We start from the raw sequence: 130,633 nt of genomic DNA on the forward strand, positions 1-130,633 counted from the left end.
GTAAGAGGTGGTGTGCTCTTACTTCATGGTGCTTGACACTGAATGTGGGATAAGAGAGTGCTAACTGGACACAGAGAAGCTGAGGAGTTTCTCCCTCAGTTTTCAAGGCAGTACCCTGCTTTCGTATCTATATCCAAACTACTTGCGGAACTCCATTGAGGTCAGCAAGAAGCCAGAGGAGCTTAAGCATCCTGTGTAGGTGGAGCGTGTTGCTGGACTTGGACCTTTCAGTGGGAATGGCCTGGTTCAGAAAGGTGCTGAACACCATAACTGAGTATTGGGGATATTGTGGTTACAGAGATGTAGCTCTTTTCAGTAGCAAAATGTTTTATTTGTTTTAAAGTGTATGTTAAGGAACATGACATAATGTACATTAGCACAAACGCTGCCTAAGATAACATGAACAATCTATCTAGAAAAGCAAGAGATTTTAGGATTAAAAAAAATGAAGAAATGTGACTTTAACTTACCCTGTTTAACTATAGTTAATCACAATGCAGTAGAAGAGTTGATTGTATAGCAAGTGTAGAAGCATTTCTCAATAGGGGAGTGCCAGCCACTATCTTCAGTATCTTGGCTTTGCAGTTGTGCCCCCGATATCTTAACTATTTTCATACAGGAATATATTTAAGAAATTACATGCATTTTTGTTGAAAACCATTTATAAAGAACAGTTTTGATAACATCTTATTTTATAAAGCAAATTCTGTTTTGGAACCCTTTCTACCTGGTGTTTTAAAAGGAGTCTTTGGGAGCAGTATCAGACAAATGGCAGTACAAAATCACTGCTGTGTAGTCCCATATTTTCTTTGAAATGTGAGAACATTAAAGATATGTGTGAAGCAATTGCCTCCCACATTTCGGGTCTTCAGATGAAAACTGCGCATAGGGAACATACTGCGTACCAGACTCTCTGCAGAAGGGGTTCATTAAATATTTTTTTTAATCCTGAAATATATTCACTATTTGAATACTTCTAGACAGAAACATGACAAAAACGACAGATTGGTCACCATCTGAACCAGCATATTGTGTAGATGTTTTTGCGTTGGTGAAAGTCTACTCATTTTCTCTCTGCTCCAAAGTTTACTATGCAGTGTTGAATGGGTGCAAACACCAAATGTACCTTAGTCACTTATGTGTTGTTTGTACTGTACTCATTCAAACCAGCAGGGTGAATTTCATAAATGAGACAACTAAAGGTGGTTTATCCTGTGTCTCACATTTATGCTGACATGGCATTTTTCATTTTCTCCAAATCCTAGAAGGTGCTGAAAGGTTTTAACTTGAATTAAAACCAAAGAGTATGCTATGGGGAGGTTACTATTATGCAACTAACTGCTACAGATTCAGTGAAATGCCACTTGTTTTTGCAACTTTTTTGAAGTTTTCATTATTTCCTTCACTTTTCTTCCAAGAGTCTTGACTTCAGAAAAAACTTTGCATCTTTATCTGATGAGTTCTTATTTATAATATTCAGACACTAGCTTTGTATTCCTTATTGCACTTTCATATTCTTGTTACATGCCCGTATTATGGTTGCAAGTTTATGTGAAAATGACTTGAATAAAGTTTTTCAAGTGTTCTACTTGTCTGAGTACTTAATGCAGGAAATCATCATAGGCCATATCTAATGAGAAAGCCTCAGTCAAAGGTGTGTGTGTGCATGAACAAGAAAATGGGAAAGGTGCTGTTGCCTGGAAAAAACAAGAAAAGAAAAGATGCAATGATGATGACTACCTCTTGTACTACACAAAAGCTTGATAAGTGAAGGCACAACAGCATAAGATATGGCTTGTTTGGACACAGCCCTTGTTGATAAAGTTTCCCTTTACCAACTCAGCTGTCTCTGTAGGAACAGCAGCTCAGAAACCACTGTAAGAATTTCTGCATTAAAAACTTTACTCATATGAAAAAAATGTTTGAGCAGTCTGTAGTAGATGGTCAATGCAATGCAAAACAATTAACGCACTGAACACTCACTTACTCCAAAAACATTTAATCCCTTATTTACATTTTTGAATACAGATCAACATCCTGCTGCCTCTGCAATCTGTGTGCTAAACTGGTGAAATATGCTGAATTATGAAACATCTCTGCTCCCTTCACTGAGGGATTAATGCAGAATATGGTTAAAAACGTTGAAATGTTCTAACTTTCTTGACTTTGGGCAAATGCAGACAAAAATGATGTCATACGCTATGCAGTTCATAAAGTAAATGTAGAATTATTTGAGATAGACATGTGGTGGTGTTTCTAAAATTTAACGAAATGATTACAGTTAGAGCTAAGAGCTTCAAACTAGGAATTCCTGCAAGCACTACCCATGGAGTGTAGAACTCAGTGGATCTGACTCCATGTGAAAAGGCAGTCAGAGCAATGACACATCCAATTGCTGTGGCAGTCTTTTAGAAAAATACTGACAAATCTGAGCTTGTTTGACATGAAAACACCGTGCACCTAAAAGCACTCTGCGAGTGTTTGACACAGGGTGAGAACATCTCTGCTGTAGTACAGTAATGGAGTGGAAAGCTTGATTCTCCAGGATTCTTAATCTTACAATCACAGAGTGAATTATCTTCCCATATCACTAGAAAAATAAATCGGTCATACTTCGAGAGAGGTCGCAGCCTAAACGATGTCACAAACCAGGTTAGCATCATGTACATATGGAAAATATTGCCACCGTGAAGAAAAAATGTTTTGAACTTTTATCAACAAGTTCCAGTTGAGTTTATCAGCTCACAAAAAATCACCCACCTGTATATAATAAATATTATCAAGTCTCAGCCATCAGCACTCATTTGTACACTGCTCAGCACATTAAGGCTGTGATCCAGGTGAGTCACCAAGCACCAGCTACAAGTAGTAATGGCCTATTAAAATCTGAAGCAATGCCAACAACCTAATCTCCCTCCTCTCATTCATGTTCAACTTATCTTTTTTCATTTTTTTTTTTAAATAGGAGCTCAGAAGTTCAGTCATGTTTCTGAAGAGGAAAAAAAGATGTTTTGATAAACTAGGTTTCCTTCAGGAAGAATTCTATGGGCACAAATTACAGCTGCAAGAATGTAGTAAGAAATCTGCTCAAATGCCAAGACAAACTAATGCTCTTAGATCTCCTAGCACATGCAGAAAAGCACTTTAGAACATACGCAAAAAGACATTGTGTTTCAAACTATTTGCACTCCTTAACTTTTTAGTTTTTAGAGTGAATCAACTCTTAAAATATGATGCTCATCTACTCAAGGACAGATCAACCATCCATTAAAAAGTATTAAAAAGTATATTAGAACCGATGACAGCAAACAAAAGAAATTCTTCTGGCCCTTCACTGGAACCAGAGAAGTCACATGTCAAACTTTTGTTTGGAATAGCATTTGACTAGGATTACTTATTCATTTATTTATCTTAGGCATTAAGGATCAGCATTTCCATCTGGAAAACTGGAGGAGTTTGCATGTGGCATGACTTTTTCTACAAAAGATTATCCTTCCCTACAAAAGAACAATAAAAATGCTTTCTCATTTTCACGTTTTATTGTGATGCTTCTAGCTTTAGATTTGATGTCATTCAAGATGGAACATTAAAAATAACAGCAACAAAAAGCACTAGCAGATGGAAGGATATATGAATTTCCTGTTCTTCTCAGCATCAGTGCAATTCAGGAAGATAATACCACACTTACAGACATTTGGCCTGAGGGGCAAAGTCATACGTGGATAATAATAATCCAAGGAACCACTGTAATATTTAGCTTACAATAACTGAACACAGTAAGAGGATGGGCAGAAATACTGGGATATAAGTATTAAGATACAAAGTCTACTGGAGGGAGGGAGGAAGGGAGACAGAGTGGTGGTCACACTGTGTTAAAAAAAAACCTAACCTTGTTCCTCCCATTTGGCTGTAACATCATGGTAAATAGAATATACACAGAATTACACAGCGACTGCATTTTTACATGCTTCCAGTAACTGCTTTAACCAACAGATGGTAGTCACTAAGTCTCTGCTTGACTCATTCCTCTGAGTATTACAAAATCACAAGGAATTGATGAGGTTGGCATGCTCCTCTAGAGGTCATCAGGCTCAACCCTTCTATTCAAGCAGGGTCACCTACAGCTGCTTGCACAGGACCATGTCCAGATGGCTTCTAAGTACCTCTGAGGATGGAGACTCCACATCTTCTCTGGATAACTTGTGCCAGCACCGGACCTCTTACAGTGACAAAGTTGTTTCTTTTGAACTGAGAAAAGTCTGTCTTGATCTTCTTCCCCTCCCAGTAATTACAAACACTGGTAAGATCCTCCAAGCCTTCTACAGACTGAACTGTCCTAGCTCTCAGCCACTCCCTGTACGTCAGATACTCTCTTTCCTCTATCATCTTGGAGACTCTCTGCTGGACTTTCTCCATTGTGTCCACATCTTTTGTACTGCAAAGTCCACAACTTCCAGGGACTAGGATAGATAAAGGCTCACCTGTGCTGAACAGAGAAGAAAGATCACTTCTCTAAACTTGCTGCTCCTCTTAAAAGGAGTTGGACATCTCTACTATTAGGATGAATTGCTGGCTCGTGGTCTGCTGGTATTCACCAGAAACCCAAGTTCTTTCCTGCAAGCAGCTTTCCATCCCATTTGCATCCAGCACAGACTACTGTACAGTGTTACTGCTCTCCAGAGGCAGCGCTTTCCATTTTCCTTAACTAAGCTTCACAAAGTTTAAACTTTCCCTCTGACCACTTCTCTAGCCTGTCCATGTCCGTCTGAATGGCAGCACAACCATCTGGATTATAAGCCATTCCTGCCAGTTGTGTATATGCACTCTGTCCTGTGATCCAGTTCATTAATGGAGATGTTAAATACTACTAAGCTCAGTACTGAACCACTAGTTACCTCTCTTCAGTTATGTTGGCTATGTGCTATTCAAAACCTTTGGAGCTCAGCAGGTCAGCAAGTTTCTGGTTCACCTCATTATCAATTTATGTAGTCCATATTGATGCAGTTTGTCTATAAGGATATCATGGGAAAGAACAACAAAAGCCTTATTAAAGTTGAGATAAACAACATCCACTGCTCTCCCCAACATCTCCTTCCCTATCCAAAGTGACATTCAAAGGGTTAAAAAAATTCTTTTCTCACCATTATAAGCACTTAAACATATCAGGTTGCAGCTTAACATGTAGGAAAACAGATTGCTTTTTCACAGAGTTCAATACATAGGACAGACTTCTCCAAGAGATGAGAGGTTACACAAGTTGTAACGGATTTTACAGTAGACAAATCTGCGGAAGAGATATCTATTGAGGATTATTAAACACAGTAAACTACCACATCACAATAAGTCCCTGAGCTACAACACCAGAAGACAGGAGAATCTTAGAATGATGTACCACTGCCTGCTTCCACTAAACCTATACATACAGCATCCCTCTTTTTGACTTGTTTCAATTAAGCTGCAGAAAACATCCCTGAAGAAACATTCTAAATAACTAAAGATTTTTGTCCAACAGCATCTTTTTATATACATTATATTTGTTTAACTATCAACAACATCTAATAAGAAAGATGATTTCTAACTGTACAAGTGCAAGAAACGCAGACCACTCAGATACAATCTCCAGGGCAGGAGTATTAAAGACACTCAGTATCTCAAAGCAGCAGTATAACCCAAGAACAACAAAGACCACAATTTAACAGGCCAGTATTTTATTGCTACCCAGAACATGTGCATTACTAATTGGCTTTCATACCTAACTGACACATTCATGAATTTGTAAAGTCTGTTCAAGTTTAAGAGATTTCTTTTCCTCATCAAAGATGTTATTTGATAATACAGACCTAGGATTATCACTTCAGTAGTGGTATTCTTACCTATAACTTTAGATCCAGTCCTTAAGTACATTAAAAGTACATTTTTACAAAAATAAAACTTCAGAGAATCTGTATTACTCCTACATGGTACAGATGATGTTCTTAAAATCCATTCAGTCATGGTGGGGCGTATTCTGTAAACAGTGGCATTATGGAATTGGAATTATCAAGACACCCAAACATGGATTAATGGGCATAAATTCTTGAGAAATGTAAAATATTATTTAAGTGAAGATTTCTACATTGTTTTCTGTCTACACTACCAAGAATTGTTCAAATTCCAGTTTTCACCACTGACAAAAACACTGTAAGATGCAAATTTATAATAATCATATTTTACAATCAATTTATATACAATCTAGTCTTCAAATTTAATCTTTTTGCCCTGGAATGCTGTAATTTGTGACATTTGTTCCCGACGTCTCCTGCTTGCTTCCCATGAAGGATGAAGAGGCTGCTCCAAACGTGGATTCTTACCATCATGTTTAAGAATGGAGGTTTTTGCAAATGATTGTTTTTTGGGCTGTGGTTCCTTTTTAAGAAGAGCTGTGTAAGAAGCATAGCATGAAACTTTAAGTACATCATGAACCTTCATAAAAATATGCTAAAACAACCTCAAATTTGTAGACATTTTCAGTAACCTATTAATTAGCCATGGAGTACATATTCATTTGAATGTTCACAGTAAGATTTTCTCACCTTCCAGCCCCATCAGTTGTCACTTGGTAAGCTACAGTACAGTTTAAGATTTATTATGATAGATCATTTTGAAAATATATGCAGACATATATTCATCATAGACTTAACTTTTTTCTTCACAGTAAGTCAGTCAGGAACTATGCAACTTAATTCATTATTATTGAAAAGACCCCCATGACTTAACAAATTCCTGTGTGGAATCAGATACCATATACTACCACAGCTGATGGTGGTGACTATGTTGAAAGAATTTTTGTAGCTGAGAATTTGCTCTATTAAATAGTCTCATTATGCTTTTTCTATCTGTGGTAATTTCCATGGAAATAAATAAGAGACATGACTTCCAGAGCAACATACATACAAAAAAATACAGAGAAATTAAAAATACTACTCACAAGATATACTATGTGTTAAATACAGTAATCTGTTTACGCTTACCTGTGCACAGATAACATCAACTGCTCAAGGTAAACACAAACAGAAAAGCATTTTCCTGTATGCATCTGTCTTTATCCATTAATGTGCAAAAATAAGAAATAGCAAGCAAAATCCACAAATCAAAGTGAAAGCTAGAAAACCTGATAATTTTAACATTTGTCAAAATACATGCCAGAAAATTGAAACAAACAAACAAAAAAGAGCCTAGCAATATTATATACCAGAGGAAAGAAAATCTCAAGTTATCTTTGTTCCCACAACTGTACCAGGTTAAGTAGTACATACCTGTTTGTCTGTTTTTGACAGGTTGGTCTTTTGTGTTTCTGAAAATAAAAATACAATTCAGCATTACTCAAGAAATTTCTAAGATGATACACAAATGGAGAACTGACTTCACTAAAACACTTGTGGAATGACTTTTCAAGCATCGTAGGTAAAAATCACGTATTGTTTTTATTCTTTGTTAATCAAGGAATTAAAAAAGAAGTACTTCAATACTGATTAGATTCGTATACAGTTTTAGGAATCCTAAATGTATGCCAGTGCTGATGTGAGTATCTCTATTATAATGTGAAAAATCTCTAAACATCACAAAAGCACAAGGAGACTGCAGAGTAGTTTACATGAAAGCATTCTGAGCTGTAATTGACTGAAATTCTCCTTGTTTGGTAACTGCTACAAAAAATTATAAATACAGTCATTGCTGTATTTATAGAAAGGAGGGAGATAGTGAAGAATAAAGCAAGAGGAAAAGGTTTACCTTCTGTTTTGGGATTTCTGATTGCAGGTAGACAAAGAAGTACAGAACATTGATTCCAGCTTCCCAGCTTTATCATGTGGTTTTCCTTCCATGATCCAATTCTGCATTGTTCCAGATACTGTACTCTTTTCTTCCTTCAGTATGTTTTTCTGAAGTGTATTCTTTTCTTTTACTGAAGAAACATCATTAACTGCTGCTGTTTTCTTCTTTCTTTTTGCTTTGCCAATGAAGAAATCATCATTGCTATCACTATCAGAATTTGATGTCTGATTATAAAACCTCTCTTCAGTACTATCATCAAAGTATTCCTCTTCACTATGTTGTTCCAGGTCACTATCATCCCTAATTATTTGTTTCATTGCAGTTAATTTGTTCATGCTCACATTTTCTTTCCTTTTTTTACAGACAAGTTTCTTTCCTGTCTGAGTGATTGCTTGCATTTCTACTGTCTGAGACGAAAACTCTTTTGGAATTCTCTCCACTTCCATAATTTCCTGTTCAGGTTCACTCTCACTGAGTTTATCAGCTCCTCCTACAGTTCCCATTTTCACACTCATTTTTGTTTTATCTTCAAATCCTTGCCGATTTTGAACTAGTTTAAGAACATGTTCATTCAAATTTTGTGCTGATTTAGGCTGAGCTTCTGGCTTCTTTTCTGAAGGATTGGCTTTACCTGGGTTTTGTCTTGCATCCTTAAAAGCTTTTACAGCAGCTACAAGAGGGGTAGAAGAAAAGTAATTTGTTACTGCTACACTTGAATTAAGTACACAAGCTATTTTAATGAAATAAAACATTTTTCTAAGTTAAATTTATTGCACTGAGTGAACATATTTTGAATGCTTTTATCAAACTTTCACTGAATAGGTGGAGCAAATAATGCTTTGCAGTACAGCATCAACAAGTGAGGAAAACAATCTGAAATCATTACCACCTAGACATGCTGTTTTTGAAACTGGGTTGAACTAGGGAAGCTTAAAAAAGTGACTTGTAGACCTGGTACAACAAGGGGGAACATTTTTAAACTAGGAGAGGGGAGATTCAGGTTACATGTTAGGTATTAATTCTTTATTCAGAGGGTGGTGAGGCACTGGAACTATTCAGAGAAGCTATGGATGCCCCATCCTTGGAGGTGCCCAAGGCAGATTCAGTGGGGCCCTGGGCAACCTGATCTGGTGGGTGGCAATCTGCCCATGGCAGAGGCTGGGGACTGGGCTTTAAGGTCCTTTCCAACCCAAGCCATTCTGTGATTCTGTGATATGACTCCATGGTTCTTTTAGTTACCTTGAAGTTATAATGCTTCTTTTTCCTTAGTATCTGCTCGTTGCCAGTTCAGTCTTAGTTAGTATGCCATATGGTGTACTACCACACATAAACCCATGGTGGCAACTTGTGGTACTGTAGCTTGTCAAATTGGTTACAGGGCTGGTATACTTTTCCTTCAACAGTGGTTGTTCATAACAGGAGTTAACATGAGTAAAGTGGCACACGGACAATTTACTAAGTCAAAATAAGTTAATACATTGTTTCATACCTTTAAGTTCAGCAATTTTGGGTTTCAGAAGGGGGTGTGTTGCAAGTCTTGCAAGAGCTCGCTCATTTGCAGTGGACTTTGGCTATAAAAAATAAAATACATAAAATAAGCGGAATAATACTTACAGGATAGGTCATGCTACTATGCATATTAATGTGATTCTGGAATACTAAATGAACAAGAAGAAAAGGTTATAACAATATAATATTTGAGTATTTCTTAGCTTTCCTGTATTATCATAATTCTGAGGAAAAATCTGATTGCAAAAACCTGTCAGAAACACAACAGATGTAATTCTGCAATTTATCATGTACTGAAGAGGCATAATACAATTTTTACTTTAAAAGAACTAATCACATTCTATATTCTGTTTCTGCCATATATATTCTGGAATATTTTACATTCTGTTTCTTATAGGTGTAAAGTAAGTTGATGAATCCCTTGATTTTGATGAAAGCAGAAATTAGCACTGTATTGGTAGAAGCTGTTTGACATGACAGAATGGAGCAGCTTGTAAGAAGTACCATTAGTGTGGGAAAATCTCATAACAGGTATCGAAGTGTTATACATTAAATGTGATGTAGAGGCAAGGACAAACTCCCTCAAATATAATGTGGTAGAACAACAGAATTACACAGACTGGCTCAAAGACCAAATATGATCTCAATGCTTCAATCTGAAGAAAAAGGAGAGAAGCAGGAATTGCTTTCACTGTTGAATTCATCTAGAATTCACTGGTACTAGCTATTGTATTTTCAGGCTCTTGTCATGACTCTGCTTCAAGAACAAAACAAGAGAGATCTGAGACTTTTTAAAGGACAGCCTTGTCTTGGTTTTACCTGAGAGGGAAGAACTGTGGTGTGCAGACGAGCTCACTATAAAGATTTATTTACAGCTGCAGCAGAACTTGTGAGAAAAGAAAAAAAAAAAACACCTTCTTCCTAGTGGTACTGTATGGATGTATTTATAAACTGTTGTAACCCATGATTTGAGCTGTGCGTCACAGAATGTACTCATGGCAAAAGCCACCTCAACCAACGGATGATGAGGCTTACAAAGAACTGGGCAAGTGCCCAGTGGTCCTGCCTGAGCAGGCTGTGGCATTTCAGCACAATGCCCTTCCTGGTCTGAGCCACCACTAGAGATGGAGCCCAGACAACGGCTGAATGAATTCATGGGACAGTTGATGGAGGTGGTTCACAGCTCAAGGGAATAAATAATACCTCTGCATACAGTCAGAGGGCAGCAGGCTGGGGGTAGCTGATAAGGATGTACTGAATAATTAATGTAGCATATGAGTGTGATGTAAAAGTATGGAATAGGCAGTGGGAGATTGTAATGGGTCTGTCCTGGGATGAAGTTAGCTTTCTCTATTTCTGCCATTACGGTTCTGTACTTTGATTTGCAACTAAATCAAAGTTGATAACACACCAATGATTTTGTTACTCAAGGCCTTCTTCATTTCTCTCTCAAGAGAAAGGCAGAAGAGGTTGGAAGGGAAAGACAGTAGAGACACCTGACAACAAATCCACTGAAAGGATATTCCATGCTGTATTAAGTCATTTTCACCAACATACACTCAAGGAAAGGAGGCAGGAGGACATTCGTTGTTATTCCATCAGTTTCCCCCAAGCAACTTTAAGAGTGTAGAAGGCTTGTTTTCTGGGATGTGACTGAGGTTCTGCGTGCTGCTTGGGAGTAGTGAATAAATTCCATATTTTCCTTTGCTAATGCACAGTTTTACTTCATTTATAAGCTTCCTTTATCTCAACTCGTGAGTTTTACCCCTTTAGTTCTTCTGAGTCTCTCTCATCCTGCTAGGTAGGAGGAGTGGAAGAACAAGCAAGCTGGTGAGTGCCTGGCTGCTGGCTGGGGTCCAATCATCACACGTACAGACACTACCCAGTACACTGTTTGATATACGAATCTTCATCAGAGAATCTTACTAGCCTTGTATGCACCTTTTCTTCCAGCACTTATGCCACTTAATATGGATAGCCATGTATTCATTGAGTAGAGACAGAGGCATGACTTGCCAACCACTACAGCTGGAGAGTCATTTTCAGTGCTTTAGGTCTGAAGAAAACAGAGCAGATCCTGAAATTTGGAATCTTACATCTTCCTGCTAAGTTTCTTAATATAACCAAGGCATTACAGCTACAGCAGATCTACTACTTCCAAATATGGAAACATGCAATTGGTATGCAAAATGTAAAGCTTGTTCCTCAACCAATTCCAAGCAAATCTAACTTGCTGCAGTTCTGTAGCTTAAAAAACACATTCTTGTTTTGTCTGTTCAGATTTTAATTTGAAGTGCAGAGCATCGGCGAATCCCAATATATCTTCCTCACCAAGTCCCTGCTAATACAGTATTATTGGTTCAGATAAAGATAAAATGAAAAAATATCTTTCCTGTTGACTGTCCACAGTGTTACGACAACCGGCCAGAGAATTTGAGTAAAAAGATGAGTCCACTACCAAGGGTCAAAGACTGTGTTGCTCCCAGACTTACTCTCAGAGCTAGAAGAGCTCAGAGAACTCTGAGTCTGGGTTTTGATTCCCCTGTGACAGTGCAGCATGCTGCCACCAGATTCCTGGGACAGCAAGCTCACATTTCTGGAGATCAAAGACTATTTTCTTTGGAGATTTTTGTCTAGCTGGAAAATGTATTTCAGAACTTAATTAATACACTTTTCCCCTCAGCTAATTCCTGTGGGTTTTGAAAGAATATACCATGAAGTTCATAAAGCAGCAGCAGCTTCTGTGCAACATCTGGTGTCTTTTAATTCAAATATTTATAGAAAGGGTTTAAGCATATACATGCCAATGCATATGGAATAACCACATTTTTTCCTTATAGCAAAATACTTCACAAATGCTACTCACACTGTGAGACAGCAGCCAACAAACATATAATATGACATTCACATTCTTAAAAAATTCCCATTTTTCTATTTTTTGGCACATCCAATGCTCAATTTATTTTTCCTCAACTATTTTCCAGTATATAAAGCCTTCGCAGAGAAAAAAAACCATAAAGTACCTACTGTATCTATAGCAAGAACTATGTATATATAATGTACATAATATTCCCACTCCTCACCTCCCCACACTATGTTTGCTTTTGTAAACACTTGCTTTCACTGGTTCCTGCTATTCTTGTATTATCTTGTGCTACTTCATTTTTTTCAGATAAGAATTTCCAGAAGAATGCTCTGCCTCATTCAATTTCCAACTGAGGCACAGCAAAATAAACAAAGCAACCGAGCACTGAATAATCATATTATATATGTTATACATTATATATGTTAAAATGAAAAGCAGATTTACACTACAAGTTTTGAAATGTGCTGCACAGAGGTCAGGAAAAGTAAGGAATGACTCTGAGGGCTGGCAACACTGGGTCAAAAGAAGCAGCTGGATGAGAATGTCAGGCAGAATTTGTGTGGCTAGCACCTGCCTTGTACAATGCAGGAAATAAAGTGAGAAAGAGTCTCTTGGTAGAGATGGGATTTGCTGCTGTTAAAGGCAATGCCTTGCTAGCATGCTTTTTTCTTTTCTTCTTCTTTTCTTCTTTCTTCAAGAAGAATTAAGCAGCAGGAATGTAGGATCAACTCGGGGACACGATATGCTGACTTCTGATTATTGCTTCATTGTTATCACTCATCATGTTCAAAATTCCTTTTGGTTTTACCTTGTGCTACAATTGTAATAAAAAATAGAGAAGAGGCCATAGCTTTATCTTTTAATTGATTTCTGTATGAGAAACTACAGGTAGCTTAAAACAAGATTAATACTAGAAGACTACTAACTAGAATTTCTACTAGGTCAAAGGACAGTGCTGACAGACAGGTAGTGCCTGGTGGGCTTATATCAGTCCCTGTAAATGATTTGCTATGATACTTAGATGGAGACAGCCAGAAACCCTCTGGATGAGCGTACAGTATACAGTACATTGCTAAACCTATGACACAAAAAATAAACTTGAAGCATGTCTGACTGAGGTTTCTAAATTAACTGGAAGTGCAGTCTAAACCATAACAGCAGCCTGATCTCAGGAAAAAGAACGAAAGGAAAAGATAATGCTAACCAGGTTAAACATAAAAAAAATCCAAAGTTCTGGGCCAAAAGAAGATGTAACTGAAATACCCCTTATAGCAGCTTAAACAAGAACTTTCTCCCTCCCAAGAGCAACAGAAAACCTATTACTCCACATACTGCTCTCACAGCTCTAACAAGTCACAGCTGTCTTTCACAACAGCAGGAAGAGTGTGGTTAATGTAGAGTCACAGGGTGGCTGAAGGTGTTAGAACATGGCTGCCATCCAAGTCCATCCCATCACTGCTTTGGAATAAGATCACTAAGCAAAATTATCTTCTGACTGAAATGCTGTTAGTTCTCCCTCTTCCTTTATGTCTGTAAGAAATCTGATATGTGACTTGTGGCCATCAAAAAACCTGAAGATTTTGGCAAGAGAAGCAACGGGATACCACTTGTTGTGGCCATGTTAGCTCACAGCTCCTGACAGCATGAGTTTGTGGCTGTGTCCCCACTTCACTGATAGCAGCCTGTATCAGCTAGGGAAGGCAGGAAACACATCTTCATTAGGCAAGGCAAGAGTTCAAAAGAGAGTGACCCTCCTAAAGAAACAGCAGGGAATAATCACGTACTATGCACAGGACAGAAACGTCACCACTAAATACTGTGCTGGAAAAAGATAATCAGAAATTGTCAGATTTTATCCAATTTTTAACCAGCTTCTACTCAATCCAATCTTTCAAGTAACATCAAAATGATGGTACAGCTCTTCTGAAGTAGATACACAAGCTGAACAACAAGACAGGTGGGAAATTCTTATGGCAATTAATTCTATATGAATCTCACAAATTTCACACAAATTTCAAAGTTTTTTTTTTTTTTTTTTTAAGATTGGACTATTTATAGATTGCCTGATGAAAAATTTCCACCTGAAGATAAAGTGTAAACGCTAACAGATCTAAAGCCTTTGCAAAAACCAGAGTAAAGTAATGTCTTGTAGCGGAACAACAGGACAAAAATAGAACAACTTCTCTTAAAACATCCCTTGATGTCTTGTTATTGTTTTCACCACTTGTCACAGTTTATATTGGCTAGCATTTTTCTGTTATTGCTTTAATTTAACCATAAAAATATTAGGAGATTTATTTTTCTTGCAGGCACCAATAGACATGAATACTCATGACAACACCTGGTACCCTGGATAATATTCGCTTATCTGCAAACTATGCACAGTAAAAGTGAGAAGTCTGGAGAATTCAGCTGAACTTGCATTGATGCCAGATGAATTGACTGTTAGCTCATCACTGATATCTACAAACTTTTGAATCCAGCTTTGGGGAGAAGCATCAAGATCCCCTAACTAGTGCTGAGCTGTTGATACTGCCCTAGCTACTTCTGTATTTCCGAATCAAAGTTATTATTTTTCCCATAATCTGCTCATTTAGATTTACCGATATCCAATTCATCTTGTTTTTTCCTTCCTACTAAGAGGAGTAGCATAAACTTGTCTGTAACATCATCACACTCTGTAAAATATGAATAAGATACGGAAGAAACAAACAAAAGTAGTTCTTTGCCTGCTTTGGCAGGGGCGTTGGACTCGATCTCTGGAAGCCTACAATTCTGTGATCCTTTGATATGCGTATTAGAACTACAGTCCAAGCGTTGAACAAAGTCTGAAGGCCCTTTAAGAAGCCCAATACAGCACTTTGCATGTGTTTCAAGATCAAATTTAGCTGGAGTTCAGAAGATTCAATAGCATTCCTCTGGATTAAGCTGTCACAACTAATTTAGCTGACTGTACAACTGTGAGGTAATCACACATTTTTTCACACTGGGAAATGGTAAAAAAGAAATAGTATTTAATCTCCGCTGTAATTTACAGCAGAGCTTGGAATAAACCTCAGATGTGCCATAGTACAAATCATGTATTTCATCTACAACTAATTCTTCCCATCTTCTATGATTGCTTCAATAAAGAGAAGTTAGAACAAGAAATCCAGAATAAAACAGGCAAGGACTGTTAATTATCTTCTCCTGCTGAACAGGTGTAGACTCTAGATGTGGGATGAAACAGCAAGAATGTAGGATAACTCAAATACTGCTAGCTCTGATGCAAGACTGAGAAGAATGTGTGTATAATCCTATAAATCTGGCCTACCACACAAACAATAAACAAGTTTTTGAAGGAAAAGAAGTCAATTTCTAAAGATAATTAAAGAGGTCGCAAAGCTAGTACTGTGTCAATGCCTTTCCCCACATCCTCCATTTATGGCAGTGCAATTCACTGTTGGGCACACGGTGCAGTAATAGATGCCAAAGGAGAAGAAAAAGAATCAACAACGATGAGGAATTAAAGCGGAAAGTAAAACATGAAGTAACTTGAAGCAAAAAATGTACTTTTCATGGGGAACAGAAATGGAATGAGTTGTGGATAAGAGGAGGTAGCTGTTGAACAATACAAAGAGAAAGGTCACTGCTACAAAATTCATACAGAATCACAGAATGGCCAGGGTTGGAAGGGATCTCAAGGATCATGAATCTCCAACCGCCTGCCACAGGCAGAGCCACCAACCTCCACGTTTAATACCAGACCAGGCTGCCCAGGGCCCCATCCAACCTGGCCTTGAACATCTCCAGGAACGAGGCATCCACAGTCTCTCTGGGCAGCTGTTCCAGCACCTCACCACTCTCTCTGTAAAGAACTTCCCCCTGACATCCAACTTATATCTTTCCTCCCTCAACTTCAAACCATTTCCCCTTGTCCTGCTGTTAACTTTCAAAGAGTTGACTCCTGTCTTGTTTGTAGGCTTCCTTTAGGTACTGAAAGGCAGCAATCAGGTCACCCTGTAATCAGGTCACAGCCTTCTTTTCTCCAGGCTGAACAAACCCAGCTCCCTCAGCCTGTCTTCGTAGGGGAGGTGCTGTGTCTCTGATCATCTTTGTGGCCTGCTTTGGACCCTCTCCAACAGCTCCCTCTCTTTCTTGTACTGGGGCTCCAGACCTGGACACAGTACTGCAGATGGGGCCTCAGAAGAGCAGAGTAGAGAGGGACAATCACCTCCCTGTTCCTGCTGGCCAACCCTCTGCTGATGGAGCCCAGGATACATTTGCAGATCTGAAGCCATAAATGACATTTTCAGAAAAGTGAAGTATACTGAAAAGCTGAGAAATCATTTACTTGTAGCTGAGCTTCTAGAATGGGAGTCCAGAAGCTTAAAGCAGACAGTTAACTAATCCTCAACAAAGAGTTAAATTGGCCAATCATCTGAAAATGGAATGTTAAACAAGTAACATATATATACAGACACACACACACACATATATATATGTGCTCATATATATATGTGTATATATACAGCAAGTCCAAAGATGCACAGAGCAGATGGCAGCAAACACATTGGCAAGATACAGGTATGAGCTCTACATTACTGAAACCACTTAATGGGCCAAGAAGATCACACTATTCAGCCCTGGATGACACTTAGCTTTCAGAGTCGAGATATCCACTGGTATCCTTACAAAGTCAGTCTGGAGTTGAAATCTGCACAGAACTTACAGAGATATAATCCTAAGACACCCTTACAATATTCCATAGCAAGATAGAAGCTCAAACCTCAAAGTATCTCCTGTCCGCTGCAGGCTGAAAAAGCAGCATATATGTAAGCATTACGTAGGAGAGTTTATAACAAAGAATCTCTGGAGAAAGCAGACACTGCTGAGAACTTCCTATTTTAAAGCACACAAAACTAAAAGTTGAAACCAAGCCCTAAATTTGTTGTTTGCACTTCAGATAACTTCTGATGATGATGTAAAAGAATTATTCCTGTTGAAAATCTTCATCTTGCTCAGACTACCACATATAGAAGCATTACCACTGGGGAACTCAGAATTACCTAACTGAAAATTGTCAGTTCAGAGTCCTCAGATAAGACTTGAAGGAGACATGTATTTATGTCTATAGCCATCACTGAGGATGTGGACTACTGAGAGCTAGGGATTTGGAGGTACAGGAGACATAAAGACTTCATAAAAACTTCACATACTGACCAGGAGTAGGCCATATCAGTTACTGTATGCTATTTAAAACAAGATAGAGTCTCTTGGCGTCTCACATGAAAATTTTTGTACACAACTGAAAACAGCTATCTTTCAATCTAAATGTTTTTCAGCCACTTTCTGGAGAGGAAAAAAAAAAAAAAAAAAAAAAGTGGATGCACAAACTCAGTTCACCGAAAAACGATTAAACATCTGAGATAAACATACTGATTCTTTAGTATCAAAACGTAGATTTTCTGTCATTAAGTCTATTGAGGGAGTATATGCATTCAGAATTTACTCTACTCATAATCACATATCGGATACACAGGAAGTCCTGATACTATTTGAGAATATCAGCAGATGATGAATGCAGAACAAACACAAATCCTGAACACTCCTTTTTTCCTAGAAGGCATTTCACCATATAGCATGCAGAAAAATCAGTTTCGTGCTTGGAGGCTCGACTGCCTTCAAGGTCATTACATTATTGCCACTCTGACAAAAAAGTACTTTCTGACTGTGTAATCACTCAGCCCTTTCAATCAGCACACAATTATTTATGTTCCAAAACAAAGAAAGACTAGGCCAACATCTCTTAAAGGCAATGCTATTATACTTTCAGTAAACTACTAGTTACATCACATTTCCCACACACACTCATAATCTTGCCACTGAGGAGCAATACACTGCAAACCTATGTTTTCATTTTACCTCACTGAAACATTTAAATGTAGCTATTTACTACATACTATTAATAAATGAGTAGTTTCTTTAAAGAGAATTCTAATAGCTCAATTTTCTTTTTCCATTTCTACTGTTCAAGTTCAAAAATTTCAAGAAATAGTGCCTTCAGCACTTTTTACAGAATTTTCCAGTGCTGCAGACTCACGTTGTGCTGCAAGAATCCTCCTAATTCTGTAATTGCTCTATTTCTCAAATTTTTATAACTGTCAATTCCTTAGTTCTGAGATGCAGCACTTGAAAAATGATCTGCATAAGAAAGAGTGAAGAAGCGATAATTTTATATTTTACTTCTCTATGATATACAATTAGAAAAAGATTTTTGCATTTCTAAAAGTAAAAACAGTAAAGCAAAACAGCTGTTTTTTTTAGAAATATCAGAAATGTCATTTTATTCTAATTTTGCCATGCAATTCTGAGTTACTCTTCAAAGCATGTACACAGAAAGAGCATTTCTGTTTGTAAATATGATTAGCTATGTTAGTCTTTAACATAGGTAATTACAATTATTTACACAACACTAAACACATTTTAACACAGTAAATTCTATAAGCACCAGAAATAATGAAAGACTCCAGCTCATGTGTGCTGTATCTTACATCCTCTCACTTACCTTCTGTGCCATGGTGTTTCTTAAAACAAGACTGAAAGGCACTGAATTTTTTCCATCATTAGGAACATTTCCCTCACTGATAGCAACACTGATTTGGATTTCTGCTACTCAGATGAGAGCTGTCATACAAATAGAACTGTACACTCTTAAGGCCATCTCCATCAACATTGTCTGAAGTTGGGTCCCAGTATCTAGAGAATTAGCAGATTAATGGCAAGGTAGGGCTTCCTCATTTGGTTAAGACCATCCTCTTCTGTACCCCTTTGTGTGGGTTAACTTTGGAAATTGATTACTTCCCTATGAATCCATAAGGAATGCAATTCAGAGATTGTCTTTAGTAATCAAATTAGTTAGGGGTAACTGAAATCTCTCACGATTACCAGCTGTAGACTTGCAGCTTCTATATTCTGACATCACTTTCTGCTGTCATAATTCTAACTACAAGTTGCAGGACACTACCAGCACCAAACTTTTATTACAGAGGTGACTATCAATCATGCAACGTGTGAGAGTTTCTCTGTTCCTGTCACATTTTTATGCAGTTATACTGAAAACACAGTTGTTCACAACACAGTGCCATTCTCACGCACACAAATCTGTCTGTTACCCTTTTAAAGGTGGTACCTTTCATTAATTATTTTGAAGACTGGTTAATCTGGTTAAAAAAATACCAACTGTATCTGTGATGATGTTGGATGTCAGGTATTCCATGATCACCCATTATTTTCTCAGGCTTCAGAGACTGGTATAGAAGCATTTATAATGCATACTCTCTCTCCGTAGTTTAGTACTGAAGATGGTAACCAACTGGTACTGTAGGCAGCCTGATTTGCCTTTGTTATTCACTGCATTGAGCTGTTCCCTCTTCGGCCTTCAAGAGAGATTCTGAAAAATTGTGAATACTCCCTACTGATAACATGACTGTGAATCAGATGCTCTTCTAGGAATGCAGTCTTCCTCCAGCCAGGCTCAATTTTGATTAGTAAGTCTTTCTCATCCTGTCTTCTCTCATGTCTGAAGGCTCCTCAGTTCCTCTGACACCTAAATCTCTCCTTTCTATACCACTATCTCATGCACGCTTTGAGGTTCTGGATCTCCGCCTGCCACTTGCGCATTCCATGCATGCCTAAGAAGTATTTCTGAAAATTATATTATGGAAATTCTGACATCACTGATTTGACATTCTTTTATTCAGTATCAAGCCTACCACGCTTTGAGAATCTGTTGTTATAATACTTTCATTTTCTTCAAGGAAAACATAAAAACAAGATTTGTTTGAACACTTTACTCAATTCTTCCCATTACTCATGCCCCATAAAAAATTATGCATATAACTTAAATATTCATTTAAAATAAGAACAAAAGTTCAGAGTTGCATGTGCTTTTACATATACTGTGTCATATTCTGGCAATGAAAAAATACAGCTGTGTGTATACAAAGCTGTATGCATCGAATCATCACTGTAACAGGGAAAACTGAGCTGAAAAACACTGTGCTTCCCCACGTATGTTTCTGTCCATTTATGCTCTTGTAAGTGCATTCACTGTGACTAAACTACCTGGATGATAAAAGCCAAACACTGATTAGAACAACGTGAACTGACTTCTCTCTGATTTCTGTTGATAACAATATGCCTATCCACATTCTGCTCTGAAATGCCAAATGGTTGAAACAAACTAATTCCAATCAAAAGCAATCATTTTTGGGACTGAGTCTTTCCTAAAGATCACATCTTAATAGATCCTTGGCTTCGTAAAGTAAAATTTGACACAAGGCAGCTTTTTCATGTCAGGAGTATAACGCCTCACAATGAGAAACTGCCAAAGCTGCTATTGTTTCGTTTCAATACAGAACATTAAAAATATTGTTCTGAGAGAAGACAAAATCCAGGCTGTCACTAAACAGATCACTGCATGTGCTGCTCTGGTGTTGAACATAGTGCCAACTTTGTCCAGTCTATCTCCTTACTCTCAAATGGTGACTCTAGTGTGGCAAGCAGGTAGCAGCCCAGTTTGAATGAAAAGGGGCTAATGGAGAAGACAGAAATTAACAAAGAGTAAGAATGGTAAGGACCTAGCAGGCAAAAGAATGGCTAACCAGGGAAGGAAATGGACAGAGTGTGGCATAAACAGTAGACTGAGTTCTCCCACTGGGCTTCTGGGAAGAGATTGGCACTGGTTGGGCAAACAGACAGAAGGAAAATTAGTGGAGAAGTCAGTGGGAAAGACTGGAGAAAGATTTGTTAAGAAAACAGACAGTTTTGTACTGACAAAACTTTGACTGCAGCCGTATCAGTGGGATCTAGACTCCAAAACAGAGAAGATTACACAATGCTAAGCATTTCATTTACATCAGAAAAGACATTTATATACTATAAATACATTTATATGAATAATAATTATCTGTATAATGATATATATATACATATACACGTCTCTCTATACATACATAAGTTATGCTGAACAGCTCATAGTTCAAGAAATTGAATTTGGAAGATGAGAAGCCTCAGGAGAAAAACAAACAACAAAACATCAACAACCAATAATCACTCACACAGAGAAAGTATTTACAACCAAATGTGATATTCATCACTGAATGCAAAATTCTACATCAGTATTGTTAGAAAGACCACAGACATTTCTATTAGAGTTAATATCTGGTGTTTGACATGGAAAACTCTCAGGAAACAGTGGTTTCATACATTCAGTGCAACTTCCATTCAGATGGAATCAAAATGCTGGAGACAGAAAGAATCCAGCACTGCAACACTGATTCCCAGCATCAATCCAGTCCTATTGAGCAGTGTTAAAATAAATGGAACGCACTGCCAAAAAACAAATGATGTTGACAAATGTAACTGTTGCATAAAGAAATTGGTAACAGCTATCCAAATCACTGTCTTTCCATACCAAAATAACAAAGGACCTGCGACATAATGCCTAAGGTGGAGAAGTATTGTTTATACTACTCAGCATAAACAGTGCTGAGGAATGGAATGGAATCTTCATATACACGAGGTAATGTGTGTTCATCCCAAAGAAAAAATGGTTAACAACTATTCTGGGTTCCTAAAACTGTTTTGAAGTTGATCATATTGTTACTTAAAAGCAATGAAGAAAAGGAGAGGTATTATCAGATGATCATTAAGTCTTCCGAAACAGATTAAATAATCATTAATTTATTCCTATTATAATTACACATTGATTGTCTACACACAATTTCTAATTACAAGAGTGCTAACAACCAGAATTCAGTTGTTTTTTTTTTTGTTTTTTTTTAAGGGAAAATATTCATGGTTCCCTCAAGAACACCAGCTGTTTTCTTGCAAGATTGCCAAAATCAAACCACAAAACAGCTAAGTGCAAAATTAATGATAAGTATATTACAGAAAGCCAATGAACCATCACATCAGTATTACACAAAAGACTGATTCATACAGTAGCCCTTTCTCTATGGTTTATGGATTGCAAGCAAAATAGTTTCATAAGCAAAGAATGTTAAAAATCCACATAAGTAATTATCTAGTTATGCTGTTAAAGGCACTAGCACCAGCAACAGAAGTTTTGTATCAATACATGAATCTATCCTAATCAGACTGTTTTGTGGCTAGTAGAACATTTAGGGGGGTAGAGGGGAGAGAGGAAGGGGGATAAAGGCGAAGGGTGGAAAAGAGAGAAGGGAGGGGACTGTGGAAAAATCCCCCAGAGCCCAAAAAGACAGCAACTATTTTGTGCTCGATCCAAAGCCTTTGAAGTTAACAGAAAGTCTTCAATTAAACTGCACAGGACTATGCATCAGGCCCCTTTCATGATTTAATGCATTTCCTCAGATTAAATTCAAGAGAATAGTGACATTTTAAAATATATTTTTCATTAAAAAGTACGTGTTGTTTTTTTTTTTTTTAATAAATTAAAGCCAAGATCAAAGAAGTACATTTATTAACATCAACTCAAATAGAAACCTTTCTATTTTTCAGAGATAGAAAATACAGATGTGACTGTCCGTCCTTGGACGCAGCTATTTGGTTGAAATTCTGCTTGATTTAGAAACGCCATCTTCCCTTCTTTCTATGTCACAAAGCTAAAAAGTACTTGAATTATCTTTAAAATTTCCTGCTAAGGAAATTTATGTTTTTAAAGGTAAGAGTATTTTTTAGAATAATTATTATTGTTGTGTAACCATGTCCTACTCATGTCTCGTAATCCAAGACTACCATTTTCTGATACAATCTGAGGAACCTCGTGCTCCAAATAGCTATTTAGCAATTGTAATGCTGTACATTGATTAATACCTCTAATATCACAGCCTTTCATAAAATGCTTCCAACAGACTGCACTGTCATGGTAAATTTACGAGCACTGTGACTACCCTACCCTTACTCTTTTTTGGTTCCAGATGAGATACATGTTGAGGGGTGGGACACAAACTCATATAGGCAACGGATGTTAAATTCACTCACCTTCAAAATAACATCCCAAACTTCAACTATAGCATTATAACCTTGGAGTAACCATTAAAATATGTACACCAAGACATCACTAATGTCATTCCTGCATAATCATCTTAAGTACAGCCATTCTCATCAGGCAACCTAGACTTTCAGTCATCAAAATCATACCATGCTGCTCAGATGAATTCTGGCATATTGCCTATGGCCATGCATTAGATGTCCGTTCTATGAGGGCTGCTCTGAAAGAAATGCCTGCTGTTTTAAGATTTTGGTCCACTACAACAGAAGCAAATGTTGGTGGTACAGCAGTATAGGTTGAACCTCCTCCCCAGTATTCCATTCCATGTTGTTGCTGTGTGACAAATGGCAGCAGAGAGGCAGTCTGATAGAATAGCTTCGGTGAAACAAAGGTGCTTGGCCTTTGTCTGCTCTCAATCTTGCAATGAACAACTTTTTTACCATTAGCTTCTGGAGCACAATAATGATGATCCAAGGCTCCCAGAACAGCTCAGGGACACATGCTACAGTAACCACATTAAAATGCTACACAGATGGAAATCTGTTTAAAAAATTAGACAGCAGGTCTGCCACGTGTTCTTCAATACTAACAACTGGCAAATGTGTCTGTTGCAGACAGCACAGAACTGTGTTCAGAACCTGTAGAAAAGCTCAATGAGAATCTAGAGAATAAAGGTTCCATTTTCAACAGCTGTGACTAAGCACCAACAATAAAGTCCAGCTGCAGTCACATGGCAACATTTAATACCGTCTTTACAGCAGAGTTTACCATCTGTTAATAGCAATTGAGCCAGCTGCAACAATACTCAAAATGGATGTAAAGAATTTCAGCAGAGGTGCACGAAGGACAGCTCACCCACTGCTGCTTCTCTTATATTAATGTGTTAGCCCTGTGATGTTTTTTATAAATTTTATAAATGAAACCCAGAAAACATCTTTTTAAATAGAAAAGTATGCCTATCTTATTCTGAAAAAAATATGCGGAAAAATAGTAATAGAACATAAACTCTCAGTGGGCAGAAGGAATTAAACAAATATCTTGACTACACATCCACTATGCAAAACTAATATTCAGCATTCCACAGTGAATTAAAAGCAGATTGCCTTTTATCAGTGAAAACAAACCTATTTGGAAAATGAAAACAGCCACAGGATGTTTTGCTTCAAATATTTCAAAACTGAAGTTAATGAAAAGGTAAACAGTACGGTTGACATTTCACGGGATCTAAAGAATACTGCTAGAGATAGATTTTTTTTCCCAAATGTTATTATTAATAACTAACTGTGGGAAAAGATGAAATAATACATTGACATATTAACTTTTATTAAAGCACGCAAAAAATACTCCCTTCAGCAGTGGGAATGCTATGGCCAGCCAGTGGTTTCAGTGGCTCAGCTACCACTTGTTATGAGAACTACAACAGTGAAGTTAAACTGCTGGTTTAAAACAGCATCAGAACTCACCCAAACACTTGTTTATTTTAAAATGAGACTCATTCATTATAATAGGTGAGATTAAGTCTTTCATACTGCTGTAAAATCCTACTAGCAGCAGAAAGTGACACAAATAAGAATTTTAAAAAACAAAACAAGTCCATCAAGACACCTGCATTATATGTTTTCAAGGATTGTGGCAAAATAAAAGCCAATTTTAATTAAATTTGGAAAATATACAGTTAGCCATGACTATGAAAACAAGAATTCTATTACCTAAGAGAAATATCCTGGGCTAGGAAAATTTCATAGCCACCTCCTATCCTTTACTATAATCTGCTTATATCTGAAGAACTTCTAGGAAAAGAAATGGATAGATAAAATGAACTGGTAAGACTACCAATACTCCCTTTCGTATTCTTGACAACTGAAAAACTGTCCTCTTAGGCAATTCCAAATATATAAACTTATAAACTCCTTCAAAACAACTGAATCAAGTATTTCATTCTGGGACTTCTATTCTTGAGAAAGCAGTCAGAACAAAGCTGATGCACTGAACATATGATAGATAGCAGCAGAGGGGCAGAATTGTGTCCACCATATCTGCCCCTGCTGTCACGGGCCAACAGAATAAAATAAGATGTATTACTTTTGGAACAGTTATCATACATCAATAAGATCCATCTTGTGACCTCTCTAGTATACTCTAGTATACTCTCTAGTATACTAATTTCATTTTGCTTCAATGATATCCTGTTGCATTCTATGCTAACAACTGAGCTGCACCACATATGGCCATGCTTTGATAGAGTGTAATTACATCACTATAGGAGGAAATGATCAAACACTGCATTAAAACTTTGACTGTGCATGATGTGTTTTGCAGATCGCAGATGCTCCACAGCCCTCAGCTGCCCATCCAGAAGAATTGAGGAGGATTTGGAGGAAAACCTACTGTTTGTTTTACTGATATTTTTGATTCGAAGTCGCTTTATAAGATCGTTTCTGCAACAAATCACTTACAAGGCTACCTTTTTCTGCTCTTTACAGCGTCTTCATTTTATCCCCTCCAGTTATTACTAGTTAGTTAATAGTTGAGTCAGTGGACAGTGGAGAAACACTGTGTTGAAATGGCTGCATTAAAATTTCACCTTTATTTCAGGCTAATGTCCTTTTCACATGGATAAACTTCTCTCTTCCTCTCAAGTACATAAAGCTTATTTTCATCTGTTGTTGGAAGTGTAATTATTTACATTAACTAACTCATGTAAATGTACTAGAAAACACGACTAGCCTATTTATAAAAACTGTGCTTCCTGGTATGCAATTCCTGTTGCTTGATGTTAGCCCACCAGCCTTAATGAAAAGCCACTCGTGCTAAAATAACTATACAGTTTTTTGCAGACGTGCCCTGTTGGAGTGATGACTTTAGAAACAAAAGAAAGATTTATAGTTAAGATCCAATATAACGTACATCACACACTATGCAAATGCAGATAACCCCACTCATACACACGCGTAACTTAAATACATCATCATTAGGGGCTCAAACATTTTCTCACACTCACAGATAAGGAGCAACAAAATCAGCAAACCTTACTTTTCTGCAGATACTTTCAAAATTAACTTCTTTCCTAAGTGCAAGTCTGGTAACTTGGTCCGGCTTTATTTCCTGTGGATGAAAGACATATTTATTCCTTTTATGATCAGACTTTACTATTCTAAGGCTTATCTTCCTTACCAGTACTATTATTTCACGGTATCCTCCACTGATTTCGTAAAGGAAGAAGATCATTTGTTATGTACAGAAATTTTTGATGTTGCTTATGCAAATAATATATTTTCTTATTGACATACACAAATATATAGGGTTAAGCCACGAAATTGAATTTGAAATTAAAACAACAACCCAAGAAAACAACAAAGAGCTCTCCCTTCTCCCTCTTGTGGATATAATGAAGATGCAATTTCCATTTCCAGCCTTAAGAATTTCCATTAGAATGGAATTAGCATGCCATTAGGAATGAAAATCCTGTGCAAGTGGAGTTGGTTAGAAGTTGGATATTTCATGAAACACACACCTCTGACAAATTTTTCATTAACATACATATTATATACAACTTGCATTACAAAACAAACAATCTGTTAACTTGACCAGTAAAATACACTAAGTATTGTCCTTTTCTTCCTAGGTCACTGCATCTAATAAATCATGCAAAACACCAGTTGTTTGCCAGATGGTGACTTTAAAAGCAGTTTAACTTCTGATAATACAGAGCCCAAATAACTTCCATGTATTCATAGTTCTGAAAACTTCGTACAAAGACAGCTAGTTATTCTGATAGTTATTGTGTAGATATTGTTCATATCACTATACTGCAGGTTCCAACTTAAAGAAAATTGAATTTCTGAAACTCTACAAAAGCATATGCCCTAAGTCAAATATAGTAAACTGCAACACCTGTGCCAATTGAGATATTTGTGTCAATATTTGTTAATATCAGAAGAGCTTCCTCATGCTGAGATCTAAAGGTCTGCAAATTCATCTCCCATAGGTACTGGTGGAAGCCCAACCACTTGGCACACAGAACCCAGACTGGAAAAACACTGGTGAATGTAGGAAACTTACACTGGCAGATAGACAGACTGGATGACCTAATAGAATCTAGAGATGGAAAAGACCTATGATTCAGTTTTCCATGACTTTCAAAAGCGTTTTACAGATGGTGAAACTAGGACACAGTGGTTAAGTGACATGCTAATAGTCAGAGTTGGCGAGAAGTTATGAATGAAGAACTGGAACCCAATACTGTTCATTAAATCTAGGTGTTTCTTTATATTAAAAAGAATCTATATAATAATTTATATGATCTTCATTCTACCTCCTCCCCCCACACAGGAAAAATGTGCCTATTTTTTGTTTTTTAAGGATTTAAAAAGCATTCTCTTTTAAAGGGAAGCAAGATAAGTTTCAGCCATACCTGCAGTCCTTCACCCCAGACCCACCAGCAGCTGTGCACAGGACACGTGCTAACCCCACTCTCACTGCAGCTGACTGCTGGAACAGAAGCTGTCCCTTGCTCTAATGACTGAAGCAGTAACCTTCAGCAGCTCCCTGCTCCCCTGGCACAGGCTTGGGCTCCTACATCCTGGTCTGACTCCATTTGCTGACTCTGTATTTACTCATGGTTGTCCCAGCAGTAGCTGTTACTTCTGTGCTTCGTGTTGCACACTGAGACCCACTATCCACTTCCACAACAGTGTCTGCCAGCTATAGCACTTGTGTAATCGGTGCTGGCCACAGCCAGATAGCAGATTCTATTGTAAATGCAGGGTTTCACCTCTTTTCTACAGGAGGAAAGGCACTCAGCAGGCAGTGGAGGTGGACCTCTCAGTGGCTGTTTTTTCATCATCCCTCAAGAGGATGATGGGTAGGCAAGAGACAATAGGCTGATTCCAGACCGTGTTCCATCTCACCATCTATCATGAAGCCCTTAAGAGACAAGAACATGTGCAGGGGAGAGATCTGCGGGCTGGTGCACACAACATGAAGCACAGTGGTCCTCTCACCTCCCTGGTGCTCAAGCCAAGATAACAGGCTCCACAGGGGCAGCAACAACAGGGGTCTGTCAGTCAGCTGGGCCTCGTTACGGCTGCAGAAGATGACGAGGCCTTGAGCTGAGAGTAAGCTGAATGAAGAGGATGTGAAAAACCACTGGAAATAAGAAAACTGCCGGATGTGACAGATAATGCAAGTAGATGGCAATACAGTTACAGATCTCTGAGAGTTATGTGAAGTACAGACAAGCTTCAGAGAAAGCTGGAGGAGTTCTGGAAGTCTCATGGGGAGGAAATCTTACACTTTCAATGGTACATACGTAGACCTACCAGTAACAGCACATACAGTCACATCTATCTACAAAGTCACATCAAAATAACCAAATTTGGGTGTGGTACAACAAAACTGGCAACGATGGGAATAAGAAATTATGGGTGGGCAAACACTAGACTGGGACGGAATAAGGGACAGCCAGAGGCAAGGAAAGGCTGGACTGTGAAATGGGACAACACAGCATGCAGCCAGACAGCTGAGCACTGCTGTGGGGCAGCCCTGCTGCTGCATGTCAAGCACTGCAGGCAGCAATTTCACCCTGTTGCCTATGGAAATGTAACAAAGGCTATTCTTCTGGTTTTGGGTTGTTGTTGTTTTGTTTTTGGTTTGTTTTTTGGTTTCAACGATGTGGTTATTTAAGCTGGAACTGTCTTACACATGACACTTGCAGGCAGAAGAACTTTGGTTTTTTTGACCATGGGGCAATTTACTCAGCTCCTGGCATGACGGCTGCAGATGGAGCTCAACTGTCTGCAAGGGGTAAAAGGATCCTAGCCCACGAGCTGGCGGGCCTCACTGAAAGGTCTTTAAACTAGGTAAGAAGGGGGAAGGGGACAAAATGAGGACTGCTGAGGTTCAGGTAGTTCAAGGTTCAAAAGTGAACTTGATGGGTGACGAGGTGGAGTTCGAGGGGATGGAGTGTGGCAGGGGAATGCTGCCTCCCTGAAGTGTCCATACACTAATGTGTGCAGCATGGGAAATAAACAGCAAGTTGGAGATCTGCGTGCGGTCACATGGCTATGACCTCATTGCGATCACAGAGACGTGGTGGGACAGCTTGCATGACTGGAATGTTGTCATGGAGGGCTGTGTGCTTTTTAGGAAAGATCGGCCGGCGAGGCGGGGTGGTGGAGTTGCTCTTTATGTAAGAGAGCAGCTTGAATGTATTGAACTCCACCTGGGGGAGAGTGGTGTAGCAGTGGAGAGCTTGTGCGTAAGAATCAAGGGGCGGGCTGGTATGGCTGGTATGGTTGTGGGTGTGTGCTACAGGCCCCCTGATCAGGAGGAGGAGGTTGATGAGGCCTTCCACAAACAGTTGGAAGCAGCGTCACGATCCCAGGCGCTGGTGCTTATGGGGGACTTCAATTATCCAGATATTTGCTGGAAAAGCAATGTGGCCAGGCACGCGCGGTCCAGACGGTTCCTGCAATGTGTTGAAGACAACTTCCTGATGCAGGTGGTTGAGGAATCGACGAGGAGAGGGGTACTGCTGGACCTTATTCTCACTAATAGAGAAGGGCTTGTCAGGGAAGTAAAGGTCGGGGGTAGCTTGGGTTGTAGTGACCACGAGATGGTGGAGTTCAAGATCCTGAGTGGAAGAAGTAAAGCAAAAAGTAGGATTGCTATCCTGGACTTTAGGCGAGCCAACTTCGATCTCTTCCGGGGCCTACTTGGAGCTGTCTCATGGGCTAGGGTGTTCGAAGGCAAGGGGGCCTGTGAGAGCTGGTTGGCATTTAAGCAGCTCTTCTTCCAAGCTCAGGATCGGTGCGTCCCTGTGAGGAAGAAATCGGGAAAGGGTGGCAGGAGACCTGTGTGGATGAGCAAGGAGCTCGTGCACAAACTCAAAGGAAAGAAGAAGGCCCATGAAATGTGGAAAAAGGGTCTGACTACTTGGGAAGAATACAGGAATGCTGTCAGGGTCTGCAGGGATGCGACAAGAAAGGCTAAAGCCCGCCTGGAATTAAATCTGGCAAAGGGGATAAAAAAGGTTTTTTCAAGTACATTAACAGTAAAAGGAAGACTAGGGAGATTGTGGCTCCCCTGCTAAGTGACGGGGGTGTTCTGGTAACAGGGGATGCTGAGAAGGCGGAGATACTGAATGCCTTCTTTGCTTCCATTTTCAGTGAAAAAGCTCCCCCTCTGGAATCTGAGACCCTGGAGGTTAGTGAGAGGATCTGGGGAATGGAAGACCTCCCTTCTGTCAGGGAAGAGGTGGTCCAGGAGAGCCTAGGCAACATCAATGTTCACAAACCCATGGGACCCGATGGGATTCATCCATGGGAGCTGAGGGAGCTGGCAGAGGTGATTGCTGAACCGCTTTCTGTCATCTTTGAGAAGTCTTGGAGGACGGGGGAGGTGCCTGAAGACTGGAAGATAGCCAACGTCACCCCGGTCTTCAAAATAGGCAAGAAGGAAGACCCAGGCAATTATAGGCCAGTCAGCCTCACCTCTGTCCCTGGAAAGGTGATGGAACAGCTTGTATTGGATGTCATCTCCAGACAACTGGAAGAAGAGGAGGTTATCAGGAGTAGTCAGCACGGGTTCACAAGGGGGAGGTCGTGCTTGACCAACCTGGTAGCCTTCTATGATGTTGTCTCTGGCTGGGTGAATAGGGGGAGAGCAGTGGATGTAGTCTACCTTGATTTCAGCAAGGCGTTTGATACTGTCCCCCATGACATCCTTATAACAAAGCTGAGGAAGTGTGGGATAGATGAGTGGACAGTGAGGTGGGTTGAGAACTGGCTGCTGGCAGAGCACAGAGGGTCGTTGGTGGTGGTGCAGAGTCTGGTTGGAGGCCTGTAACCAGCGGTGTTCCTCAGGGGTCTGTGCTGGGTCCGGTCTTGTTCAACATCTTCATCAATGACCTTGATGAGGGGATAATGGCCACCCTCAGCAAGTTTGCTGATGATACGAAGTTGGGAGGATTGGCTGACACGCCTGAAGGCTGTGTTGCCATTCAGCAAGACCTGGATAGGCTGGAGAGCTGGGCAGAAAAAAACCGGATGAGGTTTAACAAAAGCAAGTGTAGAGTCTTGCATCTGGGGAGGAATAATTCCATGCACCAGTACAGGTTGGGGGATGAGCTGCTGGAGGGGAGCTCTGCAGAGAGGGACCTGGGTGTCCTGGTGGATGACAGGTTGGCCATGAGCCAGCAGTGTGCCCTTGTGGCCAAAAAGGCCAATGGCATCCTGGGGTGCATTAAAAAGAGCGTGGCCAGCAGGTCGAGGGAGGTGATCCTCCCCCTCTACTCTGCCCTGGTAAGACCTCATCTGGAGTACTGTGTCCAGTTCTGGACTCCCCAGTACAAAACAGACAGGGATCTCTTGGAAAGAGTCCAGCGGAGGGCCACGAAGATGGTGAAGGGCCTGGACCATCTCGGGTCTGTTGAGCCTTGAGAAAAGAAGACTGAGAGGGGACCTGATCCAAATCTATAAATATCTAAGGTGTGGGGGGCAGAATGGCGAGGCCGGACTGTTTTCAGTGGTGAGTGGAGAAAGGACAAGGGGAAACGGCTGGAAACTGCAGCACAGGAAGTTCCGCACAAATGTGCGCAAGAACTTCTTTACAGTGAGGTGACGGAGCACTGGCACAGGCTGCCCAGGGAGGTGGTGGAGACTCCTTCTCTGGAGATGTTCAAGACCTGCCTGGATGCCCACCTGTGTGACCTGCTGTAGGGAACCTGCTTTGGCAGGGGGATGGACTCGATGGTCTCTGGAGGTCCCTTCCAACCCCTACAATTCTGTGATTCTGTGATGAAAACAAGACCATATTGTACAGAAGTATGTCAAACACAAACGGCATCTGAAAATACAACGTCATACCAACACTGATAATGGTGGCTCAGATTACTCTTTATCTCTTACTTATAAAGTGATAGTGAAAAAGATACATGCTTTATCCTAAAGCAAATGGAAATGTGGTTTACAGAATAGCTAGGGAGGACAGAAAAAACTCCAACCTTGTCACATGAGGTTTTGACACAACTGAGAAATGCAACATTATTCACATCAAATGCACTCTCAGCTATGCTGACTAAGGCAATTTCAGATGACTCAGAAGAACAGTTTCCGAGTGGTGGCCTGTGGAAACAATTTAATAGTGTGAGGACTGGTGCTCCTAAAAATTTTACCTATCATCCACAGAAAAATACTGGCCAAAACAAAGTTGTCTTTTTCCTTTATCAGTTCTATCATTTTCCTCACAATTTTTTCAAATTTTCTTACCTAATGCAAGTGTTAAGCCTTTCCTTATGAAATGATGCGGTATCTACCTTCTCTACATGATGATTTTGTTCTTCTTACACTTAAAGAATTTCTCTAAAAATAATAACTGAGTCAGGACGTACACAAATTGCTAACACAGCAGCCATACCTAAAATAAAATATTTCTGGTGAAATTTCAACTATAGTTTGTTATTCAACACTGAACTTAGATCTTCTGAGACATTATAATCTTTCTTACCCTTGAATGAGTGTTTGAGGCTACCTTCTCATGAACAAGTTTCATATGTATTTCTTTAGCCTTCAGCCTCATTTTGTTATTTTCTGTAATTTTTCCAGGTTCTTTAGCAATGTAGAAAATACATTCATTTCAGGACAGATCTGAAGATCCTTTTTTTGTGTGTGTGTAATTTAATGACTATATGGCTTCCAGTCCTATGCAATTTTTTCCCTTTTCAAAGTGTCTAGAAGTTCACTATTTTACTTATTATTCAGAGCATAAATATTCTTTGACTCACTGTAAAATACTACTGTTGTGAAACATGTTTTTGCTTCAAAAACAGATAAAGCTCAACGGAATATTTTCCGAAGAGTGAAAGGAATCCACTATGGCTCCCTAAAAATATTATATGATTTTAAATGTACACCAAATCCATGATTAGAGTATGAGTTTGCTTGAACTGTGAAGGCCTACTGTAAAGAACTGCAATACTATCATTGGTTATAGTAGATTGACTGTGAAGAAAAAGTGACACTAGCTTTATCCTTGAGACTTTAGAAAAAAGAAATACCTGGGCAGTAACAATGACCCAAGCATATATACACACTGAAATATCTACAATATCTCTGAATAATTTTCCAGCAGACAAGAACAAAAGCACCTTTCTGACAGTAGTTACAAAACAACTACAAAGTTGTTAAACGTTTCCACTGAGGGATGAAAATTTGTTCATGTGTTGACTATGTATATATGTGTACATATATTTTTTTTATATTTGCTCTCATTTTCTACTACAGATTTAAGGGGTAAAATGGGCCAGTTTCTCTCTTGGTAATGTCATATTAAAGAAGGGGACTCTCATTCTGGACAAAGAACCCGTAGCCTTCCTGACTCCTGGAAATTCAAGCTTTCACTTGGCTTTAGTTTTTTCCTCAGTGGAATCCTGGCAATCCAGGTTACACACATCTTTACCCATCACATTCAAATTACATAAAATCCTTCCAGAGAAGTCTATGGAAATTTGCAACAAATCAGTAGCTGTAACTTGATGTTAGGTAAACTCAAAGCATGTTACCTGCTGCATGTTCATAACTAAAACTTCTGGAGTGAAGCTTTTGACAGTTCACAGAATCACAGAATCACCTGGGTTGGAAGGGACCTCAAGGATCATGTAGTTCCAACCCCCCTGCCTAGCAGGGCCACCAAACACACATTCAGATCAGGTTGCCCAGGACCCCGTCCAACCTGGCCTTGAACACGTCCAAGGACGGGGCATCCACAACCTCCCTGGGCAGCCCGTTCCAGGGCCTAACTACTCTCCTTGTGAAGAACTTCCCCCTAACATCCAACCTAAATCTTTCCTCCTTCAACTTGGATCCATTTCCCCTAGTCCTGCTGTTATCAGCCTTTCTGAAGAGTTTACTCCCCTCCTGGGTGTAGGTTCCCTTCAGGTATTGATAGGCTGCAATGAGGTCACCCCGCAGCCTTCTCTTCTCCAGGCTGAACAAGCCCAACTCCCTCAGCCTGTCCTCATAGGGGAGGTGCTCCAGCCCCCTGATCATCTTAGTCGCCCTCCTCTGGACCCTTTCCAAAATCTCAATGTCTTTCTTGTACTGAGGGCTCCACACCTGGACACAGTACTCCAGGTGGGGCCTCACAAGAGCCGAGTAGAGAGGGACAATCACCTCCCTGTCCCTGCTGACCACCCCTCTCCTGATGGAGCCCAGGATCCCATTTGCCTTTCGAGCTGCCAGAGCGCACTGCTGGCTCATGTTCAGTCTCTCGTCCATCAGGACCCCGAGGTCCTTCTCTGCCGAGCTGCTCTCAAGGACCACTCCTCCCAGCCTGTACGGGTGCCTGGGGTTCTTCCGGCCCAAATGCAAAACCTTGCACTTTGCCGTGTTGAACCTCATCAGGTTCACCCGAGCCCAGCCCTCAAGCCTGTCGAGGTCCCTCTGAATGGCATCCCTTCCTTCCACCGTATCAACCGCACCACTCAGCTTGGTGTCGTCAGCAAACTTGCTGAGGGTGCACTCAATTCCTTCATCGATGTCATTAATAAAGATGTTAAAGAGCAGTTGAAAACCCACTCTTAGTTTTACTGAGTTTTCTGCTTTGTTCACTGCAACATATAACTCAGAACACTCACTTGCCTTCTCCGGCTGAAGGACACTAGAATGCTTGAATGATGTAACCACACCACTTGCTTTACCTGATGCTGAGAAACAGACTAGACAATCATTAAAATTTTCCTGTCCAAAACTGACAAAAAAATACGTTGATTTCTACTAGGTGAATCAATATAGTAGCAATATTCTAGTACTAAAAATTCTATTACTAGCAGCCGTGAAAAATATCCAGTCCTAATATCCATGTGTTTCTATTAAAAATACAGCACAGTTTGAAATGATGGCAAATAATAAATGGAATTTTTCCATCAGGAATTCAACCTAGAATTTCGCTCTTTCCATTCTAAAAAGACCTGCCATCATCCTCTGTTGCAGCAGACTGCTAACAGACACTTTCCTCACTTCTTCATACATGTGGAAGAAAAAATATTATGCTGGAATTACCAAGAACTGTTGAGGAGGTATGAGGTTTTCAATTCACACGTGAGAATCCTATAAGGGCTTTAACAGTCTGATTGGAGGTAGGTGGATACACATGGAGTCCAGAATGGTACTGTCACTGTCACACCCATCACGGGCCCAAATCTGAATGATATTCAGAAAGTTAAGAAGATATACTGACTTGTAAATCACTTGTTCAGAGTAACTGCCCTTCAAAAATGTCTAAATATCTCTGTGAGGTAAAATACATCTATATTTTAAAGCAGTCTTTCGGGGGAAAAAAAAAAAAAAAAAGTACAAAAAACATGTCCAATGTGTCAGTTTCACAGACTGTGCAGCCCTGAAGGTGTGACTCACACCACCACACTTTGGGGCAAGGAAACTCCAGCACTTAAGCAGTTTACAGAATAACTTCCTCCTTGTTTCCACTGTTATGTCTTCCAGGTTATGCTCAGTTCATGCTTGGTTTAAGTAAAATGCAATTAAAAACATTTATCTGTAGACAAAACTATGCCAACTACAAATTTATAAAATGATTCGGTAAAGAAAAAAAAGACACGATATGCTCTACTCATGCTATGTTTCAAGATCTCTCTGCCTGCCCACTCACTTCCCTGACAAGACAACATTCAGGACTTCTAATGTTTATGCATGTTTACTCTACAGCCTGCACCGTGCACTGAGAGCAAATGAGGGAGTCTACTCACTTGCCCCTGCCATTCTGTGTTTGCTATCTCCCTGGCATCAAACCTTGCTTTTAAAATTACAGATGGAGATGAGATGTGATGCAGGCTTTCAGGGTTTATAAAAATACACAGTACTGGTTATTAGGAGAAACTATAAAGGACAATAACAAAAGATTACAAGGTGACTGTCTTTAAGAGAATGAATTCCCAATCATTTTAGTATAACATAATACACCAACAAAGTCAAGACTGAATGTTTGAGGTATGCATGCACTCAAAGTTCATATAGACAAGGTAAATAAACCAGCACAATTATAATGTGTTCTTTTTTGTAAATTAAAATTACAGGTCACATTACACTGAGAGATATAGAGTAGAAATTTACAGTGAAGTAGCAATGCCCTGCATGTTGCACAGACTCCTCATTACTGAATTGCATTAAGAATATGTACTAAAATTGTTTGAATAAATGCTGTTTCAGAAGTTTGCATGCTTCAAGAAGGATGCAGCATTTCAATAAAACATTCCACCAAATTAAACTTCTGCTCAACTTACAGGCAAGGTGGTCTGATGCAGGCTGTAAGTAAGTGGATACACAGATTCAGTTTTCCACAGAAATCAAATCTTATTGTAAATACTCAACTCTTGAAGAGCAGACAGCTACCAGAAAGCAAAACCACAACAAAAAGAGATCTCATAGAAGAATGTTCTGTTCCACCAGTACAATCAGCACAGCCTTCCCCCACAATCTGATGGGTGACTTGATGCTATATCATCACTTACTGAAACCAGAGGTTTCATCCAGTAAAAATGAATGCATTTCATCTCTAACTGCAGACAAATTAAATGAATTATAATTTAAATACGTTCTCCTGTGCCATTATGATTGAAGATTGTTATTACATCCTACAATAATTTCAGTATTTTTCACTTCTCAAACATCTACATCCTGTATTTCAATGAAAGAAAAAAAGATATAAAAAGAAAGGGTTTTACAGTTGCTAATTTTTCTAAGTACATACTGAAGGAAATACCACATCTTTCAATATGACTTTGCATTCTTCATCAGTTGCCTTACATTTCTAAAATTTTTTTAGAATCTAATGTTATTCTAACTTGTTTCTTATCTCAATATACTGCATCTCAAAATTAAAAAAGTGTCCTGTTTAAAATCATTAATTTTCAGCTTTGTTGTACTGAAAACAACTTAGGCAGGAATACTAGACTACAGATTAAGAAAAAAATACTGTAAGTTATTTTGCCTTTTAAAGTAACAAGTGAAAGAAATAATCAGAGGAAGTGATCAGAATGAAATAGAACAAAAGAGCAACAGCTACTGCAGTCTCAGTATAGGTTAATACATGGCATTCAATTTTGATGAGAATTAATTCTCACTAACCTGTTAAAAAATGCACTCCAAAACTACAGTTAATCACTGGGAATGTAAGAATGTATTTCAAGTGGAACTAGCTTAGCAATTGTTCTTTTTGTAATCTATACTAGTGTCAGGTTTTTGCTGGCACCAAGTTTGAACATTACTAAATGTCTACAGTATTGCTGTCTCAGTTTAGATCCAAGTGAAATTCAATGTCAACCTGTGTGTTTTTATCTAGGTTTCACTCTAAAATTCTCTCATGTTTTTTGTTTTTAGTGCAATCTAGAAAAACAACGCTATTAAAATTCTCATCAAACCCAACTCATTATTATTGTAAATAGAATTTTGTATAAATTAATAATTTCCTCTTTGTAAATATTCTGCTATGCTAAATTCTGCTGGTTTATACCATCTCTCTTAAAAGCAAACTGTGAACTTGAGGGAGCAATACTTAGCTATACAGATTAATAACAAAAGAAACCTTAAAATCAATTCCCCCAAACAAGAGTTAACATAGCTAGCTTGTTTAATCCGTTGTAAAATACCCAAATTTATTTGGCAAATATAAGCTGCTCTTTTCTGCCACGTTTATAAACTAATTTAATATTTCAAGAGGCATGCAAGTCAAATGCCAGCAATTACATCAGTCTACAGAGATGAACACTGTGAACTTTTTTTACTTAGTAAATTAGATTAAATGAAGTGTTTAATTTTGGAGGTTCCCATTTGATTCAGTAGCCACATTCAAGGAGCAACAGTCACTCTGTTCACTATAGCACAAAAAAAAAAATCAGAAAGTCTGTAATCTTGTGACAATTTCAAAAGTGGCAGGTATTACAAAAAAAACTACGATGAGAAGGATTAAAAAAGCTATACAAAAAGGAAAAAAACAAGCAAACATGATGATGCCAAACTGATTGTTATTTAAATATTTTCTCCTTCAACATCTTTTGATTCTGAATGTCAGTGTTCACTTGGAGTGGTACAACCTGTAGCTTCACTCTGTATTGTCAACTTGTTCCACACTGCTTTTCTATTATTAAAATAGCAACCACATGCAATTTCAGGGTTAACATATTTCCAAGCAGCCTTGTGTTGGCTGGAACTATCTTCAGTTTTGAATTACTATCCCTGGTATTCACAATTGTTGCCAACAGCATTTGTTGCCAGATGAACTGTTTTTCTTAAAACTGAAGAAAAACAGCAGCGCCTGCCAGAAGGGGACGCTACGTACAGCTAGCTGCACCTCTTTTCTATGCCTGCCTGTAAGAGCACAAAGCAGCCATGAAAAGGATACACTGCAAAGTTCCCGCCGAAGACAGTGACAGACAGATGGATGCCATTCAGGCGATAAGCTCTACCTGCTAGAATCTGCTTTCACACAGAGATGGAAATTATTAATGAAGGTAGAAGAAACCAAAGAGGTGTGAACAGAGATGGAAGAGCACAAATACAGAGAACCACATACATAGCCCTTTCTCATCCACTTCCAGAGAGCATGAAAAAACTGAGAACAGATACAGTAGAGCAAGAAAAAACTTCCTTTTTCCAATCCCTTACTCTCAGAAATACTCCTTCAAGCTTCTTAAAGTGTATAGTAAAGAAAATAAATTACCTTTGACCTTTTCTAGAGATCCTAAAACCTGTAAAGATAAACCTCCTATTTCATGTGCCCGAGATGAGAAAAAAAGAAAAACAAAGAAAAACAGCGTAACAGAAGAAGCTAGGATAAACCCAGAAATCAAGGATGCCAAGTCACACCTCTTATAATCTTTCTTATAATCCTTGCCACTTTTTTAGTTTAACTTTTTTTTTCCACCCTCAAATTACAGTATGAAGACTTACACAGTGTGTGGGTAAATAATGGATTCAAACAGGAATGGACTGTCTTTTGCCTGAAGATATGGGATAACAATACAGCAATTTCACACAGCTATGGTAACTCCAAAATCCACCTTCTTACTAATAATCACAGCCAATTCAGATCCAATGAAAACAAAGCATTAATTCACTACCATACATATTATTTTGCATGCATTATTATAGAATTTCTTTAGTCATTTCATTGCCTAGTTGTTCCATTTCTGATTCTATTCTACAGTGCTTTGGTGCTCATATTTTCACTATCTTGGTATTCTAGATCATTAAGCTCTGCAACATTCATTCTCATAGATCCCCACAGAACAGCACTGCTGTCTTTCCAACACTGTGATAGCTAGTTATACATGTCTGTCTTCCACTTACTATGTCCAACTCTTCATTAGGAAAACAAGATATATGTTTTTTTCTTTTTAACAGAGGCTTTAGTGAAAGATGGCGAAAGACTATTTAGAAAGTTAAGACTAGATACTGATTCAGTGGGCAATATTTACTGCATCTATTGATATCTTAGAACTCCCATTCATTTGCAGAACGTTACTTTCATTTCGTAAGCATACAATTATTCTGCCTTACCCTATTCACCCACACGCTTGCTGAATCTTTTCCTTAACAGAAGTGCCAATGAGACTGTCCAGCACTGAAGTCATGTTTACATTAGTATTACATTCCCAGAACAGACTTTATACATATTCCTCACAAGCAGGAGACAACCATGAGGGAAATTACACACAAAAGCAATCAATGAGAATAAAAAAAATTGTAGCAGCTACAGTCACCATTCAGAATTAATTAGTTTCTGTGTGACCATAAAGAGATTTACGGGTAGGCCTCCTGCTTCCCTCAACAGAAATAAGAAATTTCCCTCTAGAGGGAATAAGAATAAAACCTTTACCACATTATTTAAAAAGAATTTCTTTTACAGCTGTGAAAAATAAGAGATGTAATTTCTGTGTGAAAATTTCTTCAGAAGACAGAGTCCCAGAAAGGACAGCTGATTAAGGGGGCTGAGACTAGTGCAGGACTGAGTTTAGCACAGATCCACCACAGTGACTAAACAGACTTACTGTCTACTGAAGATACTCTTCTTAGCTGCTCTAGAAAAACATGAAACTACAAAGACCGTTATACAGCAAGAGATTGACTGGAACTGCTGTAGAAGTACTTACACCACAGCATGATGGCCAACCTAGAAAGTAAACTTACAAAGTGATTACAGACATACTCTTTTCTACCTCAAATTTACATGAATTATGGAAAAACTTAACAACAGAAGAAGTGTATATTTGCAATATAGATACATGTTTTCAAAATGAGCACAAGAACATGCTGACACTTCTCCGGTTATTTTGAATAATAGTAACAAGAAGTGTTTTGGTTTGCTGTCACTGCTCAATTTTCAAATAAATTAAGGCATATGGGTTTCATTAATTTGTTTTCGGTACTACTGCAAAGGTTGCATCTTTATTAAAGCAAGCAATAAAAATACTTATGTAGGACTCAGAAAGGAGATGGAGTCTCATCTGTGAGCCATATTGCTAAAGAAGTGAAAATAGCTTATTTTGCATCCTTACAAAAAAAAAAAAAATCTCAACAACAAAATAGTAAAATTCTTATGCAAGACTCAATAGGAAAAAGCCTCATCTGCAAGCCATATTTTTAAGATAGTTGACAGCCTTTATTTAAAACCTCCTTTAATATTTTCCTCAAGTTGTCTCAAATCCAACAAAATGCTGCCTTTGTAATCTGTTTTCACTTTGTAACTAAGAATCTAATGTGAACAAGAAAAGGAGCACATGGTAACTGCTTCTATTTCAGTATTTTGTCAATGATGGAGCCTTAAAATGAAGCTAGTGTTACTGTCTTTATATTTAAGAAGCTAAACCTAAAGCAGTATTTGATGTTAAAAAATCATTATTTCTGTTATCATAATAAAATACAAAAGTAGGAATGGCTGTCAGTTGCTTTTACATCCCAGCTTGAAATTGTATAGTATAAGCTTCTTCCCCACATTCTTCTGTCAATTTTCTTTTTAAAAACTCAACATATTATTTTACACTTGCAATCTAGGAAAAACAACAAAAAACCACCAGCTTTCCAATATAAAGGTTGTTAAGTTTGCTTAGTTAAAATATCTAAGAAGGAGGAAAGAACAGATATTAGTAGACTAGCAGTTCTATTAAACGTGAGATTACTCATTTTGGCATCAACATGATTAGAAGCAATGAACAAGTGAAAACATGAAGCACTATAAAGATTAAAAATGGGACAGAACTGACACCTCCTTTTTTATGACACTGGCCCCCAGCGTAAGAGGTGGATGTTGATGGTATGGCAGCAAAGGTTGAACCTTCCCACCAATATTTAATTACATGTTGTTGCCATGTAACAGATGGCAGCAGAGGAGCAATGGGATAAAATGGCATCTGGCACAGAAGAACAGATGAAGCAAAGATGTGGAAACGAACTCCTCCTTGTGGAAAAACTGCACCAACTGATATTTGTAAACACTTGCTGAATGTTTATGGAGACCAAACAGTGGGTGCTGACTCAGTGAGGTGGTGGGTGGTGCATTTCAGCAGTGCTGACAGTGATGTGAAAGACAAGCAACGTTCCACATGGTCATTCTTTTTGTCATACTACAGAATGAAGAGCGTCAGCACAAACTGGCAGATTACAACTAAGGATCTGTATATGGAGATAAAGATTGGTCACAATTCATTGGAAATTATGGTGGCAATGCTAAAATATCACAAAGTTTTCACCAAATAGTGTGCTCAGAAAGAACACTATTTGCAAGTCTGTAAGGATCTACTGAACCAATATAAGGCTGAAAGTGACACATTATTATCACATTATTACCTTGTATGAGATGTGGTGCCATCACAAGCCAGAGTCAAAACAGCAGTCTATGGAGCGATGACATGAATTTACCATTGAAGTTCAAGATGCAGACCTCAGGGAATAAAGTGGATGTGCACTGCCCTTTGTGATAGGAAAGGGGTGATTCTTATGTTTCCTGCAGCCTGGACAAACCATCAACACAGATTAATACGCCTTGATGCTGATTAAGCTGAAGGCTCAAGCTTCCAGAATCAGGCAGGGGAAGACTTAATTTCTCTTGCAAAATGAAAATACCAGGTCTCATATCAGTTTGACGACCATGGAGTACATTACCAATCTGGACTGGCTTTCCATGCCCACTATGTACTCTGTATTTGGTGCCTTCTGAATTCCATCTGTTTAGGCCAATGAAAAACGGACTGCATGGACAATATTCTTCTAGCAATGATGCTGTCATTGCTAGATGCTGTGAAATGGTGGGTCAGCTCCACTGGTACAAATTTTTATGAGCCAATGTCATGGTTTTGTGATTTTTGGCTTTCGGTATTCCACACCATAACATCACGTGGGGCACTGGGAGTTTAACTGTCAATGCTCAAGTCCTGGGTACCTGCCCTGAAGAGAAGAAGAACTACATTCCCCAGCGGACCTTGCGGTCAGGGAGAGGAGGTTTAACTCCTGCAAGATCACCTGATTTCTCTTTCTGGCCTGCCCTTTGTCATGGGCGCTGCTCTCGTCTCCCTGCTGCTCAACTGCACTGCGCATCTCACCTCAGCGTTGTGGTGAGGCCTATCCACCTTTCAGACATTCTTTCTCTCATTATATTTGATTTATTAGCTTCAATTCTGATTATATTGTATTATAGTGTGTTATCTTGCATTCTGATAATATATTAGTAAATTAGTTTGTTTCTCCTCAGATCGGTGCCGCTGTTTTAATTATTTTGGGGTCTCCTGTTTCCTTTTTTTCCGGAGGCGCGGATCTGCGGATCCCTCCGCCCCGCTCGTCACGGAACCGGACCCAACCAGCCCGTAAACCGTTGACAGTCAAGCATGCAGGCTCCTCTTCAGAACTGGTGACAGCATAGCTAATGTTGGTGACTATGCTGAAATACAGCATTTTGTAGCTGAGAACTTGCTCTATCAAATAAACTAAATGAAAATACATTATCATGCTATGTGAAGAGTTCTTTATGAAATCACTGCTCAATAACTCAATAACACTGATCACTAACTTAAGAAAAGGTTTCTGAGTGTGACATTTTACCAGTATTAACTCTGCTGTGTCAGGGAATTTGAATGATTTATGTGAAAGCTGTCTTGTTTCTCCTCCATGATGAATCAGGAATATTTCTATGCCAAGTCTGTAAAGGCCTCTTAGTCTAAAACCCAACAATGCTAAAAAAATATGTGAACAAACAGTGCCTTTCAGAACTGTGATTCATAAGAAAAAGAACAGGCACTTTTATTTAAGAAACAAATATACTGTATAGTCAGAAAGCATCTACTTGTTCATTTTAAAAGTAAAAAAAAAAAAAATAAAAACAACCAGGAAGAGCAATTTTTACTATTAAAATTTTATGAATATAATATTGGTGCACTTTTTTTTTTTTCTTTAAACAAAAAGGACTACTGATTTAATAGCTATTTGCCCAGGAAGTTGGAGTTTTTCCTCCTCCTCTGCTGCTCACTCCTCCTATTCAAACAATTCCAAAGCAAACTTTATTTACCACTCTCCAAATTACAAATCTATCCTCTCTCAACAATCAGACTTACAGTCAACACTTACAGGTCCTGCAGTTATAAAACTCAAGTAGCATCAGTGTCAGTAGTTGTCACTACTGACAACCGAGGTGTTCCTTTAATTCCACACAGCTCATTCTCTGCTTGGCCAAATGACAGCCTCATTTTTAGAGGGTTGTTTTTGTTTTTTGTTTTTTTTTTTCCAAAGAAGTATGTAACAGCATGAATACCAGAATCAGCCACTTATCTCCAGATACCTTAGTTTAGGGGCTTCGTTATTCTAGATTCCATCTTCACAGAAACAGGTAGCCCAGGAAGGCTGCTAAGGGCATTCCATGTCTGTTTCCTTCCAGAGCTATTTCTACACCCAGTGTATACACAAACTAGAAGACATAGAGGTGTTTTAACTGACACTGTAAGTTACCTAGAATTAGGCAGGGTAAACCAAGTCCAACCACTGTTGTTAACTGCAGGGAGCACAGAGAAAAAAGTAGACTGAAAGAAACCTTCTACCAACTTATAAAACTACTTGAATTAATGTGACCAATACAGACTTAAGTGCTAGCAGGCACTAGGATGTCTGTGTGAGCCAGTCATGAAAGTAAAATCACCATGTGGACAACACTTATGTTGTTTGACTGCTGTTTTACAGAGCAACAGCGACAGTGACCTATTGTGGAGAACCTACTTTAGCAGGGTGGTTGGACTCTAAGGTCTCTTGAGGTTCCTTCCAATCCCTGCAATTATCTGATGAACGTTTCCTTTTCCTCTTTACTGAACTGTAGAAGCTCAGTTGTTTTACAAATAATATGCTAAAAATCCATGAGATGCCATCTGACGAATCTGGCAAAAAGCATTTCATAAAAATGGATTAACAAAGCCTTTCTATTAAGCAGCTTCTTTTGAAGACTATGCTTAATTGGTAGATACATAAACAAACAGATAAAGGTCACTCAACCACTGTAGTTATAGAGGAAAAAAACAGTCATTTAACGTCAAAGTAGTTCTCTCATACAATAGAGAATACTTGTGCTGAAATCTGGAGTCTGCACCCATTCCAAAACACACAGTTTTAACATTGTCAACTAAAATCAAGATACAAGAAGTAGAGAACACTATGAAGTTATAAAATCTCTGAAGCATTTGCTCATACATCACAATGCAAAAAATACAAAAACTGTATCAATTGACAGCAGAAGAGAAAAAACTGAATCCCATGCTACCTGCCTCCTGAAGGTAAAGTTTCAAAAACTAAAACAGAACTTTAAAGCTGAAAGAAATATTCCAGTAGCATGTCATTTAAAGCTGAGAACTGATATTGACAATACCATAATCAGTTATACAAAGCATTTCTTACCCTCTTAATTGGCACAAAGAAACTAATTCCTGCACTTAAAATGTCAAAGTGCAAACTTCAAGTACCATTCAGACCAGATAAATTCAAGTTTAGTTTGGCGAGTTTAAGACTCAAACTGTTTAGCACCTTGACAGATGCAGCAAGCAAAGATGGAAATATGGAAACACTCTTGATTTTCCAGATGTGTTACGGTAACAGCAAAACTAACCTAGAAGATATTTCAGGGAGGATTCAGTAATGCAGTCCTAAAAACCAAAGCTTTTTATTGCTAAGCTTAACTCTATTTAATATGAAAATACACAAATATGGTAATACCTTCATAGCGTGGATTTCTTCTATTAATCTCTCAGCTCGTTTTTGGTTCTTTAGCTTCAAGTCCTCTGAACCCCTGTAAATGAAGTCCTTATTAAAAAAAACGGTGAGTTTTGTTCACTTTCTTATTAGAGAATGGTCATACTAAGTATCTATCAAGCAATCATAAGAATGAGCACAATCACATCCCCTTGATGTGATGAACACTGTGGTGAAGAGTGGTTCAGTAGTACAGTGTTTCTCCTGTTTTGAACAGAAAAAAAACAACACTGAAGATTTAGCAAAATAATCAAAAAGACAAACACTACTTGATCAGAAGGGAATGACAACAATTCCTATCACTAACATATAAGAGAAACTGCTATTTCAAATACAACTGCATCTAAGATCTGCAACATTTAAATATGAATGTTTAATAGGCCCATATAATTTGCTACGTTTATGAAAGAATAGTACATTCAATTTACACTTCAAACACTGTAACAGACTCATCAGACTCATCTTTTTTTTTTTTTTTTTTTTTATCTCCAGTGAGATAATAGAAGCCACTTTGGGCCCGTTGTCTTTGGAAGTACAATCTTGAAAAAGTTGCTTTAAGAATATTAACCCTAATTATTGAAAAAGCATAATTTGCATAAATATACACACTAAATAATATTTTTTGTTATACAAATTTGCGGAGAACTGCAGTGAGAAAATAATGGACAATTTGTGATCAAGAGCAGAAGAGCATAAAAGATCAGGTCTGATGGCTTTGGAAGTGCTGCAAAAGGTCCTTTGAGTTGGTTAACTTCCAAATATGAAATCCTTTTAAAACATGTTAGCTCTGTTCTACTTCATGAAACTACTTTACTTATTTTGGATCTATCTAAAATAAAGTAAAAATACAAATAATAGAATAAATGTATCAGTGTGCCTTAAGTTTTCAATGTAATGCATGTTTACCTCTTGCCCCTGTTATTTAGAAGACAATCCAGTTACTGTCTCATTTATTAAAACACAAACAAGAATAACAATGTTTAAAACTGACTTTTTCAACTTCAGTTTCCCGATGTGTCTGGTCAGTCTGCGAATGGTCAGGACTCTGGCTTTCTTCACATCTTTTCTCATCTTCACAACCTGTCAGAAAGAAGGAAGACAGTATGAAGCTCCTCTCTCTTGATGAACTTCCATATAAAACACATCTGTTACATTAAGTTACATTTTAGAATCAACAAAAGCCATTCTTGAAAACGAAATGCATTCTTCTGCTACCCAAATTCTAGTTGAAACAAATTCAGATTTCATTTAAAATCAAGCTGCTTTCAAAAACATCTGAGGAAGAACAATCAACAGTCCAAAACTGCCTAAACAGGAGACAAGACATTCCTAACTAGCCATATTTTAATATTATCCTTAGAGCCAGACAGCTACAGATTTGTAAAGACTCATCTTTTGCCTTCAGTTTGTTTGTTTTTGTCCCGGTAAAAGGGTACTTTTCCATTAGTGCATCTTATTTTCATTGTGAAACGTTTTAAAAGATCTAAGGAAAGATTCTCAACTAAACACTATTTATTATTATGAAAAAAAAACAACAAGATATGCAAATCTTTTTATGTATCAGATTTTTGTTAAATATAAACACATAAAGAGATATTCAAATAGATCTTCAAAATCTCTATGCAGATATTCAATGCGCTACACTCAATTTCAACTTCCTACTCTACACAGTTCCCTCTACCTCCCAGAATGTATTTTAACATTAAAGAAAACCTGACAGGGATGTTCTGGTCTTACTTCTCTCCCAAAAGTAAGAGGAAAATAATTACAATTGTTAGTAAAAAGGTGGTACTAACAGAAAAATCCTTGGAATCTTTTGGTTTAAAATTCCATCATGGGAAACCTTAAGACAAAACAGAGTCTTCACAATGAAGCACATTTCAGAGAGATAGATTCAACAACTACTTATAGTATTGCTAAATTAACTCTCAAATACTATCTATTAAAATACATTAGGATTTCATATTTAAATTTACAAAATATGAAATATTTAAACAAAAACATTGTTGTTCCCGACAAAAAGTCAAATTTATCTTAAGTTCATGCAATGTGGGTAAGAAGCTGGCACCTCTTTCTCAAGTAAGTTCTTGACCTCAAATTTCTACATTGGCTTATAATTTCTTAGAAACAACATGCAAATGACTGCATCTTGCCCAAATATCTGAGTTATCATCCAACCAGTTCTCCCAGGGAATATTAGCATTAGAAACCAAAATCAAGTCCAACCACAAAACAAAGCAACAAAAAAAAATCTTCAAAGCTCATTGAGGAACATTTCACATGACACTATGATGGAAAATCTGAGACCAAAAAGGCAGGAAGTCATTACTTGTTTGAAAAAATGACATATTTTGCACACACCTTATTACATTTGTAGCTAGGTTACTTGTATAAGTAAGCATTTAAGCTTCATATTGTGCTTAGTAGCAATTCTACTGAAGGACTAATCTGTTGAAATAATTTCTAGGAACAGGACCCTTGAATTAAAGGTCCCTCCTCTTGTCACACTGAAGGAAAAAAAGCAATGCTTCTGCTGAAAGTAGGAGGGCAACTGCCATGTGGTAGTTATTTGAAATTGCACAGAGAAAAAAGGGAAAATATGTTGTTTGGTAATAGGCAAGATAACATCAAAAAGGGCAAACTGGGCCAAACTTGCGGTCTTCTAATACAGTGACAGCATTGGAGGACAAGGCGAGATAACTGATGCCATTTACCTTCACTTGTGCAAAGCCTGTTGTATGGTCCCCCACAAGACAATGACACTGACCATAGGATTAGCGTATTGGCTGAGTTTGGTCAATGGCTCTAGGAGTCCAGGTGGAGGCTGGTGATGAGCAGCATCCCTGAGGGAACTGCCTTGGGACTGCTGCTGTTCAATATCTTTATCAGTGACACACACAGTAGGATTGAGTGCACCCTCAGTGAGTTTGTGGATGAGATCAAGCTCAGTGGTCCATTTGATACAACAGAAGGAAAGGTGGTTGAGAAGCTAGAAATGAGCAGGTAGTGAATGCTTGAAGCCTGGAAGGACAACCATATCCTCTGCTGCATTTAAAAGTGTGGCCAACCGGTCAGAGGAGGTAATTCCCTCTTGTGAGGCTCCATCTGCAGTATTCCACCCAGGGGCCCTCACTGTAACAGAAAGTCCTCCTATTAAAGGAGGCCCATAAAAACACGAACTGGAAACTCCTGCTGCTAAAAGGTACTGAAAGAGTTGGAGTCGTTTAGCCTTGAGAAGAGAAAGCTCCAGTGGAGACATGACTGTAGTGCTTCAATACCTAAAGGAAAAACTGAAGAAAGATGGGGATAAGCCTTACTGCTAGGGTGAGTAGTGAAAGGACAAGTGGTCATGGTTTTAAACCATTAAGAAGGAATATTTAGATTAGACGTTAGGATGAAACTCCTAAGTTAGTGAGTGGTGAGTCACAGGAACTCTGCCAAATCTGTGCTTGATAGCTGCACTTTGTAAGTCTCCATGCACTGACAAAGAAATGCTTAACATTTGCCATCTTAGGGTGTAACTAATTTTTTAACATTTTATATTGAGGGGAATTATCTTTTTAAATAGCTACCTGTAATAAAACTTCCTATAAATAGAGGAAAGAAAATAAAGTGCATTCTAGTTGAATACCTCTTCGATTCTACATATGTTCAAAAAGATGTAAACTGGGTACACCATTTCAGAAGGAAGGTGGTTGCTTTTTGTTTGCTTTTTGATGCATCTCCAAGCTACAAACTCATTTGAATTCGAAGAATTCATACAGTGACTTAACATGGTAGTTTCTGCATACCCAAATACTAAGTATATTTAACTTTCTCTCCAAAATGTTTTGTAATGTATTTTTATAGAAATCTTAATGCAGACACAGCATGTTTCTGGGGCATAAATGAGCCAAGACCCAGCCTCTCCAGCTGCCAGCCAATAAAATCTCTGTAGACATATGACAGCAGGAATGAGGGAAGGTATTCACTCCTTGGCAGGCTAGGCACATCAATTTATGTAATCCACAGTCACTTCTTTCACACGGGACAGTATGCATCAACTCTGTTCTTGGAAGTACTCATGAAGTTCTCAAGAAAGCAGTCAGTTATTTGGAAGAGAAATGAAAAAGGCTTTGCTTCAGATATACAGTGTGCCTGAAACAACGGGCTTTAAACTACCATTGTGGCTACCAGGACTCACTGAACTGTCAGCTTCTGGCATCAAAAAGTGAGGCAGGCAAACAACTAAACAATGAAAAAGAAAATAAAAAGTCAAAGAACCCCCTACGATCCTCAAACAGAAACAGGTAAACAAAAAAAAACCACCACAACTGTGGTAGCTTTTAAAAAATTGTAATAAACATTTACTCATAAAAAATAATGTTTTTTTTTGTAAATAAATAATAAAAGACAACAAAAAAGGATGAGTCTTGGCATTGAAACTTGCAACAGCTAAGCTACCAGACAGGATCAGACTTACCAATGCTTTAGGGCACACAGACAAGAATTTGTAATATACTTAAAGGCAACAGTAAGCTCAAAAGAATAATTACAGCCTCAGGCAAATCTCAAAGCAGACCTATCAATAGCAATACATTCCAGGATTCCTAGAAATTCAGGAAGCATGCTGTTGTAAAAGGAGGTAACCACTTCAAGGATTCTTTGCAATAAAGTACATGGGATGCCTTTTGTTTTGGAAGACAGTTGGTTTTGCAGAAAAACATTACCTAAGAAGCAACTGCACTCTAATTATTAAATAGTAAGAAGTACTGGTCATAGTTACCAAGAAATATTCCACAACTGTATTATAGATAATTTACAAATTTTTAAATCTATAAGAAATAATAGTGGAAACTAATTTACTTTCAAAAACAAGCCAATATAGTGAAGCACACTAGCCAGAAAGAATACAAGAATGTTTCAGAAGTAAAAACCTTAGCTTAGGAACCACACCAAAAATTACATCCATTCTACGCTATGCCTTTCTTAGATGCTATAAGGGGAATTTCTATTACTAAATCCTAAACAAAGATGAAATGCAAAAAAAATACCATGTGTGTAGCTGTTCCACAGAATAGACTTCCACTGCCCCAAAAGTTTGCAATATAAAGCAAGTGTTCACCAAAACAGGATGTATGTAGGTTGCTCTGGAAGTAATGCCTTCTATTTATTTCCATGGAAACTACAACAGACACAAGGAGTACAATGACACACATAATGAAGGCATTACTTCTGGTGCAGCCCTTGTACACCTGCCAGGTTCATATAAGCATTTTCCTGCCATACGATGAAACCAGTTTCTTCTCTTTAAAGAGATTAAGGGAGATAGGATGATCAGGAAATTACTAGCCTGACAAGAACTGTGTAATCTTAGAATCATAAAATATCTTGAGTTGGAATGGATGTTGAAGATATTCAGTTCCAACTCCCCCTGCCATGCAGGGTTGCCACCCACAAGGTCAGGCTTCCCAGGGCTCATCCAACCTGTTCTTCAACACCTCTAGGTATGGGGTACCCACAGCTCCAGACAGCCTGTGCCAGTGACTCACCACTCAAAATCCTCTCCTATCATTTTACCTTTGCCAAATTAGTGCAGTTTACTGTGGTGGATTATAACATGAATTGTTCTTTTCAGTATAACATATATCAAAAGGATACTTGGCCACGAGGCAGGAGCTCCCAGTACTTGTAATGACAATTACTGGGAAGAGCATGGATTCTTGTGGAGGCTGTGTTAAAGAATCTGGAAAGCAGAGCTGTCTTGAATAGACAGCCAGTATGGCTTCACCGAGGGCAGACTGTGCCTGACCGATCTGGCGGGTTTCTACAATGGAGCAACAGCATTGGTAGACAAAGGGAAAGTAACATGTACCTTGACTTATACAACTACCTGAAGGAGAAGAAACTGGCTTGATGGCCATATCCAGAGATCTGTGGTCAGTGGACCTATGGGCAGGTGGAAGCTGGTGACAATGGTGTCCATCTTGGGACCGGTGCTCTTCAGCATATTTACGATAGACAGTGGGATTGAGTGCACCCTCAGCAAGCCTGCTAACAACACTAAGCTGGCTGGTGCAAGTTATACAATGGAAGGGATGCCTTGAAGGGAGACCTGGACAAGCTCAAGAAGTGAGTCCATGAGAAACTAATGAGGTTCAACAAGGCCAAATGCAAGACGCTGCACCCGAGTCTGGGTGATCCCAAACATACAGATGTACAGGCTGGGCAATGTATGGATTGAGAGCAGCTCTGTGGAGAAGAACATGAGGGTGTTGGTGAATTAAAAGCTTGATATAAGCTGGCAGCAAACAACCGCAGCCTGAAAATCTAACTAATAAAAAACATTTACAAAAGACTATTTAATCCTATTTTTGGTATAAAAAAATCCTTCTATTATTTTATGCAAAAAAATAGATTTGTTTGCATGATGATATTTGAACCACTGTTACAAATCACTTAATTACAACTAACAGAAGTCTCAGAAGGAATGAATCTGTGCTAGATATACTGTCAGGAGCTTTTGATCACACACAGTATCCTTTTTGAATTAATGGGATACAGTTAGTGCACATAACACAATACAAACCATCATTCTTGTTATTTTAAGCAAGTTATTTAAGAGTCTTCCACACAATTAACTATAAAAAAGCCTTTTAAGAAAATTGTCATGTTTCCTGAAAAGAAAATGAGGCAATTTGTAATTATTAATAATAACAGTAATAATAAAAGTTTGTTGTAGGTTCCAAAAGCCTAAATAACTATGGAAAGGTCCTTAAGATCCATGACGGCAACAAAATCGCCATCAAGCAGCGCAGACAAAATGACAGTACAGGCACATCTCACATTCAAATTCACATGATTAGCCAAAGAGATTTGCATTCACATTTCTAAAACAATACCAGCAAAGTTCTCAAACAAACTCTACATTAGAATAAAATGTTATATTTGCTCACTTCCAAAACTTGTTTTGAGGCCTTGATAGGCAACATGCCTCCAAATGAAGCGAGTTTTCCATCAATTAGGAAAAAATAAAAGTGTGACTAAAGGTTTTTATGCCCAAACCTTCTTTAATATAAACTACTGAAAAATAATAGAATACTACCAGAGCTGCACTGAAGATCTAGAACTCAAAGTTACTTTGCAGTTGGCCCCAGCTATCCAAAATGCTTAACAGCCAATAAACTGATGGCCATGTTTTTTCCCTCGGAGCTGTCTGAAGAACACTCTATTCTGATCAGTGAATACCTGTAATGCTATACAAACACACAAACATTGAACCAAGACCTTCTTCCTCCTTCCTAAAACAGCGATGTCCCTTCTGTATCAAGATCAGACTTAATGTCCAGGCACAATTACAAGAAATTTTCATTCATAGTTTGAAGATATTATTCCAGTGCAATGTTCTGTATTTCTATACATAAACATCTGAATTCAGTTTGGAATACAAGGTCCACTATGTCTCTTCATCATAACTTTTGTTTCAGCAAAACCAGATCAGTGTGCTGGAAATAATCTCCTGGTAGAAGCCTGAAGTCCTCCGACATCATCTGATGTCTGAAAAAAAGAGGGTATTGTTGAGTTTGCTCTCGTTCTTAAGAATTTTCATGTGCTTGCAAGGCTAACAGGCTGTATTACAAAAACTGTATCTGAGAGTGGAGTGGCAACAACAAAAATTCAATGATCTACTAGTAAACTCTGTTTCAGAAAGCCTATTTTATATATGCTACGTATAGCTTTCAAGAAATTTTTATAGACCTACAAAAACTGTGTCTAGTGAATGAGCTGTTATAAATGAAATAAGTACAAGCTGCACCTCAGTCCTGGCTGAGACCTTTCATGACAAAGGAATCATAGCAGACTGAAATTGGGTTTTGCTCCATTAAGACCAGAATGACTCAAGAAAACAGGAAAAAAAAAATCTTTAAATATGCTCAAAGGAATACAATAGCTTCCCGACTGTATTGCATTATGACTGAAATCTCTGAAGTTTAAGTAGACCTGCTTATGTATACAAAAGAAAAAAATTCATTAGAAACACAAGGAAAACATTTGTGAACATTGCTTAAGTTATGCATGAGCAAAAGTCCCAAGAAGAAATCCAGCTTAAAAAAAAAAACAAAAAAAACACAAAAAAACCATGTATTTAAACTCAGTATTCAACATCTCTCCAGTACTTAGAAGAAAAACATGAAACTAAGTAATGTTTCAGTTTTCACAGGGCTTTATTTTCCTAGGAAAGGGCACACCAAAAGCATTGGTTTCATTTTTGTTACTTGGCAGTCTTTCTAACCAAGAAATTACCATGGCAATGTAGTATTCTGAATGTTAAATTTTGGTGCTCTTTGGCAACAGTGATTTCTCAAATTCAAAACACCTGCAGCTGGATCACGTATTAGCCAGAATGAACAACAGTATATAATCTTTTGAGTGAATAAGTGAAAAAATGTTTTTGGAACTTCATTACAAATATTTCCCTCTATTATCTGGAATGTCAGCTTGAAAAAGCTAACGATTTTGCAGATTCTTAGGAGAAGTTATCAATTCCCAAATTTACTTTTTTTTTTTTCTTTTAATAAAAAAGATTCACTGTATTACAGTGCAAACTTCATGCATGTCAAAATACCTGGAAATAGCCACTACTAGACTTACTGTAGCTTCACACATTTGCATTATAAAAGCATGTGTAAATAGGGAGGTAAAAGCATGAAGAGTAATCTATATGCTTCTACAGGGCCGATCTGCTTGGTTCCAAGATTGTTTTATGCAAATATATACCCACAAAATAGATTCTAACCTTATGAAAGAAAAGCAAGTTCAATCTTCAGTCAGATCAGTTTCCTGTACTGGTTCCCGTCATGGTCACATGAATGCTTGTTGGTTCCAGGGCAAAAGAACAAGGTGGGAACATACAGATAGAGACAGAGTGAGCTAGGAGACCACAAACCAGACTTTGATCAGTAAACTATCCTCTTATTTAATACCAGGATCAGATCCCAGCAGGGTAAGAGCTAAGGAACACACTGTTTCTTTTTGTTCCTATTTGCTTAATTTCTTCCCAGTGTTAGTCTTGCCTTTATCATCTTTTGACGCACATGAACACATTTGCAGCAAGTGGACTGGATAGTATTGCAGTATGTATAAGCAAAGGTAGATAAGGGAAGCTGTGACAACTTCTTCTGGATTGAAACATGGCACCCTAAAGCTGCACCTGCCTGCAGCATTTCAGGATCCAGCCACTGGGATCCCAATAAGGGCTTACAATGAGAACAAGCAGACTCTGCATACCTAGGCAGGTTTCCACCTTTCTCACTGGCTAAGCTATGCACATACTCCCTGTGAATTACCATCAAACCCTTCCTCTGCAGCCTGCCTATGCTGTTTCCCTCATACATTATCAACTGAAGCACTGAGTCTTTCAGTATACTATCTTTAAATATTAAAAAAATATTAATACACAAACACTTTTCCTTCTGCATGTAAAATAGTTGTAATTCTACCATAATTTCTCCATATGGAAACCAAAATGACTACTCAGACTGCTAGTGTTTTCATCTAAAGGTTTTGAAAAGTGATTCAAAATATCTCAGATAGTTGAGAGGGAGTAAGACTAGTCTAGAGTTACTTGCTTGCTGCCAAAGACCAAAATTTAACGGATTTACTGCTTGAAACTCACTGTCTCATTGTAAAGAATTGGACTGAATATAGCACTTCAGAAAGTATGTGAGCTCTCAGTGTGCCTAGCTGGCTAGAGGCTTTCTACACCCTAAATAAACAGCAGTAGCAAATGGCCAGATAAGAACTAAACATCCAAAGATGCTACATTAATTACTACACAGGGCAAGGGAGCAGGGGTGTGGACAATTGATAAGTCTTACAAATCTGAGGGCTATGAGAAGGTGATTTGTAACCCTGCATTTAAATGATCAGCTGGACACAAGTTTGAAAACCCACAACAGGCACTGTGCTAAAAGTATCTCCATGGAATGCTGCAAGGGGATGTGACCAAGGCAGTCAACACACTAAGCTCAAATCATAGCATTTCTATAGTCAGGATTTCTTAATCAGACCAGAGAGCTGGCTAGAAATCATATGGGACTTTCACACCTCCTTATGTTTTGATTTCACAGGAAGACAGCAATAGAAGAAGCTGCAACTACGACACAGGAATTATCAACATAAACACACAAGAACAAATAAAGAAGAACGGATCCATATCCTTTTACTCTTCAGTTATTGGAGCTTTCAAAAGCAGATGAAACACCATGAAACCCTAGGTTCTAAATAACCTGAAACATGCTAACAAAATCTATAAAACATTTTTTCACTAATTATACAATTTGTGAACATTATCCAAACCCAGAATTCAAGAAGATTGTGCAGAACTGGGTACAAGGTCTATTATACAAAAAAAGTCAGAAACACAATAAGAGCATCCCCAGTATTAATAGCTGAGGAGGGAGAGGGATGCTGCTTTGTTGTTTTGTCTTTCTCCCTGATTACAGGGGAGGAAGGGATTACAAGATTACAAGGTACATTTCAGTGTTCTTACTCTCTTTTCTTTCATTTTGGGAAATACAGGCCCCTCTCTGAACAATCTGCACAAGTTGTTAAAACAGTGAGACAGAGAGAGAGAGAGATGAACTGACACCCATACTCTGAAGTTATTCTATACTAACCTGAGAGGTGCTATTTTTTAAAAAGTTTTCAAAGTTCAAAAGGAGACTCTGACTTTAAGCTGTGTAAGTCAATAAGAGGTCTATTGGTTACCAACTCCTCTGCAGCAGAACTTGAAACTAAAGCACCTGAATAGGCAACAATCCTTCTTGCAAGCAAAGCAGCAGACTACATCACACCCTCAGTTGGCAGGACAAGCTGGTGCATGTGATCATTTCCATAACTCTCAGTTTCACTGTCTATAAGCCACTCCAAGAGTCTGTAAGACATTTGAAAAAGAGCATGGTATCAATGTTTACAAGAGGAGAATGGTAGAAGTGAGTAAATTCTGGTACACTCCCATTCTAGTCCTTTCTGGTTCTGGTCATTAACTTGCTCCTTTATTTCCACACAGCATTGATTGTTGTGAATTGCACTCAGTAAATGGGTAATTCAAGCATCATCATAGCATTCTTCATCTGGCCAACCAGTTGGTTTTTGCATGCCTTCAGTCACCTTCAGAGAAGTGCATGACCTGGGCTTTCAGACGTCATCCATCACACACTGACAGGCCTTCAGTATCCTACAGACATAACAATTGCATGTCAACTGCCATACTGTCTCACTCAGACTACAGTTTTTCCAACCAATGGTCATTTCTGCACTGAGATAATGGTACTGGCCTCCTAACTCACCAAAGGAAACCTCAGAGTTCTCACAGCCAATGCAGTACTACTTTCCTCACCCATCCTGATGAGCAGTAAGACTTTGTGTGTTCTGGAATTAAACTTTTTAACCTGTTTTCCAAGGAAATGAGATTTGTCATCACATTGTTTGCCACTTAGCATCCTCACCCAATAACTTCAATTAGTAAACAGACACCAAACCTGATAGATCAGCAAAGGCCAGAGCTCCTACACATTCTGTGAAAACTGGTAGCTGAAGAAGAGATAAGAACCACAATTCACAGGCCAACCATGGAAGAGATACATAAGTAGAATTCAGACCTTTGTGATTTTGGCTGCCAATTAATACATGCATACTCATTTACCAGCAAGCTTAGGCAACGTGTGGGAAGCTACAGCTACTGCTGCGTGCTCAGAGGGGGCCCTCCAAGGGTAAGTAAAAAGCTGTAGAGTCAAAGGAAGAATGAAGATACTGGTATGAAGTTTCAAGGACCATGAGCTGCAAAGCTGTAAGATGCTAGGCTTCAGAGGATCTGCAGTATAAGCACACAAAATATTTTATACTTACTATATTATTTTGGCTGATGTTTTTAATCTGACAAGTGAAATTTCACTGCTTGCTGAAGTGGACAGAAGCAGGAGAGGCTCTTCTGTGTTAGGGATGTCACAAATAAAAAGGAGACATTTTTATATGCAGCTCAGATTAGTCCCACATGCAGGGAAGCCAGGGAATGAGAGGGATGCCTGCGAAAGATTATCATTGAGCAACATCTGGCAAACATCCACTTCTAAATAATAACTGAAAAGGCACTAAGCATTTTTGTGAAGATGTCATTCAACACAACCACTCATCTCCTAGTAAGACTCACCCACTTAAAACTTTCTTTTCACTGTCACCATACAGTTGTTATGCAAACACAAAGAAATCATACAAGAAAAATGCTTTCAAGTTGATAACGTAAAATCAAACCACGTTATTGTTTGAATGCAAATACCAGCAGAGTAACAACTGCATTGGACAAGTACCTATTAATACATATTAGGTCACTTTTCCATTTCTCTGTACCTATGGAAGATAAGAAATGAAATTAAAACAAACAACTACCTTTCTAGTGGCTCATCCATATGTGTAAGAAGAGGAATAAAAGACTGGGAAACCAAAGATAGAAAGTTTCTTTTGATATGCAAAAAATCCCATCAGAAAAAAGAAAAGGCCTCAACTACCATCTCATACTAGTAAAATAAAACTCAAAATATTGCATCTAAGTTAGCTTTGGATAGAAGTAAGCTACAGTTCAACTCAAATCTTGTAGCAGGTAAACCAAATCTTCATCGTGAGTACGTATCGCCAGTTACAAATCTTGATTCACCTTTAAGCAATTAGTTCTTCATCAAGTAGCTGCCAGATTTAAGAGCTACTGTAACCATCCTAGTGTAAGTCACAATTTCTAACTGCACCATAAAGCTCTTGCAAAATCTTTGCTCTGACATGACAGCCATTCCCACTATCCACCTATTTTAGGCATGGTACGCGCCAAGTCTCTCCAACATCCAGTGCTGGCTCCTTTGAGGCATTTTTATTTATTGAAGCTTGCTGCTTACTTCTTCAGTCTCCAGCTTTTCCACACCAAATACACACGTTTCCCTTCATGAGCTCTCTTGCCCCTCACGCTATTTCTTCCTCTGGCACATGTTACCTAGCCACCAGTTCTGAGAGCTGGAATACCTGTAGTGCTGTCTCTGTAATGTTCACTGCAAAGGCTGTTGCATCTCTCTTCCCTTCCACCATCCTGGTTATTTCTAAATCACTTCAAGAGTGAGCAATCACCTTAACTGCCCTCTGCTTTATATCGTCTGGAATTCCTATTTTATCATGCAACTAAATTTAAGTTATGCTATCCTGCTCCTATGTTACTTATTTCCTTTGCAGCAGTCCTCTAGAGATTTTTGCCTCTGGATGAAATCCCTTATTCATTCCTTTGAACCAGCTGCTACTCAAAACAGTTTCTACCAGCTAGCTTCTCATGCAACCAGTACATCCATTAGTGCATCAGCATATCTGTGCAAGACTTCAGACTTTTTCAGAGATCTTTTCATATCACTGCAAAGAGCCATAGCGCTTTCCAGAAAACATGAACATATCACCACAGCAAAAATTTCTGGTAAGCTGAATACCTCATGCATTTTGTTGGGTAAAAATATAATGGAAACTGTTTCCGTAGATGCTTAAGGATTTGGATATACACATCCAGCATTTAATGGTAACTTTATGCCAGTTATACACTGCAGGTATTGCCTAAGTTAAATCTCATTTCTCTTGTCTGCTCATTAGCTTCAAGTAACTTTTCGAAAGGGGTGGATTTTCTTTGAACACTCTCATTCAAGACAAAATAAATGTTATTTCAATATTTTTAGTCTGAAAAGCTATAAGAGCTATAGACACTGGAAGTTTTGTTTTCTACCAGTCTGCTTTGTACTGCTGGCTAGTTTTCACTCTCCATTCAAAGTATCAAGGTCAGAAACTAGAGAAGCGAGCTATGAACTCATAAGAACAAAAAGAAGAGAAATAATAAAGACAAAGAGAAATGTATAGCATTATTTGGAAAAAATAATGGGAGGCTTTTATTGGAAACTGTATTATTCTCATTTTTGAGTCAGAAATTGAGAGAGCCAAACCAAAAAATGGCACTGTGTTTCTTAAACAGCTTTACCCTTACCTGCACTTTAATACACAGTAGCCTAAACATGAGAAATACGAAGTCTCTAACATGACATCCCTTGCCCTGAGCTTCTGGCTCCTGTTGGCATACTTCTCACTTCTGCTCCCAAACACTTTTGAGATTTTGTTCAATTTTAAAGACCTTCCAACCCAACTCCTCATTCTACCAAACTGCTATCCAGTCATAACCTGGCAGTTGCCCAATTCAACTGCTGAGATCCACTTTATATGTGATGTTTGCTAGACTATAAACAAGTCTTCCAGCCTGTGAGAAACTAGCTTTCAACACAAGTGAAAGACTCCAACCAGACTTCCAGATGTCATACTCTAATTAGTGAATTAGTGGCCCTAGTTTATTTCTGGTCAGTATCAAGCTTACTGATGATTTAAATGGAAGTTCTGGTATGAGCCATTACAGAAATGCTCTACTGGACTCAGTTCTGTTCTCCATGCTCATTACAGAATAAAGAAGAACAGAATGTCTGCACTATAAAGACATGGTAACCGATTTAAATTCTAAGTAAATTTTGAATACACATACACACATTTTATTTGGTGTTAAATGCACCATAGGTAAACATTCACCACTGTGACCTACCTTTGTAAGAGAATAAGTAATGTACTGGTAATTTTTTATCAAAGCATAAGCACATTTTAAAATCCTTTTCTAAAATACAATTTAAAGGGCACTCAAAGAGTCAACTTAGCAGCTTATTGTTTCTGTGTAAAAAACCCTAACTGAAACACTTTTCTTTTAAGTGCACTACTAACCTCCATTAGCACAAGACAAACTGAAAGGAATTGTATCACTGTTACACCAACCACCTATTCACAATGAATTTACAACTCATTACTATTCTTCTTCTAGCACACTCCCCCCTACTCTAAAAAACCCAACACCATAATATTCACCTTTCTTTTACCCCATTTCAGCCTTTCTTCTTTTTCAGTTAACAGCAAGTTTCATGCCTGGTAATACAGAGATTTTAAGAAGACATTTGCAATGACAGCACCAAGTAATTAGGCATGTATACTATAATTAAAACATTTCTAAAAAAACACAACATTTTAAGTATGCATATACACCTATACATTAAATCTGATAGCATACTGTGCACTGCAAGTATCTCAGCTCCTTTCAAATACAAGTTAAAGTTTCCCATGACTGTGTTTGCATGTTTTTTTCATTATTGTACACCGCCACACCAAGCAACCACAGATGTTTTATGAGAGCATCTTGCTAGCCTACGTGGCCTACCACACACTCTTTATATAAACCACTTGTGCTACGAAAAAGTTTTCCTTTCTCTTCTGAAGTACGATAGTTTGATAAGGGTTATACACAATATTGCCAAAAAGCACAGTTTGCCATGTTTAATCGCTTCCGTAATCTGCTGAAAGAAACTCTGTGTCAATGGTTGATCAGAATTTGCTGTTTTTATTAGTGTAACTGATGATGTGGCAACTCTAGAAACTTTAGAAACAGCTGCTGGAACTGTTCCTAGAAAAAATAAAGCCACAACTCCTCAGAATTCTATCTCACAGAGTATAAGTTTGGAAATTTCATAAGCTTTCAAAAGACCTTTTCCTTAGGACATTTACATGGTCTGTAAAAGAATGTCAGTAATTTAACACTTGAACTGTTTTAAACAGAATTCAAGCCCAATCTAGCACAGTTTTTTCTCCTTCAAGGAACCGTTGCACTTAGAATTATTTATTAGTAACAGAAGGAATGCAAGAATTTTACATGCATTTCCATAGAGCTAAAATATGACTGCTGTCAAGCACTCCGGAGTTTAAAGAGAAAGCACTGTTAGCCTTCTAACTTTGCAGACACTTAAAACTTACAGCAGAAGTAGTAATTTGCCAGCATATTGAGAAAAAAAGTGATGGAATAGATTTGCTATTTGGTTTTGAATTGGGTAATTTTTTTTGTCTTTTTTTTTTTTTTTTTTTTTTTTTTTTAAACTCCTGCAGCTTTTTTATATATCTTTCCAATAATCACATTAGATTCATTTCAGTGGCATTTCAGTGACAGTAGGATCATCTTCAATTACATATTTAAAAATATGCATAAACCTGGAATTTACCATGACAGAACTCTGCCAACAGCTTCAGTTTCAGCAACAGAACATTCCAGGCACCTGCACTTTTCCCCAGAGAATATTAAGTGTTTGCACTTAGAGCAAGATTAATTTTGAAGTGATCAAACTAAAGCTAACTCTCATTGTCCAAGAGGGATGGTCTGTCTGATATAACCTGACCATATCAGCAGGTAGCTCAAAACTCTCCCAGAACTGGTGTCCACCATCTGAAGAACAGATTGGGTTTTGTAGCTCTTACTGGCACTGAAAAACCAAAAATTACAGAATGTGTTCACTGTGAAGGAGTCCAAGACAACTGCTCCTGCTTAAAGAGAGTGGCTTGACCTGCATGCTAGACTAAGATGGTGCCGGAACAAACAAGACTCATGAGCCAGAGACAAAATATTAAAATGGAACTCATCTGTAGAGCTGCAAGAAGAATTTCTTCAGAGTAAATACTCCCGAGTTCCACTATTTCCTCTGAGGGAGCTCATGTATTCTATGTTAATTGTTGGATAAGAAGCCTCTGGAGCACAGCCAAGAACTTTTCTAAGGCAGTACTCCCACTGGCTAACCTTATGGCCAAACTCCACTTAACACATACAGTCGCCCTTCTTTCCTAGGCAGAAGCCTAGCATCTGTTAGTATTTGTGATTAGTGCACTCTGCTGGTGATTGAGATCACAGGATTCAACTCATCTCAGACTGAGGAATAGGATACCACAGAGCAGTTTTCTCAACTACCACAATGTCTTTCTGACGACTAAGCTGCTACACAAAAATGCAGCATTTTCTTCATCAGACAGATACATGCCTTGAAAAAGAGCATGGTATTTTGAATTTCCAGCAACAAGCCATCTCATAGCACAGTCCAATACCAGAGAACTAGTCAGATACCGCAGCTCATGCCTCACCTCCCCTTTAGTCAGCTACTAAGTCAGCACTCCGGAATATTAAGTTGCACTAAAGGCGCTCCTAGATTCACCACGTAGCCCAGAGGACAGCACACAAAATGGATCTTCGAGGGCAGCTATTTTATTTCAAAGAGAAGCTTGGATAACCGCATTGGGCTGGCTGCCCAGTATTTTGGACTGTTTTAAATACCATAGTGCCTAACAGCACTCAGTCATTGTTATTTTGAAAGTTTCAGTCTAGAATTCTTTTTTATCACTAGCAAGAAGGTCCAGGAATGTACTTTAAAGTATCACAACATTCCTTGGGTAACATTAGCTATTTGGACAAAATAAACTAAAAAACTGAATGCTCACATCAGTTTGTTTGACAGTGAAAACTGATTTAAAAAAAAAGAAAAAAAGAAAAAAAAGAAAGCTGCAGGAAATACAACTCCTGAAAAATCACACTTTGCTTTATTGATTAGAGGGTTGAAACTGGTTTTAAGAGTTCTTTTCCTGTGGGTAAGAGACGGAATTTTTTAGCCCCCTTAAGACACTCCTGTTCACATTTTCCAAAGATAAATACAGATTTTAAAAAAGCATAATAGTAAACTGATAAGATTCTTTCATGCTGGATTGTAACTATTCTTAATGTACTCGTTACCAAGATTAGACAGATCTAAGGGCTCCTCTGGCCTTTAGGGCTCTTGGTACCCCTTAGTGGTCATGCTCCTATAATGCTGGTCAGTAGTTACTTTCTGTAAAATAGACAGCTGTCAGACAACGCAACTGCACATCATACAATCATCCCAGTTTGGTTTGCTGGTCGAATGCTCTCCCATTTGTTTATTTCACAGAAATGCCATGCCTAAACTAAGCCACTCCACTGACAGGAGCGGCCCGCTGCGGTGGAAGGGGCACAGCCCATCTCCTCCCACCCACTGCTCCCCTCTCAGCCATCCAGCCCCAGACCCACGCTGCAGCTCTCTGCTAACTTCACCCAGCAGCAGCAAACTACCTCAGCAAGAAGTATGCTCTGCTCAGAGGCAGGAAGGCAGGGGCAGGCAGGACATGCAGCTGGAAGAGAGGAGCAAAGAGAGAGAGCAGCTTCCAGTCCTGAAGCAAAGAGTCCAGCAGCCCTGACATCCGTCTGAGAATTGCACTCTTGGGGCACAATGTTAAACATGTCACACTGAACAGCAAAGTAATTCTTCACAAGGAGCCTCAAGTTAAAGACTTCTCAGTGTTAAGAGCTGTCCCAGTTACTATTGTTGAAAATGTGGAAAAAAAACAACAGTGAAATACTGAATGTCATCTAATGTCAATGGAAACATGCAGAGGCAAATGACATCTGAGTGGTGCGGCAGTCAAACACTGAAGACTGAAAGTAAGGAAGAGCTTAAGTAACAGCTTTAATAAATACCCTGGAGTAATCTCAAACTACATTTTATCTGGAATGTCTCTGCAGAAATGGTGACTATTGAATGACAGAACTTCCTTTTCACTTGAGGCACATTTTAAATTGACATTTATGTATAACGAAGATAATCACCGGCCTGGAGCATCTCCTGTCCAAGGAAAGGCTGAGAGACGTGGGGCTGCTCAGCTTGGGGAAGCAAGATTGAGAGAAGATCTGATCAATGATTGTAAGTGCAGGTATGAAGTGCAGGTGGCAATTCAATGAGGCCAGACTCTCTTCAGAGATAAGTCAAGGAGGTGGAACGTAGGAAGATCCACACAAACATGTGGAAGAACTTTCCTGTCAGTGATGGAGCACTGGAACAGGCTGCCAGAGAGGTGTGTAGTCTCCTTCTAAGCAGATATTCAAGACCTGGCTGGACGCTGACCTGGGTGACCTTTTGTAGGAAACCTGTGTTATCAGAGGCTTGGACTTGATCATCTCTAGAGGTCCATTCCAGAACCCATGGTTCTGTGATTATGTATCAGCGTGCTAGACCTACTGCATTAATAACAAATATCTTATGTGTTAAGGACAAGCATGGATAAATATTTTACACTTTATACACCTTAAAAAAAAAGAACCCATATCTGGATTGTGCTTCCTTCCAGTTGTGCTGTGATAAATGATGCAAGTTTCACAGAACTACTGATTTAGCACAAATCTTCAGATTTCACAAAATTTCACAGATTTCACGAATACTTCACAAAGAATACTTCAGTCCTTCTTTACCTGCTACAGTTATTTCCTGTAGCTACACTGCAAGACTCTACTCTGCTGAACACCAGCCTGAAGGCCAAGCCATATGCCCAGATTACCTTCCAGCGTAGATAACCCAGAAGTTGACAGCTGTAAACCAAAGAAGGATGAGAACATGAGTGCTGCCATACAGAACATAGCACCTCTAAGTTCTGGGACCCAAAAAACTGCTGAATGGAATTCACCACTTTGAGTCTGAATGCTAGGTTTCTCCATGCAGAATCTTTTCAATCTGCACTTCAGTTAGTAGACCGAAAGATTTGTATGCATGCATATTACTGTCAAGACAGACTTCTATACTAAACCTGACTTTAAGAAAAAAAGGAACACTTCAAACGGAGGATAAGCATTTATCTAGGCATCAGCTCTCACTATTTAAAACAACATAGCTTTAAAAGTCAATTTATGTGACTCATAGGAACAACTCTGAATTCTGATAAGATTTAAAGACACTTCACAAAATACAATGACTTATTAACATACCGCTTTGGCCCTTACAGCACTCATGTATATTACAACTACACATTTTAAATGCATTCACATAGAGATTATTTACACAAGCTCATGCGATTTCTGAGGTTCACTTCTGTGAAGTAGTTGTAACCAACAGTGAATACCAAGATCAAAAAGGAGAGCAGAGCAATAACTGCATCTGCAGAATGTGATGGTGAAGAAATGACAAAAGGCACACCTGGCTTGGTTTCCATTCACAAGCTTCTCCTTCATACTCTCGCATACTTCTGATCAACAAAAATAATTCTTCACATGAAATGTGGTTATCTCCCTTTAGGCTTGCCCTGTCCATGGCTGTTGATGATGTGCTGCCACCTAGCACATGCTTCCAGAAAGTTTAGTTCATACACATCTTGTAGTACAGCAAACTATTCTGTGATACCAGAAAATCATCACACAGCAATATTTTTAAGGATTCCTTCAGTGTGTATGCCTATAAAGACGAGAATACAATTATAGTCAAATGTAGACAAGCATGGCAGAAAAACAGCCATACACATTTGACACATAAAAGTAAGTCATCTTTTTATCTTTGTTCAATTAGTGTTTGTTTTTTTTTTTTTCTCTAAACAAAGAAAAAGAAAGTGAAAAGCAGTAAAAATAACACTACTTTCCTCTTCTTTCCCAAGAACTCTAATTTTCACATTTTTAATTCCCTTTAACTTTCTGCAACCTTTAGTCTCCCTATAATTCTCTACCTCCTACTCTGCCTTGGGCACAGATGTCAAAACTCAATAGAAAAACAGAAATGGGATGTCTGAATCACACACACACAAAAACAAACAAACAAAAAAACAACAAAAAACCTTTTCTCACATGAAATCACACTGCAATTATACAGTAATCACATTTAAATTTTTTTTCATTTTCATTCGCCATTAGATTGGAAGAGCTGGGAGAATCTGCTGTTCCATGGGTGCACTATTTTCTATCTAAATGATACCTTTTAAAAGACTTCCAAGATCTCCTCTCCAAATTAACGAGCTGAGGTTTAACAAAAGCAAGTGTAGAGTCTTGCATCTAGGGAGGAATAATTGCATGCACTGGTACAGGTTGGGAGGAGCTCTGAAGAGAGGGACCTGGGTGTCCTGGTGGATGACAGATTGGCCATGAGCCAGCAGTGTGCCCTTGTGGCCAAAAAGGCCAATGGCATCCTGGGGTGCATTAAAAAGAGCGTGGCCAGCAGGTCGAAGGAGGTGATCCTCCCCCTCTACTCTGCCCTGGTGAGGCCTCATCTGGAGCACTGCGTCCAGTTCTGGGCTCCCCAGTACAAAACAGACAGGGATCTCTTGGAAAGAGTCCAGCGGAGGGCCACAAAGATGGTGAAGGGCCTGGAGCATCTCTGCTATGAGGAAAGGCTGAGTGATCTGGGTCTGTTCAGCCTTGAGAAAAGGAGACTGAGAGGGGACCTGATCCAGGTCTATAAATATCTAAGGTGTGGGGGGCAGAATGGCGAGGCCGGACTCTTTTCAGTAGCGTGTGAAGACAGGACAAGGGGAACCTGTGCGACCTGGTGTAGGGAACCTGCTTTGGCAGGGGGGTTGGACTTGAGGATCTCTGGGGGTCCCTTCCAACCCCTACGATTCTGTGAAATGACCAAATTAACTCAAAGACTGCCAAAAAAGAAAGGAGACACACTGCAGTCTTTTGTTTCATTTCCCTGCATAAGATTTTCATAACATTGCTTCCTTCAAGATTCTCTAGTGATAAGGGAAATAATCACCCCATCAAACACCTGCATTGCTGTCATACCAAGACACTTTCACATCTTACTTCTTGATAATATTGGCAACAAATGCCTGCATTGTCCATTAGGAGCACACACTTGTTTTTTTTTCTCTTTTGTGGTGTTTTCAACATGACAGTAATAGAGATCTCCTGTCACTGAATAAACTGACCCTATTCCAACAGTGATTGCTTTAAAAACCAGTAACAAACATACTTAACAAACAAACTTAAATTTCTTACTGCAATAATTGCCATTATGTCTATTTGATACAATCTAACGAATGCACTGTATGAAACTGATTTTTACACATTAATATCACCCATTACCAAACTGGAAGCGCATGCAAGAGAAATTTAGTTCTAATACAATTACTTGATTAATGCTCACTCACTATCATCCCACCTTTATCAGAGAAAGAGAAATATTTCTTAACAATAAGACAAACTCTCAAAAAAGCTTCCCAGGAAGTTAAATACACAGAGCATTATCCTGGTGAAGAAAATTTTATGACCACTTTCTGCAGTAGATAATACACTAGAGATGCTTTATGATAAGTTGCATAAACGGGAAAAAAAACGTTAGATCTATAGACAGCAGGTCTCCATCAGAAAGATGTGGCTCTTAACTCTTCACCAGCTTGATCTGTTGTCTCTCTTAATGGGTAGATAGCAAAGGTTTCAGTCGGCACTACAGAATGTCTTAAACTGATATGCTTTATACAGTGCCTAACTTTTTGTCTCTGGAACTTTCTGATGCAAGTTCACCACTTCAGGAATCTCTCAGAGAACTAACCTCTGGTTTCTTCTTGCTACAGGGTGCTAGCTGAGCTGTGAGAAATAAAACCATCACCAGTGTCTTTACTGAAACCTGTCCATCTTCTCTACACAAACTACTACAATCGTTCTCCTGAAGAATGGTTTGGTCATTCGTCATTCAAGTACTGTTTCTTGCTCCAATTCTTCCCATAAGAGCATCTCTCTTCTGTAAGGAATGAAAAGTTCTTATTTGGAATTTCTTTAGCAGGCTTCAGTGTGAAGCTGCTTACATGTGACCTAATTTGGCAGCCACAAGAACCAAAGGCTAATAATCAGCTCGACAGCTGCATGTGATATAACATTAAGCTACACATTTTCTGATGAACAGGTTACTTCCCCCTCCTGAGTTGCATGCAGATCACCCCCTCGGAGCTGTTATGTGCCTGGAACATAAGACTTGCTTTTAACAAATTAGGGAATAATTAGATAAGCACCAATTCTAGTTCTCTTGCAGATGATGAATAGCGACTGTAACGAGTTACCCAGGCACAGTGCTGGAGCTGGTACAACAGGTGCAGCAGAATTACCATGTTTAAAGGCGCACAGCGGGTAACTCTGGCTGTGCCAGGCTCTTCACATGCAATGATTGATTAACAAAACCCCCACCACAACAGAAACACACCGCACTATAGCATTCTACTCATTCTATAAAGCGTGAAAGCAATATTAAGCCCGCTGAAAGAGAGGACAGGAGAGGCTCTGAGGCGTTGATTCGCCACGCTCGGCTTCTCTACCAGAAGGGAAACGTGCCCGGCCCGGCTGAGCCGTGGCAAGGCGTGGCGGAACAGGCACTGCGGCAGCGCCTCGCAGCCGGGCCGGGCCGGGCCGGGCCAGGCCGCACCTTCCCTTCCTTTCTCTTTGCTCCACAGCCCATCTCCGCCCCGTCCGTCCCCACCCGTTCCGTTCTCCGCTCACCTCGTTGTTGAGGTTCAGCACCGGAGCCATGCTGCAGACCCCACGCCTCCTCACCGCCACAGCGAAGCAAAACTAAGCGCATGCGCCGTTCGCTCCGCGGCGGGGCCGCTCGAGGCTGAAGCTCTATGGTTGCAGCCGCTCTAGGCGGCATCTCGCAGGCCGCGGTCCTCCCACCCCGCCTAGGCGCGTGGTTTCCGTTTCCGGTTGGCAACTTCCGGTCGTGGGGGTGGGGAGGGTGGGTGGTGTGCTTCGTGGTGCGGCATTGAGCGCCCCTTGCAGCGCTGGGTCTTATTTCCAAACGGCTGGGATAGTGCATACGGCCTGTCCTTTGTTCTAACCCTCTGGATCTATTCCTGCCTTAATACGTAATCTGCAGCAGTAAAGCTGGTCCTCATCAGTGCACAGAACAGTGCTGTGTCGCAGGGCCTTCCTTCACATACAAGAATTTATGTATTTCTGCTTGTTTTCCCAGCCTCTATTTAGTTGATCCTAAAAGAAAAACTCATCAGAGATGGTTCTCTCCCCCTCAGAGGGGAGATTGTACCCCCTTGGTACGATTTCTCTACAGATGTCCCATTACATCCCATACAGTTCTTCAGTTTCCACAAACACCATGTTTATGGAACAATGAAAAAAGAGTTTATGATTGGAACTCTCAGTTGTATAAAAACTGGTCCTGTTACTTCATTTATGTTCCCGGTTTCTTGTTCAGTGCTCCTGGTGGAAACATCCAAAGAATAAATCAGCACAGCATCTCCGATAAAACAGATTTTATTCACAATTGCAATGGCACACAGAAAAAAAGATTACATCATTTATGTCCCATTACCTGATGCTTCTCTCTTCCTCCCCTGGTTCATCATTGACTGAGTATTTCAGGTTCACAGTCTTCCCGACACTCAACTGAACATACAGATATTGGCTAAACATAAATAGTTAATTTATATTTTATATTATTTATATTATAACATATAATTTATATGTTATAATATACATAGTATATAAGACATATAATATAGTATCAAGTAATATAATATTTCTATTGTATAAATACATATATAATATAAATATGTAGTGACATAGTATATAATCTATATAATATAAATATAATATATAGCATAAAATAAACATATGCATATATATATTATCTATAATATATAACAAATATAACAAATATATATTATATATATCATATTATTATATATAATATAATATGTTGCTAATTAATTGACTTCTAACACTTGCTTCCTGGACACCTGTTCATACTTGGACAAAGATAAGTTTGGAAGGAGGATGGAGGGGAGTATCTGCTGCATCCTTTCGATCCAAAAGTGAGACAGTTGGACCTCGTGTAGAGGCCCTGGCTTCTTTGATGCTTGACAAGCCTGTTATCCTTAGGCTAAGGGCCTCTTGGCAAAACAAAATAGCCTTTGAGTATGCTTTTTAGCCTATAATAGAAAAGCTGCAGCCTTTGTACTTGTTAATTACTTCATCTACCTACTAAGCGTGCATCAATATGGAAAGTTTATCTAAAGGAGAAATGATGAGGACTAATAAAGACCCCATTTTGTTGGAAAGTAAAGAGAATGATCAAAAGAATTACTGGTGTCGATAAAGGACAGCAGATGTCAGCAGAGACCATGAAAACTCATCTTGTTGGTTCTAACTGCAAAACATTCCATTCCCACATTCCCCCTGGCTGATCAGTGACGTTTCTCCAGTGAGCCAAAATACAACCCAGAATAGTCTTTTTTGGCATTTCTTTCGACATGCTTTGTCCCATACCAGCTGCTTATGCCGACCATCTTGGATACTGGGTGAAAATCCCTTGTGTATTGCTGGGTAATGGTGTCCACCTGTTTCCCCAGGGCACGGGAACACCAAATTTCCTGGGCAAGAGTCATAACCAACATCCCCCAGCAAGACAAGAATATTTTAAACAGGGAATGGAATTCCACAAGTGATGTTTTTACATCACAAACATTGAACAATTACAAAGACAGAGAGTGACAATGACTAACACAGTTATCTATACAAGGGACTAGATCCTGCAAGAAGGCTTTTTGCGGCACAAGCATTGAGAGATTGTAGCAATTACTACCATAGTTCCTATAACTGGTCAGGGAAAAAAAGAAGAAGAAAAAGAAGAAAATCAAAACTGTTCAGACATTCACTGCAAACGCCCTCCTAGACTCAGGAGAGTCTGAATTACTGATTGATCGGTTCCCGTAGGATTCCTCAAACCTGTGGGCCGACAGGGCCTTCCTACCCTAGCCAACAACCTTGCTTGTGAGCTCACGTTCCTCAGGGAGGAGCATACGTTCCTTCATACCCTGCATGGGACATCTCCTTACAACTTATGGCTTCCCTGTTCTCAACATACCTGGTTCGCAGCTGGGGTTCTCTCCCTGTTCTGTAGTGTATGTGTTGGCCCAGGGAGTCTTCTCCAAGAGTCTCTTGGGGTGCACCAGAAGCATCCCCTGGGCCGACCAGCCCCATGGCCCAGCAAAGAGCCTCCTGACTGGCTCACCAAATTGGCATGCAGAATCACATTCCATTACCATAAAGCAGGTATGTTTACTCAGCACTGCGTACATGCTGGATGCAGAGGGGTAATCCCTCCAAGCCTGCATACCAGAGGTCAGGAAGGGCACGTACTTCAAGAACAAGCTGCTTACATATGCATTACATGCCCATGAAAAGGCTGGGTTATTACAATGAGTCCCCCGAATGACTGACATTCTTCCCCCCCACCCTTGAATCTCAGTTCTTTTATGCATGCATGGTATCTCAGGGGTCATTTGGTAGTCTTTCTGATGAAGGCCATCTTGTTCACTGTGTATTCTGTGACTGGCTTTGGCCCTTCATCTTATTGGCTATGGTTCTGTCCATCAATCCGTTGGTTCTTCATTAATTTGTGGTTTACTGTTCCAGCCAGCTGTCTCTCATTGCAGACATGGGGCAGCTAACAATGTTACAGTAGGACATGGGCTTCTCTCACCCACGCCTAGATCTTCAGGGTCCTGGCAGACATGGGGAGGAGCCGGACCACCAGTGAAGACTAAGGCAACACGCTCTTTGAGCAGATTAGCTTTTTCCTTGTCTGAGGAAGCCATCTCTCTGTTCTTATTTATCAGAGCGGGAACACTGTCCTTGATCTGTCTCCTGTGTATGTACCTGTAGAACCCCTTCTTGTTATTTTTCATATCCACCACCAAGTTTAGCTCTACTTGTGCCTTGGCTTTCCTAATCTTATTTCTACACATGCGGACAATGTCCCTGTATTCTTCCCAGGCTACACAACCTTGCTTCCACTTTCTGTACATTTCCCTATTTTCCCTCAGTTTAAGCTGCAAGTATGTGCTCAGCCATGCCAGTCAGCTGCCTCCTCTGCTCGGTTTCTTCTGCTGGGGGATTGAGAGCTCTTGTGCTCTCAGAAGGGTGTCCTTAAAGAGCTGCCAGCTCTGTTCTGTGCCCATGCCCTTAAGGACGCTATCCCAGGAGATCCCACCCAGCAATTCCTTGATCAGCCAGAAGCTTGCTCTCCTGAAGCTCAGGGCCCTGACTCTAGTTTTTGCCAGGTCTGCATTCCTCCAGATCACAAACTCCACCAGGGCATGGTCATTACAGCTCAGGCTGCGTGCACTCTTAACCTCTCTAATGCTCTCCTCCACTCTGGTGAGCACCAGGTCCAGTAAGACTTCACCTTGGGTGAGTCTGTCTGGACAAGGAAGTTGTCCTCGACAGAATCTAGGAATCTCTTGCATTGTCTGCCACGTGCCATGCCGCTATCCCAGCAGATATCGGGTGGTTGAAATCCCCCACCAGAACAAGAGCCTGTGAGCATGACACCTCCTGCAGCTGGAGCAAGAAGGCCTCATCAACAGGCTCCCCCTGATCAGGTGGCCTGTAGCTGACCCTAACCACTACATGCCCTTTACTGGTTTGATCCCTGATTTTCACCCATAAGCTCTTAACCTGGTCATCGCTTCTTCATGTTGTCCTCTGTCATTTCCATAGTGATGACCCTACGGTACAAGAGCGGAAGGCACTGAGATCCAGAATTGCTCCTGGTAGCTCAAGCCTGCCCAGACAGCAGTGCTCGATGGGTGAGGTGCCTGGTTCTTTCCGCAGAGGAAAGCGGGACTCCCATCTCCAAGTGCTTCCTGGAGAAGACCAAGCTTTCCACTTACAGGACGAGAAAGAGTCCTGAGGGCCAGCTGTAGGCCAGTCACTGGGGAGGCTGACCGCAGCCTCTGCACCCCTACAGCCCTGGCCCGGGTCACACTACGCGCGCCCTGCAGCGGCCCTCATTGGGCTAAGAAGGAGGCCTCAGCAGGTGGCAGGTCTGCGCCTGCCGCCCAGCCCGCAGCAAGGCTTTTCTGCCCCAGTGCTCCTTCTGGAAAACAGGCAGAGGGCAAGCAGTGCTTCTGAGATGGGCCACCTTGCTTGCCCTCAGCTCCAGAGCTGGAGCTCTTCCCGTCCCTTTGTGCTTGGCCCAGGGACAAAGGAGGAAAGCAGTGGCTCGGGGAAAGCTTGGTGAGCCGGGCCCTGAGGACCCACAGTGCTCCTGGTCCCAGGCTGCTGCTACCACTTATCATTTCCTGCCTGCCCACAGTTCCTGCCTGAATATACAAAATTCAGCTTGTCAGCTGTCTCTGTGATGCATTTTGTCTCCAGGTTCCAATATTCAGGTTTTGCTGTGTTTCAGTACCTGATTTCTGAATGACTTCAGGCAATTCTGTGAATGAATGAGCTGAAGCTAAAGCACTTTCAGTCATAGTCTTAATCAAGTCTTACCTGCAAATGGTCAGGGTAGTCCTTCAAAGCAGAGTTTTCAAGAGCAATTTTGGTTGCCTCAGAAAGTGGTTCTGGTAGTTCAGTAGCAATCTGTGTTTCATGCATGAAAATGAGCAAAGATAACTGAAGGATAGGATCACAGAATCACAGAACTAAGGTTGGAAAAGACCACTAAGATCACCCAGTCCAGCCATCAGCCCAACCCCTCCATGCATTCTAGACAGGTCTATTGTTGCCACATCTCCATATTTCCTTAATTCCTTCAGGGATGATGATTCCACCACTTCCATGGGCTTCACCACTCTATTTGAGAAGGAGTATTTGCTAATATCTAACCTGAAGCTACTCTGTGAACAGACTTTTTACTAGAAACGGTAAATTTTGCAGACATTTTAACTGAACATGCATAACTGAACTTTTACTTTGTGTGGTATTTTCTAATGCATTTATAAATAGTTCAAAAGCTCATTTTGAAGTATTAACTGTTTAAATTACTTCATCCAAGAGATAGTAGTGTGTTCTGTGATATGTAAAATGAGTGCTATTGCTCCTGTGTGAAAGCGGTGAGGAAGTATAGCTTCTAATATGAGGATACATATCTTGAAGATTTGTGGTGTATGTTTGATTTTGGATGAGATGCAACAGCCACGTGAGGGTATTTCTGAGATTTTTTTATCCTAACAAGTGGTGGAAGGTATGCTACACAAGAATGACTGTACCTGGGAAATAGGTGGAAAAATCTCCGATATCTTTCCTTTCCATTTGCAGTCTGGAAAATAGTAAAAAAACTGAATAGATGACTGGAAATTTGTACAAAGGAACAAGTCAGTAAGGTTCAGCTGAGAGTGTGAAGGATACAAGTATACTGTATCAGATTCCACTGAGACACCAAATCTCTAATTCAGGAAGAAAAAGAGGTTTTTAAATTCTCATACCTTAGATACTCTGTGATAGGAAAACACTAGATGGCTTTTGACAGAAGGATGATGGACAGAAATTACTGCTTGATGAGCTCCAGTCAAGTTTATAGAGAGCTATGAATTCTTCAACTTGGGTAGTCTAAAATAATGAAAATTAGGCTGAAGATGGAAGTAAAGATTTGTTTGTGCATCTGGGAGAAATGATGTCTCATAGTGAGAAAGATGTAATGTGAAAATACAAGGACAGAAAGGTACTGTGAAGAAAACAGTTAACCTATATTTATACTCAAAATCTTAGGGACAGAAAGAGATGGGTCATATATATGTATAGCTACAGATTGTTGACAGTCCAGGTAGTGCTGTAAGTGGCTAATAGTGCAGATTGTCTAATTAATACAGAAAATCCTCAGTGATTGAATTAGTTCACTCTCATTTTGAATTGCTGTTCGAAAACTTAATATATACACCTTTTATTTGGTATAAATGCTTCCACTTGCAATGTCCCTGTGGATCCTAAAGCTGACAGTTTGTCATCTTCCAGAAAAAGAGGGAAAATTTGTGGTGGGCTGTTGGCTTTCTGAGGTCCTCTCCGTGAGTAGTATGATGAATTGGGGGAGGATTCATTGTCCTTTGTCTTGGATCTACTTTGGTTTATTTTTATGAAAAGTATCTGATTCCTTCTCGTTGCTTACCATTAAAGGTTTAGGGGCTGCATGCTTGCCTACTGCAGCCTAAGTTAGTTTTGTACATGGTGACTCTGGGCGTTTTTAGTAGTATTCAAAGTTCAAGGTAAACAGGTGAGTCACAGCTGATACGAAGAATATAACAACACAATTCAATAGAGGAAATTCTTAGCTAAATTCTCAGCACTGTCACCACCGTTAGCTGTGTGCTTTTGCCAATGATGAGCAAGTGCTTGCATGCTGCTTTCATACAAATCTGCACCAGTGGAGGTAACAATTATTGCAGTCTCCACTGCTGAAACACTTCATCCAACCATCGCTATGCTCACATCCACTGTTTATTCTGCACAAGTGTTCAACAAGCATCAATGAATGTCAGTGTGTGCAATTTTTTTTTCTACATGGAGAATATCATCAACACACTTTGCTTCATCTGCATTTCAGTCAGATACCATTTCATCAGGCTGCCCTTCTGCTGCCATCTGTCACATGATAGCAAAATGTAATGGAATGTTGGTGGGAAGGTTTAGCCTCTACTGCCATACCACCAACATCCGCCTCTGATGTTGTGGGCCAAGATAATAAAACAGAAGACATTACTTTTGGAGTGTGTATTGATTTAGTGTATTGACCTAGTTTCAGCTGGGATGAATTTTTCTTCAGAGTGTCTGGTATGGGGCTATGTTTTGGTTCTAAGAGAAAAACAATGTTGACAACACTCTGATGTTTAGCTGCTGCTAAACAGTGCTGTACAGAGCCAAGGCTATTCTCAGCAAAGGGCCCAAGAAGCAGAGACATTAGGATAGCTGACTTACACATTTTGTACCATGACTTCATGTGGAAGGAGATTTGAAAGAGGTGGGAGTTCATCTTGCTCTCTTCAGCTGCTTGAGAACTAACTGGGCATTGTTTGGGGGGTGGTGAGCAATTGCTTGAGCATCACTTGTAATATACATTTATATATATATTTATAACTGTCATAACTATTTTCCTTTTTTCTGTCTTAGTAAATGCTTTTATCTTAACCTACAGGTTCTACTTTTTATCTCATTCTCTCCCCCACCTCACTGGAAAGTGGTGGGATGAGTGAATGCCTTTGTGTTGCTGAACCAGGTTAAACCACGACAGTATGTATAATATAAAATCACTTTCTTGGCTACAGGCAACCTAAACAGTGAAATTGAGTGCATTCTTAGAAAGTCAGCAGGCAGCACTAAACTGAGTTGTGCAGCTGATACATCGGAAGGAGGGGATGCCATCCAATAGCATCAAAGATCACCAGACTCGTTCTCCTGATAGCAATATATATATGATCCTTAATTGTCATGAAGATTATTACTTTAAAAATTTAGAAAAATCAACATAAGTTGCATAGATTAATCTGAAGATTGATTCCTACTCAGGTTGTCATCTGGAGAAGAGTGGGATGTCTGTGAGAAAGCAATATTCTTGAACTAGTACTTACCACATGTGCTCTGTATTGCATAATGCATGCACTGCAGAGAGTTACAGTTGAAATCATAGTCTTAATTTTAGCATGAGAATTTTTACGATTTATTTAGTTCATGTTACTAAATCTGACTGTTTAAAACTTCTGTTCGTCATAGACACACACACACAAAATGATACATAAAAGTTTTACCTGATTAAGAAGTGCATCTTGTCTGCATAGTAAATGAGTTGGTGGCAAAATCGGGTGTCTGTTGAAAGTTTTCTCGTAATGTGTGCACGTCACTGTAATTGTTAAACCTAACTCCTGATATAATTTATATTATTAGGAATTATAACTAGGAGTGGAATGCTCCATTTTATGGCTAAAATGCATTGTTTTAAGAACAAAGCAAAACTGGACTTGTTTTCAATATATGCAACTGCTGCAAATGTTGACACCATATGAAGGTTCAATATGTGTTTCATGTAACCAGTCTACAGAAGAGATGGGAAAAATTGTACTTTAAGAAGCTACAAATATTTGCATGTTGTACAAACTATAGAAATTGCACTGCTTTAAATGATGCAGTAGTGCATTTTCTGTGAGTGTTTCTCATGGAACTGTAGCACAACCAAATGTATCTGCATTTTTCTAAATAAGTTTATCTGCTTAAAGAAATAACAACTGGTGTTTCTAACTAGAAAAAAAAAATTGAGTTCAACTTTCATAGATACCTTTTCATGTCAATAACATGTACTTTCCTGAGCTTTCCAAATGGCTGTGGAAGTCTAATGTAGATATGTGTTAGATATAAATTGACACAGTAGCTATAATTACTGTGAACTGGTGACCAGATGGAAACTCAGACATTGGTGTTCAGACAAAAATGATTTAGAGATTGATTGTGTCTTTCATCATGGAACTACACCTGTGCAGTTATTCTTGGTCTGGATTATAAGAATACTAAGCAAACAGCTTATAGATATACTTGGGATCCTTTTTTTGAATGCAGGATTAAGAAAGGTAAAATTATTTTGCCAAGAGGATAAGTATATAAATACTAAGAAGTATATATATAAAATCAAGGTAATATAATATATATAATAGAATAAAACTCAGACACAGTAAAATCTAAGCCTTTTTTTTTTCCCCAACTGTGTTGTTCAGTAAGTTTCGAATCTGTTTTGTACTCATAGATGGAGGACTGCTAATGATGATGAACTATACGCCTGATTTCTACATGAAAAGGGAGTTAGGAAAAAAAAAAACCCGACAATTTTTGCTGGTATGACCTTCATTGTCTGAAATAGCAGGAAATATTATTTCTCTAGTAACTATACACCACTTTTTGCCCGATAGTTGTTAAGCAGAAAGCTTAGCATGAATAAATATAGATAGTAATTGTCAGGTCACGTTTCAGTGAGAGTTCATGTTAAGCAGTAATCTAAATGTAAGAGCTTATAATGAAATGAAATTCATAATGTAAAGGTCAAATCTGCCTATAAGAGTCTTTCAAGGCAAGCTGTTGGACTGAAAAATTCCAATTTTGTTTTAATAGATGGTAACATAGTACAACAAAACTAGGACATTTCCTCTGAATGAAATATGTGACATACATTAGGGCCAGATTCTGCAGAAAAGCTGCATCAGCTTCCATGTGGATGGTCTTTCTGTGCAAGAAAAACTGTCTTTTTAAAATATGCTGCTCTTGGATCCAAACAAAACAATAAGAAAGCATAGATAAATAACTATCTGTTACAACTTCCAGCTTCAAACTATTCGCTCTCTCTTCTTTATGGCTGCTGAAGAGCAAGGGTGATTAAAATTCAAATGTCTCGTGTTAGGATAAGTGAAATGTTAGTTTATGATCATTCTTGACGTTATGCTTGTTTGCAACTTGCCTTCAGCAACTACTGTACTAATTGCTCATGCACTGGTGTTCGAGCAAGTCAGCAGTGAAACATCAAAACCTAAGAAATAAGGTGCAAAGCTAAAGGCACAAAATCAATTTGCATGGAAATTTGGCAGGTATTCCACGTGAATATACAGTGCTGCCAACCCAGTGAATCTGAACCTTCTAGTAAAGTACATTTAAACCTCTGGAAGGCTTAGATGGGTGATGACAGGGAGCTCTCTAAAGAACTTCTGTGACTGTTTTCGAACATAATTTTTTCCAAACAGGCTTGGATCAAATTGAGAGTGTAACAGCTATGGGTTTGAAAAATCTGCTGCAACATTGCTGTAGTGACTGAATGTACATCTGGTGGAGTATTCTCTCTCTAGCAGTGATTGCCATCAGATGCCTAAGAATGGACTAATGCGTCCCTCAGTAGTCACCTTTTTCAGCATTAAGTATGATTGCACCTTCAGAAATCATATTTAGTTGTTTAATAGCCTTGATTAATTTTTTTTGCCCGATTGCTTTCTGAACTCAAGCACCTATGTGTATATGCACCATCTTTGAGGATACTGTATTCTACACTGTACCACTTTAGGCATTAGATGCTTGGAAGAGCTTGCTGGTAAGCTTCCCAGATTAGTTCAGATTAGTTCTACTATATTTATCCAAAACCTCATTCTGTCTCTCTCTCTAGTTTTTTTTTTTTGGTCAATTCTTTATATATACGTTGGTTGCAATGGCATGTTAACTTCCTCTAATGTACAGTGCTCCTTTTCATGGTGCTTTTCTTTTATTTCATGCTTAAAACATTTTCTCAAGACCTGGTTGTTGTTTTTTATTCTCATAACAGGACAAGCAAAGCCTCTAGTTACTTTTAAACAAAATTCAGATTTACACTGTGTTTTGTTTGGCTAAGCAACATCATGCATTCCTTCTTGTAAGCAATTGTAACCTGCTCTGAGCATCCTCTATCCCCACGATGGCTTTTCCCCCTGGCCTTTCACTTTGAGGTCCTTTTCAACCCAGGCCATTCTACAGTTCTTTTTCAGTTCTCCTGTTAGCCTGTTCACTGACACAAAAGCTTGTCTTTGCTTACACAGGGATGTACTCTGATACGGCATTAATGTTTACATGGAATATATTGCTTTGTGACAGCATTCTTTAAAACATTCAGTCATAAAGGACAATACAAGTTTCTTGCCTGCTACTTTAATACTATTAGTTATGGTTAATGAACTGTTTATTGCAACATTAGGCACATGAAAGGAAGGTTCTGCAGTCATAGTAGCTGATTTCGGTAAACACAGTCTTCCATCATATCAGCAATTGCCTACTTTAAATTTCTGTCTGTAAGGGTCTGGAGAGCACAGAGTAGTGCTGTAATGTCATAAAGGTTGTGCTGGTTCCTTGCTTATTTTGTATTTGCTATTCTTTATTATGACACTTACATGGGTAATGGTTGTCTAGTTGGAGATGGGTGAAAGTTGCAGGTGTATACAAAAGAAATGCTTTAGATTATTCTTTCCTTGAAAAGAAGATACACTTCACTGCAAGCTGTCCGTGCAGAAATGAGGCATGGAGCAAAGAGCCACTCAAGTTCCATAGACAAACCAAGTCCATGGGAAAAAATAAGTAAAATAAGTATCTCTGTTGCCAAGTAACCTTTCTGATAGGAAAACAACTTTAATCTCCTACCTCTGTATTGTATTCATTAGGGGAAAAAAAAAAGTTTTTAAACATGATCAAAGATATTTATTGAAGAGACCTTACCTTTCTGACAAGTTCTATATTTTATTGAATGTAAGCTGGACTTCTGAATGTTGGGTATCCTGTTCTTCATTGACTATTGCAATATTGTAAACAGCCTTGACTACAGGTATTTTGGAGGTAGTCAGATGATAAGCACTGCATCAGCCTTCAAGATACAAAGGTCCTTGTCTCTTTCTCTGACACTTGGAAATTGTGGAGTTTTAAGTTTGTGTCTAATACAGCTGCAAAGCATCTGACTTTTCCTTTCTTTTTTTCCTGGATACATGTGTAAGCAAGTTTATTTCAGAAAACGATACGGTTCTTCACTTGCCAAGAGAAGGGAATGTACTTGCATTTGTTCTGGGTGATTAAAAAATTGTGTGGACTATGGTTCAACACATAAAGGGATGAAGGGATCAGTGACGCACTGTGGACTGCTTGAACCTTGAGGTTATCTGTCTGAAATCTCCATGGGTTTTTTCTTCCTCCTCTCATAACTGTCTAGGTAGACCGTAATGGATGGAGCTTCATGTGGCCAACGGAGTTGGGCAAAATAGTCTGCATGCTTGAAGAGCCGCCTAACCTTTATTACGTGCGTTTACTGGGGAGTATGTGCAATAAAACAGGACAACGAGGGGTGCTGCAACTCCCAGTTCTGCCACTTGATGGCAGCATTGACTACAAGTTCGCAGCGTGGCGCCTCTACGGCTGTTCCGAGCTCTTCAGCCTCGTTAAACATCAGTCATGTAAAAGATTGATAGCAATGCAAATGTATTTATAACCGCTAGAGATAGTCACCTTCCACCCCAATTAGCCTTTGAATTGATTTAGTGAGGAAAAAAATCAACATCTATTATAGAATAAAAGTCTTAGAGATTAGTGTTTCATTATTTTACTACATTTGAAACATCTGTAGGTAAAAGGGCCTTACAGGCATCAATAAGCTTTAACATGATAAAGTGCTCTTAGCCTACATCAAAAGCAAATTACATGTTGACAATTTGTTTGCAGAGCAAAATGTAACTACAGGTATGATGGATTACGCTGGGACTCTGTAGCATTTACAATATTGAGTTTGTAACTTATTTTCTTCTCATTATTTTATTTGCAGAAGGAATTAATTCATGAGTTGTTGCATATAATGAAATCATTAATTTAAAAAAAAAAATCAATTTTTTCAAAGCAGAATAAGTCATTTATATTTGAAGTTTTATTAATATTTGGATTTTATCTCATTTCTGTTCTTCCTAAACCCATTTTACTGAAAAGAGCCTGGAATGAGGAGGGGTGGTAACAGTCCTCACTGCAGAGCCTAGATATTTTGTGATGTCTGACTAATGCTGCAAGGAGAGGATGTAGGAAAGAAAAGAGTATTCCAATTGACAGGAAGCAAAGAAGAAATGATCGTTAAGGGCCGGCACTGCTTATAGTTTAAAGACAGACACAATTTAGATACCACTGAGATCCCATTGCAGGTAAGAAATGCTGTTTGTTTGAAAGGCAAAATTTCTGTGGTGCTCTGTATCACACTGTTTTTGATGTGCTTTGCACCTGTGATGTAAATTAGCTCTATTGATAAAGATAGTACAGTGTGAACAAACAAAAGCCTTTGAAAACAAAATTGGCACTGCAGCCTGCTGATTCCTGATTAAGAGTTTTTTCCACCTTTTCCTTGTGTAAAATCTGTGCAACTCTTTGCTTTTTACTTATATATTCATTAGAGTTTGTATAAAGGATGAAGCTTAATGAGGTCTATGTGGTCACAGAGGGATAAAACACAGCGAGATCAGATGTGGCCCTGTGTTGTGTGTGAGAGCAAGACCTTTGAGCTGTAAGTTTTCTTATTCTCTTCATTGTTCCTCAATCAATCTTTATTCAGTATGTAGCTTATATGGTTAACACCGTTTCAACACAAAAGGTCATTTCAAAATGTATTTCTGTCCTTTTTCTTTCTAGGGAAAAATACAGCTTACAGATTCTTATGGCAGCATACAAATATCTCACACAAAGCGGCATGCTGTTTGTGGGTCTGAAACCACAGCTATCACCTTCCATCCCCCACAGCAGATTTTATGGCTATTTCAAAGCCTATCCTGAAATTTAACTGAATTTATGCAGAGCCAGATAGCAGATGGCAAAATATTTTGATAGATCCTACTTAAGATATTGTCTGTTGTAGAATGAAGTTGTAGTTTTACAATAAGATATCTGTGTTTACACTGAGCTTTCCAATATTTAATCAGTGAGGATGGAGACAAAGAAATAATATAATAAGAAAGAAACAAGTCACCAACGTTTGCCAAGCATTTCCTTGAAAGTGCAACAAGGTTGAAATATTTGCTAAATCCAGACTCTTCTATGAAAAGCAATAGTAATAATGTAAAAAATCACGTGTTACCCTTATTTTAGATTTTGTTATAATGCTGTATTGGACACCTATAATACACTGCAGAATTGGAATCAGATAATAGAATGATATCCCACTTAATCATTATGAAGCATGCTTGGCAATCAATCAAAAAATCAGCTAGATGTAAAATCTCCTGAAGGCAGCCTAGAATTGATGGGGTTTGTCTTTGTGTGTGTGCAGAAGTGTGAGATACACAAACCTTAAGAAAAATGTCATGCCTCCAAACTACAATATGTTTTTTTTTTAAAAAAAGGTATATTCTGCAATATGTTTCTGCATATCTGCAATTCCAGACATTTTAAGAAAAATGTCATGCATGCAAACTACAATATGCTTTAAAACTAAATCTATATGTTCTGCAAAATATTTGCTCCTGTATATCTCCAGTTCAAAAGAAATAAACAGTTTAATAAAAAGTTTTGTCCAGGGAGATAAAATTGGCATTGATTTTTAATTTACACAGAAATTTTAACAAATATACATAGGTGTCAGTTAAAGTAGTTTCATTGCTTACAATCAAATTCCATAATTGCATTTGCCATGTGGACAGCAGCAATACTTCCAGAGTTCAAAGGTCACTGGCAGCATAAGATTTAAAATTAGATCACATTAAATATTGTTTCCTTACTTGAAAATTTGATGGGACTATAGATGTCAAGTGTAGATAGCCAATTCTGGCAGAATGTCCAGTTACCCTTTTCCCCAGGGCTTACAGTTTTTGGAAGATGTGATTTTGTTTGGTTCACGGAAAATGGTTTATGTTGTGATAGGTAACCAGAGAGAGCTTATTTACTATCAGTGATTGTAGAAACCTGGGAACACGACAATGCAGATAAGACTATTAGAAAAGCAAAGGCTACATGTTTTACAGGAACAAACAAGTCAGTGCTGCCTGTAATTGTGGGGTCATATTTATTTTTCCATTTGTTCCTACAGAACTTTTTTTTGTAGTCAGTTTCTAATCACAGTACTTTGTATTTTCAGTAATTAAATATGCATGCTCTTAATGCAGCTGATTTTCTTAAGGAAGGAAGTACTAAATTTTGGAAGGCTTTTCTTTGAAGACACAGTTTTAACGTAGGTATTCTGATAGTGGAGAGTAGATTCAGAAAAGACATGCTTTTTCAATTTTCTCTAAAGATACAATTTAAACATATTTTGCACCAATTTAAAGGTATGAAGGGGGAGAGAAGAATGTCAATGCCAAACCTACCGTAGTTGACTTTTGTATCCTGACTGACAATCTCAGAAATGTTAAGCCAACTGAGTATGCACTTTGTGCCCTTCACACAGCTGAAAAAAAGAAGTGGAATGGAGCTGGGTCTATTGTTGGGAGGCATTCTAAAATAAGAGCAAGCTGTTAGCAGTTCTCAGAAACACAGCATCTCAGTTTCTTTTTATCTGAGAAACCAATGCTAATGTCTCCTTTAATTGTCTGATTTTCAAGAGAATGAAAGATCTTATAGCATTTTACATGTGTTGGTAAAAGTTAATTAGATCTAGTTAAAGCAATGCTAGGACTGGAAGTTTGTTCTGAGTTCAGCCTGACTGCAAAAGTGGTTTTCAGAAAATGCAAATATCTGGCAGCCCATTTGAGGGAATGTGTTTTAAAATGAGCAAATGGGACCCCAAAAAAGATCTCTTATGTTCAAAACTCTGAGGGAGAGAAAAGTGCCATGAAGCATGAAAGCCATGGTTTCTCCCATTCTCAACAGTTGAGAGTGGAATGACAGATTTGTGCAGTATTTTGCACTAGTGAGACGTTTGAACATCTTGGATTAAACTTAAAAATGCATTTTAATTTTCTGTGTTACAGAGTGTAATGAAATGAAACAATACTCATATCACCTGTGTGCTACAGATTTCTGAGGGATGTGCAGAAGAAATGCATTAGTAAATTGAGTAAGGAAGATATGCAGTATGTAAACAGAGCAAAGAAATGTAGAGATTCAGGTATTTGCTGTCTTTTTTGTATCTTTATTGTTTTGCAGCTGAGGCTGAAGAAAACAATATTTTTATAAGAATAATTCTAATATGAGAAAAAATTAAGGAATAGTAAAGAAAAAAAAAAAGAAAAGCGGAAATGGCTTAAGTTTTAGGCTACACACTGAGGTTATGTTTAACCTTTTTGGAGACTTATTCATTATCTATATGTTTGTACAGCCAAGTCCTAAAACATAACACGATCACTGTCAACGAACATTTTGTGCATTTTTTTCTGATTCTGTCAGGATTGGAATGTAGCTTATTCCATGGATCTGTTGTCTTGATTAACTCCTGATTTTGAACTTTTCCAATTTATGAGCTTCCTTCACAAATTTGAAACTCCTGATGAATGGCTTGTTACCTTTCAAGCACCTCTTTGAAGTACCTGCTGAAACAGAGGTGAAAAACCTTACCACTTTTGTTCTACAATGTGTTTTTAAGTCTCACTTAGGTTAAGAATAATGTCTATTTGACATACTTCAGTGACATAATACTTTGAAACTGGTTTATAACTGGCAGGAAGTCACTCTACCTGAGCCATCACCAAGACTGGAACATTCATTAGCGTTTTCAGAAGATAATATACAAAATCACTACAGTGATAAAAGAGTAAAAATAAATAATGAGCATTTGAATAATAAATTAGATATCAAATTAAACTGGAGAGTGATGCATTCTAACTACAGGAGAAATTCTATGGACCAAAGGAGGGCATCTGATCCCCAGTGGTGCGTGTTTTTGACTTTAGCACTCTTAATTGAATTTTCACATGTATGTTCTTAGGCCATGTATAATATGATATGTATCAGACTTTGATCTAAAATGCATAGCAGGAGATCCATTTGGTTACTTCTAGAGATGTAAGAAACAAATTTGGGAATTGCAGTTTCTTTGTTTTTTTCAAGTGTTGCAGATAACCATCATAGAACATAAATAAAGCACAGTATGACACTTGTACAATGTTATACATCATATAATTATATGATGTTGCATGATTAGAAAGCTGTGCAGATAACACATGCCGCATCATTCTCAAAGTATTATCTGCTATTAAAAGCACTGTCACCACCATATTACAGATAAGAAACCAAAGCTGTGAGAGATTAAATCTCTCTGTTAGATCTCTGAGATAGGCAGAACTGGGTATGTGCTGCTTGAGTCCAATGCTTCTACCAGTATTTCTGCCTCAACTTAGGTAATAGGATAATTTGTGGTTTTGTGGTACTCTTATCACACATTAACTGTTGCAATAGCACACTGTAAATACATTGTGAAATGCTTTTTCTGGAAGAAAGTGTTGCTTTGTTTTTTATTATTAGCATTATTATTTTAAGAAATCCTTAGGAGAGCCATACTACTTTGGATCCCTGATTAATTTTACTGTAACACCTACTATGTCTGACAGCCTACAAGCTGCCTAGGCATTACTAACTTTGATGAAGTGCAGTTAGCAATGAGTTAATCTTTTTTTTATATTTTCTTTTGTTTCGAACTGACAGTTCCAATTTGTGGAAATGTAGAATTTGTTTCCATGGTAACTTTTAGGCTTCAAGGCTTATGGGAAAAAGACTGGTAAGTGTATGATATAGATTAGTTGCTGAATTTTATTGCATTTAAAATGTGGTTGAATTGCAACAATTTAGTGTAGTGAGATTTGGAAGGTCTGACTGAAATATATTGCTACGATCTCTGTTATTCTGAGGTACAAATAATTCCAATGAAAATCTCGATTTAGGCCAGGCATTTTTTTACGAAGTGAACTTACTATGCAGTAGTTGCCTTTGTGAAGTGAAATGATACTTTTGTGCTGCTGAAATAGCACAAACACTTGAGCTTGGGAGCACTGAACATTTTTCCTGGGTAAATGTTGAATTTAAAGTCCTAACTAAATTCCCTGTATTTGTTGTTCGTTATATATATGTTACATGTTTATATTAGGTGTTTATCTCCTTTATTTCCACATCAGTTGTCAAGATTACCAGAATAGTATAAATATTCTTATGTTATTAAACCTCAAAGTGAAAAACAATGATAACGAAGCTCTTGAAATTTGAAAATAGTGCTGCGGTTTTCACCTACAGTCTTATGATTTCAGTATTATCAAATCCAAATGTGAGCATGTTTTTGATTCAACTTCAAACTGTGGTTTGTACTCTGTGAGTATGGTTACTATGTTCTTAAACTATGTTTTTTTTCCTTGGTAATACAAGACAAGCTAGTGATCTTCAAGGTCCTGATCATTTCAACTGTTCTTCAAGGCAGGCCTCTGTTCAACTCAGGAAAAATCTTGTTTTTGTAGTGATTTCATGTGAAATTTTTATGAGCAATTCTGAGAGCTGACAGAGGTCTGTGGTCTAAAAAGCTAAGGAGTGTGTGACATATGTTGAATATTGGGTATTTTTAATGACCTTGTGTACAGGAGAGCTTCTCTGATCATTCATCTTGATTGGGCCCAGGCATGTATCTGAACTATCATAGTAAAAGAACAGTTTTCTTTGAGTTTTTTCTTTGAGCTAGCTTCTCAGTTTTGCTAGCTGGAGAGGTTGAACTGGGATACATTTATTATAGTCTTTTTTTTTTTCTTTTTTTTATCATCCTTCTTCATTTCCAGATTTAGTCTATGACCTCTGCCTGGTAACTATTCTTCAGATAGTTTTACTATTGAGATTTTCTTTTCCTCCAAAATGTATTCTTTGAGTTTATCAAGCATATAAGAAGCACTGAAAGCTTAGTATGACACTTTTTTTTTTTTTAATACTTACAAAGCTGAATGCTATTGTACAAAATAGAGATTTTTTAATATGTCTGTACATGTTCCTCGTGAATCTCCATGCAATCATAGTGCTGCTGTTTCTGTGAATAAATACATGAAATTGAATGATTTTGAATCAAAAGTTTAAAGTCTCAACAAAATTAACTTCAGTCCTTTGAGTAATGGTAATAAGAGTTGTATCATTCTGTAAATGTTAACTTTGTTAATGTGAGCACTGTAACAAACAGATAAATCAAGGACACAAAAGCAAAAAGTAGTGCCTATACTTCATCATTTTATACTTCTGAATGAGGGTGACCTAGGCTCTGAAGGGAATCATCTGTTAGTTCACTTCATTCCCTCCCAAAATAAGGCAGTTTCAATTCAATTTTGAGAGAAAACTGAATTTCTTAAATAATACTACATTCTTTTGAGATTCATGAAAATCAGCACAAGCAGTGGCAGGAACAGTAGGTAGAATTCAACCATTAGCCTTTCAATTAGCACCAGCCTCAACAAGCACACATTCCTCACTGCTGGAGGTAGGGACTGGAAGGAAGGAAGATCAAGTCTATTGGTAAAAAGGGTCATAGAAAATGATAGGAACCAAAGTCTCTAGAGTTCTGATCAATTCCTGTAGAACTCCTCGTAGTTTTTCAGCTGAAGTCTAGCCAATGACCATTTATGCATCTCCCCTTTACTCCTTCTCTCGTTCATTTGATGTAGGATTTGGAGCTGTGATATCCGTGGCATTTGCATTCGTTTCAGTGGTATCAATATAATCAGTCTGTAGCCATCGCTTGCAATGTTTGCATTGCAGTGGAGAAAGGACATGGTCTAATCTGAAGGTTCTAAGCTCTATTATGTTTGAACGCTTCTGACAGCCTACCTGATATGCCCTGATGTATGTTTATAAAAAGGCTCACCTGTCTCATATTTCTAGAGACAGAAGCTTATGTATGGGCTGTGTTCTTGTTGAACAGGAAAACAAGAGTCAGCAGATAGAAATTCAGAGCTAGAAATAGCTCCTGTCCAGAACAGAAACCAAGGTATATCCATACAGCTTACTGGCTTGGTGCACAGTCATGAACTTTTTAAGTAAAAGGTGCTTCTGAATATTTTATAAAAAGGTAACAGAAGAGATTAGGTAGGGAGTAAAATTTGACATGCTGTAATATGAAGGGAAATGCAGTAAATTTTTAATAGTTTTTTTTTTTATTATTATTCTGTACAGATCAGAAAAGCTGATGATATTCCATGTTGAAATTCCTTAGACCCAAGAAGCGTTTTTGCAAATATGTGCCTGTGCTTACCTATTGTTTGAGTAGCTTTTCAAAGTTTGTTGCTCTTAGGTATTGTAAACATCAATGTCAATCATCTTCTAAAGGAAGGGGAAGAAAACTAATGCTTCCTGGTAGCACAGATTAGGAGTGTGCCAGTGTTTGCAGGTGTTTCTGAACTGGATCTCTGTGTTTTGAGCCAATGCTATTTCTTTTCTATCCCTATAATTATTTTTTTTCTCACCACAGCATAACCTTTTCATTTTACAGTTCATAGAGATGAAAAAGCAACTAGAAGAAATGAATGGTCAACTACTGAAATCGTTATTTAGGTGTCAGACTTTCTTTGTGTCGCTTTCTTAATCCATGAGCTAAAGTACATGTGCAATCAGGGAAAGGAGGCTGTAACACACTGTGACTATTTATAGAGACTTCTAACTTAGGTTCACATCAGTGAAATATTATTCTGTTGCTAGGGACAATATTGTGGGATAATTACCTTTTGAGGTTGGTGGTTATATTAATTCATAATTTTTATTAATTTATCAAACACAAGAGAAAATCAAACATTAGTTCTTCAGGTTCTATGCTGTTTTGTTTCCTTTCTTGGTGTTCTCTGTGTGTGTGCGTGTTGATGTTACATTTTATTGATGGATTACTTTTCTGGGAAAAAGGAGGTTTCAAAATAAGTAGTGCATTCTTTCAAATTGAAAACTATGAAATGTGGTAAGAGTTCCTGGGGACCTGACTGTGAATAATCAGTACTAGGAGCTTTGCCTGGCTGTAAGATCCAGATTTGCTTCCCTGTAAGAGTCTATTGGTCCTTGGGGCCTAAAAGAAGCAAATGTTGACAGCAGTGCTTAAATCAGCATGGTGTTTTTTACTGTAGGCATTTTTTTGCTTTTCAGAGGCATAATGGTCATGCTATTTTTCTTGGTTTTTTTTTTTTTTATTGTAGTTTAGATTTTCTAGGCGAATAGTACTACAAGCAATCAACTGATACAGCATTCTTTGAATAAATTATGTATGCAGGTTGGAATCCTTATGAAAAACTGCAAAATAAACCCTCTTGCTTAGCAAAATACTTGCTCCCAGTAAACACCTTCATGCTGTTGTTCTACAAATATTAATGGTTTATGCTGAGTCTGTCATGTTTCTAGTAGATGGCACAAAATGCACAAAATACTATTTTGATTTTTACATCATGTGTCCAAATGAGTAATATATGTAGCTTTTTTTTGGGCCCCAAAGTGTCTTGGGTTGTGGGTAGAAGAGGGTGTACTTGTTCTGCTGATGGGGTTATTCTGCTTGCTTGTTTTTCTGTCAGAATCCATGAAACAACTAGCATTGCTGTGGTGTTTGGTTCTCTGCTTGATCACTACGCAGTATATTTGAGTGTATGCTGCTAAAGCACTTAATGTTGTCTGTTACACGGAGATATTTTGCTTAGTCTCTTCCTGTACTCTATTCTCTTCCATCTTGATTTTCCCCCCAGTCAGGAAAAAATCAAAAGTACATTTTGTTCACTTTTTTTCCCTAAAATATTAACCAAATCAATGTCTTGAAACGTCTCTGGATCATCCTGCTCCATTCTTATTGTTTCTTCTGCTTTATTCCTTTATTCTGTTTATTCTGCTTTATTCTGCTGTATTACAAAAAGGATGGTTAAACACTGGGATAGGCTCCCCAGGGAGGTGGTTGAGTCACCACTCCTGGATGTGTTTAAGAGCTGTTTGGATGTGGTGCTCGGAGATATTATTTAGCAGAGGGTTGTTAGAGTGAGGGTACTACGACTAGGCTGCAGTTGGACTTGATGATCCTTGAGGTCCCTTCCAACCTGAGTAATTCTATGATTCTATGATTCTGTAATTCCCCATTCAACTCACATGGAACAATAATTCTACTATTATTTGGATATTGAATTAAAAATTGCCATGCAAAGGATACTTCTGACTGTGCCGTTGTGTTTGCTTTTTGCAGTATTGGACATCTGAACATTTAACTGCTCAGGATCAGATTGGAAGTAATTTCCATGATTTTCTTTGATCTCAAAGACAGCAGGAGCTGGCCTTTTTGAATGCCACTTGGGCATAGGTTAAAAAATCAACCAACCAACTTATCATCCTCCCACAACACTCTTCCCCTCTCAAAAAAACAAACCAAACCAAACTAAACTAAACAAAAAACCAACAAAACAAAAAATCGTGTATTCTGAATGTCATGGAAAATTATATCCTGACTGACATATGCTGGTATTATAATGCTGAGAACAACTTCTTTTCTCAATAAACAAATTTTTATCCAAATATGCATATGAAGTTTGCTGCTTCTAGAATTTAAGACATGAAAATTAAACTATTTACTAAACTATATAGTATTTGGAACTGCTTGTTTGAACCTTTGTCACTGAGCTCCATGATAATAGTTTGCATATTAACGTATTACAACAAAATTGGTATTGCTATGGCTACAGTGACTAACGCACATAAGAGCAAGGGCTTACACTTACCTAAACCACTGGCATTTTCTGAGCCTGTTCAAATGATCTGGCAAAGCACTGGAGTGTGATCAGGAATGTCTGCTGCTGCCAAACACCTTGAAGTTAATCTTTCTGCAATAAAGAGAGCTGAAGAATTTTCTAACATTTAGGAATAGAGTAGTTATTGAAGAAGGAATGGCTAATGGATGAGTGTTTGTTGTAAGTGTAATAATGAATGACTGTGTGATTAATAGAACAAGTATTTTTCCCTAATTCATATGAGCAAGACCACTGAAATCCACTACCTCCAAATGATGTCAGCTGACGTTTGATTAGGCCTTCACTGTTGTTGAATTCTTGAGCAGCTCTCCCCGGATTCCTGGTTCTTCCCAGTAAATATACTACTGAACTAGTTAATACTAGTTAATACTGCTTCTCAGTGTGGACAAACAACACTTCTGGAAGCTGAACTTCTTCCAGCTTCTCCCTAAAGGAGAGCTATAGAAAAGAAGGGAACAGACTCCTTAGTAGGATCTGTGGTGATAGAACAAGGGGAAATGGCTTTAAGCTCAGGGAAGGCACATTTAGGTTAGATATAAGGAAAAATCTTTTACAGTGAGGGTACTGGAATAGTTCAAGAATTTGAGTATTCTAAGTTGTTTTAGAAGTAGTTACTGAATTGATGAGAAGCTGATAACGAATTGGCAGTGTATTGCAACTGATGAAAATACTTTTTTATAAAAGCTCTTATCACTATCTAGGAAGTAGGACTGTTGTTTTCTAGGCAGCAGTATAAGCCCTTTTATATTATAAACTCAGCAAAATGCTTGCCAGGAGTAAGAGCACTGACTGCAAATAAAAGGAGATATTAACTTTCCAGGTTAAAATGAACAACAGCAGAAGACAAAACAAAAGAGTCCAAATCTCTTTACAGCATAGAGTGAGGTTGTCCATAGTGTTAGAAACACTTTAAAATGTTATTTCGAAGCCAACTTTAGTCTTAACGTGCTGTTCATTCAGAAGACTGAAATCTTCTTTGATTACAGGCATAAGTGTTCTTCTATTCTGTTCAGGGATGTCACTTTCCAGATGAAAGTTCATGCGTTTCCCATTGCTAGGATGACAGGGATGTGAAAATCTCATATACTTAAAATCATGTAGTCTAGAATTATTAAGGTTGGAAAAGACCTCTGAAACCATCTAGTCCAACCATCCACCTACCACCAAAATTAGCCATTAAACCATATCACTAAGTACTACATCTACCCTGTCCTCAACACCTCCAGGGATGATGACTTCACCACTTCGCAGGTAAACCAGTTCCAATGCTTAACTGTTCTTTTGGAGAATACATTCTTCCTAAATATCCAACCTGAACCTCCTCTGTCCCAACTTAGGCCATTCTGTCCTATCTTTAGCTTCATAGGAGAAGAGGCTGACCCCTACCTCACCACAACCTCCTTTCAAAGAGTTGTAGAGGGTGATAAGATCTCCCCTGAGCCTCCTTTTGTCCAGATGAACCAATTCCAGTTCTCTCCTAGTAAGTACTCCTTGTACTCCTTGTACTCCTGACCCCCCACCAACTTTGTTGCCCTTCTCTGGAAGTGCTCCAGGGCCTTGATGCCTTTCTTTCGGTGAGATGACCAAACTGAACCCAGTACTCTAGGTGTGGCCTCTGAATGGAATGAGGAGAATCATCTCCCTGTTCCTGCTGGCTGTACTGTTTTTGATTCAAACTAGGACGTTGTTGCTCTTATTAGCCACCTGGACACACTACTGGCTCATATTCAGCTGAGTATTGACCAACACTCCCAGATCCATTTCTTTCACACAGTCTTCCAACCCTCTGTCCCAAGACTGTTGCACTGACAGGAGTTGTTGTGACCAGAGTGTAGGACCCAACGCTTGGTCTTGCTGAACTTCATCCCTTTGGCCTCAGCCCATCAATCCAGCTCTCCACATCCCTCTGAAGGCTCTTCCTACCCTCAGGCAGATTAACACTTCCCCTCAACTTGATGTCATCTGCAAAGTTAGTGAGAGTGGTGTGCACTCCATCCCATCATCCCAATCACCAATAAAGATATGAAACAGGATAAGCCCTAATTCTGACTCCTGGAGATCACCACTCCTGACCAGTTGTTAGCAGGATTTATCTCCATTCACCACCAGTCTCTATGCCCGGCTGTGCAGCTAGTCCTTTACCCACCAATGAGCGTACCTGTCCAAGCCATGGGCTGACAGCTTCTCTGTGAGACACTGGAAAAGGCTTTGCTGAAGTATGGGTAGACTAAATCAGCAGCTTTTCTGCCTGGCGGGTCACTTGACTGTACAATGAGATGAGATTGGCCAGGAATTACCTGCCTTTCATAAATTAATGCTGGCTGGACTTGATCCCCCAGTTGTCTTGCACAGGATGTGCGATATCATCTGAGATGATCTGCTCCACAACCTTTCCTGGCACCAAGATCAGGTTGACAGACCTGTAGTTCCCCAGATCCTCCTTGGGACCCTCCTTGTAGATGGGAGTCACACTGGCAAGCCTTCAGTCCTCTGAGACCTCTCCAGTTTACCAGCAATGTTGATAGATGCTGGAAAGCGACTTCTACTTGCTCCCTCAGCACATTTGGGTGGATCCCATCCAGCCCATGGACTTGTGGCAGTCAAAATAGAGTAGTAGGTCTCTGTTTCCACCTAAATCATGTGGAGTTTATTCTGCTCCCCATCCCACTTTTCCAGGTCAGGGGTAGACTACCCTGAGGATAATTAGCCAGACTTGTAAGACTGATGTAAAGAAGGCATTGAGAACCTCAGCCTTTTCCTTATCCTCAGTAATTCTGTTCCCTGCATGAAAGAGAACTGGCCCTAAAAAGGAATCCAGTGGAACTCTGCTAGTGACTGGCTGCCAGCTTGATGTAACCCCATTAGCTCTAAATCCTTCAGCCTAACCTGTCATCCATGATCACCTACTGCTCTATGGATGAGCAGCTAGCACGTCCCACATTGAAATATCCAAAAGTTTAGAGGGACTTTGCAGAAAAATGTTAAGGAATGGAAAATCAAGCACAGTTTTTACTATTGTTTTTTGTTTGTTTGTTTGTTTGTATGTTTGTTTGTATCATACTGTAGAACAAGATTATACATATCCCATTCACATTTATAAATGTACGTGCTTTTCAGTGCTAGAGCTTATGATATAGCATTTTGCCCATAAAGTGTTGTTCTTGATTTTCTCACTAATTTTAACATAGGGGTGTTTGATTTAAACCTTATCAGTTATTTTTTCAAAATATGTTTGTTTTTTTCTATGTTAGTGCTCTATTTGGAAATTCTTTCAAATCATCAAAGTATATTTGTTATTTTTTTCAGCTGCATCTTACTTGTCAGAATGCAAACACATTCATAAGCTTACTTACATTTCAACACAGTAATTGCTAAATCATTTAGAAGGAAGAAAATCAAAAAGTCACATAAGCAGCTGTTATTATGCATGGGTATTTATAATACCTGATTCTCAGAATAACCTTAGATTACAATGCAGGTTAAATTTGCCTTGCTGATTTATGAGCATAATGTAAACTCTAGACTCAGGTTTTTTTATATTGCAATATAAAGCTGTTCTGTTGCAAAGTACAGACCTTAGCACTGCAAAGCTCTGGATTCATTTCCATGTGATCTTTCAGGCACTATGGAGGGATTATGCTTTTATTGTATTTTTTTCATGAATACATGAATGAATAATAAGTTCAACAAACAAGAGTTCCCTACTGGGTATATCAAACAAATCATTTTGTAAGGTGTTCTGAATTTTAATCAGTCATCCTCAGCACTCCTTGTCCTGCTGAGGTCTGTGCATTAACGAAGTTACCATTTTCCACTACTGCAAATGTTTTTGAGCATAACGACTAAGATCAAGAAGTTGAAAAGGAGGGCATCCTCCAATGTATGCTTCATTTGTGTGCCTTTCAATGAGTTATTTCCCCTAAAAATAACAAAAAAGTTACAGTAGAGCTACGAATAAGTGCATGTGTATGCACAAGCATACATACATATGAAAGCTCAAGATCTAGAAGAAGCAGAAGAAAATGAACAAAGAATGAGGACTGTATGTAGAACATCAGAGTTTTAATTCCATATAGTAGAATTTCATGTGTGTCTAATATGGCAGTAAAATCCTGCTTCATTAGAAGTATAGAGGGAAGAATATGTAACTGTATGTATGTATGTAAAACTTTGCACTATTTTTTGTATTTTATGGCATCAGTATTAACATACCATGTTGAATTTTTCTACACCTTTTAAAATAAATAGTAGAAATAGATACACATACAGAGAGTGCTACAGTGCATTACATACACTATCCCTGGAGCAAGATGTCTGGTGGGCATACATCAACTCAGAGGAAAAAGAGAAAAAAAGAAATCTGAGGGAAAACTCCACAGAGGACTGTGGAAGAGCTCCTCAAGGAAAGCTGTGCATCTGAAGTGCCTCTATGCCGATGTGTGCAGCATGGGGAATAAGCAAGGGGAGTAGGAAACTGCCGTGCACTCAGGAAACTGAGATCTTATTGCCATCACAGAAAAATGGTGGGGTGATGCACGTACAAGCTGGATAGGGCTTTGAGCAACCTGGTGGGAGATATCCCTGCCTGTAGCAGGGGGGTTGGAACTAGGTCATCCCAATTTGGAAGGGACCCACAAGGATCAACAAGACCAACTCCTCGTTCCACACAACATCATACATAGTTTAAACCATGTTTCTGAGAGCACTGTCCAAACACTCCTTGAACTCCAGCAGGCTTATGTCATGACATGGGGAGCGTGCTACAGTGCCTGACCACCCTCTGGAGAAGGGTGGTCCTGATGCCATTCCCTCAGGTCCTGTCACTGCCATCAAAGAATAGATATCAGCACCAGCCTCTCTGCTCCCCTCGTAAGGAGGCTGTAGGCTGCCATAGGGGCCTCCCCTCAGCCTCTTCTCTGGACTGAACAAACCATGGGAATTCATCCACTCAAGATTTGCTGCAGACTCTTCACCATGTAATAGTTTTATGTCCTCCTTACACTGTGGTGCCCAATACTTCACACAATGCTCAAGATGATCATGAAAGTCCCTTCCAATACAAACCATTCTATGATTCTATGCTAACTCAAACACCACCATTGAGGGCTATAAACTTTTCAAAATGGATAAGCAAGGTATGAGGGGTGGGGGAGTTGCCTTCTATGTTAAAAAGTGGACAAACTCTAAGGAGCTCCCTCTGAGAAACAGCCAGAAACAGATGGATCACCTTTGGGTTAAGATTAGGGATGGGACCAATAAATGACAGTTGATGGTTGGGGTCTACTATAGGTCACCTGATAAAGAGAAGCCTGTGGATGAGGCCTTCCTGTGTCAGCTACAAGAAGTTTCATATTCACAGGCTCTCATCTTGGTGGGGGATTTCAACCACCCGAATATCTGCTGTCAAGACAACACAGTTAGCTGTAAGTGATCCAGGACCCTCCTGGGGCCCATTGATGATAACTTTTTTGGTTCAATTATCAGACAGTCTGACTGGAGGTGAAGCGTTGTTGGACCTAGTGCTCTCCAACATAGAGGAGTCTGTTAAGGATACTAAGATCAGAGGCAATCTAGGCTTCAGTGACTATGCACTGTTTGAGTTCATGAGATTGATGAACACAGGCCTGGCAAAGAATGGAGTCAGGACCCTGAACTTCAGGTTGTTTAAGGAATTGTTGAACAAAATCTCTTAGAAAGAAGGGGTGAAGAAGGGGTTGGAGCAAAGCAGGCTGCTGCTTAAGTGTGCCTTTCTGAGGGCACAAGAGTTCCCTGTCTCCACATGTAGGAAAACCAGCAGGAGAGGCAGGAAACAGGCATGGTTTGGCAAGGATCTGCTCGTCAAGCTGAGGGAAAAGAAAAGCAAGTATAAACAGTGGAAAGAAGGATGTATAACCTGGGAAGAATACGGGGATGCTGTCTGGATTTGCGGAGATGGTGTTAGAAAAGCCGACACAGTTCAACTGAACAGATTTTAACAAGAAGAAAGGATTCTACAGGCATATAGGTCAAAAGAGAAAGGTCCAAGAGAGCGTATGTCCTCTGCTAAATGAGGTAGGAGATGAGATAGGAGAACTGGCAAAAAACAGATATGGAGATTGCTGCTGTACTTAATGAGTTCTTTGCCTCTGTCTTCACTGCCAGTCAGAATTCTCTCATCCCTGAACCTCTAGGTGGGAAATGGGGAAGCAAACACTCCTCACTGAAAGGACAGTGCAAGTCCAAGACTGACTCATGAGACTCAATATGTACAAGTCTATAGGGCCAGATGGCATGCATCCCAGGGTCCCAAGGGAGCTGGCTGAGGTGGTTGACAAGTCACTTTCCATCACATTTGAAAAGTTGTGACTGTCAGCTGCAGCTACCGGGGACTGGTAAAAGGGAAACATCACAGAAAAGAAGAAAGAAGAATATGAGGAACTGCAGGCTGGTAAGTCTCATGTCTGTGCCTGGGAAGATCATGGAACAGATTGCGCTGGAAGACATGTTAAGGCACATGAAGGGCATGTGGATGATTCAAGACAGCCAGCAGGGCTTCACCAAAGGAAGGTCGTGCCTGACCGGTCTAATAGCCTTCCTTGGTGCAGCGATTGCATTGGTGGACACAGGGAAGGCAGCTGATGACACTTACCTGGACTTGTACAAAGCCTTTGATGTGGTCCCTCCACCACATCCTTACCTCTAAATTGGAGAAATATGGATTTGAAGGGTGACCTACTTGGTGGATAAGGAAATGGTTGGGACATCACAGCCATAAGGTTGTGGTCAATGGCTCTATGTCCAGGAGGAGGCTGGTAATGAGCAATGAGCACTGGTGGTCCATCTTGGGACTGGTGCTCTTTAGCATCTTTATCATTGACATAGATGGTGGGATTGAATGCATCCTCAGCAAGTTTGCTGAGTAGTGCAGTTGATACAGCAGAATGAAGGGATACCATCTATAGGGATCTTGATAAACTGAAAAGGTGGGCCCTTGTGAACATAACGAGGTTCATCAAAGCAAAGGACAGATTTTGCACTTATGTCCAGGTACCTCCACATATTAGCACCACAGAAAAAGAATAGGAAACCAAATCGCAGTAAATGTAGTTTTATAAGGGGGAAACAAAATCCCATGCCCCTGGATAAAAGCAGGGATTAGGACTACATTCAGTATAGAACTGCAATATTTATGTTGGGCCAATCATCAGCATAGAAGAAATATTAAGAAATATTTTTCCAATCTCAGACAGAAATTAGAATCCATGTGTCCACAATGTATTAGAATTAGAATTCAGATATGTCTACAAATTAGAAGAACTCCTTAAGAAAAGCCCTGCTGAGAAGGACTTATAGGTCTTCGTTGATATAAAACTTAACATGAGCCAGAAGTGTGTGTTTGCAGCCTGGAAGGTCAACGGTATTGTGGGTTCCATCACAAAAGAGGTAGGTCCTAGCAGGGCAAGGGAGGGGATTGTCCAAAGGAAAGGAGATTTAGATTTAGGTGTTAGGAGGCAAGTTTTTTTACTGAGAGAGTGGTGAGGTCCTGGAACAGGTGGCCCAGAAAGGTTGTATATGTCCCTGGAGGTGTTTAAGGCCTGATTGGAAGGGGCCCTGGGTAATCTGATCTACTGCTTCATCTACAGATAGCAGCTCTGCCTATGGCAGGGTGGTTAGAACTTGGTGATCCTTGAAGTCCCATCCAACCTAAGTGATTCCTTGATTCTATGGAATGTCTATTAGTTATCCTAAAGATGTGATTGCATTTGTGGTGGGAGCAAGGGGAGGTGATATGTTTAGGTAAAATGAACATTCTAGTACTGGAGTTCTGTGTCCACCTTGCCCCAACTTCATCCCTACTGTATTTTTCTGAGAAGGCCAAAGGTTTTGACCTTCCATTCTCTACACTTTACCCTTTCCCTTCTGTCTAAGGCTCTAACTGAGGTCTTTTGTTTGTTGTTAAAGTATAAGAAAAAGATGAACTTGCAAGACCTTTGTAGTACTGTTTATAATATCCATTCAAGCTTTTATAAAACTATTCTCAAACCACAACATGTTATTTACTCCTTTAACAGTGGCAATTACTGTTATGTATATTCAGCACAACCAAAACTGCATTTTATTTTTGATTTTTTTTTCTTGGTAGATAACAGGATGGTACTAAACTGTACAAGCATTTAGTTTCCATCTGATCCCTCTACACCTTCACCAGTCCCACATTCCTCCAAGAGGCAGTGCTGTCTATGGCCCCTCATTTGCCAGAGAAAAGCAGTAGTTTTGCCAACTAGGATAATTATTTGACAGCTTGCTGACTTTAACAGGACTTTTCTTCCCTCCAGCTGGCACACCTTCCACTTATAGTTCTTGTTTTATCACTGAGAAGTTGGCATATATTCAGCACATTTCTCAGGTGATTTTAAGGGGCATTACAGAATGTTAGTTATACAGTATGTCTGTTTCTTTTCAGCTGGATATCTTTAAGTAAAGCAGATAAATTGGTTGAAACTGTTGACTTGATTTCTTATCTAATTATTGTGCACGAATGTCAGGAGAGTGGAAGGTCATTAGAAAACAGTTTTGTCTAACTTCAAAGTTAACTGCTTACAGTTTTGTTTGCCTCTGAGTACTGACCTATTTGGAGAATGGGAGAATGGCATTAAGGTCCAGTCCCAAATTTTTGGTGTTATGTGTAAATGCTACTAGCATTTTAAATCTCTATTTCATTTTAGGTAGTTGCAGTTTTTCACATACGGTGGCCAGAGTGTCTGCATTTTATATTTTGCAAGTCTGTGTTTGAGTCTACTTTGAAGCGGTGTCTAAAGATCATATAGCTATATTGCTGTTGTCTGATTGACTAGAGTGTCCATTCTGCTGGCATATGAATTTTCTATTTCTTTTGTTGTTGCTATTGTTGTGGAGTTGAGCTTTTCATTCCAAGTTGGCTGTGACCAATATGGAACTGCCAAAGTACAAGCGACACCAAATTCTCTCAAATCTAAAACAAAGAGTCTGGATGTCTCATTTCAAAGAGAAAGGAATCCCAAAACAAAACAACAACAACAACAAAAGGAACTGCTGCTGAAAAGGAACTTTAGGTCAGAATTGTATGATTAGTTTATTTGCTACATATGTTTGCTTTCTCTATGATAGTTAAAGCTTATGATGCATCAGTACCCAATGAAAGCACCCTTATTTTTGATTTGAATAAAATAATTCCTAAATAAGTTTTTAATGTTTGAAAGAGAGAGATTTTTCCACCCTATTTTCAAAACTGAGATCAATAATAAGAGCTGAGATGAAACCTCTACCAAATACTAACGTGTTTTTTTTTTTTTTTTAAGAGGAGAGAACAGAAAACAATAATTCAAATCATGCTATTTTGAAGTCATTTAAACATACACTCATTTTGGTCAGTTGGACAGCATGTTGTTCATGATGTCAAAAACCTGGATTTTCCTTCATTGCAATGAATTCGCCTGTGAGAGCCCCAGAAGATACTGTGAAGTTAGCACTAGTGGCCTTTTAGTCTCTCCCGTGTCCTCACACTTGTGTGCTCTTTGTTACTCTCTCTGAAAAACGCTGTTGTGGATTCTATATGATAAAGAGGTAGTAAAAGAGGTAGTACTAGTACAGAAAAGTGCATTAATGCCCTGTCTATACAGCGTTTTGGTAATGCATATCTCAACTCTTGCTCCAAAATAGACTGCTTTTTGTCATGTTAACTTATTTATTCTCATCAAACTTGTCAAATGCCCTTTAAATTGATTTTCCCTACCTCTGTGCTGTGGTACTCTGTTCCACCTCTAGCTGCTGTTGATGTGGCAGAGCTTTGTTTCTTCTATTTAAATTCCAGTTGGCAGTTTTTGCTTCATTAGTGATTTGATCTATTTTATAGGCCTGCCTTATTTCTTGTTTTCCCCTTAGTTTTAAAAGAAAATTTGTATCCTCAAAGTATTGAATAATTTCAAGACCTACTTGCAGTTGTCATTGTTCTTTTTGTAATATATTGACCAAAATGTTTAAAATTGCAATCTCATTAATTCCAGGACACACAAACGGTATTTGAATTTTCCTCAGAGTCTATCGTTTTCTTTATTAGTCTTGTTTGCTGATAAAGCTTTCTCTATTGAAGTATAATGCAGAAAGAACATTTCTTTCTAGTAAAGAGGCGAAGGTGACTTATGCTGGTAGGTAATAAGCCTGAATTTTACAAAAATCTGTACATGTTCGTAAGTGGATGTTTTGCGATGATCCTCATTAGAAACAGTTTTTTTCCTTTATATCTTAATACGTCTCGGATATTCTCTATACTCTGCCTGGAAGAAGTGCCACTAGATTGAAACTTATCTTTTTAGCTTTATTCTTTTTCCTTAAGACAAAATGCCTACAAACCACCACATCTTAACACTAGCCATTCCTTTTTAAAGCACTAGTCGCAGAAATCCTTGAAGAGGAGGTGGGCATTTTTTCTATAAAAATGGAATTTGCCCTCAAATGTTTTCTTCAGAGAGTTTTATCTGAAACTTGAACATCTTAGTTTATATAAAGTTGATGGATACTGTTTGTGTTTTTTTCTGATGCAATACCTCAGATAAGGTGCAACTACACTGTGCTGTGCAAAGGGATCTACTGCATTAAAGAGCTCACATCCTTCTGAGTATGAGAATAAGTGGAGCTAAGAGAAATATTACATGTAGAAGGAAGCAGCTCAGTGGAGAAAATCCTTCTTGAACATGGTAATCTTAGACTGGAATGAGCTCAAAATATGTTTGATTAGAAGAGCAGTGTGTTTGAATAGAGATTCTAGAAAAAAGATAAGGATATCTCATAAGGAACTCAGCAGAGGGCCAAAGATGCCTGAAGCATCTCCTGTATGAGGAAAGGCTCAGTAAATTGGGCCTGTTCAACAGGGGAAGTTTAGACTGGGTATCAGGAATTCATTGATTGAGAGAATGGTCAGGCATTGGAACATACTGCCCACAGAAATCACTGTCCCTGGAGGTATGGAGGAGACGTGTATGTTGTGCTTAGGTACATGGTCTAGTGATGGAACTTGGTAGGTCAAGTTCATGGATGTATTTTATGATCCTGAAGGTCTTTTCTAACCTAGATCATTTTATGACTTACTAGCTACAGTCTCCCCTTTTAACCACTTGGTATTTAACAGTTGCATCTGATGGTTGGATGTGGATTGACCTTGTGGATTCATACAGGCAATACAGGCATACAACACTTTTTTTGCAAGGTGCTCAGGATATGCCACATTAATTTCCAAGAACTGTGGAGTGGACAGTTATGTTCTATTATGTCTTTGTGGGCTGATCTTTTTCCAGCTCACCTTCAATTTCAATAAATTACAGCTTTGTTTGTTTCGGTGGTTTGAAAAATCCTTCTATTTCTTTTTCATCTGAAATGGTTCATATTAAAGCTTTCATAATATCCATTCAGTTTCTGTGTTAAATTGATGTTTAAATTGGAATGAAAGTAGGAACCTTGGCAGTTTAGATAATTCACTTCATCTGGTGGCCAGCTATGTTAACAATCACATCATATGCCAGCATTTACACTAGATGAAAGAAGTCCCTGGGGCACTAGAACTGCATTTTAGAAGCAGAGTGAAAAATACAGTTATGGTCTTTGTTTCATCATTTTAATTTGTAAAATAGTAAATTATTTTAACTTGAATTTTACAGTGTTAAAGAAATATTTTAAAGGTTATGTTGTGGGTTATTTTGAGTAGATTAGCTTTGGAAGCTGAATAACAATTGATCAGTATTCTGGACAGGCTGTATTCAGCACAATGTCAGCAAATTGTCTTTTTATTCCAGTGTATTGAGAACTTGGAGGAAATGGTATATTGTTAGCATATGAATAACATCAAAGGCCTCTATTGCAAGATGTATTTCAGTCTTCTGAAATAAAATGCTTGACTTCTTCTTCATGTATTTAAGTGCCTCCCTTTGTAATAGAGTGCATGCCTGAACCCAAAAGCTTTTTCTTGCCTAGCATGGACAACGCGAGTTTCAGGATTCAGTCGCTGATGAATGACTGCATACTCCATCACTTAGCAAAAACATTTGCAATAGCAAATCAGTTTCCTGCTCAAAGAGTAGAAAGTGAATTTGATTAAAAATGTGGTTCTTATAGGAAAAGGTGTTGTGTTGTTTTGTTCACAGCAGTTCTTACAGAATGTGTTTATTTTTCGTGTTTCTGTGATAACAGAAGTGGCTGTAACTGTGAGGTTTATAAAACATGAGTTTAAGGAGTCCTTTTCATTCGAAGTTACACTGATTTGGCCTTCATTAATGTTTCCTGTGATTACATTTCTGAAGCTATGGCAAATTAAAAAAAAAAAAAAAAACCCTACAGATGTTTTTGAACTACCATCCTTACTCACAGGTATGCTTTTCTTTCTTTTCTTCTCCCTGACAAAGACAAACAAGTCCTGTTTTACTTTTTCCATTAGAGCTGTGATATTGTGCACAAAAGGAAATACTTGTATCTTGAAATCCTCAGCAGGATCGTGTCTGTGGCATGAAAGCTTGTTTGACAAAGTAACTGCTTAAAATATTCAGTCTATCATCAGATTAAAGGTTCTAGATATCAAAGCTTAGTTTATCCTAAGCATCAGCTATTTATTGTAGTAGTGTGGTATTATCACTAGGAGAAGATATATGTAAGGTGGTAATGTGGAAGTGCATTTGATTCATTAAGACTACTTATTTCACACAGCAGCTTTGTTTACTGATGGTGTAGAACAGCATTTATAATTGAAGGACATCGCAAGTTAAATTAAAAATATTTTAATACTAGAAAGAAACTTTTGGAAATTGGAGGCTCAGCATGTCAGGAAATTTCCAGTACTTTGAGCCTATTCCAGCTCCCACCAAATGTGAATCTGGCTCAGATAGCTTTGTGTGTCAAAGCATATTAATGTATTTCACAATTCCCCGCGCATTCAGATTTATTGGTAGAATTTCAAAGGCCATCATTCCTGAAATACTATACTATTACTGTTGCAGCTTTTCCAGCAGTAAAAGATCTGTATAAGGTTCTGCTCTGCTGCCCTTGCTTAGAAGCACTCTGATCCACCAAATCACTAAAGCACATGTTTCACTTTGGACCCATGAATAATCCTATTGAAGTCAAAGAGACTACATGTGCTTAAGCGCTTTGCAGGACAGAGGACAAAAAGTGTGCTTCCTTTCACATGGCTACACTGATGGAAGAAGATGGGACCGACCTGTTTCGTGGTTGGTTACTGGAAATGGTGTTGCTTCTGCTGTCACCTTATTACCAGGTGCCAAATACCATTCAGAAACTTAGGAAGTACTCCTTTAAATCTAACATAAAACATATATATATTTTTTTCTAAAACAGTTACTGCATAACATATATCTTTAGTTTACAACTAACATTTTTTTTAAACTAAATGAGTGATTGATGCTTTCTCACACTAAACATGGAGTTCTTACTTTATAAGGCAAAGATGGGGGAGGAATATTAAATCCAGAATAATCCATCAATTTACTGTACACACGTGGCCTTGTTTTAAAATAAAAAAAAGATCACTTGTCCTTGCAGGTATTTCTCTGCCACTTTGCTGATAAAAAGATTTACAACAAGGCATTTTCATTCTTCTAAAGTACTTTTGGGAAAAGTAATTCCCTGAAATGAATCTATAACTTTAAAGAGTGAATCAGCCAATAGTGTGATGACTGCCTATTTGGGATTATTGCTAGTCTTGCTGCAGTTACACATGTGCTGAAGATTTAAAGATGTCTCAGGTGGTCTAAACCTCTTGCCACCCAGCCTGATTTTGGTTTTAATATACTATAAATAAATGCCAGAAGCCACACACTGTTATTAGGCAGTGCTATGGTTACTTTTAGGACTGGCAGTAAGTCAGTGGAAATGATCTGTTAAACTGACTTAAATAAAACTGGTAGATTCTTTTTCTATTCTATAAGAAGCAATTCTAAAATATTGCTTTTCAAGAAGTAACTTCCTACCACTGTAGTATGGCTCCACACCTTACATTTCAATTTATTATTATTATTATTATTATTAGAAGGCATGCTTAAAGACAAAGCTAATTGAATATATGAGTACCATAAATAAGAATCAACAAGACCAAGTATGCCTTGGAGGTTAAAGGATTACATAATATTATTTGCATTGATTTTCAAATTATCATATCTATTGCAAAGCACCTGTGCCAGAAACTACAGATATCTTCAACCTCATAAAATTAACATTTTCAATTAATTAAAATTAATTAATTTGATATGTTTTTGGCTTTAAATGTGCCATAAGACGCTAAACACTATCTTCTCCTAATGAGAGCCAGTTCTGGAAACACCTGTCCTCAAGAGGTACGTGCTGTTCTACTGTGAAAATTGGCAGAACACTCCCACATTTGCAGAATAATACTTTGATGAAAATCTATCCAGTGAGTTCTTAATGCAGTTTCTTCCAAATACTATGCAATTCATGCACCCTCATGTTGGCTTAACAAAACTGATATAAACAAAATACTGCAGCTGAGTTACTGGTAAAGTGAATGAAGTGGGATGATGGGAGGGCTAAGAACTTTGCTTGTCTGCAGAGAAATAATATGTGTTCATTCATTATTAATGTTTAATAAATGTAGACGATAAGGACTTAAGAAAGAGGTCAAGGGTTAGAAGAGATATTGAAGGTTGTCCTGAGTAGCTGTGCCTTTGTTGATGGAACAATACTTTCTGCTTTTTTTTGTTGTTGTTTGTTTGTTTTTGGAGCAATAAAGTAGACAAAATTATTTTGTCTTGAATGTAGGGGCTGATTTTTTTCATAAATCCCATTGTGTAAAGTTGTCATGAGAGTTTAGGAGGAGCAAGTAGGAAAGAGAAAGATGGATTCACACACCCCTAAGTTTATCTCTACCCAGAAATATCTCTGTCCCTGGAGGTGTTCAAGACCAGGCTGGATGGGGCCCTGGGCAGCCCAGGCTAGTATTAGATATGGAGGTTGATGGCCCTGCCAGCAGCGGGGATGTTGGAGTTGTTGATCCTTGATGTCCCTTCCAACCCAAGCCATTTTATGATTCTATGATTACCCACACCCTCCTCTTCTCTCTGCCTTCATTGCTGCAGCCAGAGAGAAAACAAAGAAAGCTTCTTCTTAAATTCTACTGAGAATGTGAAAAATCTGAAGGACCATGAGACTATACTAAGCTTGTTGGTGCAGGTGACATAAAAATCACCTCAAGGATTCTGGATTTGTTGATAAGATTTTTGAACAGTCCTCTCTATTGTCTCCTACTGTTTGAATCAACTGGAGGCTGAGGACAAAGCTATATCTTACTGAGGTCTTCAGAGGTCTACTGTTCTCTGAATTCTATTTCCTGACATGAATGGGACAGAAAAGCAGAGTAGCAGTACAATATGCCAGGACAGTTTCAAACTTCTGGACTGTTTGTTTGAGCCCTTTGCAGAGATCTACAACTTTAAAATCTTTTTGACCATTTTCTAGAACAGCTGAAAATCTCTTCTGACCTTGTTCCTATATCCTTTCATCATTAGGTGATGCTTTTTTTTTTTCTTTTTCTTTCAGGTCTGATGGTAATGAGGTATAAAAGAGAAAAACATAATGAAAACTTTAGTAGAAAATAAATCAGCTATCTATATCTATCTATATCATCTCTATCATCTATCTCTATCTATGTCTATATCTCTATCTCTATATATCTATATCTCTATATCTATATCTATATCTATATCTATATCTATATCTATATCATCTACATCTATATCTATATCTGTATTTATATATCTATATCTATATCGTCTACATCTATATCTATATCATCTATATCTATATCTGTATTTATATATCTATATCTATATCATTTATATCATATCTATGTATCTATATAGATTTCACTCTACAGTGAAATCTAAAATAGCTTCTTGCTGTTATGTTACAGACTGTCAAATCCCATATCACGTTTGATAAAAGATTGGCTTGTAATCTAACCGTTCTATACAAGATGAGGCAGAACAAAAAACATGGATTTGATTGTAATGTTACAACAGTTTTGCCTCAAATTATTCCTTACAGTAAAGTGTATTAAACTCAGTTTTTGTTAACCCAGTCTCCTTTAAATCCCTACTTTAGACTTGTCATTTATTTCTTCACATGTTAAAAAGAAAAACAATAACAAAACAATGTTTTATTCACATGAATGAGCCCCACAATGGGCCATGAAAAGAAACAACATTGTGGCACCAGTCTCACTTCTTAACTCTTGCCAATTTATTTGGCTTGATCTTTTATATCCTCAGGATTCATTCTTGCACAGAAAATGAAAATATTTCTCCTTATAATCTTCAGGAGCAGCAGATGGTTCTTGGAGAACAGAGGAATTTCACATCTTTCTTTATGGCTACTGAGTTGATGCAGGAGACAAGGAAGGAGATCAGTTCTATGGGAAAAAAGGTTCAGCCCAATATCTTATGATAATTATTCTCAACACTGCCTTTTTGCTTTCATTGTATATAGTAAAGTAATGATCGGGGACCTTAGATTTATGCTTTAGCATAGGAAAAAATAAGCAATGCAGAGGCCATAATCAGAGTTTTCTGATACACTTCCATCTTTGTTATACAGCAGTTGATTAAATAGTACTTGGTTGAGTAAGTGTTCCAATTTTCTATGTTTCCTACTTCCATGTTTACATTAAATATTGCTCAGTGAAAAATATTAGGCATATGACAGATGACTGGACTTTAATTTGCTGTCCCTTAACTGCAAAAAATGGCTTGAGTACAGTATTAAGAAGGATTTAGTTGTTGCATCTACATGTACTGTTCACTTTTTCCTGGTATTACGGCTGTGTGAACAACCACTTGTTTGGTTTAGTGTAGAATGTCAGTCTGTAACCGGACAAAAGGGAGTGAAGAATGGTTAGGAGTCTTCATTGTAACTGCTTTGTAGTATAAATATGAAATATATTGATGCACAAACCTTTACATTCTCCCATGCCCTTGTCTAGGTTTCTTGGAGTTATACAAGTGCAGAGGTAAATTGGTTTTAAAAAATCCTTGTATTTATTTTGAGAGGAATATGTATAAGGCCTTAATTTACCTTTTTTATTTTTTTCCTCTCAACTTTAAAGTTCTATGCAAAGCATGGAATCAATGTTGTTCTTCCTTACTCTGTACCTGTAACAATAAGGGGAGAATGCAACAGTTGCTTGAGAGAAATGAGAAGTAATTACACACATTATCTAGATCTTTAGCACAAGCTTCATCTTCAACAGATAGAATCTTTTCTTGCTACACTTCAATGGAGTTTGCTATTCAGACTTTATAGATTTCCGTTCTTTTTTTGTTTTGTTTTGTTTTGTATTTGTTTTTGGCTAGAGTAAATTGCAGTCTCACTAAATCATTAAGGCTACATCCCATAGCCACCGTATTATTGACTCTGTGTTAACAAGGAAAAAACACTAACATTTTATAACATGGTCTGATGATTCGTTGTTGCTTTTCTAATAGTGAAATTACCTTCAGGAGAATGATTTTGATCACTGGATGATATGGTAGGTGAAGTTAAAACTGCATATCTTTTACTTATAGTTCAGCTCAAAGTCTGAGGGAAGGGGTCCTTTTCCTACTTGTTGGAAAGGGTCAGAAGTACAGTGTTTCTAAAATAGCAGTAAAAATCTTACGTACCAGTAACTCATTACAGCATGTGATGAAGTAACTGCACAATGGATTTTATTTCATGCAATACATTGTGAAACATATATCAATAAAAAAGAGCTTTACTCCATGAGGTGAAGTTAATATTTCACTGCTGGTAAGGCATACAAAATACAAGAGTTCAGATATTACCACACAGAATTTAATATGCATTGGTGATCTTCAAACAATGGTGATACTGTCTATGAGAGTTTCTGCTGTGAGCTCCTACAAAGCTCATTGACCTTTCATGCAGCATGTCGTATAAATCAGCAAGGTTTAAATAGTACTGCCCTCTTGAACTCCTGCTTATCTGTCTTGAGAAAATTCTATAGTGTTTTAAATGTCATTTTTGACATTGGAGGTAATGCCTACTCTAGGAGTACTTGGAAGAGCCATTAAAGTTAAGAGTCTATCAGCATTTCCATTTATAAAACTTGATTTCTGGGGGTTTATGACTCAGCCACTTAAAAATGCATTTGACTGAAACCTAGGATATGATTCACTGTTGTTTTTTTTTTTTTTTTTTTTTTTAATACTGGACAGATTGTTTCAGGTGGCCTTCTATTTGTGGGAGGAAAAAAGAGGAAGATTGCAGATATAAATATTTTTCCTTACAGAGCATTTTCTTTCTCAGAGGCAGAGAGCCTTGAATGTAGATATTTTATTTCCATACAAAAGTCCCTCTGATTATGTGAAAGATCTTGTGATGGCATATGAATTAGTAGCCTGTGGTCACCATATCCTGCATATGTATCCTTAATGAGCATGCAACTTTTTTTTTTTTTAAGACCTTATTAAGACAACTTTTTTATTATTTTTAATTTTTACAAATGGCATTATCTCAGCACTTCATGTGTGGGAAACTTCTAAATTGAGGTTTATAATGATTTTATTGTCACTTGTTTTCTTGAAGGTCTAAAAAGTGACCTTCTAAGTATCTTTTTACCTTCTAAGTACATCAGTGACTTGATGTCTTATCCCATTTTCTTCTTGGTAGGGGAAGCAAGGTTTATTTCAAACATACTTACAAAGTGGCACTTGTTGAAAACACCAGACCTGAATTACCTTTGGAAAATTAATCAACAGGATTTTATAAAGAGAAAGAAAACCAGAAGAAGTTGTAGCAAATGCTCTTATGAAGAATTATAAATCTCCAGATTCCTCAGCCATAGCAAAATGCAATCAAGAAGGAATTTTGTGCTGAGATGCTGATTAGCATTCCAGACTGCATAGTTAAAGCAGCACTCAAAATTAACCTGCAGACACATTGGCAGTGATAAGTGTAATTTACTCTCAGCAGAAAACATGGCTAGGTAAGTAGATTGTTGCACTGTGTGCCATTTTCAGTATCAGAATCTTGGTCTGTCTGGGGAGCATGACAAGAAGTCACGGAATGTGGATACCTCAGCTGAAGCTTTAAGGACTTACTGCTTTTCCTATTTTATTTGGTAAAAACTTGTACTTCTACTTTATGATTATATGTTCCTTAATATGACACATTGACATTTAAATTACACTTCTATGCAGGAATGAGAAGTTATCCTTTATTCCATTTGTTGAATGATGCTGTAGTGGTTTGATGTTTTCTTTCACTTGTTCTTTCAATCTGGATTTGTTTATGAAGCTGGATTATGTGAAGGCTACTTCAAGTATTCTGCACTGTACTGAAGAAGAACAAAGGAATGTGAAGGAGAAATGACTTTAAAGTACTCGGAATTTGTGTTTATTTAAATTCAGCCAGCTGGCTTCAGAGCTGTAACTCAGTTTTGCCTTGTTTTAGGTTCTCTTGAACATATCCATGTATTTCAAAATCAGAGGAAGAGGCTGAGGGCTGGTATGGCTGAGTGTAGGAAGTTTTTGGTGGAACCAAAGCAGTCGGCAGGGTAGATAGAAACCCATTCTGGGTGAGAGAAGATATTTCATTCTCTGCTTGTCTCAGCTTTAGAGGACTTACATACATCTCTGTGGTGCTAGAGCTGCACATTCACACTTCATATTTATCTCTGTGTAGTGCAGAGCTAAATTGTGCATAATAGAAATATGCCTTATTTGTTTAATGGAAAGTTTTGTGTATCTTCTGTTTCTTCAGTTCACAGAAGCTCATCTATTTTGCCAGAGATAACTCTGCAGTTGTAGTCTTTTACACAAAGCAGAAAATAGAATCTGTTGCTCACCGGGTAGAAACTTTGTCTGTTTTCTTATACTGTTCTTAAACCATTGACAGTCCAACTGAAATCAGCTCTCATCTGCCTGTTGTATTTATCTGTTGTGCTATTGTGTCATGCATTCATTTCAGAATTTAGCAGGGCAGTAGAATAGCAGCCCCCAGTTCTCTGCTTACCTCCCATATCTCAGAGATCTGTCAGTTTATAGAGACTGTGTCTGTGTGTCACATGCTGTGTTTCTGCTCTGCACAGTCTAGATGAGCTTGAACAGAAAATGTATGGTTGTTCCTTGGTTAGGGAGATGAAATAAATGACCTCCAGAAAGCTGCCTAGTCCTTCAGCATTGTGAACGCTTTGGTTGTCTGTGAAAGAATGAGACTCAGATGAAAGGAAAGCACATTGACAACACAATGCTACTTTTCTACTGGCTTGCTGTTGGGACTTTAAACTAGAGCTGAACTCCTCAACTCACTAGTTAGTGATACAGAATCTTTGTTTATTTCCAAAAAATGAAATCTTTTACTATCCTTCATTTTTAAATGAAACCAGAAGAGCAAACAGTATGAATGACCTGTAACAAATAATGTGATGAACACTTAAGTGACATTAGGTTGATTTGCAGTGATTGAATGAAGTAATGTGGTTGTTGGGTAACAGCAGAGTTAAAAATTTGGGACAGATGGACCATAGGGTTTCACAGATTTATGACTAATGCAGTTTTACTTTTGGAGTACTTTTTCTACTCTTGGACTGCTAGTACTTAATCAAATTTACAGCCTTCTGAGTAATGTGTGTAGGGAAAATTTTTGTGAAATAGTAAAAATATATAAATAGGCAACTAGTAATACTAGAAAAGATTTAGATGGTTGCTTCTAACAAACGTACTTATAGCTGGGATTACATTTTGCTAGGTTTAGCAAAATGTGAACACCTAAATAAATATATGAAGTCTACAGTGTTTACAGCTGTGATACTACAGCTAGTATTGGAACAATGTCCCAGACAGAATGTGTCATAAATTCCTCAAGTTACACTAAATGGAAAGAAAACAGTGACTGCCATTGTGTATAGTTGCTTCATAACTCTTCATCCTTGAAGTGAAGGAAGGGAAAGGAAACGAAAAAAGTCCTAGTTTGAAATTTGGTGGTTATCTGAATATTATAGTTGTTGTTCTCATTCCTAACCAGATTTTCTTCTCAGTAGTCAGAAAAGGTGACTCGTGACGTGTTCCATGTCAACACCTCTAAATTTCTAAACATGTTTAGTTATCCTGATTTTCTGCTTAGCCATTAGGCTGTGAAATCTGCTTGGCTGAGGTGGCCCACTTTCTACGAGAGGCCTGGAAGAGAATCTCTGATTATCCAGTGTACGTGCCAGACTGGAATGTTTGCAGTCATAGTGGCTTCCTTGTGGTAAGGCCACAGTGCACGGTCTGTGACCTTTTCAGACTTGTCTGAAAAAGCCAACAATAGAAACAATCTCTCTTTTCACTGATTAGTAGCCAGGGATGCCATAGTTTCTGACAGGCAAATATATAGAGCTGTGAGGTATTTTCATTATTGAAAAAGGTGGTACCTATTTACCTCTTTTGTAAACATTGGTGATGGAGATCCATAAGTTTGGCATGAAAAGCAGTGAAAGTAGGCTGTTCTTCATCCAGTCGTCAGTCCAGTTTTGCTTTAAGGTTGCATGAGCAAGCAGGTAACATTTCAGCACAGTATTTTGTCAACTGCAGGGACCAGATTGATACCTTTGGCTTTATTAACTGCGAAAACAATGTAATAGTTAACACCGCTGAGTGTGCTAATTTACTCTTAAAAAAAACTTGAGCATTTATTACTGTAGTACTCTACTCTCCATCCAAACCATGTTAAACATCACCCCAGTCAGGGAGACAAAGTTTAGAGTACAAAGGGAAATATCTTGAGGAGAAGATGGGAGGAAAGCAGAGATAAGAGAGACATGGGGAGGAGAATGGAAAGGAGACTGAAGGAGAGAAGAGAAATGAGATGAGAAGTTATGCTCCTCTTCCTTCACCTTTCTTGGCAAGCATTGCACCTCACCTCTTGGTGAAAAAGACCAAGGATACAAGTGTTTTGCTGGCATTATTATCATATATTAACGTTACTGCAATTACTACATTTATCAATGACTATCTTAGCCTCTTATATCTGTTGCTTCAATAAGTCATCAACCCTTTATTTGTGATTGTGTCCAGTGGAATTCCTGAGGGAACTCTGGCAGGCAAAATCAAAACTACATTCCTAATGTGATGGGAAAGTACAAATTTAGCTATCTGTAATTATCATTTTCTGTTTTTGTATTACAGAAAACAAGACAGACAGAAATAATAACAATAAATGCTCTGTCATTGTCCATCTTGGAAAAGATTTTCTCTGAAGCGCTGAAAGGGAATGGACCCAGTAGTGGTGGCAAATTAAGCTGATACCTTGATTAAAAATATCCAAAAACCTGTCCAATAACATACTGTGGGCTATTCTGCTTTTTCAGCAGCCTTGATTCATGTTTCTGTCTTCAGTGCAGGAGTGATTTTAGGACAGCAATAGGGGACCATTGCCTAAAGGTAATGCTCTTTTAGTTAGCCAGTAAACTGTGCACTGCAGGTATGTGCCATCAGTGTTAAGCCATCAGTGCTGTACCTCTTTTCACTACAGCATTCTGGTGAAGTCACCTAGGCAGTTCTGGCCTGACTGATCTGTAGAATCTGCCCAGGATCTGCTTGTGTGGAGATGCACCTTTGAAAACTCTGCATATGATCTACGGCTTAGTCCTTAGCCCTGCTCACTGTGGTACTCCTGATTCAGGTGCCTTATACTCTTCCTGCCTGCTGATTCTTTTTCTGATTCCTAAATATAAGGTGAATGTTTAGACTCAGAAGTGGAGCAAGTCCATTTTTATCTATCTCAAATCACTAAACTGCCATCCAAAACAGATCTATTTTTTCGTAATTCTTTTGCCTGAAATTGAAGCCTAAAAATGCCTTTAATGTCTATTTAGCATCTAACTGCTCTGGATAAATTCCTGCTTGTCTACCATAAGGAATAATCTCATTTCATTTCAGAAACTTATTTACTACTAAACATTTACCCTCATTTTCAGAAACAGTAGGAGCAGTCACAAACTGAAGTCTAAGGAGGCTGTTCAAAAATGAGGGAATGGTGTGTATCTGTATTTTCTCTGTTCATCATAAAACTGGAAACTCTGTAAGTCAACACTTTAAAAAAAAAAGCACCCTCTTTGGAATGATAATGTGTTCTGCAGTGACTCAGGAAAGGTGCAAGTGAGAATGTGCCAGGTGGTAGTAGTTGCTGAGTACTGAATTCAGAATTTACTCCATTGTATGCGTATGTATTCTCAGGTCATTCTATCGTTTTCTAAATTATGGAAGAAATGATTGATGTTTCCCCAGACTAAGAACATGGAATAGTCATTACATCATCTAATTTTCAGCGTGCAAAGTACTTTATAAAAACAAATGTGCCCATGGGAGACTTTCATTTTACATAGCACTTTTAAAGAGTTTAAAGAGTTACTTTTAAAGAAATACCATCTCTTCCTTTCTTCCCTTTCTCCTTCCTCTTCCCTGTCCCTTACCCTTCCCTTCAGCAGTTTGTGAATGTGTTCTCGTGTTCTTATAAATGCAAACACAGAATGTTCATCTTTGTACTGCTAGGTTTCATGTCAAGAAGAGATCACATGTAAAATTCTGACTGCAAGTAAGACTGATTTTTTTCTTGAAATGGAAGTTTGCCTTCAAATGCAGAATCAGATTTGAGGACTTCTTGTATAAGAAGATATCTGTTGTAGCAGGAGTGGTAGAATGAGAATTATAATTTATAGAAAATACACTTATGTGATTGGGTGTAATATACTGTAGATCTGGATGAATGAAGAGTTCTGTACCTTCAGTGTCTTTCCAACATCATTTTTCCTGAAGCAGACTTTGAGAGTGGAAGGTCTCTGTGGGAGTTGCATTCTTCCAAAGACTACATTTAGTCCCTCTCAACACCAATCATCTACTAACTTATTAATAGCTTTTACCATCCTCATTCTGAACCAGTCTGATCAGTCACTGTTGTGCCTTTACTAAAAGCTACCAGCTATTACCAGCTTCAGGGAACTGAGCAGTATGGATTGCATTCCATTTCTCTGGGTACCAAAGTGTTCTCATTACTCAGTGTATTTGAACAGAGACTCTTAATTATTATGTATTCTTAAATACAATGATAAGGAACTTAAAAATACAACCAAGATCTTGTTCTTCTAAAATTGAAGGAGTGCTGGTTGTAACTTGATAAGTAGTACCTCAAATTGCATTCAGACACTATATCTTCAGTAGGCTTGGTTGGCTAAGTCAGGAGCATGTGTGCTTCTCTGTTTCTTTTGCTTGTTTTCCAGACTACAAAATACAATTACAGAAATATATCAGACATCCTGTTACACCATTAGGTCGTGTGTTGATGTTGACCACGTTGCAAAACCATGCTAAGATACAGCTGACTATAACTATGCCTGGTGCAATCTTATCAGTTCTGCTGTGCTGACAGGTGCTGAGGAACACAAGAATAAAAACTGGAAGAAGCAGTTTCTCCCTTTTTTTTCATTAGCTCATTAAGTTTGGAAAAATATCTGAAAAGTGCATTGCGCGGGGTGCTTGATACAAGTTTTACCATCTTTTTTTTAACATGTGTGTTTTGGAAGCATAATTTTTCTTCCAGTCAGTTAATTAACATAAATAACAAAGGTCTGGTCTTATATGTATCTGCATTCTCAGGGACCTTAGAATGGAGTAGAGATAAAACTGCAGCAAGAAAAATAATTCTGATGGTGCCCTTAGTCTATTAGTTGCGATGCTGTCACTGCAGTTTAATTGGCCTCTTGGTACAGTGTGAATGGGATGATTTTGCAAGCTGGAGAGGATCAGGTATCTGTTTAGTTTGGACATGACCATGCATGCTGAGGTTTACTGATGACTATCAGAAATGTAGTAAGTTATTATTGGATAGAAATGAATAGAAATTCTCCATCATGTGATGTCCTTTAAGTCTTAATTCAGTGATGTTCTTTATTCAACAATATAAAGTTTTGTATTTCTAGCTCCTATTAAAACTTAGTGTAAAAATATATTTTCTTATAACAAAATAATTTCCTTTTTAATCAAAAGCTACAGAAAACAAAGTTGAAAAAAATTATTCCTTTTATCTACGTCTAGACATTGTTTTGTGCTTACCACTTAATCGCCTAATTTTTCTGGCAATGGAGACTTACTTTGTTAACATTTAATATGTAATTAAGTATTTGTTTTGGCTATCACCCTTTCTGTAATATGGAGGAATTGCTTAGAGCTTTTTAAAGCTTGCTTTTCAAGTCTAGGTTTGTTTGTTAGTTTCTTTCTTTCTTTCTTTCTTTCTTTCTTTCTTTCTTTCTTTCTTTCTTTCTTTCTTTCTTTCTTTCTTTCTTTCTTTCTTTCTTTCTTTCTTTCTTTCTTTCCTTCTTTCCTTCTTTCCTTCTTTCCTTCTTTCCTTCTTTCCTTCTTTCCTTCTTTCCTTCTTTCCTTCTTTCTATTCTTTCTATTCTTTTTTTTCTGGAGATCAGTATTATTGTGAGAATTTCAGAATTTCCAAAATTATATGAGATGACCTCTTCTCATGCTCCAGTAAATATAAAATTTGCAGATCTTATTGCTTAAATTATGTTTGTCAAACTGTCGGTTCATAGAAACCTGGACGCAGTACAGACATCTCACGCGTGAACAGCTGACAGTCTGCCAGCCAGTTATCATGAGCTTTTAACACTGCAGTGTACTTATACACAGGAAGGAAATTTAATACACAGAGCCTGACATTTCTTACAACTTATTGCATCTGGTACGCTGTGTGTGTGTATGTATTTTTATCTTCCCTTAGGAATTAGGATTTAAAAGATCGCTTTGCCACGTATTAAAGGAAAACACACATCATTCTTGTGTAAGGGAACCTTTTGTGTTCAAATGCTTTATTAGTCACAGACATCTCTGAGCAGTATGAAAACTGAAGGATATATGGGAGTCATTCTTTTGGAACGGTTGCAAATGATTACCGCATGTTTATCTAAAATATTAACCTGGCCCTGGTTTTTCCCTGCCCTTGTTTATTTAGAAATTTAGTGGACTTGTTTGCAGGAAGTCTTTGAATCAGCTGTGCTAAAAATAGAGGTCTAGTATTTCCACCCTTATTCATGTGAAAAATATTTGTTGAGGTGATTAAGCCCTGTGAAATAATAACTGTGGGAATAGAGGTTGCCATGATACGTCTGATCTGATCAGGACTGCGAAATTTTTTTTCCTTCCAGCTGTGTATTTTGTTAGAAGATCAAACAAAGCCATACTAATGATGGTAATGCACTATACAGGAGTGTGTGTCAATATTTCTATCATCGTGGTACAAGTATCACGAGCCAGAGAGACAGCTGTTTTCTCCCTACTATGAAGACATGGATGCATATTAAGCTGTGGTTTCTGGCTGCCTTTCAGAACAATAAGAAACTGCACACCTGTCAACTCTTGGCAAGCAGAAATAGTAAAATTACCAACTTTGTTTCTACAGCATTCTCTTACCGACAAACACCATTGGCTTCATTTTTCTCCCCAACCCTTCTCAAAAGGCTTAGATTTCTCCCTAGAGGCACAGAAGAATTAAACAGCTTTACTATTGCTTCTCATAAATGGCTTACTTTTTAGAGAGGGTACATTTTTATGCTGGGCTTGTTTTATTACTACATTTCTTCTTGAACATTTTTTTTTTTTTGGCCAATCAGTATATTGCATCTGTAAGCTTTTGTGCCACACAGCGCTCATCTTTCCTAAAGGCAATCCAAGAACCCTGTGAGCTAATTTAGTGAGAAATTTGTCAAATATTTTTTTTTTTTTTTTTCCTGGTAGTACAGTGTAAGTAATACCCATGTGAATGGTGGACGATTCCCTCTCATATGTGGCTTGGTGAAGGATTTGTTCTGAGAAGTACAGTGCAGACCTCAGCAGCCAAGGTGCACTCTTGCCTGTCAAGCTTTTGATCATGGTATTCAGATTTAAACACAAAAATGTGATTTGGTACAAGAAAGAAAATCTCTTTCGGAGTCCTTAAGGGGCTGCAAAAGTCAGGATCCTAACATGGACTTAAGGGCTGACTTTAGTCTTGGTTTGGGGTTTCTAGGATTTGTGGTTTTAGCTAAATCATTAATGCTGTAGAAATGCTACTAGTCTTTATATTGTTTTGAAGTAGGTTTTTTCTATTTTCATTTTTTCCCCACTTGATATGTTAATAATAAAAAGAAGCCGAAGAGAAAGATGTTGAAGATGTTTTACAATACAAATGAAAACTTCTCTGCATTATTCCTGCCTCTACTCCCCCTATCTTCCCAGCTCCTGCACCTCCCTCCCGCTGCCTGCGGGTTAAAAGTACAAATCATGAATTCCTCAGTAAGTCTTTTACAAGGAATGTTGAAATCTTTGAAGACTTTAATCTGAAATGATCTGTCAGAGATCTAGAAGAATGGAATCTAACTGAACTTTAACTACTTTATCCTACTTAAGCCAGAACAGAACTGCTGAGCTGAGCAATTTAAGATACCCACAGCTGCACTAGCTATGTTTTTGTTCATGGTACTAAATTGTTTCCCTTAGCCTGAAAAGGGTTATAAAAACTACAATCAATTTAGTTTCTGGGGCATTGTGTTTTGAATACCATTTAATAGGGTGTGACAAAAACACATAATTTCTCCACATGTTCTTCTATTGCAAGCAGATTTTACTTGGTACTAGGCAGTGTACCAAATGTTCTGGACAGCAAAGGAAGCATTGGAATTGGAAATAGAAAAACAGTATCAGACAGCTAGAATGCCCAGGGCATGACAAGAATCTTAAGTGCAAGAGATGAGCACAAAGGAATTTTTATCATCCATTTGCTCATCAGCTCCACATTTGCTATGGATAGAAATCATTAGATTTGTTTAACGTAGGGGAAAAGAACAGATTCAAAAACTGGAAACATGAGTGAACCTAATTGGACAGGAATATATTTAATGTTAATATTAATAAGCAGAGATGACTGAATATCATGAACAGCTGTGGGCAGAAAGAGGAGGAGGACTCTTACTGCCTTCCAGTGAATTGAATCACTCAGCCTGCCTTCTCAGCGTAATACACCCACAGTGTTTTAGATACGTGAATAACCATGTTTATTTTAATAATGCGTCTTAGTGGGGAGGATAGGTTGATTTACTTACCTTTACTAATACTCTTATCTGTTTATATACCATGCCTTCTTACAGTGCTAGGACTTCAGCTTATGTTTTGTATTCACAGTCTATCTTAAACTACTCTGTCTTTATCAGGAATTGTGACAAAACATGTTCAAGTTAGTTATATGATTAGTGAAATAAAAATATAAATAAAATTCTACCTTTGCTTTCAGGTAGGCACTGGCAGGTAGTAACTCTTGCAAAGCAAGGAGAGACATTTCTGAACAGTGGTGTGGAGAAAAATACCATGTCCCATGATACCTTGTACCTAACACTGTATTTTAGTGGTTCTGTAATTGTGTGTAGAGTTATACTGTAGAACATGAATACTGTACCTAAAAAGAATGGCAGTTGCTATTTCTGATAGTGGGTGAGCTTAATTTTCTTTCCTAGGTGTTTTATTATCTCTTAATTTATATTTTATAATTCTTAAGCAAAAGCAAATCTGACAAAACTCACTTTCAGTATCGAAATAAAATTAGGATATTAACAAGCCAGATCCTTGCCAACCATTGCTGGAGGTTAAGGAATGAATTAATGATCAGGGCAAAAATGCATTGTTAGGTCATAGTGCAATGATTTCAAGGTGTGTGCTTTGTTTTATTTTTGTGAGAATTTTTAATGGGTCCTACTAGAGATCTTAAATCTGCTAGGAAATTTTCCAAAATGAATTTTTAAGTAGTTGCTGTAGGCGTTCCTGTTCATTGCAGGGGAGTTGGACTAGACGAGCTTTAAAGATCCCTTCCAACTCTAAGGATTCTATGACTCTATGATTTTATAAGATCTAAAAGATCTGAAACTGGTTTGATCCTAGTCTAAACTACTTTGTTTGTTATGATAATTGTAGAAATTTGGCAACTGTGTCAGCATGATGTTATCTCTGTTGGGTCAGGGTGGAAACAACAGTTGTTAAGTTGCATTATGTGAATGAGTGCTAGAAAATAAGTAGTTCCTGGCCTAGTGACAACCTCTGTGGGAATCCAAACACTCTGAAACATGAAGACTTTGATGGTAAATTCAATAAGTGGAACTAGCAGTGTATAGAAACAAAGCCAGGTGCAGTGCTCTTGGCCAGCCACATACCATTCAGCTTTTTCAGTGTTGGAGCCCATTCCAAAGGACCTGAAATGCTTTGAATGCCTTCACAATAGAGTTATGAAAATGGATGAGTAACGGGGGATGGAATGAGGGAATTTTAAGAAATATAAAACTTTACAGATAAGTGAAACCTGTAGGAGTAGTTTAATTCATTAAAAAAAAAAAGTCTTTTTGTTAGATATTACTGATGGCAGATTGGAAAAGAAACCAGTGCTTATATCTGCACTGAAGAAAAGTTTGTGTTGGTGTACTGCAATTTGTGCTGGAGTGACTGCACATATTTAACATTCCCAGAACAGAAGCAGAACAAGACCTTCTGTCGAAAAGGCAGTAGTTGGATATAGTATGAACGTGTGAGTACCTAAGCTGTCTTGGCTACTTCCTTTGTGAAAGTGAGTGAAAGCCTTCCCAAACACATTCAACAACTTATGCAGTTTAACACATCTGATGAAGAAAACTGACTAAAGATGGCACTATTAGCTCATGAAGGTACAGTAGATGGATGGTTGGACTAAACAATTTTAGAGGTCTTTTCCAACCTTAATGATTCAATGATTCTATGCAACTGGGCTCTAACTTGAGCTCATAATCTCTGTTGGTGCAGTTCTGAAAATGCATGCAAACCAAACTGATGAGCTATTAATGGAAAAGTGCTTCCAGAAAAATTTATTGAATTATTCTTCCTCAGCTAAAATAATGGACATAAGTCATTTTCTGTCTCATCTTCTGCTTTTTGCTTTGGGATTTTTTCTCGGTAAAAATCAATATAGAATTCACATCCAAATTATTCCAGTTAATGACCCAGCCTCTATAATTCTTTCTTAAAAAATATGTGCCTTCTACAATTGTTTATGATATTTCACAGAAGAATTAAACTGCATATCATAAAGCCTGGAGTGCATTAGGAAGAACACGGCCATCACGTCAAGGGAGGTGATCCTCCCTTTCTGTTCCATTCTGGCGAGGCCACATCTGGAATACTGTGTCCAGTGCTGGGCTCCTCAGTCCACGAAAGACAGGGATCTTCTAGAGAGAGAGAGAGAGCCACAAAGATGGTCAGAGGCCTGGAGCATTTCCCTAATGAGGAAAGGCTGAGGGTCCTCTCTCAGACTGGAGAAGTCTGAGAGAGATCATGTGTCTTAAGAAGGGACATCAAGAGGATGTGCCAGACTCTTCAGCAGTGTCCACTGACAGGATGAGAGGCAACAGACACAACTGAAATGCTGGAAGTTCCGTCTGAATACAAGGAAAAACTACTTTACTGTGAGGTAAAAGGGCAAATAAATAGGTTGTGTGGAGAAGTTGTGGAGTGTCCGTCCTTGGAGATATTCAAAACTCACCTCTATGAAATTCTGTGCAACATGTTCAAGGTAACCCTGAGTAAGGAAGTGCCAGAGGACAGGATAATCTCCAGAGATTCTTTAACCTCAACCATTCTGTATCTGTAATCTGACATTCAATGCACAAAAATTGGAGCTCTGTAAAAGATGCAGTTAATGCATATTAAACACTTGCATTTACTAAGAACTTGCAGAGAATGTCTTCTGACTGTGTCTTCATTAAGCTGCAAATGGTGTTCAGATGAAATTATTAATCATCTTTTGAGAAACTTTGCAGAACTTGAATTTTCAAATGTATTCCTAAAGACATCCATTTATGCAATGCCAATCAGTGACAGTAGGAAAACACTGCTGGACAATATTTTGCATCTTTTTGACTATCATTGTAATATCAATAAGCTGGAAGCCTAAAATTTCATACTGTCGAAGAAATTGAATATTACATATTGTTATTCTCCAGATTTTTTTTGTGGCTCTACTCCTCATTCTTCTGTTATTCTGCTCATTAGTACTGAACTGAGAGTCATGATGCTTCCTCTCCATTACAGGCATCCTGTCTTTTGTAAATAAAGTGCATCTGAGAGAATGAAGACCCTATTATCATATTTGTTTTTATTAAAGGACAGTGCCTCGTCTGAAGAACATGTTTCTTAAGTAATTGCTTTGAATTATGGGACAGCACTCAAATGACATGCTGATAGGACAGTGAAAGCTTGTGGCTTCTCTTTCTGTCTCCACACCTGCTCTGCAGAATCACAGTGAATCCACTGTTTAAATTCTCACTTGTATTGAAGTTACAGAATGGGAAGGCAGGGCCAGGAGGCTCTGAGTGGGAAAAAAAATTGATGAATCTCAACTTTTATCTTCTTTTTCTAAATCACATCTTTCTACTAAATAGTCATTATAAAAAATATAGAATCAGGATGTCTGCTGTCAAAATGATTTATATACCCCGACTTTAAACAAGGGTATGTAGCTTCAAAGAAATATTAATTTTTATAGTTGTCTTTTCTCTTTCCCTACAAAAAATGTAGCTGTACATATTTTTTTGAAGGCATACTATTTTTCTTTATTTTTCTCAATTAATATAAGAATATTTCATATGGTCACTAATAGAGTACAATTGATCTGAAAATTCTTTTCATATTAGGTATGGTGGAAAGAGACTATGTAGAAATCACAATTCTAGAGGAAATAAAAAATTTTTAAAGAGAAATTGAAAAAAGTATATATTCCTAAAGATCTCTGAGAATGTGGATATCAGAAAGGATATTGCCTGAAATTTCTTATAGTTTTTGGTTCATTTCAGATTTTAGCTTTTTGCTATTATTATAAACGCCCAAGGCAAAGGTGTGAAATGTTGATGTATTTAATTTTTAATATATGTGCTTGGCTATACTGAGGTGCACCTTGTTTAGATTTGTGAAATATATTAAGTAGTCTACTTCCTTCTTCATCCTTAAATCTAAAGGCATCACAGAATCACACAGAATCACAGAGGTTGGAAGGGACCTCTGGAGATCATCTAGTCTGACCTGCTGCTAAAGCAGGTTCTCTGCAGTAGGTTGTACAGAAAAGTGTCCAGGCAGGATGTATCTCCAGAGAAGAAGATTTCATAATCTCTGTGAGCAGCCTGTTCCTGTAGAAGGATCACCTCCCTTGACCTGCCCACCATGCTCAGCTAGACTGCAAGCACTGATGACAACCCTCTGAGCTCTGCCAGTCAGCCAGTTCTCAGTCTACCTCACTGTCTGCTCAACTATCCCACACTCCCTGAACTTACCTACAAGGATGCAGTACTGTCTGTCTGGCCCTGAAATGGCATGGTCCAACTTGAATGCATATATTAGCAGTCTTTAATTCTCAAACTGGCATCATACTTCAAATAGAATGGGAAGCACAGTAGCAGTACGTTACTAGAGTACTGACAGAGCATTATATAAATAATGAATAGAAATTCTGGAAGTTAAATTGGAGTTTATTAGCAACGAGCAAGTACAAATCAACGTAGGGTAACACTAAAGAAATTTCTAATGTGTGAACTTTTTTTATTGCTTACATCCTAGACCATCACAGCATAGATTGAAGAATGCGGACAACCTTTGTTTTCCTGCAGCCATCCATTTGTCCAGCTTCTGTTAGCACAAGAGAGTGAGTCAGCTATTGAGATGGCCCTAACCTTGCCCATCCTCAGTATCTTCATTCTGAATGAAAACATTTGGGTTAGCTGAAACTTGCCACTTTCATATGTTGGCCTTTCATCCTCACGTTACCATCTATATTCTCCCAGGCAATAAAAGTGATATAATGACCTTCCTCAAGAAACAGACAGTTTAGTTAATTCATTTTTATGATGGGATTCTTTTTATTTTCTTTTAATATGAGAAAAATCCTGATTGTTTTTTAAAAAGACTATTTCTTTCTTTATTATTTATTTAGATTATTATATTTATTTAGTTTATGTTACACAGTATAATTTTCAGACATTACTTTTTTTATTTAAATCTTACTGCATGTAATTGAATTGGATTATCTCTGTTCATCAAGTTATTTCTATGAGATGGGGTTTGAAATGTTGATGCTGAGATGTTTATCAGGACAGAGTATATTTATTAAAGCACACATCAATTTTTGACAGATTAGAGTAAGAAGAAAATTAAAGAAAATTAAAGAATTATAAGAATAAAACACTACAAATACAGTAGAAATTTAAAAAAATTACAGGAAAGAAAAATAATCTCAGAGTAAATAAAACTTACTCACGTTTCTGCACTTATTATTGTTTTGTGTTAGAAATAAGCCTGAGTATAAATGAAAGCTTATTTTGAAATTCATCAGCTGGCCTTCTTATTAATATGAAAAATGTACATGTGAAAAAAAAGTTAAAAATTTTAAACTGCTGAAATCAAGATCTATTGTCCATTAATTACAGACTGTTTCCTGATATTAATCTTGTTTGTATGCTTTTATAGAGTGACAGAATTAAATCACAGAATGTTTTGGGTTGGAAGAGACTTCAGTGATCACCATTTCCAACCCCTCTTCCACTGGCAGGTCTACCAGCCACTAGATCAAGTGTTAAGATCAGATTGCACAGGTCCCCATCCAACCTGGCCTTTAAACACCTCCAGGAATGGGACATCCACAACCTCCCTCTGCAGCCTGTTCCAGCACCTCATCACTTGCTCAGTAAAGAACTTCCCCCTGATCTCTATTCTAAATCTCCCTTCCTTTAGATTAAAATAATTGCCCCTTGTACTGTAACTATCTATTCATGTAAAAAAAACAAAACAAAACAGGATACCATAGGCTTTCCAGGGTGCAAGTGCACACTAGTGGTTGATGTTCAGTTTTTCATCAACTAAAACCCCTAAGTCAGGAGGGCCTTATATTTATTTTTGTGGAAAATGCCATAGATGCAAAGAGCACAATAACATTAATTGATAGAGCAAATTTGCAGCTATGAAACACCATTTTTCAGCACAGTAACCATCAATAGCTATGCACTTTTGCTGGTGATGAACAAGAGCTTGCATGGCTCGCTTGTAAAAATCTGCAGCAGACAGGTGACCACTGTTGCCATCACCAGTGCTGAAATGCAGCACCCACTGCCTCTATGTGCTCACATCTATTGTTTTGTCTCCATAAATGTTCAGCAAGTGTCAATGAATGGGTGCCAATTTTTTCCCCATGGAGGAGTTAAGTTTCACACTTCCGCTTCATCTGCACTTCCATGTCAGACACAGTTTCATCAGACTGCCCCTCTGCTGCCATCTATCACACAACAACATGTAATGAAATATTGTTGTGAAGGTTCAGCCTCTGCTGCCATACAACCAACATCTGCCTCTGATGTCATGGGCCAACATAATGAAGCAGGAGCCATTACTTTCAGAGCAGCTCTTATATTTATGTGTCAAATGTAGCTGTTACTTCAGGGTTGCATTTGAAATCCTCCTGTTTACTTTCAAGAGCAGTTAAATGTTCTTCTTTGCAGCATGACAATCTTCTTGTTTTGGTGTTTCTATGATCTGAACAAACATTCTTTTTGTGTTTGTTTTAAAAGAAAGTCAGAACCAGTCCATTTGTTTCCATAAACCGTCAAAGTTCATTCTTTCCAGTATGGAACAAAAAGACTTTCAGTTGCATGGAAATTGTAAAAAGTTCAATTCACACAGTTTGCTCTAATTGCTCAGATCTTGATTCAAAAATGTCTTATTTGCATCTCTTGTTTCAGAGGGAATTTCCTCTTACACTTACTTAACTTTCTTAAGCTGTAGACACTCGTGGTCTCTTTTTTCTTTATGCATGTGTCCTTTCTGGCTGCCAACTCTGGTTTTCTTCACAAATTCTTCTATAAAAGCAGTTGGATGATAACTGCATCTTTGAAAGTATTCAGATAAAATATGTCCAGAGGCCTTGTTATACGCTGATGATTTTAAATGGCAACTGCTTATATTCCTTTATCTGTTAAGTGAACCCTCTCTCCAGACTCCACATGTCCAGGCAGGTCCTTGTTAGAAAATGTCTATTCAGCCATTAGGAAGTGTTCCATCTTGATCTAAAGAAGACTAGGGAACATGCAGAGTTCACAGGATGGGACAGAGTAAATAGTGAAGGAGTCTAGCCATGAGGAGAGCTCCTGGATGCCTTTTCCTGCAATCCAAAAAATGAATCAGTGGACATGCTACCACTTCATGTGCAGATGTAATAAAACAGTGCTACTATAGTAAAATAGTGCTGCTAGATTAACAGTCTTCTTTTTGTACTTTACAGACCAATAATATTCATTCTTTCTTTATATTTCCTTAGTTTTTAACTGTCTTAAACTTATGTCTAAGAGAAATTCTCTTGGCCCCTTAGTCTGAACCTACTAAGCTAGGAAATCTGTTGAAAGCTGTGAAATCTTTCTGTCAGTTTTCTGGAATTTTCTCTTTCTATTTTTACTGCCCACTTGCACTTTTTCCTCACATAAACCTTAAAATTCCTGTCATTTTTAATAGAAATAATAAACAGGGGAAATATCATATGCTGTAAGTCGAATAAGCATGTAGATAATGAGCCAAATCTGTAAGTAGACTAAATAGTCTACTAAGTAGTCTACCATGTAGACTACTAAGTCATATTCTTAGCTAAATTGGGCTAATCCCAAACAAAGGATGAAATACCCTGGGAAACTGTACTTAGGGACAAAGGCATAGAGCAGTGCTGGCAGCTCTCTAAGGACACTCTACTGAGAGCCCAAGAGCTTTTCATTAGCACAAGAAATGAAGAAGAGGCAGAAAAACTGGCATGGCTGAATAAGAACCTCCTGGTCAAGCTGAAGGAGAAGGAAATGTACATGTGATGGAAGCAGATGTATGTGGTGTGGGAAGAATACAAGAATGCTATTCAGAGAAAAGCAGATGAGGCTAAGAAAACTGAGGTGGAACTGAACTTGGCAAGGGATACAAAAAATAACAAGGGATTCTACAGATACATTCTCAGGAGAGAAAAGCCAAGGAGAGTGTACTGCTTCTGATATATGGGAAAGGAGAACTGCCTACGACAGACATGGAGAAGTCTGAGGTACTCAGTGAGTTCTTTGCCTCATCCTTCATGCTGGTCAGGCTTCACATGCCTTTTGTGTCTGAACTACAAGGCAGGGGCTGGGGAAGTAAAACCCATCCCATTGTACAAGAAGAGCAAGTTGGAGACAACCTCATGAAATTGAATGTGTACAAGTCTATGGGCTGAACTACATACAGCCTAGGGTTCTGAAGGAAATGTCTGATGCACTCTACACACATTTGAAAAGTTGTGGCTGCAAGATGAAGTCCCCTGTGAGAAAGGGAAACATCACTCCTAAAGAAAGGGAAAAAGGAAGACCTGGCGAATGACAGCTGGTGAGCCTCATGACTGCCTGTAGAGATCATAGAACAGATCCTTTCGGAAGAAGTGTTAGGGCACATACAAGATGAGCAGGTGACCCGAGACAGTCTGCATGGCTTCATCAAAGGCACACTGTGCCTGATCAATCTGATGGCCTTCTAGGATAGAATGATGGCATCAACAAATAAAGGGCAGATCATGTGATCTACTTAGATTTGTGCAGAACATGGGCCTGCACCACCACCTTATTTCCGCACTGGAGAGCTATGAACTCAAACGGTGGACTGTTTGGTGGATAAAGAATTGTTTGGATGGTGCCAGTGAGAGAATTGCTGTCTATGGCTGTATTCCATGTGGAGGTTAGTCTTGGTGGTCCTGGTGGTCAAAAAGCTGGGTGTAAGCCAACAGTGAGTGTTTGGAGTCTGGAAAACCAACTGTATCCTGGTCTGCATCAAAACAGGGTGACAGCAGGGCAGGAAGAGGATTGTCCCCCTTTGCTCTGCCTTGTGAGGCTCTATCTAGAGTACTGCATCCTGGTCTGGGTCCCCTATGAGAAGAAGTATGTAGAATGTTTGGAATGGGCCCAAAGAAGGGCCACTAAGATGGTTGGAGGGCTGGAGCGTATCTCCTATTAAAAAAATTGAGGGAGATGGACACAGATGCCTGCAGATATTCCTCCCCAGGTGCAAGACTCTATCCTTGCTCTTGTTAAACTTCATCAGCTTCCTTCCTGCTCAACTCTCCAGCCTGTCCAGGTCTTGTTGAATGGTAGCACAGCCTTCTGGTGAGTCCACTCCTCCCACTTTTGTATCATCAGCAAACTTTGTGAGGGTGCACTCTATCCCTTCACTGAGGTTATTAATGAAGATATTGAACAAGAATGGACTCAGTACCAACCCCTGAGGAGCATTGCTAGTCACAGGCCTTCAACCAGCCTCTGATGAGAACCCTCTGAGCTCAGTCAGTCAGCCCATTCTCAACCCACCTCACTAACCACTCATCTATTCCACACTTTTTAAGTTTCATAACAAAGATGTGGTAGACAGTATCAGTCTTGCTGAAGTCAAGGTACACAACATCCACTGGTCTCCCTCTATCTATCCAGTGATGACATCATAGAAGGCTATCAGGTTTGTCAAGACATTCACCATTTCCTCTTTGTGAATCCATATTCACTACTCATGATTACCTTCTTCTCATCAATTACTTGGAGATGGCATCCAGAGCAAGTTGTTCCATCACCTTTCCAGGGGTGAGGATGAGGCTGACTGGAACGTAAAGCAATCTTTTTTTGTCATTTTTCTTCCATTTGTAGGATATAGCTCTGGAAAGAGAGAGACAGCACTTTTAGTTGGGACATAATGGCTAGCTCTAGCAACAAAAATAGTACAGTCTTGTTTGTCGGCATCTCTGTATATGACATTTAGTGTTGTGTCTAAATGTGTGTATTTGATGTCTAAAATCTTTAAAAGATTGTTTAGGAATTGAGTTCAGGGAGTATATCCTGATACAAATGTGTGATAGACTTTCGATGAGGATTATCTGTTTTTACTACATGTGGTGACATGTTCAGAATGTAGGCTGATTGTCTGAGATTTGTATGAGTATTAGGTTTAAGCACAGACAAAATGTGAAGGTTTAAAGAATGATGTGAGCTATGACCAGTCTTGCTGACTTGTGCAGATTTCCATATTCTGTGGAACAATCAGCTATTGAAATCTCATCCCACAAATAATGTTGCAGGTTTAGGAATGACAAGTAGTGTCAGCACACCGTAATTATCATGAGGTGGTGTAATACACAAAGAATGTACTGTGCCATTTAACACCAAAACAGAAAGAACAGGAGGAGAGAAAGTATTAGTCTACAAAATCAGAAGTGATTCTTAGATGTGAATATTTTATTTTTCAAATGCTCATTCAGTTGATTTTTTTTTTTTAAATTTTCTTTTATTATTAACAAAAGGCATTTGTCATTTTGAGTTAATGCACTGCCAAGCAAGAGTGAGTAATAAAGATGACCTCTGTCTTTATGCCACCATATTTATCTGAAAGGGAAAGTCTCAGCAGACTGTTTTCATCGTACATAATTAAGCAATTCTGAATGCTCAGTAAAATCTGAATGGTGTAGCATACAGTCTGGTAATATGACAGTTAATGAGATGAGACTTACACTTATTCTGCCTTTATAATAAGTGAAAACTTTTGCTTTCAGATTGAGTGCAGACAGATACTGAAGTATTCATTAAAAATGTTAAAACTAACAACAAGGGCTCTGTTTTCTGTCTCTCTGCTTTGCAACTCTCCCCAAGAAAGGAGAAACTAGATGAAATTATTTCTTAATTGCACTTATTCAGTATCTCTAATAAGCTGTGACAGTTGCATTCATGGTGGAGAAGGCTAAAAAAGACATTCAGGAAATCACTATCAACACATAGTAATTTCCTCCCTGTACTTTACTTTCAGAGTCCAAAATATTCACAGACTGGTTGAAACTACATAATTAATTTCACTCTGTGCCTGTAATAAGAAGATAATATTGCTTAAAAAGACCTTTCTGCCTCTTTCTCTGCTGCCTTTCCATATGCAGATACTAAATAATTTAGCCTTGTGTAAGCCTTCTACTCTCACTAATGTTTCTTATGTGCATGCAGCATTATGGTCTTTACATCTTACACAATGTGAATTCAGGAGGGTGAGGCTTTCCTTTTCTTTTTATGAATGATACAGCTTAGCTGATTTTCAGAAAACAGTATTTTTAAAACTGTGCAGAGAAATGTTGGTAAGCAAACTTCACTGAGGATTTGTATTTTCAGTTTACTTTTTTTCCTCAATAAGAGATCACCAAAGTGTTGTAAATGATTCAGTGAACATGTTTTAATGCAGTATGAGTAGTGGAAATCTCAGTAATTACTTTAGGTTGGATAGATTGGTTGTGTATATTTGGCATCAATCATAGAAGTCCAACCACCTCCCCAGAGAAGAACTGTGACAAGACCACGTCTACATC

At 38.4% G+C, this 130,633-nt stretch overlaps 1 protein-coding gene across 3 annotated transcripts; it reads right to left on the reverse strand.

The window, feature by feature from the left end:
• Positions 1–5,691: 5,691 nt before the first annotated feature.
• SRFBP1 (serum response factor binding protein 1) lies at positions 5,692–68,865 on the reverse strand. Of its 3 annotated transcripts, none has more exons than XM_052700605.1 (8): positions 68,700–68,865; positions 46,485–46,573; positions 45,458–45,544; positions 26,238–26,309; positions 9,302–9,383; positions 7,771–8,482; positions 7,296–7,333; positions 5,692–6,419 (listed from the first exon to the last, which is right to left on the reverse strand). In XM_052700605.1, the coding sequence occupies exons 1-8, from the start codon at positions 68,848–68,850 to the stop codon at positions 6,232–6,234; spliced, it is 1,419 nt and encodes a 472-aa protein (XP_052556565.1). In that variant the 5' UTR covers positions 68,851–68,865; the 3' UTR covers positions 5,692–6,231. The 3 variants fall into 3 exon arrangements, with proteins under 3 accessions (XP_052556565.1, XP_052556567.1, XP_052556566.1); XM_052700607.1 differs by having other exon boundaries at positions 45,458–45,530; positions 68,700–68,836; XM_052700606.1 differs by lacking the exon at positions 45,458–45,544.
• Between the last annotated feature and the right edge of the window lie 61,768 nt (positions 68,866–130,633).

The sequence above is a fragment of the Tympanuchus pallidicinctus genome, unplaced genomic scaffold, assembly GCF_026119805.1.
Source record: "Tympanuchus pallidicinctus isolate F22 unplaced genomic scaffold, pur_lepc_1.0 scaffold4, whole genome shotgun sequence".
In the NCBI taxonomy this organism is placed as follows: Eukaryota; Metazoa; Chordata; class Aves; order Galliformes; family Phasianidae; genus Tympanuchus; species Tympanuchus pallidicinctus.

Excerpts from the sequence above, each read along its gene's own strand:
- SRFBP1 (XM_052700605.1), bottom strand. The coding sequence starts at position 68,850 with ATGCCGCCTAGAGCGGCTGCAACCATAGAGCTTCAGCCTCGAGCGGCC. Across the intron at positions 46,574-68,699 it reads TGCTGAACCTCAACAACGAG|GTTGTGAAGATGAGAAAAGA; the intron begins GTGAGCGGAGAA and ends TCTTTCTGACAG. Across the intron at positions 26,310-45,457 it reads AAGAAATCCACGCTATGAAG|GAAATAAAGCCGGACCAAGT; the intron begins GTATTACCATAT and ends TTTCATCCACAG.